The sequence below is a fragment of the Sebastes fasciatus genome, assembly GCF_043250625.1.
Source record: "Sebastes fasciatus isolate fSebFas1 chromosome 18 unlocalized genomic scaffold, fSebFas1.pri SUPER_18_unloc_1, whole genome shotgun sequence".
NCBI lineage: Eukaryota > Metazoa > Chordata > Actinopteri > Perciformes > Sebastidae > Sebastes > Sebastes fasciatus.
Genome location: NW_027428130.1, coordinates 1 through 108,015, shown reverse-complemented (window position 1 = coordinate 108,015; position 108,015 = coordinate 1). Strand labels below are relative to the sequence as shown.

Sequence of the window (108,015 nt, the reverse complement as noted above, 5' to 3'; positions counted from 1 at the left end):
TGTAGTATCATCCAACATGACATCCCAATATCCCAGAAAACCTATCTACCTATGGTATAAATAAGTGCAATATGTTTGGCATTGAGAGGATCATAGCAGCATCCACTAAAGGGGCTTATGTGATGACCTGTTATTGTCCAAGTTGAGGAACATGAGCTGTCTGAGTCCAGTGAAGGCCTTAGGAGAGATCTTCTGGATGCGATTCAGGGAAAGGTCCAGAACTTTGAGAGCGATCAGAGGCTTAAAGGCATTAGAGGTGAGCGTTGTTATCGCGTTGAGAGGAAGATCTAAGTCTGACAAGTTCCTCATTCCAGCAAACATCTGAGGTTTGAGGATGCCAATCTGGTTATTTCCCAGCATGAGAAAGCGAAGGTTCAGGAGGTCCTAGAGACACAGAAGGAACAATGTTTTTTTTGTGTTTAGATTATTGCGTTGTGATTGCTGTAAATGTAATCTATTGCTCTCCAAACTCTTTACCTGGAATCCCCTCGGTGGAAGGTTGGTGATGTGGTTGCCGTAGAGATTGAGGAGCATCAGTTTTTTTGCACCAGAGAGGGCTTGGGGGTGGATGGACTTGATGGCGTTTCGTTCCAGGTTGATACTCTCAATCTTTGGAGTCGATCTCAGAGCATTAGCCTTCAGGTCCGTGATACCATTCTCACCTTTGGACAGCAGTAGGAAAGTTGAGACGCTGCTGCAGTTACAGCCCATATGGCTTATGTTTACTTACAGTAAATGTCAGATGAATTATAAAGTGTCTTGAACATCACAGTAATCTCAGTGATGATTTCATTAACGACAAGGTATTTACCTAGTTTGAGGATCCAGGCATCAGGGGGCAGTTTGGAGGGAAAGGCATGGAGCCCCCTCTTATGACAGTTGACCTCTGATTTTTCTGGACCGGTCTTCCTGGAGCATTTACAGACATCGGGACAGCCCTCTACAGCCTGCACCATACCTAAGATCACCAGCATCAACCACGCCAAGTGCTGCATCTCCCCTGTAGAGTGGAGGATGTAGAGAGAATGGGACAGAGAAAGAGATTGTGTTGGGATAGCCTTGACAATGACCAGCCCAGTCGTACAGCAGTTCGTGAAATAGTAACGAAATTGAATGTATTGATTCGTGTACATAGACACGAATTTCACATTCTTTTTGGTCAGCACTAAATCAATTAATATGTAATCCATGTAATTGTGAAGCAGGAAGCATAAAGAGCGTTGAATGCCGCATAGGAAGGAGGTCGGGGTGGACGGGCGGGTCAAAAAACACAGGACTTTCGCCCAGGAGACAGATGTTCATGTCCCGTGTGAATCCAGAAGTCAAAGTTGATTTATTTCTCACGTAACTTCCGTACTTAAGTTATGGCACTTCTGGAGATATTTAAGCCAAACCACAATCTTTTCCTGAAGTTAACTAAGTATTTTTTCCCACGTAACTTCCGTACTTAAGTTAAATTAATTAGTTTGTTGCCTAAGCCTAACCAAGTCAATCTTTTCCTAATCTTAACTAAATAGTTTTATTTTGAAGACTGGAGCGGAAATTGACACGTGAGTCACGTGTTGCTGGACATTTGTTGGAAAACGCACATAAACTACGTTGTTGAAAGTCGTGCTGAGCGTTACGAAAAAAAGGGAAATACGATCTATGTACACGAATCAAATAGATGAAATTCTTTGATTATGTACAACTGTTCTATATCTGTATAACTGCTGTGAGACAGTGTTGGAATGACGGTTGTTGCAGACAGATTGCCGATGCTTGTGGGACGAAAATATTCCATGTGTGCTACTGGAGCTCATTACCTGTGAGTTAGGTAGGAAAGTGATGGTGATTTCTGATTCAATGCTTTGTATTTTTATTTATCCAGCGTATTAAACAGCGTGGACACATTTTCTTTCCTCTGTAAAATTAAGTAGCTTTAAGTGATTTTACAGGGCAGCGCTATGAATGTTTTTCCGTTGTCTCTTCCCCCAACCCGGTCTCGTACAAATACCCCAACATTACACCGACACGTGTCATGAATAGCCATTTTAGCCTTTACGCGTGTCATTTGTATGTATGTTCATTTGTATGCACGGTAATGTCCGCAGTTAGGTTCAGGCTTATGTACTCAAAATAAGTACATACAAGTAAAATATGTACGGAAACAACATAACACAACTACGGATCCCAGCTGACATTGGGCGAAGGCGGGGTACACCCTAGACAGGTCGCCAGACTATCACAGGGCTGACACATATAGAGACAACAACCATTCCATTCACGTTCACACCTACGGGCAATTTAGAGTCAACAATTAACCTAACCTGCATGTCTTGGACTGTTGGGGGAAACTTGAGATCCCGAAGAAAACCCACACTAACACGGGGAGAACATGCAAACTCCACACAGAAGGGCCCAAAGCTTTGTAATTCATCCTGGCAATTATTATTATTATTAGTAGTAGTAGTAGTAGTAGTAGTATCAGAGGAGGAGAGGATGTTCCTCCTAACTCACAGTGAAAGAGCCCAGTTTTCCATGGAAAAGACAAACATGTCAATGTAATACTTCTACAGCAATACTTCTATAATCAAAGGAAAACCTTCAACTCCAATAGCTAGAGATCATAGACATGTGAATAAATATTTGTGGTCCCTCTAATTTTAGGATACAACTCATACTGCTACAATGTGACCATTATCTATTTAGGAAAAGCTGAGGAAACCAAAATGTGTAAAAGCCTCATATTATGGCAAACAAAGCTGATCTCATGCAGTGCAGTATTTCAAAAGCTTTCCTCTCTAAATAAAACTAGGCTAAGTTAAGGTCCCCATTAATAATTGGAATTTACAAAACTAAAAATACAAATGTATTAAAAAAAAAAGTAGTTTCTTAAATGATTTGCCAAAGCACTCGGGCTACACAAAGGGATGTGGAAAATGTGAAACTTCTCCGCAGCTAATCCCATTTTAAAGCCCAACGTGTGCCGAGACAATCCTTTGAGACATCAGAAGGAAAGTGGCCCACTCACTTGCAGTGACACTCTAAAACAAAGAGCAGCTTTTCATCAACTCTAATACCTGATTAGAGTTTCAAAGAACTGAACCGGCTGAGGTGCGTTTGATTTCTCCCACTCGACGGAAAAAAATCCAAAGGTAGGACGGATGAGGCTCATTTAAAAGCTGTTTGTCCTCCTGCTGGTGCCACTTACCTGAACGGGCTGCCATCATGCTCTCTAAACAACACTTGGTTCTCCAGAAGTCTGTCCACTCTGTGGTGTTTGAGAGAGAATAGGCCCTGTTGTCTTATTAGTATTATATTTAATTCTCTTTAACATCAGAGGGAGCAATGCAAAATGCTCGGCTCGTCCTGTGTTCTGAAACAGGGAGATGAGAGCATGCAGCATATGAAGCGCTCTCTCTAACCTGACATAAAAGCAGCTGTGAAAGCACTTTGCCAGTGTAGCAGTGTGGGAACACAGAGCAGACAGTGAAAGCAGGGTGTGAAAGTCCCGGAGACGCAACTCCTGCAATGTCACAGAGCCCAGAGAAATGTGGCATCCACAGATTATGGCATCAGTCCATGTTATTCTGCTGCCAGGTCGACTGACTGGTTGTCTGTGTGTGTGTGTGTGTGTGTGTGTGTGTGTGTGGGGGGGTTGGTTGATTAGTGTCGCTTTAATTCTTCAGATCCAATTTTGGGCATTCAAACTGTGGACATTTTCAGCTCTCAAATTTTAAGGATTGGTTCTGAAGCTGAAGTAGGCGAGATTGGAGCAAATAGTATTAAAAAAAGTTATTTTTATTAAACGGTCATTATATTGTGACAGTAGTACATGAAACGGGTAACCTGAAAAAAATCATGTTCCTCTGTGTCCTCCAGTGTCCTCCGGTGCTCCTAATGGCATCTGCAAGATTTCACAGACCGGAGGAGAACAAGCAGTAAGAACTGATCTGAGGTCTGCTGTCCAGCTGCTGTCTACGAGAGCCGGCTGTCAATCACTCGCAATCTCCGATCAAACGGTCAAACTAGGCAGCTCTGATCAACTATGAATCAATATTCTGTTACGTTAATGCCTATTTCTCTCCTCAAATCATCTTGTAGTGCACGGTTTAGCTGTAAAATGCGAAAGTTTGTGACGACGCCGCCATTGTGAAATCTGGTGAAGGAACGCCAAGTTCCAGTCACATGAACGGAGCACAGCCAATAGGAACGCTCTCTCTTAATGAAATGACCTGTGATTGGTCAAAGTCTCCCGTCAGGACTAGATGTTCTAAAGCCTGAAAACAGAGCCATGAGGAGGTGCAGAAGTCTAGTTTTCTCTCAGAACACTTGAATTACAATATGCTGAAAGGTTATTATGGAATTTTTGCCCAATGATGCCAAAAATATACTGCCTGCTGCCGCTTTGAGGATTGAGTTTAAATGAGTGGTTCAACATTTTAGGAAATGCTCTCACTCGCTTTTTTTGAAGAAAGTTAGATGAGAAGATTGATACAACTCTCATAATCTGTTCACTAAATATGAAGCTGCAGGCAGTAGCCAGTTATCTTAGCTTAGCCCACGCAAAGACTAGAAACCAAGCAGCAACCTCCGGGTCTAAAAGGTGAAGCCAAGGCTGAAGTGTCTTTAACCTGCATTCTTTCTAATAGCCAGCAGGGGGCGACTCCTCTGGTTGTAAAAAGAAGTCCGATTGTATAGAAGTCTATGAGAAAATGAGCCTACTTCTCACTTGATTTATTACCTCAGTAAACATTGTAAACATGAGTTAATGTCTCAATCGCTAGTTTCGAGTCTTATTCCACACAGTAAATTATGGTCCCATTTAGAGTCTAATAGACCATAAAGCAGGGGATGCTATAGGGCGGGGCTACTTTGTGATTGACAGGTCGCTACCACGGCGTTGTCTGGTCTGGGAGTTGTCCGTGTTTCCGTCGTAGAACTTTAAACCTTTCACAGTGTGTTTTCAGTTCATGAAAGTTCTTTTTAAAGGTCTTATTGATAACATTTTTAAGTAGACGAATATTAAAAAAATAATAATCTACACAGCCTTTAGAAAAGGATGAATAAACGTATGGCTTTTCCTGAAAAAATTGATTGTGAATTAATCATTTTAAAAATGTTGGCGGGTCCAAAATGAATGTTTTGTTTATCTATGTGGAAGATATCTGACATTCTGCTCCCACTTCTAACAAGGCTTGTGAGTTAATAGTAAAATGACGTTGGAATCACGTGGTAAGTCTGGGTCGTCAGTTAGTGTGGGAAAAAAAAGGATAAACGGCCGAGATTGACGGTTAGTGCCTGGCAACGACTTGTTGTGAAGTAAATGCAATGGAATGGGGGAGGGAGCATGTGAAATATAGTGGCTGAATGTTATCGATAGCACCTTTAACTTTTTGGTCACCTAAAAAATGTTTTATTCAGCGTTTGGTTGTACTTAACTCCACCCTCTCGTGTCACTTCTGGTTGCAAAAAAAACAAGATGGTGACGGCCAAAAACCAAGATGGTGACGTCCTAAATGCCGAACTCGAGGCTTAAAAACGGCAGTCCACAAACCAGTGAGTGACGTCACAGTGACTACGTCTACTTCTTATATACAGTCTATGCTAGAAACAGAGAGCTTGCCTGGCCCTGTCCAAAAAATGCATAACAAAATGCACCCACCAGCAACTCTGTATCTCACTAATTAACACGTTAAATGACTAACAATTAAATTGTCTGATCCGAAGTGCAAAAAATGACAATTCGCTGTTCGTTTGTGATGTTTCACACTACTTATTGGCCGGGAACAGCAACTCTCCGGAGTCTCAACTGGTTGCCTGGCAGCAGCTGAGAGCCAAGAAATTTAAATAACCCCACTGAAACGACAAATTAACACACTTCTGCCTTTAAAGGGGACATATCGTGCTCATTTTCAGGTTCATGATTGTATTTTATGTTTCTACTAGAACATGTTTACATACTTTAATGTTTAAAAAAAACTTTATTTTCCTCATGCTGCCTGCTTGAATATACCTGTATTTACCCTCTGTCTGAAACACTCATTTCAATGGAATTGCAACAGAATTGCATTGTTAGGAAACAGCTTGGGTCCATGTTTACTTCCTGTCAGCTGATGTCATTCACATACACTGCAACAGGAAATAAACTGGGACCCATTTAGAATGTTTACGTTTAAGACTTTGAAATGGTCTAAATATTGTAGATTTGTGACATCACAAATGGACAGAAATCCTGACGGCTTGTTTCAAAAGCTCAGTTTCTGAATACGAGCTGTGCGTATTTCTCTGTGGATTGAGCGTTTTGATACTTTCACAGTGTTTATATAGAACTTAAACCTGCTTTATAATATAAAAACCATGAAAAGTTAACTTTTTATAATATGGGACCTTTAAACGTGGTAAACAACTTAAAAACTAGTTTGTTTTAAGCATATTGAACCCTCGAGCATATACAGTATACTTGTGGAATTAAATTTGAAGTCCCTGTAAGTGAAAGAATGTGTCACAGTATGCACTACTTTCATACCGACATCATCCATCATGATAATAAAAATAAATAATTTAATGTATTCATTTGTTTAAACATAGAGGTCACAAGAACATTTTTTATGAACATATTTTAATGGAATGTTAGGAATCATCAAAAAAAAACAAGGAAAATAAGTAAATAGAGATCAAATTAAATTGAATAAAATTAAATTAAAAATAAATAAATAAAAAAGAGAGAGGAAAGTGTAGTGCATGTATGCGTCATTGCGGTGCATAACAAGCTGTTTGGAGGTTTTCAATGTTCTGCCAAAATGTAGGATTCAGCTCAAAAGAACATTTTCAGCTGTGCTTTGTTTTCTAATTAATAGGTTCCACCATTCATCACTGTTTAAATGAGTTACAAGATCACAAAATAATCACACACTGAATGAGTAATGAGAAAAGTAATCTAAATATTTTAATAACTGGAGTCACGACGGTTCATTCTGGTTTTCATCACAGTTAAAGACGCTGCCAAGGATCACACATCATATGCAAATATTCAGTAATGAAGTTTTCAACATTCTAAGCAGGTTTTCCAATAATAAAGACATCCATTATGTTACACTGAGAGTTATGAAATGAATCTGTTTCTGTGAGCAACTCAACATCGCTGCTACACTGACATATAGAGGGATTTTGCTTGAACATTTGTTCTAAATAATCGAGGCAGGAGACCAGCTTTTAGGGGATTTTTGTTTTTAAATCACAAACAGTATTGTTCGTTACAAGTCCCCCGATATAAAGGTGGACGTGTCAGGTGAAATAGTTTTCGTGGTACATTAAGAATAGTTTTTACATGACTGTACAATAAAGAATGGTGCAGGAATGAGTCCTAAAACCGGGAAATGAGTTAGCATTTTTACACTTCGTAGTATAGAGAGCGAGAAATTCCACATAGGGCGGCTGGCAGGGGAGGATGGACGGGTCAAACAAACACAGGACTTTTGCCCAGGAGACCGCTGTTCGTGTCCCATGTGAAACCAAGTCAACGTAGACTTATTTTACCTTACTTTTGTTACATAACTACTTTACTACGTCAAGAACGTAGTTATTTTACGTAACAAATATACTTATTTTAACCCGATCTTTTCCTTCAATCCCTGTTTGATCTACAGTACAGTGTAGGGACCCAGCATCTGGCTGGTTTCAAGTGACCTCATGACCTCAGTAACCTGATCCTTGACCACAGGACTCATCTCAGTCCTCATTGGCTACAGTAACATTTCACACCTAGGTGTGAAATTCACACAGAACAAAACCAGAGGAATGTTCTTTGTTCCTTCTCTTTCGACTCTTTCTTCTCATCTGCTCATCTCTCCTGACGTGTGAGAGGTGAGCTGCTGCGCTCTCTCTGCTCTTCATCTCCTCAACCCAGGCTGACCTGGTTGAGGTGAACGGCTCTCAAGTCCAGAACTTGCAAAACAGTTCTGGTTCTGATCAATGGCCTGTTAGGAAACAGCCATTGCAACCAAGGAACCAAACGGCAGACGACGCGAGTGCTCTGCCCTTTCCACCAGCTAACTTCAAGCTATCAAGCAAAGAAGTTAGCACCAAACTAACAGCAAAGACGACATCTTTGACTTGGAACCACAACTTCAACACATGGAATCACAAAACCGGTTCTTCCATGGATTGGTAACGTACTGGGCCTTAGCATTAGCAATCGCACAGGGCTGAGCAAGACTGTCCAACTTTGATTTCTAGAAAGTACTTGTATTGATTTGGTTTAATGTTATTCATTGAGTTTGACTGTGTTGATTTATCTGTATTTGATTTTTGGGTAACTGGCTTCGCCACATCTGATGTGTTTAGTTATGCTTCACATAGACAAGGTCTTGCATGCAAACTAACCATCTTTTCTAACCCACTGCATATCTAACACACATTAAGATCACATACACAAACTGTGAATTAGTTAAACATAAACATACAGCTTCAGATAATCTTAACCCCACATCACCCCCCCCCCCTCTCTGTCCTTCTTCTCAGAAGAACAAAGAGGTCATGTGGTGACATGCTGATGGCCATCTTTGATTCAGCCATCTTTGATTCCGCCATCTTTGTAATTTTACAGTGCCCGCCATCTTGTTTGTAGGCCATACAGACATTTTGAGACAAGAACCCATCTTGTTTCCCCTCCCCTCTCTCTCTCTCTCACACACACACACACACACACACACACACACACACACACACACTTTGTTTGGTTTGTTTAGTTTAGTTATTTAGTTAGATTAATATTGTGTTTTGAACCTTTATTAACTTGTAAATAAATGTTTGTGGAATATACATGCTGGTCTCTTTAATGTTGCACAAGAGTGAATACTGCCAACCTCTGCTATGTCAAGAACTCCGATATCCTTCAACCTTTACTATCTATTTTGGGTTATAGTTATTAATTTAATTATTAATCAACATTCCAAATTGATAGTTTAGCATATATAATGAGACTATATTAACGTTTTGGTCATTGGTCCCTGATTCCAGGGTGGTGCCCCGTTTATTATTAATGTTTATTGATAATCTTTATTAATATTAATAATTCTATTATTATTTATTAATTAATTTGCTAATAACCAAAACCTACCAAAGTAGAACCCCTACAACAGGTAGTACATGCGTCTGCATACTGCAAACAAAGTTAGTAGCGACATTTATTTATGATTACATTTTCGGAGGCACTGCTCAAGAATCAGAAATTACCATATTGGCTAAATTCTACTTAAAGGGACTGTTTGTAACTTCTTACAGGTATAAATCATTGCGGGTTGGTGTCCCATGCACTCTCGCGTGTGGCTATGATTTTCAGACTCCAACACAAACTACACGGAAGCACCAAAACCCCAAAGTTATATCTAGTGAAGCTCGTCTTGCGAAACAGTGTCAACTCTTCCTCCTTCAGCCCCCCCGACCGGGGTCAGAAGACACAGAGGAGACCGTAGCTTTGGTCTCCAGGGCTGGAGTCTCTGCTGTACTCAGCATCGATTCATGGAGAGACCTTCATCTGGTCAGCTAACATTACTGCCAAGCAGGTGAAATATAGAGTGATATTGTGCTTTTAGCTGACGTGTGTCGCCTCACTGTTTTGAGTGATGCTCGTTCATGTCTATGTAGAGCGAGCACAAGCGCGAGCAACAGGACGCTGACTTTCGCTGACTTAATGGCCACAGGTGTCGCTGTTAACAAGCTATTTCTGATTCTTACATAAAGTCCCTTTAACGGGTGGAGCTAAAGGACAACAGATTTTCTAACTGGAGCTCTCAATTTCAGATTAATCTCAACCAGACTGAAAAACTTTATGGATACCATTTTTAAAAAGCTTTACAAACGTCAGACCATTTGAGCTACTTTTCGATAGCTACACAACCATCTCATTTTCAGATTTATTACATTATGTCCATGCAGTGAGGGTGGTTGGGTAGTTGGCACATCTTTCTCTTTGGCAGTTAGTGACACAAGTTGTTTCACAGCCACGCAGACGTGGCAGCGGCTGCATGTGGAAGTGGGTCAGGACGGTAATTCCTTATGAGAGGAGAGAGCAGAGGAACTGCCAAACATGTCACTCTCTGTTACACAGCGATGAAAAGACCGAGGATGGAGAGGAGAGGAGGGGAGAGACTCAGACAACAGAGGAGTAGATAGAACGACAGAAACCGAAGCAAAAGAGAGAAAACGATGGAGAGGAAATGTGGAGAATTAGAGGAGGCCAGTGGAGGAGTGGGATACGATCAGAGTGAAAGGATGGGCAGGGAGAGAATGAGACAGTATGAGAAGAAACAGAGCAAATGAGTGATAGGTGGAGAACGCCAGAATAAATGGAGTGGCGGAGGAGAGCGCAGGCAGGCCAGGACTGAGCTGTGCAGCACAGCGTTGGGATTAATCGAGACATGTGCTAGGAGAAGAGAGGCGGCAGATAGACAGCTGTGCTGACTGGACTGATTCTTTTGTCAGAGAAAGAGGAAGATGAAAGATGCTTTTCAAACCTGGCCAGCGCACACACACACACACACACACACACACACACACACACACACTGTAGCAAGCCATCTGGAAGAGTGTCATTAGCCAGCCTTCATAGAGATAAGGGAGGGAGACGGAGCAGATAGGAAGAGAGACAGAGAGGTGAGAAGGCAGAGAGCGCCAGTGTATGTGTGTGTGTGTGTGTGTGTGTGTGTGTGTGTGTGTGTGTGTGTGTGTGTGTGTGTGTGCGTGCGTGCGTGCGTGCGTGCGTGCGTGCGTGCGTGTGTGTGTGTGAGTGAGTGTGCAAAAAGGCAGATAGTACGACAACATACAGAGAGGTGAATTAAACCTGCAGTAGGCAGAATGGTTTTGGCGTCATTGGGCAAAAATTCCATAATAACCTTTCAGCATATTGTAATTCAAGTGTTCTGAGAGATACTAGACATCTGCACCTCCACATGGCTCTGTTTTCAGGCTTTAAATCACAGGTCATTTCAGAGAGAGAGCGTTCCTATTGGCTGTGCTCCGGCTGGTGGGCGGTGCTTGGTATTTCCTCAACAGATCTCAACATGGCTGCCGGGTCAAAAACTTTCTCATTTTACAGCTAAACAGTACACCACAAGATGTTTCTAAAAACATTTGAGGAGAGAAATATACATTACAGTAACAGAATGTTAATTCATATTTGATCAGAGCTGCCTAGTTTGACGGTTTGATCGGAGTTTGTGAGTGATTGACAGCTGCTCAGAGACGGCAGGCTCCAGATCAGCTCTCACTGCTTGTTTTCCTCCGGTCTGTGAAATCTTGCAGATGCCGTTAGGAGCACCGGAGGACACCGGAGATTACCTGTCTCTTTCACTAGATGCCGCCAGATGTTACGCTCTATACCTTTAAGTCTTCATTAAATACCGATGGATGTAGAGCTAAGTGCCAAAGTAAAGTATTAAGAGACAAACTAATGCAATGTTGGTTTTGGTCTTTTCCTGGGATTTGACAGTTGTTGGGTACTGGCAGATTAAAGGTGCACTATGTAGGATTCGGCGGCATCGAGCAGTGAGGTTGCAGATTGCAACCAACCTAAACTTCTCCCCTGTGCTGAGCGTGTTGGAGAGCTACGGTGGTTGACGCAAAAAACGTGAATGGCCCATTTCCTCTAGAGCCAGCTGTTGAAAGAGTTGAGTGCTTAGAGTGTGTGTGTGTACGTGGGGAGTGAGTGGTGAAGCAAGAGAGAGAGAGAATGGCAGCAGCGACGGAGGCGAGTAAATTTATCGATCGGGCCCGAGCAGGAAAAGTTAACAGAGTTTGTGTTTTTCCGTTCTAGGCTACTATAGAAACATGGCGGACTCCACGGAGAGAGGACTCGCTCCCTATGTAGATATAAACGGCTCATTCTAAGGTATCAAAAACACAACAATTTTCAAGTGATTATACACTAAAGAAAACATACTTATTAATATTATATTCCATGTCTGCCTATAGATCCCCCTAAAGGTTACTCACCGGTCCTTTAAGTTCTAATGAATAACAAATTCTGGCACTACTTAGCATGATGTATACTATAAAATGATATCATTATAAACACTTGTCAACCTAAACTGATGAAAAAAAAAAAAATGGGGGCAAAAATGTATGCTGCTAGAAAACAACAAAGTTATAAAAGAGAAAAGGGGAAGAGTGACAGATAGAGAGGAACACAATTAAAAGAGAGAGAGCAAACAGAGTTGATGATGACTGGCTGATAAATGCCTCCATCCGTCTCCACACAGCCATCTGAAGCTGTTTACAGCCACACTACCCGCAGCAGATGGTCATTCATTTTGTATGGCAAGCGTCCAATGGAAAGCGTTTGTTAACAATGGCCCGGTGCCATCAGATCAAAGCTTCTAGTGATCAGATGGCGTTTTTTTATGGAGGGAGCCCGTCATCTGCAGTGTCTCCCAGAAGCGCAACTGTCAATAAACGGCTGCCGTAAGAGGGATGGATGCAGCCGAGTGCTTATTGATGAAAGGACTTGAGTTTACGTCGGGAGGGTCAATATAGACTGCAAATGGCGACAGTAAGTAATTGCCTGCTAGTGCACCGGAGCGAGCTCCTCGACATCAATGGGGGGGACCGTTTGTGAATTCAGGAGTGAGTGTTTATGACACGGTAACGGTGAACATGAATGACACTCTTCTGGAGAAACCTGCAGTGTCATAAACATGTAGTCTGGAACTGCTCCACTGCAAGATGGCAGGACTATGAGGGCACCCAAAGGGGACAGTCTGAGGATAACATCTCATTAGTATCAGACTTAATGAGTTCTAAGGTCAAAGAATAAAACGCCAGCATTGAATCTATGAGGTTTTAACTCAACAGAATGATAAAACAAAAAAGACAGTAAAAATTATGTAAAGTTGCTTTCATTTGCCCTGAAAGCATGCAGCGGTGACACATACACCAAAGACAAAAACAATTTCCAGGGTGCACTTTGTTTGTACAGCTCGATGGCCGCTTACTCTGCCGCCCTCCCGCTGCAATGAATATCAGATGACACGGAAAGACCAGTATGGTGTGACAAAGAGGAGTTAGAGGACACCACCGTGAAGGAAAATTGTTTCTATGTCTTAAAGGGACTGTATGTCAGTTTTTAAACGTATTAAAGGGGACATATCGTGCTCATTTTCAGGTTCATACTTGTATTTTGGGTTTCTACTAGAACATGTTTAAATGCTGTGATATTAAAAAAAAACTTTATTTTCCTCATCCTGTGTCCCTGATAATACCTGTATTCACCCTCTGTCTGAAACGCTCCGTTTCAGTGTATTTCAACAGAATTGCGTTGCTAGGTAACAGTTTGGTTAGATTTTTATTTCCTGTCAGCTGATGTTATTTACATACACTGCAACTGGAAATAAACTGGGACACATTTAGAATGTTTACGTTTAAAAAACGTGTAATGATCAAAATATTGTATATTTGTGACATCACAAATGGGTAGGTAGGTAGGTAGGTAGGTAGGTAGGTAGGTAGGTAGGTAGGTAGGTAGGTAGGTAGGTAGGTAGAGAGGCAGGTAAGCTGCTTATTCCAGTCCTGCGAACGCCACAGATACCGTATTTTTTTCTCTTTTTTTGTCAGACCGTTTGATTTATTGATTGCTGTCGGCATGTAAAGATAATTACAACAAATACAACAAAAAAGGTTTCTAAAATACATTACCAACCCTAGCTTTAATATCAAATATTGATTTGTGGGGATTTCATTTCAGAAAGTCTGAAAAGGGTGTCATTACGGTGGTTTAACGTCAGTATCCTCACTGTGCTGTGCAAAGTAAATAAACTCAACTGTTAGTTGTAAAGTATGGAAACATGAGCACAAGGCAACAGTATTATGTCTTACAACTCCAGCTACGACCGAGAGCCTCCGAGGTTTCCGAGCCTGCTGTTAAAAGTGATGAGATGCTTTGGGTGCTAACAACAGGCCTTCTGGGCGGGTTTCTATCAGACAGATGTTGACTGCAATGATGCTCAGGCGAGCGTGGGCAGCCCGTGCACCTATTATCCATGCACCGGCTGAAGCGGTCGAGCCAAATCAACCGTCGTCTATCTAAAGGCACACTTTGACTGTTCCCTCCCGGCTATAATGGCTAACCCCACGTTAGACCCCCACAGTGCTCTGTCTCCTCCCAGATTAACTATGGGAACACCGAGCCTGCAGGGCCCAACGCTGTACCGTAATAATGAACACACATCATCACCATGGTGATGGGAAGCACTGTGTTGTACACAGCTCTCTAGCACCACCTACTGACAGATGGTGTGCAGTACTTCTCATAGTGTCTACAGCGGGGTGTGTGTACACTGTTCAGAGGTTCCAAGGTAAGATCCTGGGACCATCCTGGAGTCCCTTCGGAGGTTCCAGGATACAGTATAAGGCACTCAGGCTTATTTTGCTCACAAGACGTTAGTGTATAGTGAGGATATTTTGATTACAGATTCCTCTTCTACTGTAATCGTTGATTTTATAGTTCCATAGTTCCAATACAGGACTGCACAGAGAATGTATAGCTTTTGCTCATTTTCAACTCTTATCCCTAGTTGGGCTTTTACCTGTGCAGTGAAATTAAAATATACCTATATATCTTTCTATATCATAAAACCACAATACACTATAAATATGGAAATACAATAAAATACACATCACACAATACACCCTGGTAATTTATAGTACAATTTGCTAAAAAAATGGATACAGCTCTGGTTTCTTTTAGCAAGCACTTAACCTTTGCTGTAAAGGACTTTATATATCTGGAATTAATTTTATTTCAGTTGGTAATGTGTTCCAGAGTTGACTCTTGGCTCTTTATGGACAAAGCTGATTGTCCAAATTTAGTTCTACGATGTAGTATTTTACAGTTGCCATTCACTTATGCTCCTAGTTACTCTTTGTGTCTTTGGATATATCTGGAAACAGGCTCTGACTGTTAACGTATTTGAAAACTAATTTGAGAAAACAAAAATTGAGTAAAGCTGTCAAAGCTCAGTAGATTGTGTCTTTTCAGTATGTGACAGCGATGCCACCGAACAGGCTGTCCGTTATTTTCAGTGCCTGATTGTATCAGGATGTGAGATGTTTGATTGTAGATGGTGATATTTGAGCCCACACTGTCACACAATATGAAAAAGGAGAGAAAATCATACTGTGCGTAAGAAGGCTATTAATCATAAATCCTTTTCTTGCAAGATAACAGTGATAAAGAAATATGGGCACGGGGCCCCTCTGGAAATGTGTGGGCCCTTTGACCTCCAATCACACATCAACATGATTTGGAAAATAGAATAAATTTTACTAGTCTACTAACATTTGTTTGTTCTTTAAAGTCAATAACATAATCCATTGACATAATATAAACTTCAGATTTCCCAATGGATTCTGTCATTATTAGACATCATCTCTCTGGAACTCTCTATAGCTTGAAAAGTGTGATGGGAAATGCAATTGACTCCTTGTCCAAGGAGTCAATTGCATTTCATAGCTCTATATGATATCCAGAGCATTAATACAGCAGCAAACAACGATTGTCTATGTAAAGATATAGAGGAGGAATGTCTACCTGAGCAGAGAATGAAGTTGCTCTCGCTCTGTCTGTGTATTGTAATCAGAGCTTCTCTGCGCTTTGTTGGCAAGCCGGACTGGCCGTGTGTGCTTTTAGTGCATGTTTTTTGCGCTCCACTGGCTAGTTCACGGCTGCCGCTCTCGTATGGCGGTTACAGCTGATAACGGTGTCCCGACCCAAAGCACCGTCGCAGAAGCGTAACGCCCTCCCTCTCGTTCCCCCCTCACGTAAACACTGTTATCTCTGTCAGCACTTTCGCCGTTGTTTTCACTGTTTTTGCAAGACAGGACCAACCGTTGGCTCGCCGTTGCCATGTTGAGAGCCCTTGGGAGACAATAGAAATGCTCCCAATTCCATATTTAGCACCTTTGAGTAACATAACCGACTGTGAAATAGCATCTGTGACTGTATACAAATGTTCATATCATTACCAAGATATGGTCTACATTGGTCTGTTTTAAAGCTAGAGTGAAGATACTGGTATCATATGAAACTAGAAATAGTACCAACCATGTCATACTAGCTTGTCATGAAGTAGGCTAAATAACGCTCCAAACTTATGCAAACTTTTGGCGAGGAAAAACTGTCATGGCCATTTTTCCAAGGCGTCCCTTGACCTCTGACCTCCAGATATGTGAATGTAAATGGATTCTATGGGTACCCACGAGTCTCTCCTTTACAGACATGCCCACTTTATGATAATCACATGCAGTTTGGGGCAAGTCATAGTCAAGTCAACACACTGACACACTGACAGCTGTTGTTGGCTGTTGGGCTGCAGTTTATTTTTAATGCTAAATGCAGTACCTGTGAGGGTTTCTGGACAATATTTGTCATTGTTTTGTGTTGTTAAATGATTTCCAATAATAAATATATACATTTGCATAAAGCAGCATATTTGCCAAATTCCATGTTGATAAGAGTATTAAATACTTGACAAATCTCCCTTTAAGGTACATTTTGAACCGATACAAAATGTGTGATTGATCTGCAATTAATCGGACAATCAAGCGATTAATCTTGATTGAATATTTTAATCGATTGACAGCCCTATTTTTTTATGAATTATAATATTATATTATATTATATAAAATTATAATATAATATAATAAAAAATATTATATTATATTGTAAATAAATAAATTATTTTTGTGTTTATTTCTTTCTTTTACTTTATATACCAATATATAAAATTATATTTCACTTTTCTATTTTTCAGTTTTGTTGTTTTGGGGTTGTCTTACCCATGTGCCATCTGGGGTGGGGGAAGGGAGGAGGGGCTATTTTAAAGACTGGGGGGGCAAATAAGAGCTCTTTGACGGGCAGTTTATGAATGTCAAGAATACCATGTTTGTAAAATGATCCATGTCCAGTATTGCAGATGTATGTAGATGCTGATGATTTGCTGTTATACTCAATCTAACCTCCTGTATCGAAAAATAAAAGTTTGATTACCAAAAAAAAAAAGAATCACATCATTATTATTATTATTATGAATACGATTAGGGAGTTGCCATGTGCCTGCTTCCTGCTTACGTAGCTGTTAGCTCAGATCCCTGCATCAAAAACATGGAAATCAGGTCACACTCAAGGTGCTTCTGCATCTTATGTAACAAACGTGTCCATCAAACACCTCATTATAGCGTGAATCATTCCTCTGAAATTATTCAGCGCAATCCACCGTGCTGACACTCCAGATATCTAGCCTTCAAAGAAGGCACCGGTGATGAGGAGGGCTGATTGTGCCATCTGCTGCGTATGCGAGTGTATGTAAGTGAGGTGAGCCTGTATACTGGTGTGTGTGTGTGTGTGTGTTTGTGTGTGTGTGTGTGTGTGTGTGTGTGTGTGTGTGTGTGTGTGTGTGTGTGTGTGTGTGTGTGTGTGTGTGTGTGTGTGTGTGTGTGCAGTTGTACTCAGTGCACTGTACCTGCAGGGAAGGCCTTTTTTGCATCCTGTCTAAGCTGTCTGCCTGCAGCGCCTGTCACCGTGTCGTACACGCACATCTATGAGCTGAACGCTGAGCCGGCCTCCTTCTGCCCCCTGACTCATCTCGCTGTCAAATGTAAAAGATCGGCTTTTTTTTTTTCATTAGATGCTGAGGTAAGTGTTGTGCTGTTTTGCCTTCTTGACCTGCCGACAGCAGGGATTGTTGATTGGTCGGGACAGGAGAGGAGTTGCTGCAACATCCATGAGGCTCATCCTTTTTGGCAATAAAGTGTAAAATTGCCAATATGTCTTGTTTGTTCCTTGTTACTGATGGAGAGTTCAATCATCCAGGAGAATACACTGTTTGCAATTGGCAGAGCATTTTGGCACATTTTTCTTGGGTGCTACCCACATGATCAGCTGTGCTGCTCATTCCACAAATGCATGATCCTTACAAGTTTGACATCATTGCGAAGGTAAATAAACAGGCTTTCCAACGATGTAAAATACAATGCCAATCAGCATTGTAACAACAGAGAAATAATCCACCAAACACAAGTTTCCAAACTTTTTTTTCCAGAGTTTATATTGCTAAGAAGTGACAGTCAATTGTTCGTTCCATTGCAACATCAGCGCCCAGCAGCAGAGCTACGCTTCAGCCATTTTGGACTGAAAGCGGCTACCGGGCGCCAGTAAAACGTCTGCCTACAAAGTGCCGTACAAAAGTAAAACTAAATTATTTCTACTCTCTACTGAAATGGCCTATAACAATACAAATATTATAAATATGCATACTATTATAACTATTTACTTACTTATTTATTCATTAAAAAATTTTGCCCAGCTGATTCCCAGAGGAGCATAAAGTGAGCGATGGACATAAATGGAAGTTCAGCACACAGGTTTTGAGAACCATCTCAAACTTTTTCATGTCAAGGATCCAAAATGAAGTGCTTTTGCCCTGCGTGTTAGTAAATAATCTACAACTCCATTAAATTCTGTTGATGTCATGTGTGGTGGCAGTTTCTGTTAAAACAAGACACAAACCAACGTAACAACTTGTCTTTCAGTGAATTTAATAAAAAGGCATACATTAATAACTAAAACATCTGCAGATGGACTGCAGATGGACTCACGAGCACAGCCACCTGTTGTGGACTGTGGCAAGTGAGCCCCGAATACAAAGAGTAGTCAGTATTTATACATTTAAAGCATAACATGAAGATAAGTGCAAAGAAGAAAAGAAGAGAAGGATAGAAAGTGTATCAATGCGTCAGCACACAGCAGACAACAGAGCATCACAAGACATAACAAGTATTTCAGCAATCTGTTGTTTGCAGTTACAGAGATCTAAAATGTCAGGTCACTGTCCTATGGTGACGAAGTTGAACATGTGAGGCCCTGAGATTATCTAAAGGTACAGTGTTAAACTGCAGATATGAAAATTGCCATTACACATGCTACTAGCGCTACTAGCTACTGGCCGATAGCCGGTTGTTTGGGAACAGAGACATTAATACATCCACCACGGTACAGGCTTACAGCATACAGCCTATGGGTGTATTAGAAGATAATAAAAGTGATGAATTACAGCCAATAGATTCATTATTACAGCCGCATACAGCTAGCAGGAAGCTGGCAGAACCGGATATGTTATATGAGCGTGCAGGGCGGTGCAGTCCCGTGGGTCTGATGTACGTTCATTATGCCGAGGGAAATAACTCTGGACTCAGCTGTTAGTTTGTTTTACAACTTTTAGGAAATAATGATTTAAATGAGGGATATTTAAGTGTTCCTACTGGGAAGTTGATTCACCTCAAAAAAATTATCCTCTGATTTACAGACGTCTCTTTATACAACCATGGCCACGGACTCATTGGCGTTTACAGTCCAAAATGGCACCAGTTTTGTCTCTTTGCTTCTATACTCTTTGGGGAGCGGGTCCTCTTCACGGAGTCCGCCATGTTTCTACAGTAGCGCAGAACGGACAAACCAAACACCGGCTCCAGAGAGGGCCTTTAGCATTTTTTTTACGATACCTGAAGGCCACCGTAGTTCTCCGACGCGCTTTTGAAACTGCGGTAACGTGAGCCGCAGAGTGCAAAACCGTGGTACCGCCAAATGCCCTCTGATCTCCGTTGCTCCTAAAGTGGTGTTATTATGGTATGGATGGAGGCGAACGGCGTTACCGCGGTCTTGGAAAGGGAGCAACTACACCACTAGATGCCACCAAATCCTACTATGTTGAATTAAAAACCCTGAATTGGACTGAATGGTGGTTATTGTGTGTGTGTAAGTGTGTATGAGTACCAAAAAAAGCTATTTTATGCTTCACACACTCCTGACTTCAAAGGGACTGCTTGCTTTTCCCCTTTCTCTCTCTCTCTCAGTACATTCACAGACCTTCACCTGAATGTTGTGATAAAACTCAGTTGCAGCAGTGGTAGCACAGCTTTTCTCTGATGTTTGATTAGAATTACTATTGTACTATACCTGCGCTGACATTTGCTTATTTAACTTTATTAATTCAAAACCAAAATGATCTCAGGCTCTGTGCAGCAAGTTTATCTTTCTCCTGTGTGTGTGTGTGTGTGTGTGTGTGTGTGTGTGTGTGTGTGTGTGTGTGTGTGTGTGTGTGTGTGTGTGAGTGTGTGTGTGTGTGTGTGTGCGTGCGTGCGTGCGTGCGTGCGTGCGTGCGTGCGTGCGTGCGTGCGTGCGTGCATGTGTGAGTACCGTGTGCAGGCCGACAGGGCGGTGTCCAAAATGAAAATTGTTCACTTTCATGGCATTTGGAAATCTAATTTTCCTGTCTGTTGCACATATTTCCGTTCAGCGAATTGAAGTGTAAGTCCCTGTGACTGTGAAATAAGTATTACTAATATGAACTAGAAATTACCTGTCGAAGATGAACGCAATGTCCCAAACGTCACAGAGACATCACAGTCCAACAAATAAGATTAGATCATGATTATTCATATATTTCTGGATCGTGACGTCTTAGCGGCATTGACACTTCTTTTAGAGACAACAAGTCCAAATGTCACATCCCAGCCCTAGCCCTGCCTCCGACCATTTTGAATGTTATCAGCTGATTGAATGGGTGTTATCAGCTGTTATCACTACCATTCTAATGCGTCAGAAGGGCCCGAAACTGCACCTACCACGTTGCGAAAGTGAAAGGGAAACTTAACGTTGAGAATTGAAGTTGAAAACAAGTTCAGGTTTAGGCAACAAAACAACTTGGTTAGGTTTAAGAAAAGATGGTTTGGGTTAAAATAATAGGCTTGTTACGTAACAAACATAAAAGACATGAGCTGTAGGCTATAAAATCCTTCATTTTGGATCCGAGGTCTTCAACAAATAATAAGCTCAAAATGTCCCAGAGAGTGGCCTATAATATTGACAGATCTGTAGGTGAAGTTTAGGGAATGGAAACCATTTATCCTCCATTTTTGGAGGATAAATGGTGAGAGTGCCATCCGCTGGCTGTTTACTGTAAGTGTCAAAAGCTAACACTAAACACTGCACAGTGAATAAGATTCAGAAGCCGAATTGTAGTACATATATATAAATAGCATACAGTCAGACACGAAGGTAGGCTAACGTTATGGGTTTCATTTTACAAGATACCGGTAGATTAAATATGCAGTATTAACGGACGTTTTGTTAGTATTCCGTTAGCATAACATTAGCTAGCTGATCTTTGTCCGGATGATTGTGTAGTTATTTGGCTTGTCATACAGTTACTCTTTTGTAAATTGGACATCGGCATCCAGAGATTTACATGTTTTGAACTGCTGACAGGTGTTAACTAACGCCAAAACACATCAGTGACCGTAACGGGTGGCAAACTGTCAAGGTCGTCCTGATTCATAAGGATCAATATCATTAACTAACTTCAATTTTGTATCGCCCCTTTGCCTCGGTCAGCTTCTCTTTATATACGGGTATTTGTCTTTCGCACGTACTTTATACATTTCTGGTGATGAACGATTGACAGATGACAGACGAACAGACTGGTGATATATAATGATAGTCTACCGTAGCTCAGTACGCTTCCCTCCCATTCCCTATACCTTTAAGTCATTTTGAGAAAACAAAGTTAGTTTTGAAAAGTAAAGACATTTTTTGGAGAATGAGCTCATTTTTGGAAAGTGAGGATATTTTTGGAGGGAGAACACGTTTGGTTGAAAGTGATATTTTTTATTTATTTATTTTTTTTAGGTTAAAGAAATACGTACACATACTTGTAAAGGGACATAAAGACAGCAGCAACAACATATAAAAAATATAAAGAAGAAAAAGAAAACAGAAAAAAAGAAAAAAAGAAAAAAAAAAGTGCTACCCGTTGTAATAGTGCAGTGTCAAGAGGTAAGTTCATATTCATATACATACAACCAACCTGCCCCATGAGAACGAACACAGACAGCATGCATCATAAACTGTCATGGTTACCAGTAGAGAAAAGACTTGCCTTAAGCACAGCGACATTCTTTAGTAACAGCATTTATTCTACTAAACCCGAGTTTTTATACAGTCAAATTACCAGATGCAGGGACGTTCACAGTCATTTCACTAGAACAGCAGGTGATGGCCAAATCATGTTACCTCACCCAAAATCGAATGCCTTAAAAAAGACGGTCATTTACTGCGCTATCACTCACTGGAATAGCTGCCCTCTTCACATCCCTCAATCATCTAACAAATCCTCATTCAAATACCATCTAAGAATATATTACTTAAACAGCTGATCGATAGTCCAGTGTTGGTCATGTATGGTTTTCTTTGTTTTCTTTGTTCCTTTTCCCTGATGATGGGCCTTGAGGCTAAACAAAAAGAAATTGTGGAAGATTTGTGTATGAATTTGAAATTTGAAATTTATATATGTTTGAAAATTTGAGTGTTATTGGTGTAACACAAATGTGATGTTGTATATAGTATGTATGTGATAAATTAATGTACATGATTTCGGACCCCAGGAAGACTAGCTGGTGCCATTGGTATCAGCTAATGGGGATCCTTTTTAAATAAATAAATAAATAAACCTCATATATAGATACATATATATATAAATTATATATATATATATATATATATATATATATCCACACACGCATTCATATATATATCCACTTAGGCACATTCGCTTACACAATTATCTATTCTATTATACAGCCAAAAAAAAGACATATTTACATCCCCATAGTTGACCTTTATCGACATTATTTATTTATTAATTTTTGTTTAACTCCAATCTTCACCCTGACTCACAGTATCCCACCCACGTTCAAAAATTATATTCTCTTCTTTATTCCTGTTAACATCTTTCTCAAGAACCCACTGATGTTTCAAAAAAGAAGAAAGTGATTGGGATCCTTCACTACTTATTGGTACTGCTTTAATTTGTCCATGCAGTCCCGTTGAATAATAACTACTGCGGCCTTCATGTAATATATCAGGTTCCTTCAGTAAATGTCACTTTTAAGGTTTGTTATTTTAATGCATGTTGATCTGGAATTTGTAATATGATATAGTGGACACATTTACTTAATTTGAGCTGATAATTTTTAGTATTTCTCCTCAGACGTCTGTCAGCAGCTGTAGATAAATATTTGCCTGGAGAGTGATAGATTTCATCATCGGAGGTTCGTTCTAAACGCAACAAATTTCCATATGTTTCGGTATTATCAGTTTTCGTTGCATGTTCTATGTACATAATGGGAAGTCTTGATGAGCAACGTCATGACAACAACTCTGGTTTCATGATGAGGTTTGAGATATCTGTTACTGTTATTTAGGATAGCCAGAACTGAATTACAGATATCTCTAACTGTCGTTTTGACTAGTCACAATGACGTTATAGATATCTGGAATAAGAATTCTGACTAGTCACAATGTAGTTGTAGATATCTCTAGTGTTAATTCCTGATAGTCAAGCTTAGCTATTAAATATTAAAACAGCTTGCCATACAAAGCGTTCAAAAAATTAACAGCATTTCATTCGTTACATGTTTACAAAGTTTATAATCATTCTTTAAAGGTTTTATGAGCTGAAATGAGAGTTCAGATTTTGCAGAATGTTTCCGTCAACATGTTGTTTTTAATTTGGTCCCAGTGTGATGATGATGATGATGATGATGATGATGATGATGATGATGATGATGTGAGGGGGATGGAATGTATTTCTCTATGACACGACCTGTCATTTCATCACATTGTGATGTCATCACATTCTCATTCTCACGTCAAAGGGATAGTTTGGGTGTTTTGAAGTGGGGTACTTTTACTTGTATGAGGTACTTATCCATAGTAGGTGTGATACTTACAGTGGATGGAGGACCTGACACAACCCCACTTCAAAACACCCAAACTATCCCTTTAACTTTTAGGGTGACATAGTGACTAAGTGATTAGCACTGTAGCCTCATACAGACACCAATAGCTGCCGGGCTGTGTGGACTTTGTATGTTCTGCCTGTGTCTGCGTGGGTTTTCTCCTGGTGCTCAGGTTTCCTCCCACAATATCCAAAGATATGGACACTCTAAATTACCCCTAAATATTTTTTCCATTCAATCATATTTCAGTAAGGGGTTTCTCCTGGTGCTCAGGTATATATATATATATATATATATACTGTGTATATATAATCATAAAAAAATAATTATTAATATAATTAAAAATAAATAAATAAATAAAAAACTGTCAAATACAATTTTGATATGTCTGTCTCTCTGAATAAATGTATACAATATAAATACAACTGTATGACATTATGGTGGCTATAAAGGAGAAGTACTGATATCTGTTTAAGTTGTGATTTAAACAACGCTGAAGCTGATCAATAAAACAATCAATGTTACGTAATAAAAGATGTTCTAAATGGTATTTTAGGCGCTTGTTAAAAACATGAGCCGGTTCTGTAATAAACAATGATATTTTGCAGTAAAAACCATGTGACCTTTATGACTAAGGGGCTCATAATTATTTTTAATATTAGCATTATTTACTGGTAATTAAGTTTAATTTTTTTTTTATACATTGTAAACAATATTGTAAAAGTAAAAAAAATGTATGTAGGTGAATTATGTAAAGCAGTACATATCCTACCTGAATAATAATAATAATAATAATAATAATAATAAATTGGACTTATATAGCGCCTTTCAGAAACCCAAAGACGCTTTACAAAGGGGGCACACAAAATCATACTAATAAATAACACAGAGGAGAAACTACAGCTAAGTAATTAAAAGAGTGATGTGTAGGAAGAGTCAGCTGAGATCAGAGGCATGGATGAACAGGTGGTGTTTGAGGTGTTTTGTGAAAGTGTCCAGGGATGAAGCATTTCTGATTTCAGGAGGGAGAGAGTTCCAGAGGGCGGGGGCCGCGACGCTGAAGGCTCTGTCGCCGAATGTTCTCAGCCGGGTGTGGGGGGGGGGGGGGGGAGCAGACCAGTGTCAGAGGATCGTAGTTTCCGGGATGGAGTGTAGGGGTGGAGAAGGTCGGTTAGGTACTGAGGGGCAAGGAGGGATTTGTATGTGAGAAGGAGGAGTTTATAGTTGATGCGGGACTTGATTGGAAGCTAGTGAAGGTGGATGAGTGTCGAATGTCGAGTGTCAACACTGGAGAAATACTTTGAACAAAGTCACCTCTATACCTCTCTTAAATTCTTTTTTTTTAATCTGTACACAAACATAGAGCCATTGTGAGTCAAATTAGTGAGGCTTTAGAGGTCAAAGGTCAAACTCTGGGTTTGAACCTGCAGCGTTTGGAAGTGGCAGGTGGATTCTCAGGTATCTCTAGAAGGGATATCCACAATTTAATTCTGACCAGTCATAATTCCAATTCAAGATATTTTTAATTCCTCCACAATTGTAGATATCTACATTGTTCTTTTTTTAGATATCTGAAATTAAATTGTGTCTAGTCAGAATGACATTGTAGATATCTCTAACTGGAGTTAGGGATAGTCCAAATGTAATTACAGATATCTAGAATTAGAGTTTAGGTTAAAGGACGTTGCAGATATCTGTAATTACGTCAGAAGGGAGGGGGGGGTGAAGCTATTCAAACATGCTATGGCAGACGTATGGGTTTATGAAGTGTGTCTGGAGACAATAAATCTACAATACGCTGTAAATTTCTACCACAACTCTCTAGTGAACAAAGCTCTCGTTGGCCATAGATTCCTTGATGATGAGCTCTTTTTCTATTTCATGACATTTTCTAACTATCTGATCATCGGCGGTCCCTGAACCACTTGTCTCACAGCCGGCTGCACATAGAGACCGATGTTATGTGTCCAGCTCGGAGGACTAAAGTCTCGTTGTGATTAAAATGAGCTTGTAGCTCGTTGTCTACCTCACTACGGTTAGAAAGAGCCCTCGTTGGTGTTTTAACTATGTTTCTCTTATGAGTTATTGATCCGGGAAGTTTGAATCTGTGAATATCTTTCACACTTTACCGAACAATACAAGTTAGCGAAAGCTTCTGCTGACACTGTTCAGATGCTTTGTTGGGCCGATATCCAATACAATCAGAATCAGAATCAGAATGGTGTTTATTGCCAGGTGTAAGAGGTATACACTAGGAATTTGCTTTGGTTTTGTTGGTGCAAATAAGCAGTATAATAACAAAAGAATAGATAAAAACGTTAGAAATAAAATAAGAATAAGAAAATTGAAATTCTACCAATATACAATATAAGCTATAAACCAAAAATAAACATGATATAAACAGATAGGGCAAATATTGCCCTATCTGCCCTATCAATAGACCTGTATGTATTGTTCTGTTGATGAATAGTAAATATGAGAGTAGAAATGATGAATACGGTTTATTATTGGACCATGAGCAGTACCAAAATACTGACCGAATAACCAGTATATTTGTTATTGACCGCTGGGTGGCAGTGTAAACCATGTGGTGTAAACCATGTGGTGTAAGCCTGTAGAGAGGCCTGTCTACCGGAAATGACAACACGAGGAGCTGTGACGTCATTGCAGAGCGACGGTTGAGTCTCCAGATTTCACCATGGCCGAAGCTGAGTATGTGATTGTTTTTAATCATATCTATGTCCATCCGTGCTTTATTCACGTGCAGTTATATTGCTTCACGTCTTTTTAAGAAATATATATTTCACTAATTCTATTAAGACTCATATTTATCGGACTGATGGTTAGAAAAGGAGGTTTCTAGGAGACTTGTTTTCACATGGGTCCTCTAGTGGACATGATGGAGAGATAGCATACAGCATAGCTCCTGTAGTAGTTTGTTAATATTATGGACTCGTTATGTGTTATTAAAATGACAGCTGTGTGTTCTGTATGGATGACATGTTCACGGAATAAAGCCACTAAAGTGTAAAGCTGAAGCTGCATGGAGCTAGCTGGTTACATAATAACCTGTCCTCCTCACTGAATCTGTGTTTGTGTCTTCTGTCCTCCTCACTGACTCTGTGTTTGTCTTCTGTCCTCTATGTTTGTGTCTTCTGTCCTCCTCACTGACTCTGTGTTTGTGTCTTCTGTCCTCCTCACTGACTCTGTGTTTGTGTCTTCTGTCCTCCTCACTGACTCTATGTTTGTGTCTTCTGTCCTCCTCACTGACTCTGTGTTTGTGTCTTCTGTTGTCAGGTCTAAGAAAGTGATCAAGTTAGTTCCTGAGTATCTGCTGAAGAAGAGGAAAGCCTACCAGGCCATTAAAGCCACTGAGGCCAAGCGCGCTCTGCTTGAGAAGAGAAAGGTAACTAAGCTGTGATATGGTGTCCTTTTTATTTAGCAACATGTTAAGAGGTCAAATCCAGGTGTTAAATATGCTCCTACATACTACCGCTGTGTATTTACCTGTGTGTTTCTATATTATTCCAGGTATCAAGAGGCAAACCGTTGAAGTTCAAGCGTCTGGAGGACTTCTTGAAGGACAGCCACAGGAAGCACCGTGATGAGACTCGCATCCACAGATCTCAGCACCGGCCGCCACCCCCTCTTCCTCCTGCTAAGAACAAGCTGGCCTTCGCCGTCCGCATCAGAGAGTGAGTGACTTTGACTCGGATAAAAGGCCTTTTCCCATTTCCCACTCAATTCCTTTCCTTGACTCCTCTCCTCGTGTCTAAGTCCCCTCTCACATGAGATGCGAGCAGAGGAGACGAGGAAGAGACACAAGAAAAGAGGAATCAAGGCGACAGGCATTTAACAAATTAGTTGTCGCCTCGGAGACATCGTTTTAAAACGACGTCGATTAAATATGACGTGCGGCACGGCTGTATCGGCTGTTTATTGTCTTGTTATACCACAGCTGTATTTTATGATCTCTGTCAGAAGAGCAGAACAGTGTTCATGACAACTTATAGGCTATATTTACAATTATTAATTCAATTCACAATGTGGCAAAATGTGACAAAAACGAACCGATGTTGGACTTTCTTCATCAGACACACATTACAGCCTTCATGTATTTATTGTGTGAAGCACTACAGGAAGTTTCGTGGTGATATAGTGGGCAAAACACAGGCATTCCTACGATCATCTGCACCGTGGTCTAATCTAATTTACAAGCATTCAATAAATTTTCAGACACATTTTCTCTTATGCTGAAATTTGTCATGTTTGTTGTACAATCGTTCATTAGAGTGGAAATCCATGTAGTAAACAAGCTGTTAACGTGGTTCTACTTTTAATTTTCCCACTTTAAATTCAGCTTGTTTTTAACTTACCTGAATGAAGAATAGGAGATCTTCCTAATGCACGTCTAAAACCTGTCAAGGTCAAATCAGTGAAAGTCTGAGATGGAAACTTTATTACAACAGTGACATGCTCACTCCTCTCACTGATGACATCACTTCTTGTGTGTTCCAGTGCATGTACACATGCATGTATCTTCGTATTAATAAAACCCACATGTGTACGTAATGAAAGTCCAACCCAGTTTGGTAAACATGGCTGATCCCTCTCTTGTTTAGGATTAAAGGTGTCAGTCCCAAAGTGATGAAGGTGATCCAGATGTTGAGGCTGAGGAAGATCTTCAGCGGAGCCTTCGTCAAAATCAACAAGACGTCTGTATCCATGATGAAGATGGTGGAGCCCTACGTGGCCTGGGGGTGAGTAACGGGTGACCTTTTGAAACATTCGTTGCCTAGGAAGGAGGTTATGTTTTCACCGGCGTTGGTTTGTTTGTCTGTTAGCAGAATTACTCCAAAAGTTCGCGATGGATTTGAATGAAATTTCTTTGGAGGGGTGGGGTGTGGCACACTGAACAATCCATTAGATTTTGGTTGCGATCCGGATCATGATCCAGATTCAGGAATTTTTTTAAGGATTCCGATCAGCCTGAGCATTAAGACCACAGGGTGTGACACATGCGCAGTGTGACTGATGACGCGCGACCCCACCTCCTTCCTTCTTCGAGCAGAGGGATACGTGTGTGTGTGTGGCGAGACTTTGAGGTGCGGGAGATGCTGGCCGTCCGCGGTGAGAAAGAACAAAGCGGTAGATGACGGGATGAGAGACAACGTAGTGTAACGTCATACAGACAAGACAAAGCTGCTGAATGAGAGAGGCATCCGCCGATACGTTACACGGAAACGCACCGTGTTAACAACAAGCCGACCACCTCACGGTACCGCCAGCTGTGATCTGTTTTTAAAGTCAGGCACCTTGGCGGAGGTCTGTGCTCTCCGAGTGCCATTCTAGTTGTTGTTTGTTTTTGCATATTAAAAAGACGCTGTAATAATGTTTGCAACAGATTCCCCAACTTGAAGTCAGTTCGTGAGCTCATCCTGAAGAGAGGACAGACCAGGATCGGCAGGAGGAGAGTTCCTCTCACGGACAACACCTTCATCGAGGAGCACATGGGTAAGTCTTCCTCCACTGCTTGATTGAGCCACCACAGACTGATAGCAGGCACATATGGGCATGTCAGGGTATAATTTCAATCAAGTAAATGAACCATGAGTGCAATCAGCTGAATGATATATCCACATGAGATGGAAAAGAAAAAAAAAAGTATACCACTCAAGGGGAAATTCAAAGCAAGTTTTTGCTCAAATTCTTGAAGGTTTAGTTATAAAGGTAGCGATACCCCAACATGCAATATTTTAATACCAAGATATGAGATTGGAAAAGTTGGAAAATAGTGTAAAAAGACCAAAAAAAAGTAAATTTGCCATTTGTGAAGAATTGTTATACCTTTTTAACATCTGTTTAGAATTGGGTTGTGCAAGAATCTCCGTTTCCAACTGATACTTTGCAGTTCCTTGTTGTCTTTGGGATGTACACTGGCTAATCTATTATTGTTAAAACACTCTGACAAAGAGTGGAATGAAATGTTGCTACTATTCTGCTGTCAAGCCCGATGAGTTGTATTTGTTGTGGAAGTCCCAGGTGCGTTGGAAAACCTAACGCCGTTACTGTCCGGCTTCATCATCCGGCGCATTCAGCTCGGTGAATTTCTAGCAAGTCACGTCAGCTGAGTTTATCTGGTTTACTACTGCGGCGTGAACCCAAAATAAACAGATAGGGCTGTGATTTAATTGCAATAAAAAGGGATCAAAAGGATGCAGAAATAACTACTTAATGATGCTGACTTGTAAAAATTCTGAACTCGTGCTTCATCAGGTCTGTCCGCAAGACGACAAGCAAACAACTTTTCAAATGCTTGTTTTCTGAATGGAGTTTGGATCGATCAGAGCCAGGCTGTGCAGATGCTAACATTGTAGCTGCTCCATCGACACTCAAAATAACGTCGTCCAGGCATAAATACAGCAGCGGCATTATCGTCTATACCGTAGACGGTCAACAGTGTCACTGAGGGAAGTGACGACAGGAGGAGAATCTCTCAACGCTGACAGTTTTTTTGCAACAACAGCGTTGCGCAAATTTGTCGCTCGAGTTGAAAGTTGACGCAAATTTGTGTCTATTCGCGTCTTCGCATCGACTCTGTACGTAATCACGCCGCACTAAAACATTGCTTCGCATTTGGTGTGAACACGCCATTACAGTGACACTATATTGTCACGGAACGTCTGACTCTCCTTCCCATCACTCACCTCTTCTTCCTCGCTCCTCAGGTAAACACGGCATCATCTGTCTGGAGGACCTGATTCACGAGATCTACTCGGTCGGCAAGGGCTTCCGGTCCGCCAACAACTTCCTGTTGCCCTTCAGGCTGTCGGTGGCTCGTCACGCCGCCAGGGACAAGGCCGGGCTCCTGAAGGACCTGGGGAACCCCGGATTCCGCAACACGGACATTAACTCCATCATCAGGCAACTGAACTGAGGAGGAAAGCCTGCGAGATGGACACTCGGCGGCATCTGTAAGGATGCTTCGTTTCTTCAGGACACAAATGCCAACAACAAAATATTCCTTTTTTGTTTCTTTGGCAGAGAAGACCCAGAATCCTATTAAATACCCATTTATCAGTACACCCATTCTTCTGGTTCCACGCTGGGAGACACCACGAGGACCTGAAGTGGAGTCTCTTTGACTTGTGTTTGAAAATAAAGATCATGTAGTGCCCCTGACTACAGACTGATGGAAGCAGCTCTTTGGTGAAAATCTAACAATATTTTGACTCACTTGTGAAATGTTAATTATTGTAATATTCCTCCTGTTGTCAGAGGAATGGATCAGTACTTGCAGGACAGTAATTGAATAATTAGGATGGGTTGTCCTGCATGCAGGAGCCACAAGCCCACCTACAGCAAAACTACATTCAGTAGTTCTCAGTGTGAGAAAGTGTCTTTAAAGTCTGTTTAACATTGATTTATGATTCATTGTTGATACACTTTGTTTTTCCAATAAAAAAAATTAATATTTCAATACTTTTGCCATGAAAACTTAAAGGTACAGTGTGTAGGATTTGTTGGTATCTACTGGTGACTGAGTACCCCTCCGCTCACTTCTCCCTTTCCAAGACTGCGGTAACGTGAGGCGCCGAGTGCAAAACCGTGGTAACGCCGTTCACCTCGCTCAGAGGTCATTCTTACGTAATAACACTACTTTAGGAGCAACGTTGGTCAGACTTTGTTTATTTCAGTTCCAACGTTGGTAATGAAGTGATATATTTCACCGGTTGTCCAAGTTTAAGGTCAGATAATCCTTTATTATCTGTTGATGTAAAGTGTTCCAGCAGCAGAAGGACCTGTGGTATCTCTCTTTCACACATCGCGGGTGAAGCAGTCCGTCACTGAAAGACCTATTAAATAACTCACGCAGGGGCGCAGCACCTTTTGTAGTCCGTCTTCAGAACGTTGTAGTTTCTCCACGGCAGACTCACGTCACTAACATCTGCCGTCGTCGCATCATAATGACGAAGTGCTAGTGAAAGAGCAGTCGGATTCTCTGAACACCACGGTTGTTTTCCTAAATCCTTCTGAATTCTCCTTCTCATCTTTCCTTGATCTCATGACGTTTTCCATCGAGGTCAAGAAGAAGTGGTTAGGAAAAGATGTTAGGACGTCATTTTTTCCACTTTTCAAACACAACCCTGATCTCAACATGGCTGCCGGGTCACAAACTTTCTCATTTTATAGCTAAACCGTGCACTACAAGATGATTCTGAAAATATTTGAGGAGAGAAATAGGCATTAACATAACACAATATTGATTCATATTTGATCAGCGCTGTCTAGTTTGGTCGGAGTTCGCGAGTGATTGACAGCTGCTCAGAGACGGCAAGGCTCCAGCTCGGCTCTGATTGGTTGTCTTCCTCCGGTCTGTGAAATCTTGCAGATGCCGTTAGGAGCACCGGAGGAACATGATTTTTTTTTCAGATTACCTGTCTCATGCACTACTGTCAGGATATAGCGACCGTTTTATAGTAATAACTTTTTTTTTAATCAAATTTGCTCCAATTCTACCCACTGCTGCTTTAAGTGGTTACATAATTTAAAATGTATACTACACTATCAGCCAGCATTTACCTAATAACCCAGACCGTGTAGAGAACGGTAAAGCAACTTTATAGTTCCCCCATATCAGGGGTCAGCAACCTGTGGCTCCGGAGCCACATGTGGCTCTTTAGCTCCTCCAGTGGCTCCCTGTGGATTTTTAGAAATGGAAATGAATGACTGTTTTTTGTTTACATTTTCATTTTTCTTTACCATTGTTGTAGGTCTATGGTACGACAGTACAACGGAGTATTAGGGCCACATTGAGGGAAAAAAATAAATCTGAGATTTTAAGATAAAAGTCATATGAGAATAAAGTCATAATATTATTAGTGTTATTTATTTTTTTCTCGTAAAGTTATGACTTATTTCTCGCAATATTACGACTTTTTTTCCCGTAAAGTCTTTACTTTATTTTCGCAATATTACGACTTTTTTTCTTGTAAAGTTATGACTTTATTCTCGTAATATTACAACTTTTTTTCTTGTAAAGTTATGACTTTATTCTCGTAAAGTTATGACTTTTTCTCGTAATGTTATATGACTTTATTCTCGTAATATAACGACCTTTTTTCCATAAAGTTATGACTTTATTCTCTTAATATTACAACTTTCTTTCTCTTAATATTATGACTTTATTCTGTATATCTCAGATGTTTTTTCCCTCAATGTGGCCCTAATACTCCGTAGTACATTTGCACTTTGGCCCTCACTGCATTAGACTTATATACTATATTCTTAAACTATAAACTGTGTTACCTTCATCACAATGCTCAAATGTTTTGCGGCTCCAGACAGGTTTCTTTCTTTTTTCTTTGCCTAAAATGTCTCTTTTGATAGTAAAGGTTGCTGAGCCCTGATCTATATGCATTCTGACAGGTTGTAAGAGGAACAACCACAATCATCAGATTTATTAATAATATATTAAACCAGCCAGTAGATGGTGATGGTGATGTTTTCACAGCTTTGTTCTCCCCCCCCTGTGGTGTTACACTGTTGTCACTATTAATTCAAAGAGACACATGAGTCACCAGCTGTAGGAGGTGGAGGGGGGGTAAAGCATCCTATGCAGCTGCGCTTCTCCTGATGCGCACTGGGAGGAATGGAGGATGGCACCGGGGACTCTTCCTGAGTGTCACCGAGGATGGGTTCTCTAAACCCGGAGTGAATGAGTGAATGTGTGTCAGCGGCCGGAGGAGCAGCGGAGGAGAATATTCCTGCTGAAGGTGTCCTCGACGTAGAGAAGAACAGGTAAGAACCAGACAGTCGTGTGTTGGTGTTATGCGGGCTGAGTGAGGTATGATGTCATCAAATCTATAAAAATCAATCGGCGACCATTGCCATGGTGATTAATTACCATGATGACGATCTTCCCTAACCCCCCACCCCCATACACACACACACACCTCCCCCCCAGAGCAGCGGTGGATGCACACCGGCGTCATGAATACGTCGAAACGGGTCCTTTACTGTAGATGTCATCCATAAACTGTAGATATCATCCACAAACTGTACATGTCATCCATAAACTGTACATGTCACCATGTTTAAACAACATACACTAAACAAATGTCTAATGCTAATGTTGCACCTTCATTTTCCTTACAATTTTATTTTATTTTGGTCTCAATGGAAAAACTTGTGCTCACAAATCAATATCAGTAATTAAATAGATTTCAGACTGCCAAAGCACGAGTTGTGCTGCCTTCATGGAAAATCGGAAAGGTCGAAATTTTCACAAGGATTTGGGAAAATGAGGGCTGAAAGCATAAAGCGCTTCGAAGCAGTGTCAAATAATGGCAAAACATACGTAATGACAATGACAGGAAAACTTATTGTACAGTGACATGTGTGTCTGATGTGAATCCTCCTCCTTTTCTATCTCACACTATGACCTGGCTTAAACAAAATCACCACCGCTAACCAGGGTGACCAGATGTGGGACAATGTGGGACAATGTGGGACACATTACCGAGGCTGAGGGATAGTCTACAATTTTGATATATTGTCTATCTAACTTAAAGGCAGGGTTGACGATGTTCTCCAGTCTACACTATCTGTTATATTGGTTGAAATGGTCTTTACACCCCAATCCATTACTGAGAAAAGTATTATAAGAATATTATAGCAGTTAAAAAAAGTAAAATGTATAAAATGAACATTATTGTAATGTTGCGGTAAGGACATTTAGTAAAAACAAGTGATGAAAACCATAAACAAATAAACAGATTCAAATCTTAACCATATGTGATTTGTGTACGTGTTTATATGTATTACATACTCTGATGGTTAAAATCAAAATTCATTCATTTTATTTGGGAGAGTCAAAAGTGACCGTAGTTGCAGAAACACCCATGTGTGTATTTCTTTTAAAGTGTGAAAGTGTAGTTTACGAGGAGCCCGTGAAGGCAGCACCCAGTCTAGTGTCAAGGAGAATGGGCGGTCCGTAAACGGCTGACCCCACGAGCACTGCTCTCGAGCTGCAGATGCTCGTGAAGCAGTGATGAACCGGAGCTCCAGTGTGTCGGCAGCGATGAGTAGTCAAAGGTAAGCGCACCTTTATCGAGTTAATAAAGCCACGTCCATGTACAGAGGGTTAAAGTGATCTGATGCGTGTCGTTGTCACGGAAGGCTGAAGGAGGTTGCCGGGTGATATCTCCCGGTGGTGCACGCGGTAGCAGCAGAAAGTTACAGCACCATGTGATTGGCCAACAGAGGACCGTGTGGACGCAGACTGAGTTAAATACTGAGTACCGGTTCTCTCTGGCTGTCGTGTCTTTGGGTTGTGATATTATTTAATGCGGACATGTGTATAACTAAACAGCTGGTAGCGTGTTGTTACGTTGACTGCTCTTATAACCGCTCAGCAGCTCCGTTAGCAGCCGCTGTTTCGCTGTTTGGCTACTAGCTCTCTGTCTGTCACCTAGTGATGTGTCAGTCACGAACGAGCCGGTTCAAAGAGCCGGCTCTTTTAAGTGAACGATAAGAGCCGGCTCCCGTCCGAAAGACATTATTATTATTATTTTTTTTCTTTAATTAATTCAAGGCAGAATGATAGGACGATCTTCTCCGCGCCAGGTGCACTCCATGCACTGACTGTGATTGAATGTTGTGTTAATGACTTCCTTGCGACCAATCAGGTGATGACAGACAAGGATCATACCATCAAGCAGGGATGGGCGGGGGTGGGCGGTACGTTGACGGTCTACAGGTACAGAGCAGGAGGGAGAGGAGGACAGAAAGAGAGGGGAAGTGCGGTGCGCGAATAGCAGACAAAATGAGTGACAGTCGGAAACGAAGTAGCATGTAAAGTTATGGTATTCTGGAAATTATAAGGTTTAGTATAATTATATTGAATAATTTACACACACATACTAATCATAGGTCAAAACAGCGCTAAATTTGGCTGAATTATAAAAGGCAGAAGTGGTAAAATGAAGAGCCGTTTGGGAGCCGAAAGAGCCGGCTCTTCTTGGTGAGTTGAGCCAAATGATCTGGCTCACTAAAAAGAGCCGGAATTCCCATCACTACTGTCAGCCCGGCAGCTGTAATGAATGACATGTCGGAGCGGGAGGAGACTAATTAACGGAGTCTGTCTGTGTTCACGTTGCATATTAGAATAGGAATATGTTTCTATAGTAACGTTATAAACACTTATGAGTACACGGAGAGCTTCACTGTGAATGTTGTCGGTGTTGACTGCTGGTCTTCTAGATAATGAGGTAAACAGACATCCTCACGCTGTCCCGTATAAAGCTAATATTGATCTGAATGAACCTGTTTAAGTGTTGAACCAGCAGAGAGCTGGATGGGTGTAATGCCCGGGGGTGTAGTGCTGCAGTTAACCGTTAGGACTCCATGATGAGCCTGACTGATTAGTTTATGGACCATAGACTTTTATTGGTTTAATAAAATAGTTTGAATTGGTCTATGAAATAATATTGACATACTATCTAAATATTAAATATTTAGTGAGTAGCCTATTTCATTATTATATTATGTGTGTGTGTATATATATATATATGTGTATATGTGTGTGTGTGTGTGTGTGTGTGTGTGTGTGTGTATGTATGTGTATATATTTATACACATACACACTCATATATATGCACACATATACACACATATACACATATGTATGTATATACATATACAAGGGATATACCGATACCAGTATTGGGTATCGGGTCCGATACTGTGCTCATGTACTCGTACTCGCAAAACGGCTCCGATACAACGGCACCACTACCACTTTGCGGCAGCGTGACGTTAACCTCTCATCACCATCTTTTGGGTCCTATCGCCACGTTCACGCTCCACCCCCACACGGTGCCGGCCAGACGGGCCTGTGGTGCGCCCGACCCCGCGAGGCCGGGATCCCATCTCAGCCGGCACACGCCGGCCCTAACTTTCACTGCACCACAGGGTTTTGCTTGCACCCTCTGACTCGCGCGTGTGTTAGACTCCTTGGTCCGTGTTTCAAGACGGGTCGGGTGGGTTGCCGACATCGCCGCAGACCCCTGGCGCCTTTTTACTTGGGCCGAGCCCTGCCCTGGGGGCACAACACGGTTGGGGCGCACTAAGGACAGTCCGCCCCGGTGACGCTTTGGCCACGGCCCCGGGAAGCACCTTCGCCCCAAGCCTTTCCAAGCTGACCTAGAGCCGGTAGCGCCGAACCGCCTCGTATGCGGGATTCCCCAGCCTGCCGTCTGTCGCTCACACCCTCCAGCTGGCTGTTGGCGAGGGTCTTTTGGCACAGAGAAGTACTCGTATCAGTACTCGGTATCGACGAGTACCCAAATGTAAGTACTTGTACTAGGTCTGAAAAAAGTGGTATCGGTGCATCCCTAACATATACACATATATGAATATATATTTCAGGCTGCTGCATTACGATAAGCACGTCACGTTTATAGTCATATTAAAGCAGTACAAAATAAACACATGACTAACAGTAACGTTAGTCATATCCAAAATTTGGCTCTAGGATTGGTCGCAATATCCCCTCAGTATCTCTGGTTGTTTGCTTTTACATGATTTTTGCATCATTGTAATGAGGTACGGTTTAGATGTTGCTTATAGAGAATGAACAGTGGCACTGGATGTCTAAGACTTATTTCTGCCATTCGGTGGCTGCTTGTCAGTTCATGGAGTAACATAAACAGACTGGAAACTGAATTCACTGTATTCAATGCTTTGGTGAGGTCGAACACTGAGCCAACAGGTGCTCAGATTAAAGCCTTTCCCAGTGCCACCCACCAATACAGTCACATTTCCCTGTGCCGTATAGTAGTCTCCAGAGAATGTTGGACAGAGTTTGTAATGTTTTCTAATGTGCAGTGATCATGATAGTCTGTCTTGTTGAATTCTGACTGCTTTTTCCCATTCATGAATCAAGACCTTTTTCCAATCTATAATACAAAGTGCTATGCAGTATGGAATCAGTGCATGGTACCGTTGTCTCTGTTCAGCTTAAAGCTAGACTGGCTCGACCGCTATGTGTACGCATCCGCTCAGATTGTGGGTCAAACGCTTGAGTCAAGTTTTCAAACTGCGTACTGTATATACTAAAGGAATGTTGTCTGGCTCTGTCTTGTTGAATCAGAAATGGAGGAAAAAAAGATTGTAGCGGTCTGTGGTCACCCAGAGCTATGATAGTACATCATATTTGTTAGGTCTGGGACATCTCCCGATTCCATACTATCAAAATACTTGGGTGCCGATTCGATATGAATTGCAATTTTTAAGTATTGCGATTCTACAAGTATTGCGATTTATTGAGATTTTTGCTAACTTTTTTGACACTACACCATTAGAAAAAGTTCAATCATACACTTCTAGGGGCTGGTGGGAAATATCTTAATTAATAAAGTAAAAATGTTTGATTTTCAGCATGTGTGTAGTCAGAGATGTCCTGAAGTCAAATATATTAGGATCATTGTCAGGAAATATTTATACAAAATTTTCCAGCAACCCAAAAATAAAAAATAAAGACATTTCCCTCACAAATTAGTGGTATTTTCTTTTTAATTTATAAGGGACATGTAATGTTTTATACTTCTGGTGAATATAATCCATCAATCTTATTTCCATAGATGTATTTTGTATATACAGTTCCCTTTGTTAACACCTTATTTTGAAAACCGGACATAGTCACACGTGTATACTTCCTCTAACTTCTCCTTCCTGGTCGTCTCTAGCTCTCCCGTCAGCTCCGTTCTCTTTATACGTCCATGGTCAGCTCCATCGGGGCCGATTGAATGCATTTAACATAAATGTCAGTATATGGGTGCTCTACAGTTGTAGCGTCGGCCCATTTGACCACGGAGATGAGAGCTACGGCCGGCTCGACCGCGAGTTACCGCAATACGATAACATTTCCTGTCCGTGACAGAGTTAGCATGTAGCTTTAGCCGTGATGTCTAGCTCTGCTTTTCCTGTCAATGCGTGAAACCCAAAGTGTTTCCATCCTTTACTGGATGTGTAGTGTTTACCACGCTGGATTTAACATGTGACGGTGCAGGTCGTATCCACGCTGACCCTTCACCGTTTTGTACTTTGTCGTTTTCTGGCTCGCTACGGTTTGTTTCGGTTTGACGGATACGGAACGGATATGACGTCACGTTACTAAGACTACAACAATAAAAGCGGAAACTTCCTTCTACCTCCGTATAGACTAAATTGAAGCCAATATATTGATTCTGGCATTAAAAAAATCTATTTCAAAATCCGAATAAAAAAATTGCAATAAATAGGTGAATTTTTTTTTTTCACACCTAATGTCTGATGTGGTATATGTTTATAGTATGGTTTTGTTGTTTGGTTAAATGTATTTATGTGAAGTGTACCTCAGATAGAAAGATGTATTTCAGGGTGAACGATGCCATTCGCAATCTTTGAATAAAAGGCAATTAATATTACGCTCCTTTTGATCGCCACTGAGCAAATGTACTGACACTGGTACTCAAAAATACACACACCCAGTGTGTTCCAATGAAGTGTTGTGTGTATTAACTCTGATCATCTGGAGAGGGCCAACATGACCTCCAGTTATCTACTAAGAGGAATGATCTCACCTTCTGCAGACTAATGATTACACACAAGCTTCAACCAAACACCGTTCTCCTTTTAGTATTATCTGGTGTTGCATTAACAATTGTCATGAAAGACTAACGCAGCGTTCATGTCACGTTTTGTTCGCTATTATCAGTCTTCAATGGAACAGCCCATGCATTTCTTCATTCACAGCTCTGTCTTTTAGAGCCGATAACGGCACATTAATCAGCGGTGGCGCTTTTCCCCATTTCGCTCGTCAATAGCGCTTCATCTTATGAAAACAAATGGCGATGCCTCTCGTTTGTCTACCTCTCGTCTCCCGGTCTGTGCTGTTTTGTAGTGATTTCACGGAGCAGGCCAGGGTTCAGCTGAAGGTTTAATGATTACTCAAATTAGACCAGCTGTGCCCGTATTGAAACATGCAGAGAGCATTCACGTGTATAGACTAGTTGGTAGTATACGCATGGGGATCACCCCACACCCTTCTGTGTGACAAATCATGCCAGGACGTTTTTTTTTGTTGCAAAATATAATTGTACTAACATCTAAATGTAAGTGCTATTCAAGAGAGTATTAACAACCTGCTAGCCCTGTTTGGGACTGTCTCATCCACTGCGTAGTCCCATATTGCTAGAAAAGCTCAGAGAAGCAGCATACATCGTCAATTTGTCTTCAGCCTTGAAGTGTTTCCTCCTGTAAAACCAAAAAATGCAAGTTGAAAACGCCTCTGAGAGTATATATCTCATCTTTGTGTTGCTTGTCCACAGACACCGCAGAGTCATCTTTGCCTCATGGGCTCATTGTTGCCCCCCTGAGGCCGGAGGGCAGAAAAAACATTCCACTGGTACTTGACTGTTGGTTTGGAACCGCAGTTGTAGAGTTTGTTTTGCCCAACGGCCACAAGGAGCAACCATAGACTGTATTTAAAGATAGACGAGACGTCTCCACTCCCTCCCACTGTACAGAAGTGAAGCCAAAAATATCCCGAATAAGGGAGCTGCCATCGTGAGAGCCCGAGTTAGCGCAGCCGTGATCCGGCGGTGGAGCCGCAGTATCGCGGTCACCCGCCCGAAACCAATCGCAAGCCAAGCACGGCCGCAGCTTGTCAGCGAGAGGGACTCGCAGCTGCCAATCGTGATGTCTCCACCCTTTTTATAGCATCAAACAAGTAATTAAAACTAGGGCTGTCAAAGTTAACGCCATAACGCAAATTAGTTTTAACGCCATTAATCTCTTTAACACATTGACGCAACTTGTGATTTTTAGGTTGTAGCAGGCTCAGTTTTAAATCTAGAGTGAAGATACTGGTATCATATGAATCTATAAAACCTGATGAATCCATCGGTCCAACCATGTCATACTAGCTTGTGGTGAAGGAGGCTAAATAACGCTCCAAACATGCACAGAATTTTGGCGAGAAAAATGGTCATGGCCATTTTCAAAGGGGTCCCTTGACCTCTGAGGTCTTGGGTTCTATGGGTACTCACGAGTCACGCCTTTACAGACATGTAGTTTGGCTTGAGTTTGCCATGTTATGATTTGAGCATATTTGTTATGCTAAATGCAGTACCTGTGAGGGTTTCTGGACTATATTCTTTCATTGTTTTGTGTTGTTAATTGATTTACAATAATAAATATATACATACATTTGCATAAAGCAGCATATTTGTCCACTCCCATGTTGATAAGAGTATTAAATACAGGACAAATCTCCATTTAAGGTACATTTTGAACAGATAACAAATTGTGAGAATATTAGCATGCTGACATTAGCATGTAGCTCAAAGCTCTGAGATGTTCAAGGTACAGACTCACAGAGCTGCTAGCACGGCTGTAGACCTATTTTTTTTAATATCCAGATGACATTAGCGTACATGACCTTGTAAAACCTTGAACTGAGATGAATGTTTTCCTTATAAAAAAAGACACACTGATACAAAATAAGACTGATTTCTGTATCTTCCTGTCAAGGACAATAAGAAGACATAGTATTCCCCTGGTTATAATCCTTGTTAATATTCCGTTTGAGCGCTCACACGTCGTGAGTATTTTAAATGCAGCTGTGTTTTTCTGATGAGGGGAATGAAAGATGTGCGGTTTGCTTTGAACTACCTTGATGGGATTTTTCTAAAGCGTTGGCCTCATTCAGCAGTCTGTCCTGTGCAGCTGCAGACCTGCTCTCTCACCATCAAACAGCAGGTCTTCTGCTTTCCACCATTTACACACAAGACGGGGGGGTGTAGGGGTGAAAGTACCGGTGCCGTCAGCTCAGCTCCCACTACCTCATGTAACGTACAATCATTGTCTCTGTGTTGCCAGGCAACCACAGCCTCCCTGACCTTCTTGTGTGAGTTGTGATGCTCGTGACACCACCACCACCACCTAATACGCACACACAGAGCCTAGCCAAAACACAAGCAGTACTGCACACACACACACACACACACACACACACACACACACACACACACACACACACACATATTAGTAAAAGGGTTGAACCTTTACCTACCACAGATGAAGAAGCCTAAACATTGATTAGATACTAGGACTGAGGCGTTGTGATATTGTTGGATGTGAGTGATGGATGTGTTGCCTCGTGTGGTGGAAAGGCACCGTTCTAGGGAAATAGGCATCAGCCAACTGGTGCAGAAGCAAATTGCTTGCTGTGAGCCATATTTCTTTTGTATTGAACATTTCTAAGTACTGTCTTTTGCATCATCAAGCCATAAGAGTAGCCTGTGGGGTGACGTGTTGGAGGCTAAGTATCCTGTTCGTGGTAACATCAAGTGAGTCAGTGCTCTGAAGCCCTTATGATTTATAAATACTTTTTTTTTTTTTTTTAAATGTATGTACAGTTATGAGTGTCTACTTACACACAAGCACTGCTTTTGACCTTGTCATGTGTTATGGAAATATAGCCTGTACTTTAAAGGGACAGTGTGTAGGATTTAGTGGTATCTAGTGGTGTGGTTGCTGATTGCAACCACCTGAGTACCCGCTCACTCTTCCCTTTCCAAGGCGGCAGTAACATCAGCCAACGAGTGCAAAACCGTGGCATCGCTGTTCGCCTCGCTCAGAGGCCATCCTTACCATAATAACACTACTTTAGGAGCAAGTAGGGATGCTAATTTTGAAAAAAAATCGTCACCGGTAGCCGACCCTCATTAACCGATTTATTAACCGTTAACCGACAAGATTAGTGCCTCACATGCAGTGGTGTGCCATCTGCAGTGTATGAGCACAACAGACAACTGAGTGTCCAGTTCACCGTCAGGATAGTTAACCAAGCAACCACGATGCTGCGTGTAGTGACGCGGACATGCAGCCACATTCCCAGTAAAAGTCTCCACTGCACATTTAGTTTAGTTTAGCAGGTTGTCAGCTGTGTCTGCCCGGCGTCACGATACTCTGTCTGCCTGGATTAACGATAGCGATTGTCAGACAAACAGTGTGTTTTTGTGCTACGTTAGCATCTGTAGCTCTGCTGGTAGCAGGCGTAACTTTTGTGAGTGTCCGACTGACCGTGTGTGTGTGTTGTCGGTGGAGTTATAGCTGTGAACGTAGGTGTGGCAGACAGTGTCTATACGTTTATTTGTAGGTGGATAGATGCTACGAGGCTACAACTCGCTCCGCTCAAGCGATCTATAGACCGGAGCCAACTTCCTGTATCTTGCAACGCCGGTTCAGACTGTCTTAAGGTGGGCTCTTGAGGTGGACCAGCTTTGCTCCTCAAAGAGACAAGCTGCTCTTCTGCGTTTTTCTCAGCTTTTTTATTAATTATTAACATTTCTTTTAACTGTTTTAACCGATAGCGTTAATCGGTTAAAGTTCTTAACGACGGTTAACAGTTAATTATTAACATCCCTAGGAGCAACGGAAGTCAGACGGTGGCTGGCGGTACCACGGTTTGGCACTCTGTGGCTCACGTTACTGCAGTTTCACAAGCATATAGAGTACTATGGTGGCCTTCAAGTAATGAAAAAACTTGGAAGGCTTGGTCGTGTTTTGTTTGTCCGTTCTGGGCTACTGTAGAAACATACGAAGGGAGCTAACGAAAACACAACAATTCTTACTTAGAATTGACAGCATAGCCACTGATTTGACTGACAGAAACAGGACAATAAAGTCAAAAAAGTCAGCAGCTACTGGGTGTTCCTGTTCTATGTAAACCGATAATTTACGCCCCCCTCCTGTGGGCTTGGTAAATTTATACCATTACCATTAGAACTGTAAAGGTCACTTCAGTTGAGCTGAGTTGCTCTGAGGTCTGACTGTGAGAAAGGACAGTCCATGGTTAAGAGGGACATTATAGGACATTAAACATTATTCGTACTGTATCGTACCGTTTTAATGGCAAAGATTTAAAACTTTGAAGAAAAAAAAAAATCCAGTAGAGTCATTAAAGACCAGAGATGACAGTTACCTGTGTTGTCACCGTGAAGCCAGTGAGCTTCTTGTTTTAAACACTGGGAACATTTTAATAAACGGGTCCTGTGAAATTGTGCATTTTTCCACGTTGCTGCCCGTTGTAGAATGGCATCTTAACAGTAGGGGTTTGCAACAAAGGGCTGTTGGCTCCAATCCTGTAACTCTCTCAGCAGGAGCAAAGCTTTCTGTGAAACAGCAGAACAAGGTGCACACTATACATACACACATGCCTAACTAACAAGCACTGCAGTAAATGTTCACTTATTTAAATACTGTTAAAATATTTTTCTTAGCGTGCTACTATATGACTTGCAGTACATACAGTAGCATGTGCAAAAGATTGACGAAGTACTAGTAATGGATTGTTATAATGAATGAACTTGCCTCTGAAGTGACACATTCTACATACCAACTTTAACATTAGTTAAAGAGCTACATTCTGTCTGTTGAAACATCCACGTGACGACGGGTGCTTTTGAACTGAACCAGTTGCACTGGAAGTTGCTCCCGTTCCCAAACCAGTCATACTCGGGCAGATTAGCGATAATAAGCCATATTTAATGGGGTCAGGTGTCTCGGCCAGTGCTTGATCTAACCGGCACAGAGTATCACACAGACGGGCCTGTCGGTACAGAACACTACTGATTGTGTTTGATCAACATAATCTCACAAGAGACATGATACAAAACTTTTTGGTACCAGTGTTTCCCCTACCATTCCAGTCATATCACTTCTGTTTGTAGTAAAGTCATAAAAAATGCAGCCAAAATGACTTAAAATAGTACACTATTATGCTGAAGTCATGGGTTTAATAAAGGGATTGTTTGGGTGTTTTGAAGTGGGGTTGTATGAGATACTTATCCATAGTAGGTGTGTTACCTACAGTAGATGACGGTCAGCACGCCCCCAGTTTGGAGAAACAGAGAGGAATACCAGCACGGGAGCAAAGCAACGTACTGCTGTGGACAGGGACGGCAGCAAAACCTATTTTAGCCTCCTAAAAGAAAGGCTCACCTAAAAAACATCAATATCAGTTTAAGTGTATGTTATAATTAGAATATTTTCAGACGGCGAACTGAAAGTGAAACGTATCTATATACAGTTTTTGTCAACGGAGTCTGCTGGCTTTGGAGAAAGCAGAAATAAGTTTCAGTTCAGTTCCCCATCGGAAAATATTCTAAATATAGCGTTCACATAAACGAATATTGATTTTTAAAAATTAACTTTTTGCTGCCGTCTCAGTCCACACCACTGTAATGCTTTGCTCCCTGTGTTGGTGCTCCTGTCTGCTTCTCCAAACCAAAAGGAGTTCGTCTTAAAAAAGAGTTCCTCAATCTTACTATGTCGTATCTGACAAAATAAACCAAATGAGTCTGATGCTTAAGCATACAGTAAGCTGGAGATTCATGTTCATTTTCAAACATAAGCTGCCGTAGACGTAAGGTAAAAACATACCATAACAGTAATCCAATTCCTCATGTGTCCTAAACCAAATGTTTTGATACTGCGTAGGTGTTTCTTTGTTCCACTCCCTGCGTGCTCAACTCATGACCCTATCCTCTATGAGGGTAATTGAACTGGAGCTCAGTGGTTCCGCCTCTGTAGGAGACTGTAGCACAACAACACGCTGTGAAAGAGAAAGATGGTCTTATGTGTGTGTGGTGGAATATGAGTTATTATCAGATGAGCACAGCGAGGAGCTAAAAACTTGTGTGTCCCCTAAAGTGAAAACTGTAAAAGAACACCGTTACGTATCTCTTGCGAAAACACAACAACGGATTGAGTTTTTGTTTGGTTGAAATGATCCGTACCCAATGGAAAAGAAGCCACTGTTTTTGGAAAACATTGTACAGGCGTCGAATCATTTGTAACAATATTGTGACAGGTCGTTTTTCTTCTGCATTTTTTTCTGTGTGTGTTTTGCTGAATTTCTCCTCTGCCTCCTCAGTGATCGGAGGTTGTGATGAAGATCCTGCCCTCCAGCGAACCTTCAGTGTGAGTGGCCAGTGTGTGTCGGCCAGACGGCGGCAGCTTGGACTCAGTAGAACACAGTAAGTCCTTCGCTGTTTTTCTTTGGAACCTGTGTAGTTTGTTGTTGGTATTTTTCTCTGACAAGTTGTTGCGTTTTTCAACTTTAACATTACAGTTATTAATAATGAGGTCCAGCTGTAATTCAGACAAAAACGCCATGCAGTCCTTACGTAGTTGAAGTAGATGGGGATGGTGTGCGTTTGTTGAGTATGCACATGGCTGGGTGTATATGTGTTTCCCATTTAAAATGTTATCTCTTTAATACAGCTTCTGTTTTCCTGCTGTTATTTAATTTCAGAAATCCAATGACTTTAAAAAAAAAAAAAGATAAAACAGTTTAAACCAATACAGTTAGGGCTGCAGTTGTCCATTATTCTAGTAATCAACAGGGCTCTGTGTTTTGGCAAGAATCTGGCGATACGATACGTATCACGATACAGGGGTTACGATTCAATATATTGCGATACTGTAAGTAAGGTGATATATTGCAATTTTTTAATAAAATTTTTAGGAAAACTGTCATAGTATAAAGAACATCACTATATGCATAAAATCTGAGTTAAAAAAAAGTTGACTTTGTTTATGCCAACATTCCAACATTCCAACATGATAGCACTAACTAAATGTTAAATAACGCTCCAAACTTAAGCTAAATTTTGGCGAGAAAAAAATAGGCATTTTCAAAGGGGTCCCTTGACCTCTGACCTCAAGATATGTGAATGAAAGCATGAAGCATCATCGCAGAAGCCTAACACCATCTCTCTGGTACCCCCCCTCCCTCACTTAAACACTGTTATCTCAGTCAGCATATTTCGCTGTTGTTTTCACTATTAGTACTGTTAGCATCGTTAGCTGCGAGCCGTACCGTAGTGTATTAAAGGGGACCAGCAAACTGGGGAAACTCTCGTGAGCGTGTTTGAAGGTTAGGCATTGACCTCGAATAGTTAAGGTAAATCGATTAACAGTCCTAATTTTTAGAACTCAAATTACCAAAGAAATAGTTTCAGCCCTAATTGCAATAATGTTTTAAACTTGATTGTGTGTGTTTTTTTGTACAGAAGATTAGTGGAACTTTTTTATTTGTGGCTATGAGGTCATTGTTATCCTCAGTTTTTTTTAATCAGGAGGGGGGGTGGGGATTTATGACAAATACTGCAGCCAAATAATTAATGGGAAACACTGGTTAGTCATGGAAAATGAGAACCATGTGAGTTTTCCTTTTGTATCGAGCAGTAAAAAAGTCGTAGCAAGACGTGTTTGAGTTAATTTGCTGACATCGCAGCGTCGATGCAGAAACGATGTATCATGCGGCCCGATAGAGGGAAGTTAACTCCTCACTGGTTCTTCTTCCTCCAGCTGTCAGTGAGCCTCCCTATGGGTGAAGTTCTGTCTTTGATGTTGTGATCAGCCCCAGAGGCCGTGCTCCCAACAGCCTTCACTCTCCAGACCCCTCCCCCTCCACCCCCACATCCACCGTCATCATGGGGGAGGTAGTCCTAATGCACTTCACCACCGTGGACTACGTCATCTTCGCATTGCTGTTGGTGGCGTCCACCGGCATCGGCCTCTTCTACGCCTTCTCCGGCGGACGCCAGCGCACAACACAGGTAGGCTTTTGTTCCATCTCTCTCCTGACGATACTTCTTTCATTTGACACTGTTTTAAGACTACAGGGTCAGTTGTTTTTTTAGAAATGTCTTGACACCAACCTTTTTGTTTGTCCTAGGAGTTCCTGATGGCCGATCGCTCCATGAGCTGCCTGCCCGTGTCTCTGTCCCTGCTGGCCACTTTCCAGTCGGCCGTGGCCATCCTGGGCGCTCCGTCCGAGGTGTACACCTTCGGGACACAGTACTGGTTCCTGGGCTGCTCCTACTTCTTGGGCCTGCTCATCCCAGCTCACATTTTCATACCAGTCTTCTACAGACTGCGGCTGTCCAGCGCCTACGAGGTATACACGCAAAGTAGAGAATTAACACACGACGTGCACACGCGGTTTGACATGACTTTATCTGTCTCTCCTCTGTCTGCAGCTTTTGTGTTTTCACTACTTGTCTTTCTCAAATCTCGGCGCTTAAAATTCTTATCTGTCCTCTTATCTGCTTGTCCTTGACATGTTAACGTTCAACAGGAACAAATGTTCTTGTCTCAAGACTGAACATCTTTTAAATGGTCTTTATTGACAGCCATGCTGTTTATCTCATGAAGCTCAAGTACACAGACAAGTCGTTTGCAAGAGAACAATACTGCACTAATGTCCTGTGAACAAAGAATGAGTTGTAACTTAAAAGATCGGGGGGCCGGTTGCACAAAACACCTCAAGTTTTCTCCTTAAGGCTTAATTTCTCCTTAGCTGAGACAGGGTCGACGATGTTATCCAATATTCACTATTTGTTATGTTGGTTGAAATGGTCTTCACACCCCGACAGCGATCCATTACTGATGAGCTCTGAAAAAGGACCGGAAGAGAGCCGTGATCTGTAGCTGCTGTAATCCTGTAAAAACGTCTACCAATCATTGCCTCGCGGTACGCTTGGAAAGAACCAATCAGATGCCTCCCTGCCTCCCTGCTCGTACTCTACCCTTGGCGTGCACCAGCCTGAACTCAAAGCGCGTCGCCGCCACAAGTTTACTGGAGAATGGAAGAGAAGGCGAGGGGTCGGGGTGGGTTTAGACGTAGCTCCTGAGGCGATGCTACTTTAAAATTATGCTAGCTTTCCAACATCGTTGACCCTATCTTTAAAGTGGCGGTAGATTTTTGACATCATTGGGCAAAAATTTGTTCGTATTGGCTGGATACGTGAGGCTGATGCTGCGTTCACGTACAGTATATATCATGAAGGGGAAAGGAAAGTCATTTTCTCTGAATGAAAAAAACGACAGCGCACGGGGAAAGTACCTGTGGGGGAAGACGCCCTCGTCAAGCGGATTGATAGTGCCTGAAACATGCAGCCACCTCACGCAGACCGCTGCCCGTCTCCCTCCACGCCACTACCGAGGGAGAGAGAGCGAGGAGTCCAGTGTGACGTTCGTCTGCATGCACGCCTGCATGGATGCGTGCTCGCATGTCTGGAGAGTGAACCGGAGTAATGTTTAACATTTCTTTACTAATAAAAGTGCTAAAAAACACATACGAACAAATAACGTTTGTCGTCCTTAAATACAAGGTGCAAATCCTTAGTATCCATACAATCGATTTTATATCGATATACGTCTCCCGTGAAGGACAACTTGCCGAGTACCTATCGATGTAGTTGAATCGTAGGAATACAAATTGATACATTGATGTAGTAGATGAATCGTTACACCACTACTGAACAGGGTGGTCTAGTATAACAGCACCATAAATTACATTTATATGACCACAATAGCACAAACTCATATTTTCCCTTTTTATTTTAGGGTTATAAAGTCCTCAAATATGACGACAGAATTTCAAAGCTTCCTTCGAAAACTTCAATCATAGCTTCGCATGTAAAAAAAAAATGACATTGGATACAGCCCAACTGCTGGCCAATCCAGTTAATCAGGAAAGAACCAGACTGACTGCAGAACCAGGCGAGTATTTCTGAAAGAGGAGGTTGTGGCAGGAAGGGGCTGGGAGAACGCGACAGGGTGGAAGTGAGTCACAGAGAGCCACAGCAACAGCAGAGACAGCATATGTCAATACGTAATTTAAGTGTGTACATTAATAAAATAACCGAGTATTTAGTATTTCTGTAGCCGACTAGCGAGGGTAGCAACGTTTTGTCGACTAATTACAGACATCCCTAGTTGCTAAGGTATTTTAACTTCAAGGTATTCCTTAAAGTGACAGTAGGCAGTACATTGGGCAAACATTCCATAATAACCTTTCAGCATATTGTAATTCAAGTGTTCTGAGAGACTTCTGCTCCTCCTCATGGTTCTGTTTACCGGCTTTAGAAAATCTAGCCCGTGACGGGAGACTTTGACCAATCACAGGTCATTTCATTGAGAGAGCGTTCCTATTGGCTGTGCTCTGGTCATTTGACCAGAACTTGGCGTTCCTTCACCAGATTTCACAATGGCGGCGGCGTCACAAACTTTCTCATTTTACAGCTAAACCGTGCACTACAAGATGATTCTGAAAACATTTGAGGAGAGAAACGGGCATTAACGTAACAGAATATTGATTCATATTTGATCAGCGCTGCCTAGTTTGTGTTCGTGAGTGATTGACAGATGGCTCTCATTGACGGCAGATGGACAGCAGACCTCAGATCAGCTCTTACTGCTTGTTTTCCTCCGGTCTGTGAAATCTTACAGATGCCGTTAGGAGCACCGGAGGACACAGAGGCACATGATTTTTTTCACGATATAGCGACCGTTTCATAAAAATAACTTTTTTTTAATCATATTTGCTCCAATCTCGCTTACTGCTGCTTTAAGTATAAGACCAAGATGAGTAAACATAAGTACATGAGTAAACATTTTAAGGAAACCTTAAGGAGAAGACTTGAGGTGTTTTGTGCAACCGGCCACCGGCTTTTGGTAATGTGGTGTCTAAACTGTCGGCTCTGATCCCGAGATTAAACATCCACAACACTGACCATACATCACAGAATGACTCTGAGACAATATTCTAATCAGCCTTTTGTTCATTCTTTTGTGTTTCTTTTGACATTCTCTCTCCCCTTGACAGTATCTGGAGCTGCGCTTCAACAAGACGGTTCGCATATGTGGGACGGTGACCTTCATCTTTCAGATGGTATCTTTTGTTTGCGTCATACTTTCTTTCTTACGTTAGTTTCTGGGCCAATACTTTGCTGGAATCAGGGATCTAAACGGTAAAGACATTAATCATTTGACACATGAAAATGATGTTAAGTCATTTTTATTGCAAGTTTGTTAGTTAGTTGGCAACTATAGTCAGCCGGTGAGATAGTAAAACATTAAGGGAGAAAGGCAGTAACAGTTTTATGCTAGCCAATAAAAGAAGTGTGTTGTTTATCCTCCTATCTAAGAAGGCCAGTTATATTACAGCCTGACTTTGGCCCTGAAATTGTCACATTGACCCTTGTAAAAATGTCTCTTATGGTTTGTGTTTCTATTTTCTCCGATAAAAGCATTAACACCCTGATTGAGGGTGGGTTGCTCAAAGGCTACTCTGCCTCGTCATCAGCAAATGATGACACCTAGTAAAACAAAGTTTAACCCTCTGAACCCCAAGCAGTAACAAGACGTTTTTTTTTTTGCTCCTGTCACACTTTATTCACCTTGGCCTCATTTTCACTGCAATATAAATGACTGCGTAAGTCCTGCACCTCTATGGAAAATCATGGCTAGAAGTAGGGAGAACTTGAAAATGTCTTTTGTGTTATATAACGCCGTTATGATGCCGTAAATCATGAAAAAAAGAAACATGCGGGTTTAATTTCTTTGATAATTTATTTCACAAAAAAAAGGAAAACAGTGTAATCTATGAACATAACATTTTTCGTATAGCTCCAAGTGCTATACGTATTGAACTATTTACATTTTTACGATCTATCCTCTCCTCTCTGCTCAAACAGGCTGCAGCTTAGTCAGAGTTTCACTGAATGTTTGTCATGTGATTTGTGGTCTCAGCCGAGTCATTCGTTGCTTCCCGGTTGCGCTGTGGAATTTGCGCAGAATCTAATGTTGTTGTTTTTTAGAGGATCTGGTTAGCGCAAACGGTTTATTTTTTGCTAAATTTTAAATGAGACGTAGAATAAAAGTGATATTGATGAAATATCGCTTAGATTTGGTTTGGGGTTTTTTCTGACGGAAGCATTCATTGCACGTGATTCGTTCAAGGGCCGTCGGAAGTTTGTAAATCCGGCGACACGTTCTGTTACAGTTTCTGGCTGTGGTAATTTTGTATATAATAAGTGGACGTAGTCACCACGACGTCATCCACTGGTTTGTGCGCTGCCGTTTTGAAGCCTCAAGTTCAGCATTTTGGCCGTCGCCATCTTGTTTTTTTTGCAACCAGAAGTGACACAAGAGGGTGGAGCTAAGTGCAACCGAACGCTGGATAAGACATTTTTAGGCGACCAAAAATGTTACAATTAACTTTCATGAAGTGAAAACAAACTGTTTAAAATTCTCCCAGATCAGACAACGCCGTGGTAGCAACCTGTCAATCATAAGGTAGCCCCGCCCTAAAGCATCCCCTGCTTTATGGTCTATTTGACTCTAAATGGGACCATAATTTACTAAATGAACATCATGCTGTATTGAAGAAGACTTGAAACTAGCGATTGAGACCATAAACTCATGTTTACAATGTTTACTGAGGTAATAAATCAAGTGAGAAGTAGGCTCACTTTCTCATAGACTTCTATACAATCAGACTTCTTTTAGCAACCAGAGGAGTCGCCCCCTGCTGGCTGTTAGAAAGAATGCAGGTTTAAGGCACTTCAGCATTGGCTTCACTTTTCAGACCCCGAAGTTGCCCACAGATTTTTGAAAACATGCCTTTCAAACCTGCTGGCGAGTTTGGGGTTTAGAGGGTTAATTGTGTTAATTGTCGTCCAATCAAACCTGTTATTTTTAAGTTTTCTTGTTCTGAAATGTGTGTGTTTTTGTTTCTCTTCCTGTGCAGGTCATTTATATGGGGGTGGTCCTGTATGCTCCAGCGTTGGCACTCAATGCAGGTAAAGAGTAGCATATATTTAGTTTTGTCATATTTCACCACAGGATCATTACACCAAGTTTTACACAAACTGTCACTGATGGTGTCACCTGGATGATTGAGTAACACGTGTGCAGTGTTTGGTAATGCTCTCACTGTGTTCACTTGCAGTGACAGGTTTTGACCTATGGGGGGCAGTGCTGGCCATGGGGTTGGTGTGCACTGTCTATACTGCTCTGGTGAGTCCCCAAATGAATAATGTTTACTCATTTTTACTAATGCTATAATATGTTATTTTAACAGTTTATTGTTGCACACGTATAACACTTTATAACAATATTATCTGTATTTGTTAATGATTCAGAAATGATTTGTAAACCTTAAATAAATTGTTTGTAAAACATCTATAAACATTAAATAGATAGATATTTGTGACACTTTGTTAATGGTTAATAATTGGTTTGTAAAATAACTATTGAACAAGTTTAATTAACTATCAATTTACCGTTTATAAATGATGGTTATTATAAAGTGTTACGTGTTAATTTCATCAATGACTACTGTGACAAAATATTTGTTGACTACAACATTTAGTTTTTCTACAACAGAAGCTGATCAATAGCTAAACGCAGATCGACCTTTCCATACAAGAACTAATACATTTGTGAGACTAAACAATAATGTAAAAGATGAAGAAACTTTATAGTACTCAGGAAGTTTCTTTAGACAACAGCTGGTGATTACTGTCCAGAAGACCCCCCCCCCCCCCCCCCCCCCCCCCCCAAAAAAAAACAGTTGTTCATTTCCATGTTTATAAATCCACAGGGAGCCACTGGAGAGGGGCTAAAGAGCCGCATGTGGCTCCGGAGCCGCAGGTTGCTGACCCCTGTTCTAGGAACATGGATGTTACTCATTCCATTTGTTGTCAGCATGTCAACATGTCGCCTTTACAGATGTTTTTTTAATGTTGATTAATCTGGAATTAAAAATTTAAATCTACTGCTCCTGTATTCTCAGGGGGGTCTGAAGGCGGTGATCTGGACCGACGTGTTCCAGACGGTGGTGATGTTCGCGGGCCAGCTGGCGGTCATCGTGGTGGGGGCCAGTCAGGCAGGGGGCATGGCGGAGGTGTGGAGGAAAGCGGTTAACGGCAGCCGCATCGCTGGACTAGAGTGAGTAGTCGGCATATTTGAAGTCCGGTAGAGTGAAGTATTCGTTATTACCTTTACATGTTGCAGTGCATAAAGGTCACATCACGTTGTATTCCCCTCTCTTGCCCCGTGTAGTCTGAACCCCGACCCTCTGGAGCGCCACACCTTCTGGACGCTGGGCGTGGGAGGAGTCTTCCTGATGCTGGCTCTGTACGGGGTTAACCAGGCCCAGGTCCAGAGGTACCTCAGCTCTCGTACGGAGAAAGAGGCCGTCATGTGAGTACCGTTGCCGTCTCACAACATAACCCTCGCTGTTTTAAGAGAACATGATGCAAAGACTGTGTGCTGTGTAGAGTATTAACCCTTATTAAGTGAAAAACACTGACTCCTGGCTACCGAGAGACATCCAAGCTGTAATAGCAGCCTGTAGTTCCATCTTTCATCCAACTACTTCACTGTCACGTCAAAATGACGGCGCCGGTGGCAGGAAAAACAACCGATTTTGCAGCTGCGCCCCAAAGACACAGAACATAGGCAACAACTGCTGATGTTTTTCACACTATATCTCTTACTCAGATAGAGATAAGGTCGGAAATCAACACATCTTCTCTTTAATTATTCAACAGTATTTATATTGTTACTTTCCTTTTAAACATTAATTTTCATGTGTAACTTTTTTATGATGTCACTCTTGTTGACAGTGTTTTGGTTTGTCCTTCCAGGTCCTGCTACGTAGTGTTCCCGTGCCAGCAGATCGTCCTGTGTTTGGGTTGTCTGATGGGTCTGGTCATGTTTGCTCGCTATGGAGAGGACAGCCCTCTGGACAAGGGCTACGTCAAAACCAACGACCAGGTTCATATTAATTTGCCTTCACAGTTCTAAAGATTGTAGTGAGTATACAGTGTCTTTGTTATTCTTGACTCTGGAGGCTCATCCTGATGTTGAGTTGCTTTGTGCAGATGGTGCTGTACTTTGTGATGGACGTGTTCAAGGACCTGCCCGGGCTCGCGGGACTGTTTGTGGCCTGTCTCTTCAGTGGAGCTCTCAGGTAAATGACCCACGACAGAACGGAATAAAAGAATCAGCCACTGTTGAATTGGAGTTGTCAAATTTGTCAAACCGCTTTTATATTAAAGGGATAGTTCAGGTGTTTTTAAGTGGGGTTGTATGAGGTACTTATCCATAGTAGGTGTATTACCTGCAGTAGATGACGGTCGGTGTGCCCCCAGCATCGAGAAACAGACAGGAGCACCAACACCGGAGCAAAGCAATACAGTGCTGTGGACGAGGACGGCAGCAAGACCTATTTTAGCCACCGAAAAGACAGGCTCACCTAAAAAAATGTCTATCCTTTTAAGTGTACGCTATATTTTGAATATTTTCCGACGGCGAACTAAACTGAATTGAAACGTATCTGTACTGTTGTCGTCATCTGAGCCTGCTGGCTTTGTTGAGAGCATAGATAAGTTTCACTTTCAGTTCAGTTGCTGTGTTTCATGAGTGCATTTTCACCTCCCATCAGCTGGACATGAGATGACGGCATTTATCACTTTTTTTTTTTTTTAGAAGGTTCCTGATAACTACACTATTCATGCCCTGTCCTGAAGGCCTGTTGCTGTACAGACAAGCCGTATAATGTGTTAACACAATCCCAGTTGTTCATTCAATCCCATTGTTTGTCTCCCTCCAGCACCATCTCATCAGCCTTTAACTCCCTAGCAACAGTAACCATGGAGGACCTGATTAAACCTCAATTTCCAAACATGACTGAAGCTAAAGCGACGCTGCTCTCCAAGGGACTCGGTAAGACCCGTGCTTTAATGACCTTATTGTACATTCGGGGGAGGGGGGGGTTGTCATGCACTACCAGATACTGTATTTTTTACAAACTTGATATCGTTGGATATAAATCTGTAGTGTACATTTTAATTGTTACCAGCCCTCTGAACCCCCGAGCAGATCCAGGGCGTCGTGTTGCTCCGGAGAATTTAATGTTTTTACAGGATTTTGTTTCATGCAAACTGATTATTTTTGGCAACATTTTATATGACACCTGTAGAGTGAAAGTGATTTTGACAAGAAAAAAACAAGCCTTTCCAGCCCACCGGCAGGTTGTGGGTTTGTGAGGGATCAGTGATAGTCTGTTTAAGCCACGCATTCTGTTATCATAAATAAGTAGCAATACTCAAACGCTGCTTAATGCTGCTTAGTTTAGTTAATACTTGAACCTGCTCAGTGCAGTATATATAACCTGCTGCTAGCAGGTGTAACCACTAAATGATGTCTTTGTCTTCTACTTGACCCACAGCTTTGGTCTATGGTCTGGTGTGTCTGGCTATGGCCTACCTCGCCTCTGTAATGGGATCTGTGCTGCAGGTAACTTACTGTTGACATGAAGAAAAGTTATTCATTATGTTTGTAAGGAAATGAAGAGTAAAAGATGTATCCATGTGTCTTTACATTACTTTCATTTAGAAGAATCAAACCATTTTTTGTTGTTGTTGTTATTATTCTACACTGCCATGCTGTCTGTCGTCTGTTCTTTCAGGCAGCCTTCAGCATCTTTGGGATGGTGGGTGGTCCTCTGCTGGGCGTCTTCTGTCTGGGACTCTTCTTCCCCTGGGCAAACTCCACCGTGAGTCCTTCATTTAGCGACTTTTAGTTTGTACGAGTTTGGTTTGAAGTTGAGGTTTTGAACATCTGAACCTGTACCTCCTCAGGGCGCGGTGGTCGGGCTAGTATCGGGCCTCGCCATGGCCTTCTGGATCGGCATCGGCAACTTCGTGATGCGCATGTCCGGTCCGGTCCCGCTCAACGCCACTGCTCTGCCCCCGTTCGACAACATGACCACCGCCGTCATGACTACGCTGCTCAGCGCCACCACAGCCAAGCCGAGGTAACGCTAGAACCAACCTTCTAGATGTGTGTTTGTGATGATCATCAGACGTGTCTAACGGCGCCTTATCTTTCGTCTTCTCCTCCTTTCCTTCAGGCCAAGGGGCGTGGAGGCACTCTACTCGCTGTCCTACATGTGGTACAGCGCTCACAACTCCACCGTGGTGGTGGTGGTGGGACTGATAGTCAGCCTGCTAACAGGTACACACACTTTAAGCCCCTTTCCCACCGGATAAAAACCCACTAACATCTGGCTTTTGTCTTCAGTGGGAAAGGTTACAATCGGCATGCATTCCCGGTACAAATGACTCTGCAGTAGTCGCGGCTATTTATCAGCTCCAGCTCCGATCGGCAGTGATGGAAACATGACACCCGGTTATCATGCTATGTGATGTCTTGAAGCGAATATATAATAAATAAAATCAACAGGGATTTGGACAATTATTATAATTTATCCCTGTTGCAAAACACACAATCATTATGCTCTCCTCGAAGCCACCAGACTCCAGTCAGAAAACAACAATTTGAACTCGCCGATCATCGAAACCCGCTTCATTCAGACTCGACAGAAACAAAATAGAACTCATCTAAAACGTCTTTGTCAGTCTTTCCACTGTTCCAACTATAAATTGTAAATTCTAAGGCTGTCAATCGATTCAAATATTTAATCACGATTTATCGCAGATCAATCACACATTTTTTTTATCTGTTCAAAATGTACCTTAAAGGGAGATTTGTTAAGTATTTAATACTCTTATCAACATGGGAGTGGGTAAATATGCTGCTTTATACAAATGTGTGAATATATTTATTGCTGGAAATCAATTAACAACACAAAACAATGACACATATTGTTCAGAAACCCTCACAGGTACTGCATTTAGCATAAGAAATATGCTCAAATCATGACATGGCAAACTGCAGCCCAACAGGCAACAACAGCTGTCAGTGTGCTGACTTGACTATGACTTGACTCCAAACTGCATGTGATTATCATAAAGTGGGCATGTCTGTAAACGGGAGACTCGTGGGTACCCATAGAACCCATTTACATTCACATATCTTGAGGTCAGAGGTCAAGGGACCCCTTTGAAAGCGGCCATGACAGTTTTTCCTCACAAAAACTTAGCTCAAGTTTGGAGCGTTATTTAACCTCCTTCGCTACAAGTTAATATGACCTGGTTGGTACCGATGTTTGAATACGTCATCAGTGCTGCCCTGTTCATGTATCTGTCAACATGTTTAGGACCCATGAAGGAGAAGGATCTGACCCCCGGCACGGTGTTTCCGGTCCTGGGCACGCTGCTCTTCTTCCTGCCTGAGCGCTACAGGGAGAAGCTCTGCTGCGTCACTCCCCTGTCCCCTCCGGTCCAGAAGGTAATCTCCTATATAACACTCTTTGTGTGTTTTTCCTTGTTTGTTTTACCGTAAACCCCGAGCATTTCAATAGTCTTTTACCCCTTTGCCAACCAGCCCAAAGAAATCAACGCACAGCCTTACCAGATGGCCAAGAGAGACGGCAACGGAGCGGCTTACTGCAAAGAGGACACCGTCACAGAGGACAAGGAAGCGGAGAGTGACCAGGCACAAACGGAGGACGAAGACTTGGAGGCGAGGATCGCTCTGCCTGCATGTCAACTGGCGGCTCACACGGTTCAGGAGACGGCCTTGTGATCCTTTCTCCTCCTACTTATTACGCTCACACACCCCCAGATACTGCACCTTGGGGGGGGAAGTGCAGCAACAGATGGATCATAGATGTGAAGTCGACCACTAAGTAGAATGTCCTGAAGGTCTACAGCACCAAGGCTGATGGACTTCAGCATCTAACGTGGGGAAAGGGTGTTTCATTCTTAACCTGCTCCCACCTTTTTTTCTCAAGAAAAATAACTGAAAAATCTACTTTTGCCAGGCTGGATCTGTGCACCGGAAAGCCCAACACGGCAGCCGTCAAAGAAGAAAACGAGTCCGTCGATCTCCGTTAGCGACGCGCAGGTTCGCCTCTGTCCAGATGTGTGCAGCTTGGAAGGTAATAGGAGTGGGTAGCTCTCATGCACAATGAGCTGTTCACTCTCTCCGTTTGACAAAAGAATCAGGTAGTTCTTAAATAGATATACAAGCTGTAAATGATGTAAACAAGATGTGTTATTTTTGTAGAGAAGATGGAGCCATAAAAATCCCAGAATATGTTTTAAGAGAATCTAATATAAAAAAAAAAAAAAAGAAGAGAGAGACTTGAACGGAAGGCATGACCGTACTGTGATCGTGTAGTGTCTTTTAACATGGCCTTGGTTCAATGCTGATAGTCGCCTTCTAGCTGCTACTATAGATGTCTAAATACAGAGTCCACGGAGGCAGAGCTGTGTGTGTTCAGATGAGGGCAGTTACATTGGATGGAGCAAAGTAAATCCTGTTCCTACCACAGACCGTATATGGAGATGGACGACATGACAGCTCTCCAAGAGTGGAGCCAAAACATCTGGATCGCAGTATACTGTATATGGAATATCAATTTTACACAAATGGCAGGTGGTAAATATGAGCCTCTGTGTCCTCTTCTCTCCTCTTAGAGCTTCTGGAAAAGATACTGACATGATTTTTAGTTAAGATGATCATGTCAAATGTCTTTGAATGCATTTGCATTTTTTCCTAGTAGCTCTAAATGCGATACTTCCATGCTGTTATGTTGTTGTTATGGGTTACTGCTTGGCCAGTGTAGAGAGAGAGAGAATGATTACAGCAACCAGTAACACTTCCACTACACATCATGTGTCATGTGAGTACTGTAGTACTGTACTGTGTAGTTTTCTGTTGTTTCCACAGTCGTGGTGAACTAAGCAGTGCTAACTGACAGGATGTGTTGGCCACACAATGAAGCTCTAAAGTGCCTCACTGACTGTCCTCTAATGAGCTGGTATTAACCTGGGATGTGTTGGCGCCGTCTGGTTTGGTGGCTATCAACCTGGAACTCCCCTCTGATGTGACCGCCCTGAATAACACACAGCTCTGCTCTGAACCACCTCCAGAAGCCGTCTCGGGCCTTTGACACGGACCTCCTTTAGTTCCATTAGGCAGTAACTTAATATATTTGAAGGTAAATATGATTCAGTCATCTCTGGTAATTTTGTATTTTAACCACCTTTTTGTAAGTGCCCGTCTTATTCTTAATTTTTTTTTACATTCAGGTTGTCATCGGTGCCAGTATGTGATTGATTTGCTTTAGTCCATGTGTAGTTTGAATATTGTCATCATGTTTTTTTGGAATCACAGAATTCTTGACCGTCACATTTTTTAGCTTTTTGAAGTCATCCATTGTCATGGTGTAAGAAGAGAGGTGTTGCGTGTCCAGTGTTTATGAGTCAGTACTGTGTGTGGACTGCATGGCCGTGTGACTTCCTGTGTTTGATCAACATCGTTAAAGGTAAAAATCTCCGGTTCGTTCTCTTTGACGGCGATAAGCAGTAATTGCAGGTGTGTTTTTTTTTTTTTAGATCTCTCGTTCATTTGTATTTGAAGTTTCATCGTCTGTAGTCGTCGCTCCTTTTTTTTGTTTTGTTTGTTCGACCGTAGTAACCGTTTACTCGCAACACTAACAGAGACCGGAAAAAAACAGTTAACGCCGCTTCGCGAGTGAGTTGAAGAGCGAGTCTGTTGCGTTAGCTCCGCCCCCCCCCCTCCCCTGGCGGACCAACCGCGCGCCAATGGTGATTTTTTTCCCAGGAATGTCGCCACAGACTCCCAGTTCAATCACCTTCGTGTTACCTCATTCACCGATAGACGGTGACCTAACAGTTATTTAAATGAAAATCTTGGAGATTATTGTCTGTCACGTTTCCAAAGAGTTTTCTACAGTTTATGGAGAGTCCTTATGAAGTACATTAATACAGATGTTTACCTACGTCTAATCTAAACAGTCGTTCTACGTCTTAAGTAATGTCGTTCCATCAGCAGGTGTGAAAAAGGTGTGAAAAGACTCCCGTGTCTCTTGCCTTATATTTTCCTGTTTAACCCTTGTGCATCCCTTTTTAAAAAAAAAAGTGTCTCTTTTGTCCTTAGAAGACAAAAATATCTGCGTCAAAAAAACTGCTATAAATTTAGATATTATTATTTTCCACTTTCACTTCAGACCTGATCATAACTACCACATTTTCATTCATTTTCTGAATTTTAGTCCCTATTTGTTTACATAATGCCACAGTTGTTATGGGAAAAAAACACCAAAAATAATTATACTAATTGCTAGGGGGAATTTTTATTTTTTTTTTAGTCTGGGATATGTCAATGATTAGCAACAACATTTTTATTTTTTGTGCAGTGTCAGAATTTAAAAAAACAACTCCTCCCATTTGTTACCTTTAGAGGACAAAAACATTCCCTTCCTAAAACTAATATAAAAATACTGTTTATTCATATTATTTTTACACTTTCACAGAATTACTTTTTTTTTTTTTTTAAATCAACATTCTGGGATGTGTCTATCCTAAGCAACAATATTGTATTTGGTGCGTTGCGTCAAACACGACACTGCAGCCACGCCCCCTAGTGGAAACCAGGAAAATAGCATGTATTTGCCATATAGGGGCAAACATGAGAAAACGGCTCAACCTGGTGGAAGCGAGAAGTGAGCGCAAGTGTTCCGTCATCTAATCCACACTATCTCTGGTACTACAGAGGTTTAATACGTTCAGAGCGCATATAGACTGTTTCAACGGAATTGCGTTGCTAGGCAACAGCTTGGGTCCATGTTTACTTCCTGTCGGCTGATGTCATTCAGATACACCGCAACGGGGAACACATATTTTTATAAGGTCCTCGCACTGCGACAGGAAGCAAACTGAGACACATTTGGAAAATGTACAAGTCAATCACACATTCTTTACAACATGGCAGTGGGCAAATATGCTGCTTTATGCAAATGTATGTTTATTATTGGAAATCAATCAACAACACAAAACAATGACAAATATTGTCCAGAAACCCTCACAGGTACTGCATTTAGCATAAAACAATATGCTCAAATCATAACATGTCAAACTGCAGCCTAACATGGTACCCATAGAACCCATTTTCATTCACATATCTGGAGGTCAGAGGTCAAGGGACCCCTTTGAAAATAGTCATGCCAGTTTTTTCTCACCAAAATTTAGCGGTTGGTACCGACGGATTCCTCAGGCTTTCTAGTCTCATGATGCCAGTATCTTCACTCGAGCTCTAAAACTGAGCCCGCTACAACCAAAAATTGCATTAATGCGTTAAAGAAATTAGTGGCGTTAAAACAAATTTGCGTTATCGCGTTAACTTTGACAGCCCTAGTTTACAGCTGTGAAATGCTCTATACAGCGGGATGTTTGTGTGATTTTAAACAGCCGTCTATGCAGATTACGCTTCAACTAAACGTGACATAAATAGACCCGAAGCATTAAAAAAATTGCGGGCGGTCTTCGTGAGTTGTGATCGATACATTTGATCAAATGGAAGCGTAACTTTTTTCGTGAGACGTGCGAGTGACGGACGATTCTAAAAAACGCTCTATATGGATTGGCTCTAAGTGTCGGTAAAAAAAAAAAAAAAAACTTGCCAAAATGTGTGCCATATGCATCAACACAGTGATCAAACAATTAAAAAGCCCAACATGTCCCTAGTGATGCATAAGGGTTAAATGAGTAGAGATGTATTTGAAGTAGATGGCAGACAATCAAAGGTAACCCAGTTTAAAAAGAAGCAGCTCAGCGTGTCTCATTTATTTAGAAAGGATCGTGGACTCTCCAGACCACGAGATCTCCCCGTTCGGTGGAACGTTGACCCCTTTTTTAAACCAACGTGTTTGTACCATCATACTCCGAAATACCTCGATTTTATCCAAAGCATATAGAATATGAATTTCTTTCATATATATTTTTTTGTTTTTTTGTTTTTTACCAACAGAAGATATATTTGAGATCATTTGTATATTTTTGTAAATTCACACAAAGCCACATTTCACGTAGCTGAAATGTGGAATTCTATATGCAAGAACCATGAAATGTTTTGTGAACGGGCTGGCAGAACCGGGGAACGTAGCGGTCCGCTCTGAAGATGCCATCGCATCCTTTTGCCTTAGACAGCGTTTCACACGGGGGAATGTGGGTTTTTTTTAGCGCTCCATCCCATACGCCGGCCTCCACAATCCCAACGTTACAAAACATTTCAATGGTTCCTAGAGTTTTTCAACTACTTTTGAAATGACAATGTGTACTTAATTTATGATTGCATAGTATTTAATCCTTCTCCTTCATACTTGAAATTACTTGAAGTGTGTGCCTGTAATGTTAACGATACACCGATACAACCACTTTATAATGCGAGGGAACATATAATTCAAGTGCTGACACATTATTGCTGTTAAAGATGTCCTATATAAACCCAGACTGGGGGGAGCACTGTGATCCTAATGAACACTAACTAACTAACACACCTCAGAAAGCACAATGTCGGTGCTCAGTAGTCCTGCTATTGACACCATCTGACTGAAGCCATCAGGTGGTGTGAAGCAGCTCGGATTCTTGATTTTAATGGCCTTTTTTAACAGCGAGATCAGTTTGGACCGCGGAGAATACAGTTTGTGAAAACAAAGCATGGCACTTAGTAATTTCCAGCAACGATAAATATTGTTTTGAACAATATTTATTAGCTATATTTGTTTCTCCCATCCACAAGAATTCCTCCTGTTAGCATTCCAAAAAACAAACAACGACCCATAAGCACTGAAGTCGAGACGACTCCTCTGCTTTGGCTGTGCCTTCATTTTGTGATAGTTTTTCTTTTCTGTATCCTGATATATAGTCGCCATGAATATGAGCTCAGTCCCAAACATCTGTCCAGGAGTGGACCAAACCCAGATTAATAAAAGAAAGAGATCTAATCACCTGTACTTCTGGCGTAAGACTGAAAGAAGAATCCTGTGTTGTCATGATATGATAGCCTCCCTGTTGATGGAGGGAAACAGAAAAGTGGTGCATGCACCTTTAATTCAGTGAAAAGCTAAAGTGACTGCATTTTAATCTGTTGACATGTCTCACTGTTGTTTGGATGTACGACTATTAGATTTCTAAATTTGATGTAATTGGATTGAGATGATATTAAAAAAAAAAATGATGACAAATTTAACAACGGTTTTGTGTATTGACGTTATTGTAAAAAAAGTGTTATCGCTTCAGTGCACATCACCTCTTAGTTGCTATGGTAATGTATGTCATTGTTGCTTTTTAGAAACAGAAAAATGTGATCAGAAGTTTCTGATGTGGTTCTCACCAGCCAGCATGCTCAATTTCTAGAATCCTATCCTAAGTAATGGTATACTATGATATTTGTATGGCATACTATTGACATTTTAATGACATTTTATGAAATACTTTAATGACTTTTTTTCAACATACTTTACTATGACTTTTTTATTTTTTTCAACATACTATACTATTTTTTTTTTTAAATTTCAACATCCTATACTATGACTTTTTTATTTTTTGGACATACCATAATATGACTTTTTTCCACGTACTATACTATGACTTTTTTTTTTCCGACATACTGTATACTATAACTTTAAAAAAAAAAAAAAAGACACTATATGACTTTTTTTCAACATACTATAAAATGACTTTATTATGACTTTTTTCGACACCTTAATTGAAAAGAAAGATGAGGCGAGCAGACTCAATTTGTATTTAGAAACTGCTTCTTAACAAAGAACAAATTACTTTTAGACAGAGTTCTGCTGGTCATAACCCACATTACATTTGCTTTTCCATATTGGACCTTTACATAGACACTTTAAAAGCATAGTGAATGTGTTATTAACTTATCTAATAATACAATTCCTCCACACTGAGAGAAAACGGACAGTGTCTTGTAGCACTGTTTACCACAGATCCTGTCAACAAGCCTACAAATGAACAAAGTCTTTAAAGTCTCTTTATTTTATTCTGCATGCATGAACAAGCTTTTTCCAGCCACCATCACAGGTGTGATTCATCCTTACTGACAGCCTGCTGGACCTGTTTACTTCTCATTCATTGTTGTCATATATATAAGTACATCCAACTTATTGCTTTCTCAGACTGCCAAACCAAGGAGACAAGTTTACCCTCATAATGTCAAGGAAAAAATATATATATCACCATTATTTGTCCTGGGGCATACAGGAGGGTGGCGTCTCTAGTATCAAACATGTTTTCTGAGTGTTACAGATCTTTTTTTTTTATACATTTTGAAGTATTGTCCAGAAACATGGCAGATCTAGGTGTAAACATAACTACAGTGGTCAAAATTACATAGTTAACTTAAAAAATCCATATTAAATATCTAATGAGAAAGATTACTATTATCGCTACTGTCACCTCTTTTAGTGAAAATAACAGGATTAAAAAAAAAAAAATATTTACATGGTATTCAGTCAGCACAGCATAAAACATGCTACCTAGTCTAGTTGCTACTTATGAACTCATCTACAGCTGCACAGGTGCAAGAAACACTTTTTTGGGCTCACAAATGCAGTTTGTAAATGCTAACACAGTCAACAGCTCTCCATGTTGTCACAGTATACACTTCATTAAAACGGTCATTGTCATATGACCTGCAAGTTAAAGCTTAAATAGGTTCAAACCAAATTCATGTGGCAGTGGTGGGAAATTAACAACCAGTTCATAATAGAGAATATGCTCCAGAATCTAGCAGAACAAAGTCCAGATGGTTTCATCAGCACCATAAAAATGCAGGAAATAAAGTAGTTAGGAAGGGTCGGGGTCGGGGTTAGATATGACATGTGTGATGTGGAACGGTGCCACGTGTTCACAACAGATACTAACGCTATTGCTGGAATGAAAAACAGTTTCCTTTCTTCAGCAGTGACATCACGCTCATAATTACACACACTGCCTCCCAGAGGGCACAATGAGCACTGCAGAGTGAGTGAACCTGAGGTAGAAAAGCCAAATCAAATACACTTTGGGACTGATAATATCAGAAAATAAAATATGCCTCAACACATTAGTGCATTTTTCTTGAAACCTCCAAAATTATTTTACACTCTCAATTCAAAACTAGATATCTATATCAAAAGATACAACAAAATGATTAAAGACAAAACTTTTCTAATTCAACTTTGTGACAAAGTTCTGGGTCCTGAGAAAGAACACGAGTCCTCGTTCCACTGTGCAGGTTATTTCAAAAGAAAAGGCATTTTCATCCTTCACAATATACACAAGCAGTAGAATTATAGTAGGAAGGCGTACTTACAACATTATTCATAATAGCCAAGCTGATATTGTAACATTTTGAATACGGAAGCAAAGAGTAAAACTTACCACAATGTTGCAAATGGTGAGATATTCTTGAAGTATAAAAACAAATGTGTATATACAAAAATATACATCCCAACAAGACATTCCTAGCAGAGGCGTTGGTAGTTTTCTCCCCAGATTTTGCAAACTTTTAAAGTCTATATTTGAGTATTTTCTATTAAAAAAGGCAAATCAATAGTTCACAATACCAATGAGTGCCATTTGTCTTCCTGTACTGTAGCTCCTTCAGTCCACAATCAAGATTTGAACAATTCTTGGTTTAAGAAAAGATTATTAAAAGTCAAAATCAGTCAATCGATCCATTCATATGAGTTTTTTTTGGTGAGGCTTCACAGCCGTAATATTGGGTTGAAAAAGGCCTCAGCTCGGGAGCGTCCGGCGCCAGGTTCCTCAGTAGACATGAGGAATGATCCGGTAGCGAACAGTCCGGCAGTACTCGTCCCACGCCGAGCCGTACTTCCTCCTGCACTCGCTCATGTCGCGGGAGTCTCGGTGCACGAGCAGGATGATGAAGTAGATCATGTAGTACCATGGCAGCAGGTGGCTGAAGCCTGATGGTGTGGATGGTAGAAGGGCGGGGAGGACAGGACATTTTAATCTGACTGTTCATTTATCAGTTGGTAAAAAAATATGGAATCTGTTCTAATATGTTTATAGCATTGTTATCCTGTTTCAAAGGTTCATGTCCTCTGCTAGTTTTGTCACCTTTTTTTTTTTTTTTTTACCAGTGGACACGCCTAACTAAGCAAAAAGGTTTCTTTCCAGTGGCTTCCTGGTTATGACAGATTATTGTCTGAATCTTACCGCCATCTGTCATCTACGACAGCTGATGCTTACGTTAGCCTTCCCTGTCAGCTGATTAACAGCCGTCTGAACACGACAGCTGCGGCTCACACAAGTTGCTGAGAAATTAAGCCAACGCAGAAGTCCCAAAAAGTGCAGTCGGACACTTGAGGCTGGCTCCAAAAAGGGAGTCAATCCCCATAGACCTCCATGTTAAAACTATGGATGTATAAAGAGAACTGGATACAGCGTTGGAGGCGGAGCTCCGTTCATTCCTCTGAGAGTTGCTCATTGGCGCATGAAGCCAAAATGGCTCGACTGTCGAGTGATAAAATACCCGGATCATCCGGCGATCTTACACATCCATTGGGCCCATAGAGCAGGCACAGTAGCGTTTCCTTTAACTCCGCCTCCAAGCCCTCAGTCTAGCCTCGGTCTGGGTCTCATTCACGTGAACGGAGGAAGAGAAATAACTCAGCTATTAGTGCATTTTACAAATTTTAGGAGTTTCTGATTTAAATAAGGGATATTCAAGTGTTCATACTGGGGAGTTGATTTCCCTCAAAAAAAAAAAAAAAATGATCTGCTGAGTTACAGACATCTCTTTCCCAAAGTAGGTCCATGGGAAAAAGTCTTTTTGGGCCCAATGGCGTCACGTGACGGACACAGAAGTTGTAGTACCGTCGTTTGGCCACGGCGAAAATTTGCATCAAAGCCCGGCGCTCTTCCTGAGGGGGCTTGATTAAAATGTCCAACTTTACAGCCAAAATAAACATGTTTACAGCCCGGTACAAAAAACGGTTTTAGTCTGTGCAGCTAATTTCTCTGTTCATGACAACTGTACAACTCACCCGTTTAAATTATATTAAGGCTTAAAAATATGCATAAATGAGGGCGTGGCCACTTTGAGTGACAGGTGGGTGCCATACCAGGTTGCTGTCATCAATACCTTCTAATTAATACTGTAACATTATACAAATAAAATAACATTATATTATATCATTATTTTAGCCAGGATAGTCGTGACATGATATACCTGCAGCCATGGACAATACTAAAAGTGCTCGGCCAGTCCTCTGACGCACTGATCACTGGCCTTGATTCATGAAATGAGTGCTCTTGGTGTTTGACTGAATGTGAAGTCAACTCACCACAGGGTAGGGACCAGGCCAGAGCCATCAGGAGGTCTCCCAGGTAGTTCGGATGGCGGACCACACCCCACCAGCCAGACACCAGCAGACTCTTCCCTGTAGCCGTGGGGATCCTCTTCAGATCTGGAGAGAACAGGGACACAGACGGAGGTCACCAGAGAGACACACATGGACAAAGAAACAGATGGAAAGCAATCTGTCATTAAACACTGATTTAACAGCAAATGGATGAAAAATCATTTTCCCCTTCGAAGGCAATAACGAAATGCGTGGGGGGGGAAAAAGGTCCTCTCATTACACATCCATGACATGATGAACCTTCAGCCTGCAGGAGGACTTACGAGACAGTTTGGGGTCTGATGGGTTTCTCCTGAAGGCGTTCTTCTCAGAGTTGGACTTCCTGAAGATGTAGAAGCCAACGACTGAAAGACAGAGACACCAAGAGGAAAGTGAAATGTTAACTTCATCTCTTTGCAACTAAACAATTAGTGTTTTTATAAAATGCCTTTGACATTTCTCATTGAGTAGCGATACATAACCTCAGGATAAAGTAACAAGAACTAGAGACACATGCAGTCATGTGATCAAACAATCCAAATCCTCAACGGAGATACTCAGTGAGTGACTTCAGTTCTATTTCATTCTTCCTGACTGCCTTGACGACGGTGCTCTATCTCCATGAATCCATAAATGAGTAAGTGAATAGTCAAATAATCGGGTCCAGCCCTAGTCGCTTTTCATTCAGAGAAAATAACTCTTTTTCCCGTCATGATTTCAGTATGCACGCAGCACCAGCCTCAGGTATGCAGCTGGAAAGCAGAAGGTACGCGAGGCAAAGTATCATAGGAGTAACGTAAAAGTCTAACGTAGTTTTAAAATGTTTTTCCAGATGTTGTCATGTATGGAAAGACCCAAAATGAACACTGTAAATAGACTACTTGATTACTAGAAGCAAATTCTTTAAACAGCGTTTGTATAGGAAGGATTCTGTTCCGAGCTGTTTGATCCATAAGAGCAGTTGATGACTGAAACCGTGAAACCGTGATCACTACAAGCGGTTTCCACTCTACCTTTAATCAGACGCTGCTTGAGTGCTCTGCTACTGTATGATAGCTGTTGTTTAGAGGGTTTGAGGCATATATATATATATATACATACAGTATATATCATAACTGATACATTTAGCTTTGTTGATGCTGTGCTCCTACTTACGTTTGAGTGTGAGGATGGCTGTGAGGGCGGGGAGGCTCAGGGGGTTTGGGTGGTTGACCAGGTAATAGGCCTGCAGGGTGTAAGTGAAGGGAACCCACACCAGATCACCAAACGCCAACATGAAGCCAAAACCATCGTGCATCAAGTCCATGGTGGTCAGGATGGCCTCCTGAGACAAGAAACACACCGTCAATCTTTATGAAAGTCAGATGCGTTTACAACTAGTTTACCTGACCATACAAGTCATCATTTGATTTATTTATTAGAGCTGTGTATCGGCAAGAATCTGCCGATACGATACGTATTATTATACAGGAGTTACGATTCAATATGTTGCAATATTGTAAGTAAGGTGATTTTTTAAAATAAATTTTTTGAAAAAAATTATAATATAAAGAACACACCATCATATGCATAGAGAATCTTTTCGTTTTTGAATCAGAACAGTGGAATAATCTGTATTTGCATTTAGTCCCTGTAACATCCATCAGCTCTACTTTTTGTGCACTCTGAGCCACCGTCTGCCCCGAGTCTTTACATGTAAACTATTAATTAGAAATCAATAGTTTTTAAGAATCAATATCACAAAGCATAATATCACGATACTCGTGTATTCATATTTTCTTACACCACCATTATTTATCAGTGTGTTCTATCAAACTCCCTTTGAGTGATATTTGTGAGAAAGTGTTTTTGTCCTGTGCCGAGCCGAGCGTACCTCGTTCCAGAGTCCGTCCACCACGTAGAGCAGCTGGAAGAGGTTCACGAGGATCATGGAGTAAGACGGAGCATCCAGATTCTGATGCTTCATCTCAGCCAGCGCCATCGCAAAGTTGATCAGACACTGAACAAAGAGACACAAATAAAATCAAAAATCATCATGAATGCTGTGTAACCATTTGTGAAGATCCCTGCTGTGACGACTCCTGCCTTTCCCTCTCACTCTTTTTGACATGTTTGGCTCAACTTGGTTTGATGACCCATGTTCAAAAGCTGCTATAAAAACTAAGCTGAAAGTCTGCATTACCCTCATAACCACGAGCAAACACAAGGCATTCATGGAGCTCATGCCTCGTGTGTGTGAGGTTCAACATAGAGTCCACATGTGGCCACCAGAGGGTGCAGTGTGTGTAGAAAATGACAGGCCCCATTGAAACGCTCACTAAATGGATTTATGAGACAAATGTCTGCTTTGGTGTCCCGTAACAACTCACCCAGCCGATCAGACCGGGGCGCATCTCGCAGAAGAACTTCAGATCAAACTCTTTGATGCGGGGATTGAGCTCATGTCCTTTGAAAAAGTCATAAACCACGTTGCCTGGTGAAATAGAGGGAGAGAAAAGAGATGAGACAAGAGGACAACACAGTGTGTGTGTGTGATCAGTGAGAAGGTAACTCTGGATCTGTCCTCTTACCAGAGCTTCCTCCCAGTGCCAGCTGCTCTGCTGCAGCGTAGTGAGAGCGGACATACAGGTAGACGCTCAGCAGGACGGAGATGAGGAAGGCAGCCGTGGTCAGCTGCAGGAAGTGGCTGTGGATGTAGGTGAGGTCAACACCCTGGTGCACCGCTGCTGCTGCTGCGACTGAACTCACAGAGATGGCAAAGAAACCTGGAGGGACACGGAGAGCTTTAGATGGACAAATGGACAGAAGACAAACCGCTTGAAGTTCCATAAAGACTACAAAGAAAAGAAGTTGAATGATGATGTTCAACATGTCAAGAAGGACGGCAGAATCATCATCCTTAATGCTCTGAGCCTGTAGTGATCAGTTAAACTAACAGAGGAGCCAGCACCTCAACATTAGTTGAATGGTAGTGAAAACATGAATTCATTCATTCTACTGAGAGTTGAGTGCAGCTGATTGTAGAGGGAGTTGGAGACAGAGCGCTCCCTTCACACAGCCTCACCGTTGGTTCTGTACTTCAGCCTCTCTCCAGACCTCAGCGGCATGCCCTCACTCAGCTACACAGAGAAACACAAGAGATACACCGGGATCAACAGCTGACCAAGAGCACATTCTAGTAACTCACTCACTCACTAGTAAACACAGCTAGAACCTGCAGACCAACTGGATAACAGCCACAGACAGTCTGTTCACAGGTCGGCTTCTCTGGTAGGTTTCACTTCACTTCAGACACCAAGTAACAGTTTTAATGTAAACGGCTCTGAGGAGAGACGTCCGTCCTCATTTTACCACTGTGGGACTTCAGAGGGGGAATAGGGAGAAGATGAACGACATACATCAGCTTTTGATCTACATTAGAAGAAAGTACTATTGAGACTGAAATACAGTGATGTGTTTATAAGGTTTCTCATTGAGGTGAACAGAGAGGAATCTCAGTTAGTGTCAGATATCAAGAGGCAGAGACGACCCCGGAGGGAAACAACAAGAGTTTCCTTTTCCCTGTGGAGCTTCTCATTAACCGTCACTCCTGACCATTAATCCAATTTCTGCCTCCTGCCGGAGCTATCGACCAGAAAAAGTCATGCGCTGGTTCACGTGCGCCTTTCCTGTACCAGTTAATCCAGAGAGCAAGGTGCTGGGTTCAGTGAAATACTGTACTGATGAGGACTGTTGCACCTACTAAAAAATCTCACATACTGTTTGAATATGTGCTATGTAGCTATTTTACTAAATAGCATGTTAGTATGTGTCAAGTTCTTGTTTAAATATGTGCGGTGTCCAAACTTGAAAGAGACTGAAACATCCACTGTAAGATTTTAACTGGATTCCACTCAGTGAAACAGCTTTTCCTTTTTCTCTCCTTTATTTTTAGGTTGAGTTGCAGGTTCATTTCACTTTAGTGATTAGCCATTAGGCGTTAGGTGAAAAACCTTTCAAATAGAAAAAAATACAGAAAAGAAAATATTCACATTATTACCAAATAAGTATAAATAAGAACAAAGAGAGACTATGCAAAATTCATTACTCCTTATTTAAGTTAATACACACACTCCCATTAAATGTCTCATATCAAATACAAATAAGCCTTAACAAAGGTAATATATATATATATATATATATATATATATACATACATACATACATATATATATATATATACACATATATATCCACACACACACATATACATATATACATATATACATATACATACATATGTGCATTATATTATTTTATTTAATTACTATTTTTAAATTATTTAATTAAGCACAAAGTATCTTATATTTCATAATTACTTTTGAGTTCATATCAAATCACGTAGCAATCCTAAACTACATTTCCCATAAGCCCCCACAATTCACCGTGCCTCTCACCGCATCATCCACCGGACACTCAAAACAAACAATCGGCAGCACCAAACAAACGATCCGCCACAAACAAAGTCAACCACCGGCACAAACAGACGGACTAAAACACCAGCAACAGTGATCTCCGCCAGGAAAACAGTCTCTCAAAGTGATTCAGTATCCTTACCGGCTGCCTCTCACACTTTGTAGATGTCCTTTTTCGCACAGTTTTACTGGTTTCCTGGTTTAAATGAAAGCCCTGCTAGTTAGCGCTCCGCTATATTTTCAGGACCCTTTTCCCTGTGACACTGAGGAGTGTTGCTTTTATAAACTCCGGGCGTAATTTGATTAATTACTTCCCTCCCTCTGCTTTACTCACTGAGCACTCAGTTTTGCTACTGGACTTATAAATTTACAAATTACTTTCTGATTTATTTATTTTCTATTTTTCTATTTATATTATTTTCTTAATTTCTATTCATTAATTTATTAATATTTATAAATCTTAATTTTCTGAAACTTCAGTTTGACTTGACATTATGGAATTTCAGACGCAACCCATTTGTGTTTAACGACACTGACTTAATTTGGTGCATTGATTTTGGTGTGTTCAGTTCTCAGTTCGTCTCGCTCACCTTTCCAACAGGCAGGATGTAGAGCAGGGCCTGGAATAAGATCCAGAGGACGACGAAGCCAAGGGCCTGGGCGTCCCAGAAGGCCTCGAGAGGGGGCAGAGGAGGAGGGAAGTTGGCCAGACTGGGGTCCTCCCGGTTCCCTTGGAGGACCAGGAAGAGAACCCAGGCTGGCAGGAAGAGCAGCCAGAAGTATGCTCCTGGAGGAAGGAAGGGACAGTTTGATCAGGTTCAACTGCAGATAGATTAACGGTTATCCTCCCTAACATACAAGGTAACACACATCCAGTGAATCCTTTTCTGAGAAGCTGTGCATACTTTATGAGAGCACAGAAGTGTTCTGTTAACACCAACATGATTCTGTCTTCAGCTGCACTGCCTGGATCCAACTAATTTAGTTCTCCCAGTGATTAATAGGACAAGATATTAACACCAACAAACTAAATCAATATACAGTATAATGATGAGTGAAACCACTGCAATGCAACCGTCCTGTAATAAATATATTTATCAAATATATGCTTTGTTATTGTTTACACTGAGCCAGAGAGGCGATGCTAACACAAAACACAGCGTCAAACAACGGAGAATGAAAATACATGAAAGAACTGAAGTGTGACTAAAAACAACTGTTGCTTTAAAGATTGTCTCCGGGCTAGTTGCTGCATTTCCTGTCCATCCTGTAACCTACCTATCTTCCCTCCAAAGTCCAGCGGGGTGGAGACGGAGGCAGCAGGAGCTGCAGCCAGTTTGGCATCCTTCTCCTCCAGCTGCTCTGGTTTGGCCTCCACTGGTTTGGCATCTCCGTCGTCCTTCCTGCGCCGCAGATTGTAACGGCCTTGGGTCTTCTCATTCTCTGCCTCGACCACAGCAGCGGACTTCTGAAGAAGGATTTGGGATTATTAAAACATACTTTCACAGTAACAGATTTTTTTTTTATCTAATTAGTCAGACCTTTAATAGAATGGTGCAGGAATGAGTCCTAAAACCCGGAAATGAGTTTTTGCATTTTATCACTTCCGGTTACCTCGTCTGCTAAACATTAGATAATATTTCTATTTAGTGTGGGCTCCATATGCTAGCTCCGATAGCTTGACGGAGGAGCAGAGGGTAACAACAAAGGAACAGGGCTTAGCGAAGGGTCACTTAGCTTGTCAATAATTTAGGGGGGGGGTTTTCATCTTTTGGGTCAGGTATAACGGACGCTTCATGTTATAGAGTGCTGCAGGAATGAGTCCTAAAACCGGGAAATGAGTTAGCATTTTAGCACTTCTGGTTCCCTCGTCTGGAAGTCAATGGGTTTTTATTTAGATGCCTGAAATAATGTCTGTGGTTAACACCAGCTGAAGAGATTTTAACGTTTTGTTCTAAGATATAAAATATGTCAATAAATACCCCACTCATGAATTTTAAAGCATTTATGTGTCTTTAAAAAGGCGGTTGCGGTTAAGTGGCTAAATGAGACTACTAAACATCATCACGCCGACTCGTCCTCCTTTACAGCCTCGTTGTGTTTACTAACGCTCATGTGACCGTGTTGTAGTTCGTTTATAGCCTAACGTTAGCTTTTTACTTCTGGCGATTGCATTCACACTTCAACAATCATAAAGGTTGTGTTTATTTGTGAAGATTATCTTGCTGAACAAAACATATAAGTATTATAAATGTCTGTTTGCCACAGAGCTTATTTCCTGCAATAATCCAAAACCCAATGGAATAATCCCATTGGCTTTCTGTTGAGGGAACCATGGTGATGCTAACTTCCTGGTTGGACTACAACAATACATCATCTCTGCAGTGCTCTATGGAGTTAAGCATTTGAATGCATTTTTGATTAAATACTCTCTTGGGACAGGAGGGATCTTGACTTGACTCACAATGTTCTATTATTAACTATTCTAGTTGCTATTTTCAGGCTAACTTCACTCAGCTCTAGTGTGTTTAATCCACAATGATATGAAACACAAGTGGTGGTTAAGATAATTGATCTTCTAAATCATTGGATGACTGAAACAATGATAAACAGCAGAGAGTAGGCAGATGTTGTGTATACAGTGTGTGTATATGTACTGTGGGTTTGCCCTGAGACAAAAGATTTCCTCATATACATATTAAAGATAAAAATGGTAAAAGGCTTTTCTACTGAATGAGAATCTATTTTAAATCAAATGATAAACCAAAGATTAGAGATGTAATCTAAAGCTCCCCACCCTTTACAGCTCTTGGGGGTGTATTCAAGTTACTGCTCTTCACTCAAGTTCTTTAGTAAAGTTCAACCTGTTGATGAAGTAAGGCTTTACTTCCTCTATTAACTAAAAAATACTTCACAAAGCTATGACTGAGCTCCTGGGTTTTCTCACAAGCTTCTTACAGAGGGTAAAACTATCTAGGATTAAAGATCAGGTCCCATAATCATACAGACTAACAATGACTTTAGAGGCTAACTGCTCTCAGGTCAGCAATCCTACTCAGAGATCTGATTCAGACAAAACAAAACAACAAAAGATTGAAGTAACATGTAGGATTTATATATCTCAACACCTTTAGGAATCACCAATATCTAACACTCTACACTTTGTCTACACGTAGGAGACTAAAAGGCAGCGAGTAAAGAAGTGGCACATGTTGGTACACCATGTGACCGGCAGCTAAATGAAGCCGGATCTTGTGAGGGGAGCCTCTCTCAGCTGGAAAACACACACACACCCCCCAACGTGCATACATCATGACATTCCTTTAGCTCCAACTCACCTCAAAGCCCATTCACTACCGGACAGTGAGTAGCACCTCCAACATCACTACCAGACAGCGAGTAGCGCCTCAAACATCACTACCAGACAGCGAGTAGCGCCTCAAACATCACTACCAGACAGCGAGTAGCACCGCAAACATCACTACCAGACAGCGAGTAGCGCCTCAAACATCACTACCAGACAGCGAGTAGCACCGCAAACATCACTACCAGACAGCGAGTAGCGCCTCAAACATCACTACCGGACAGTGAGTAGCACCTCCAACATCACTACCAGACAGCGAGTAGCACCGCAAACATCACTACCAGACAGCGAGTAGCGCCTCAAACATCACTACCAGACAGCGAGAAGTGCCTGAAACATCACTACCACACAGCGAGTAGTACCTGAAACATCACTACCACACAGCGAGTAGCGCCTCAAACATCACTACCAGACAGCGAGAGGCGCCTCAAACATCACTTGTTGGGTTTTTGTAATAGCATCTATCTGACAAATCTCATTTCAGCTCAGAGAGACTCAACGGTAGAAAAGCTTGTGAATAAAAGAAGTGTCATTAATGCTTTCTATCCAGACATGGTGTGTTCAGATGTTCACGTATTCTGGAGTGTATTTCATCACTTTGGTCTGTATTGATGTTCATGTGTGAGCTGAGAGGAGCTGGACGATGCCACTTTCTGAACCTTTCATATGAATAAATAAATAAATATGGAGCTTTTTCCACACAGAAGAACATTGTTTTTAAGTACAAAATAAAACTCACCTCGTTCACTTTGTTAGCCGTGTTATTCTCCTCTTTCTGTTTCTCCTCTTTCTTTTCCTGCTTATTGTTGCCATTGTTCTCCGCTGCCTTTGACTGTGGCTGCCCATCAGACAATGGAGAGAGATTGATGGAGATGAAGAGAGACAAAAAGGGGAAAAAAAGCAACGTGAGGAAGAGGCACAGGGAACGTGACGGGTTAGAGACACAAACTGACACATTTCCCCACAACGACAAGGTGCTGATGATTTAGGACATTTGATGATAAACTGGATCTCACCAGACAACTGAGTTCCTTTTTAAAATAAATGAATGGCAGAACTTAAATTCCAGTCAAGTCACTTTGATTATATAGTCCAACATCACAAATCACACATCTACCTCTATGGGCTTTAATTTAGTTATTTGTACTTGACCAAGACTTGTAACGGTGCCATCTCATCTACAGTGACGTTTCCTTTTTTACACTTCATGTTTAAATACCAAAAAAGTCACAAGTTAGCTAAACAAGTGTAAATGCTAACTTTTGGCGATTAGCGCCACCTCTTGACAATAATGGGAAACATTATTGAGAGAATGGCATTAGCACTGAATATTATTAAATATCATTAACAGTTTGATGGTTGGTTATTGATAACAAAGAAGCTCTATTACAATCAAATACATGTAGAATACTATCGGCTCAGCATCAATGTGAGTTCAGGGATGTAATGACCCTTCCTTCTTTTATATATTCTTCGGTTCAAGGAACTTTCAAGAAATCAATGTGCTGCTCTGGACCAAAGTCTTTGTTGCCTGGTAACATTAACAACAAAATATAGCTCCAGAAAAAAAAACGGAGTCAGTAGAGGCTCTGCTTAGTGTTGCAACCTTTAGATTAATGACTTTGCTGACATTTAGCTGGCTACTGTACATTTTTCATTTCAAATTCCACACAGGCTATAATTCCTTTAATAGATTACATGAATTTGGTTTGGTTTGACAAGGCAGTAGTCCACTAGGCCATGTTACTCTATAGCATGAGATAACGTAAACAGTATCACTGAATATGGTACAGTATCTGTACATCAGCTTCTCCAACATCACCAGTGCTACGACAGGAGAATGAGAAGGCAGCTGTGGCACTCACCAGGGGACTGAGTCTGACTTCTACTGAATCCTTCAGCTTCGAGTCCCTGCGGGAGGACGGGGTGCTCTCTGTTATAGCTGCAGCAGCAGCTGTGCGGGAGGACGAGCGCCGCGCGGTCCTTGCTGGGGAGCGCGAGCGGCTGCGAGGGCGGCCTGGTGATCGAGAACGGGAGCGGGAGCGGGACTGGAAACCAGCAGCATTCTGAGGGAACAAAAGAGGAGATTGCAACCATTATTAACAACTGTAGCGTGTTTTTATAGGCAAAACAGAAAAGATATTGATAAGAAGTCTGACTCATCTTGTGTATAATATATAAACTTTACACAGCAGGCTCAAAAAGAGATGGCTGTAAGGTGTGTGCAGTACAATGGCCTTCCTCCAAATCCTTTAATAATTTAGACATTTTAATAATTTGTGTTTCAGTGCTGGGCAGTCTCCTAGCAGTGTTCCTACATATTGGCTATATTCCTGCCACATGGTCTTGACAATGACAGGACAAAAATATTTTTTTAAAAGCAACCTAATATTCTTAGAGCTGATATGAGAACTGCTTTTATGTGCCTGAGTAGAGAGTGGACGAGGTAGAGCAACATTTACTATGAAGGCCAGTATTAATAGACTTAACTATCATGAACAATGTAGATGTTAAGCCATAGAGTGGGGTGACAATTTAAGCTTTAGCTCCATCTTAATGTTTCCCTAACAAACTTTGTTAACTGATTAATATCCTTAACTCTGTATGGTTCGAGTCTGTACTACCTTTATAGCTGACAACCTAGAAATCTAATCTAACCACTGAAAAAAAGATGATTACACCAAGATACTACACAAAAGTATGTTAGATAAAACTGTGACAAGAGAGTAAAGTTCAGAGTGTAAGTCTCTCTGGGACTCTGGAGCTACCTTCATGTCTTGCTCCTTGAGCTCCAGCTCAGTGCCGTCCTTGTAGATGACGGTGTAAAGCTGACTTTTGGCATCGAAGCCCAGCACCTTGACCTCGTAATACAGGCTGCTGCCAGGCCAGCGGCCCATCACCATGTCCCCTCTCTGATACTTCACAGAAGGCATCTTCACTGACCTGAGAATGAGTGAAAGACAAGAAAGAGGAGCAGACAGAGGGAGGACATGTAGACGGACAGAGAAAGGAGAGAAATGAACAGGTAGGAAGGGAAACACCAAAGGAGATGAAAGATCATAGTTATTTGAATCTTTCATCTAAACAGTGTACGCTGGGTTTTTAGGCATCCCATGTATGGAATCATTTACTTAATTAGAAAACTGTCAATGCAGTGCAGACCTAATCTGCTACTGTTCAATACAGTGAAGGATAAATGTATACAATGGCAGCATTGTCACTGCACCCTGCCCTTTCTGTTTCCATACAGTCCACTGAAGCACAGCATGAGCTCAAACTTCAACAATCTCCTTCAATGACAACTAGAGTGGCATCTCTAAATCTCAATGGGCTCATTGTCACTCACTGTTTTGGCAGTTACATGTTTGACATACAACTTTCTGTCTGTCCACTGCATTCACATACTGTGCAACGCTACTTTACATCATTCTGTATTGTTAAAGGTCCCATATAATGCTCATTTTCAGGTTCATACTTGTATTTTGTGTTTCTTCTAGAACATGTTTACATGCTGTAATGTTCAAAAAACTTTATTTTCCTATATTTATATAGGACTTAAACCTGCTTTATAATAAAAAAAAACATGAAAGTCTCACTTTTTTACAATATACCAGACTTTATCTAATAATGTAAACCATCCAACACAATCTAGTAACACTAAGCAACAAATGAAAACTATGCTTTTAAATGAACTATACTGAAGGAAAATACAACCCGTCTCCTCTTCGTTTAGACTTGTATTGTCTCCTGATCAGTTTTCATTCAGTTATTATTTATGTTTTGGTATGAAGCTACAGTAATCACGATGATTTTGGAGCACTTTTATTCATTATTTCGTTAACTGTACCTGCTTGTTTTTACAATACAGTCCACAAACTAAAGATGTGTTACAGTTTGAGCTTGGTTAAGCTGCTTCTTGAATAGTAGTGAGCTATAACGGTATTTTTTATGACCTGTTTCTTTAACGATGTGCGCCGTTAGCTTTGTTAGCTTCAAGCCAAGGCCTATTGAAGGAGGCTGGGACACGGGTCTTGGACGTGGGGTATAACGCATGCGCAGTGTAACCGAATCTGCGGTTGTGTGTTGCGATTGGCTCAATTTCGACGAGTGCAGGCCAGATTTTACTGCGCATGTGCAATACCCCCGAAGATATGAGTCATTTATGACGCGTGTCCCAACCTCCTTCAATAGACCTTGGATCCAGCTGACGTTAGCAGAGAGGAAGGAGGGAAAACGTCACACATTCAAAAAAACAAACACATCTGTCAAAGAAGCAACCTGAAAGCTCTGAGGAGAAGTTCAGACACACTGAAATGAAGTGACGGTATCCCAGTGAAAGATATTAAAACATGTAACTTTAGTTAAGTTAATGCGCAGGTTAACTGTAATGTTAATGTTATTGTTAGCGTGGTAGAGTCTAACTGTGAGGTTATCTCTGGCTTAACAGGCACCGTCTAATTTCTGGAAACACTAGTGCCCATAACGGTAGCGTTACAGTTCACGTCACGTTTTTAATAAAACTAGGAGCCATTAACGGGAAGGTTTGCCAGCTCATATATAACATTAACAGTTGCTCCAGTATTTTAATTACTTGGACCAATATAACGCTAAATAAGTTAAGATTCCAGGAACTAGTCGGAGCCTAGTCTCCGTTAACTCAGCCGTTTGTTATTTTGCATCACAATCATAAACGTTGGACGGAAGCACTTACCTTGTTGATACACGAGTAATTCCAATGACTGCAACTAATAATAGTCCTTGACAAGACGAGTGAATAATAACTTTAAAACCGTACTGTGCTGGCGGGTTTAGCGCCGCCCTAGATGATTGTGATTGGGTTAAAGAAATACAAACAAGCCGCAGCGTGGTGTTTGGAGTGAGGTCTGTCTGCGGACTGACCGAGAGGGGCGGGACATGACACCGGGGGCGGACCTAACTACGGCTGGCTGGTTAGCTAGTTAGCTAATCCAACATGTTTTCATGCTACACTCATACCATGTCATAGGTGCGTTACCGCCATCTGCTGGACTGGAGTGTGGATCAGAAGATTAGCAGGAAAAAAAATACATTTCTGTATTGTTCCTGTTACTCCTAAATCATTAAGTAGAAGATTGCATACTTTCCATGATGTCTTCCAGAGTTGATTCCCAGATGTAATATTGTGGTTTCCATCAATTAGTCCTGATATTAATGTCCTTCTTTCTTCATCATACCTGTTGCAATCTATCACTACATGTTTGTTTCCAGTGCATTGCAGTGTGCATAGTGGGCGCTTGCGCAGAAATAAAGTGAAACATAATCATAAAAATAATGATTTCATTAATAATTCCCACCACTGCACATAGAGTAAAACAATATTAGAAAAATAATGATTTGATTAATAATTACCACCACTGCACATATAGTAAAAAAAAATATTAGAAAAATATTAGATTAATAATTATCACCAATGACACAGAGTAAAAATATTAGAGAAATAATGATTTGATGAATAATGACTAGGGGTGTGACGATTCACTCAGCTCACGATACTATACGATACACGATATTGGGTTCACGATCTCGATACAATACGATATTGTAACAATAATTTTAACAAAACTGGAATGATGAAAATATATGACTGAAAAAGTAGCTTTTTATTCAAAAGAGACAAAATGCCAATCAATACTGTTGTTTGCTCTATAGTTCCATTTCTTATGGTATCAGTCCTTCCTCCTGTCCTCTGCTGATGTCACTCATCAGGTAACGTTAGGGCTGGTAGGGGGGGCTTTGTCTCAGCCAGCTGATCAATTTACCAGTAGGATACATGACTAACTAACCTAAACAGTTGGACTAAACAGCCTACCGCCAGCTTTAGTCATTTAACGTCATTCACAACTCAACTAAATAACTTATGTGTTTACAGTTAGCTGTTAGCCAACAAGCTAGCGCGCTCTGCTTATGTAAACAGCGGCGGCGGAGGATGAGAGACAGCAGACGGAGCAGATTGAAAAGTTGCTTTCCTACATGTTTAACCGTTTTTCAACATCGTGTTTATGATTGTTGAACAAGTGTAATAACGTATTTTGGCTTTACACTTGCAAACTTCTATTGCACTTATATAGCTGTCAACTCGCCTCCACCGCAGCTGACTGCGCTGTGTGTGTTGATGTGTGTGGAGCTCTGACCCAGCGCAGCAAGGCCTATTGAAGGAGGCTGGGTCACGGGCGGACATGGCTATGACACATGCGCAGTGTAACTGAAGCTGCGGTCGTGCTTTGCGATTGGTTCCATTTCGGCAAGGGCAGACCAGATTTTACTGCGCATGTTTTACATACTCAACCTCCTTCCATAGGCCTCACAGAGCAGCAGGAAGAGGTTGCAGCTGCCCGGGGCCCGTATGTACGTAGCACCTATTATGCCCTGATATCGCGATTCAGTATTTCATCTCGACGATGCATATCGTCACGTTTATATATCGCGATATTTCGTGGCACGATATTTCGTCACACCCCTAATAATTGCCACCAATGCACACAGAGTAAAAAAATATTAGAAAAAGTATTTGATTAATAATCACCACCAGTGCACATTGTATTTGCTGCGGAGCAGAAGGTTGACCACAGGCAGCCAAACAGTCAGTGTGCCTGTCACAACCCTGCCTCCTGCCACTCTCAACCCTCCACCTGTGACTCCCTCCCAGGATGAGTCACTGAGCCGGGCCACGGTGGAGAAGATTGTGACCGAGATCCTACAAAAACAACAGCAACATCAACAGCAGCAGAAGAAGAAGATGACCAAGAAGTGTTTAGCCTGCGGTCAGCCAAGGTCTCAGTATCTTGGTGACGGCTCTTCAGTTCATTTCTTTCATCAGACTAAAACAGTGAAGTACTTTTACTGCTCCACAAAGGTCTTTAAAACATACGCAGATGAAGGCATCACAAACCCCCGCATGACTTTTGAGGACTTTGCTGCGTCTCCGTTCTTTGAGCAGGAGCTGGACGCCGCCAGGCAGAGGGGGGCTGAGTGGAGGAAGGTGGCAGAGGAGAGGGCCAAGAGGAAGTCAGCGGTTCAGCTGCAAACAGGTCACCTGTGCCGGTTCTGTCACCTGCCACTAAAGCAGAGTCCCCACAGCCCTCACATTCATACAAGCTTCCCCGGGGTGGCGCGGATGTACATCTACTGCCCCTCCAGAAGTACATTTACTGCCCCTCCAGAAGTACATCTACTGCATCCCAGAGTATTCTCCCTGTACAAGGCTCAGGGCATGGAGAAGGAGATGACCTAGAGGCCAAATACAAAACCCCAAATACTGTATATCCTCACACATACAATACTGTACGTCATCAGGGCTGCTTCTAAATATATAAATATCAAATTATAGCACTAGAATACATGTAATTATTGCACTAGAATAATTGCACCTTTACATGCACACTAGTGTTCATGTTATACTGTAAGTTGTATCCTGTATATATTGTGAACTATAATCATATTAAGATAGATAAACCTTTATTGATCGAGAATGGAGAAATTCGGTTGTTGCAGCACAAAGACAGAAATAAAAACAGATAAATAGAGAAGTAAAATGCAGAAATAATAAAGAAGTATATAAAAGTAAAAATAAGAATATAATACTAAATAGAAACTATACAGGAGCATTTGGAGACTAGAGTACAGCATTATAATATTGTCATATGGTAAATTATTATATAGTATAGGATATGAGATATACTGTAGTATAAGGTGAAAGGTAGTAATCTGGCAGTTTACAGAGAAGCAGCAATCCTAACATTTGAGAAGCTGAAACCAGAGTTGATTGATTATTTTTTCAGTACTAATATTGTAAATATGTTTATGGATACACTATGTACTGTATACATACTTTATATTTCATATGCTGTTCATTTGTTTTATATAATATATTTTTGTCAGTTTTGATTATGTTTAATGCTTCAGAATCCAGCTGTTCAATAAAATATCTTGAAAGCATCACTGTGACTCTCTTTACTTTATAGAGGTAGTAATAGTGATAGAAATTAAATAATCACACATTTATATTCATATGCTCAGCTGTATGCTGACACATCTGTACCATAAACATTTGTTGTTGTGCCTTAATATACTATATTATTTCCAAATATGCTAGTTTTACTTAAAACTAGCATTATATTTGGAAATAATATCTTATATGCATAATTATATAAAGGTTGTTTCTCTATTCTATGATGTCGAGAACTTTATGTTGTGTTTTATATATGTGTGCTATAGAAATAAAGTATTATTATTATTGCCAATATTATTAAGTTCAATTGAACTTTTACCAGTAGCAGCATGTACTGTAAAGGTAGCATGTCTAACCTTTAAATCATAAGGTCTTCTTATCTTATTATTATCATCCTAAAAAATTCATTGTTTCCACATGATTTGTCCAAAAATCTGTGATTAATTTCACTTTAAACTTTTTAAAAGGTTAAATGTAATTGTTTTGTATTATACACACAAGATGTAGCAAAACATTCTGAACGAAGTATGGGACATTATATTTGGGAAAGGAAGGATTCGAAGTTGCTTCTTTTTTGAAGGGCTTCTGGTCAAGAAAAAGTCTTCTACACCTATACGCGGCTGGCCTTCGCGTCAATGCTGAAAGGTGTAAACTCTGAATTCAGCGTGGCATGAGATTGAATAGTCTATTTACGCGGTTGTATCCAAATTTCACATCCGCGGTCGACCAGAGCAAACGCAACCAGAATGTCTCACTGTCCTTCAACTTCAATGATTCCCCGTGTATCTATATATTCCCTGAAGGAAGGAAGCCAAACACAATTTCAAGTAGTGTTACTTATTACCCGGTGTACTGGGAATACAACTCGGCAGACTTGGACTGTGAAAGAGTAAGGATGAACAAAGGAATGTGTTTCTGCCCAGTCGCCTTTTACCATTCATTCTCTATGGTAGTCCTTATCACTACGGCTGTCATATATTTCTGGCCACAAGTGGGATTTTGGGGGCGCTGTTTGACCCCTTTGGATACCAGTAAGGAGACCCCGTTGTCACCTTTGAGTGACAGACCTCACAGCATCGGCAGCAGCATAGATAAGATACACGACTACATGATCGGACGATCTGCAGTGTTTTATCACAGCTTTGTCATCTATCACGACGTCAAACTTATCAAACGTAAGTGGGGATCATTATTTCAAGTAGTAAATTAACTCTTCTCAGTTGTTTTAATGGGCAAACTGTTCTTCTAATAGTTAGTTGGCTTACATGTTGTTGTTTTAGCATTGACAGGTTGTAACTCGGGTTTGTTGTTGGATAAGGTAACGTTAGCTAAGTACATTAAGGTTATGTTACGTTGTGTATGTATACAGTATGTCAGCGTTAACAGTAGCTCATTTTATTACTTTGCACATGTGGAAGAGCTGTCAGTCGAGTTTTAACTTTTTCCAAAATCCTGCTTTCTTTGACTGTTTCATTGTTTTTTGTCTCTAAGAATCATATTAAGACTGAGGCCGTCAGTGCTATTATTGTGTACGTCCATCACTTGTCTTTGTGAATACTGTATGTTGGTACAGTCGTATTTTAGACAAGCTCAGTGTACATTTTGAATGGGTAAATACTGTAACTTATGTCTATTTTATAGCCTACATGTAAGATGCAGGTTTATGTCTATCTGTCTGTCTGTCTGTCTGTGTAATATCAAATGCTGTTAGTTAGTCATTACAAATGATGATTACTGTTAATAACTCTGTATATAATATGCATTGTGTTTTGCTGTTTTATACTTTGATTAATGTATTTTGTGCTTTGTAAGTCAGTGGCTTTACTATTTTTGTCTTTCCCTGTCTTGACTGAATAAGTGAGCTCACTAAGACAAATTCCAATCAATCACGTTGATATGGCAATATGTTATTGAATCTGTCTGTCTGTCTGTCTGTCTATCTGTCTATCTGTGTAATATCAAATGCTAGTCATTACAAGTGCTGAATAACGTTAACATGAAGAACTTTGTATTTAATATGTATTGTGTTTTGCTGCGCACAGGAGATAATGAAGAAGACCATCAACTTCTTCCCAGGAAGGATGGAGGTGTCATTCAGACACAGCAGCTGTGGCAGAGTTTGACCACAGGCAGCCAAACAGTCAGTGTGCCTGTCACAACCCTGCCTCCTGCCACTCTCAACCCTCCACCTGTGACTCCCTCCCAGGATGAGTCACTGAGCCGGGCCACGGTGGAGAAGATTGTGACCGAGATCCTGGAAAAACAACAACAACAACATCAGCAGCAACAGCAGCAGCAGAAGAAAATGACCAGGAACTGTTTAGCCTGCGGTCAGCCAAAGTCTAGGTATCTTGGTGACGGCTCTTCAGTTAATTTTTTTTATCAGACGAATACAGTGAAGTACTTTTACTGCTCCACAAAGGTCTTTAAGACATATGCAGATGAAGGCCTCACAAACCCCCGAATGACTTTTGAGGACTTTGCTGCATCTCCATTCTTTGAGCGGGAGCTGGACGCCGCCAGGCAGAGGGGGGCTGAGTGGAGGAAGGTGGCAGAGGAGAGGGCCAAGAGGAAGTCATCGGTTCAGCTGCCAACAGGTCGCCTGTGCCGGTTCTGTCACCTGCCACTAAAGCAGAGTCCCCACAGCCCTCACACTCATACAAGTTTCCCCGGGGTGGCGGGGAAGTACATCTACTGCCCCTCTAGAGTGTTCTCCTTGTACAAGGCTAAGGGCATGGAGACCGAGATGACCTGGATGGAGTTCACTCAGTCTGACTTCTACCAGGCTGAAAGGGACAGATGGGTCGCAGAGAAGAGGAAGTGAACCCACCAAACCCCCAAACCCCAAATATATCCTCTCACACAAACACACACTGTACCACTGTAACACTGTATGTCGTCAGGGCCGCTTCTAAATATATAAATACCAAATTATTGCATTAGAATAAATATAATTATTGCACTAGAATAAATATAATTATTGCATTCGAATAAATATAATTATTGCACTAGAATAAATATAATTATTGCACTAGAATAAATATAATTATTGCATTAGAATAAATATAATTATTGCACTAGAATAAATATAATTATTGCATTAGAATAAATATAATTATTGCACTAGAATAAATATAATTATTGCACTAGAATAAATATAATTATTGCATTAGAATAAATATAAGTATTACACTAGAATACATGTAATTATTGCACTAGAATAATTGCCCCTTTACATGCACACTAGTGTCCCTGTTATACTGTAAGTTGTATCCTGTATATATTGTGAACTATAATCATATTAAGATAAGATAAACCTTTATTGATCCAGAGCGGAGAAATTCGGTTGTTGCAGCATAAAGACAGAAATAAAAACAGATAAATAGAGAAGTAAAATACAGAAATAATAAAGAAGTATATACAAGTAAAAATAAGAATATAATACTAAATAGAATCTATACAGGAGCATTTGGAGACTAGAGTACAGCATTATAATATTGTCCTATGGTAAATTATGATATAGTATGGGATATGAGATATACTGTAGTATAAGGTGAAAGGTAGTAATCTGGCAGTTTACAGAGAAGCAGCAATCCTAACATTTGAGAAGCTGAAACCAGAGTTGATTGATTATTTTTTCAGTACTAATATTGTAAATGTGTTTATGGATACACTATGTACTGTATATATACTTCATATTTCATATGCTTTTCATTTGTTTTATATATTATATTGTTGTCAGTTTTGATTGTGTTTAATTCTTAAGAATCCAGCTGTTCAATAAAATATCTTGAAAGCAACACTGTGACTCTCTTTACTTTATAGAAATTAAATAATAAATTTATATTCATATGCTGACACATCTGTACCATAAACATCTGTTGTTGTGCCTTAATATACTTATATTATTTCCAAATATTATGCCAGTTTTACTTAAAACTGGCATATTTGGAAATAATATCTTATATATTATTATATATCATACATATCTTATATATATATATACATAATTATATAAAGGGTGTTTCTCTATTCTATGATGTCGAGCACTTTATTTTGTGTTTTATACATGTGTGCTATAGAAATAAATTATTATTATTGTCAATATTATTAAGTTCAAATAAACTTTTACCAGTAGCAGCATGTAAAAGTAGCATGTATAATCTTTAAATCATAAGGTCTTATTATCTTATTATCATCATCCTAAAAGATTAATTGTTTCCACATGATTTGTCCAAAAATCTGTGATTAATTTTATTTTAAACTTTTTAAAAGGTTAAATGTAATTGTTTTGTATTATACACACAAGATGTAGCAAAATATTCTGAACCAAGTATGTGACATTATATTTGGGTAAGGAGGGATTTGAAGACGCTTCCTTTCTGAAAGGCTTCTGGTCAAGAAAAAGTCCTCTACACCTATACGCGGCTTGCCTTCGCGTGTTAGGCGAACGTGATAACCGCTACACTACAGAAACCGATGAAAAGGCCCTTTTACGCATCTGGGCGCGTTAATGCACCTGCATACTTCACCGCAAACATTTCAAATGCCAGACGTCATGTTAGCTTTTGACTTGGAGATATCAGATGATAAATTCTAAACCGGATTCAGTCACAGCTGCTGTGTCATGGATTTGAGTGACAGTAAATGCAGTAGGCACGCTAACCATAAATGTCTATTTTATTAGAAACAGTCCTTCATCATGAATCTAGTCATTTGTTGAAAAGGGTTTATTGTAGCCTGGTTTCAGTCCTCCCATTATCAGCATGAAAACAACATTCACAAAAAAGAAAAAGATTTGAGCCACTGAGGTACAGAAACCCCCAAGTCAATGCTGAAAGGCATCACCTCCGAATTCAGCGTGACATGACATTGAGTGGTCTATTTACGTGGTTTCATCCACATTTCACATCTGCGATTTACCAGAGCCAACACAACCAAAATGTGTCGCTGTCCTTCAACTTCAATCATTCCCTGTATATCTCTGTATATTTCCCGTATACACTGGAACAGCGCCCCCTGCCCGTTGACGTGCCAAAAACAGGGATGAAGCAGTCCTCGTTAGTATAGTGGACAGTATCTCCGCCTGTCACGCGGAAGACCAGCTGCTGATTATTCAACAAGAAAGACAAAAGTTGTAAAGCAGCAGCAGTTGTTACTTCACAGCAGAATGGAGAATTCCCAATTAGCAGCCACTCAGCACGCAATGTGATATTCCTACCATATGTTGGTTTCCGGGAGGCTGCGGAGAAGGACTTTCTTTTGGCATCATGGAAGTTCTGGCAAACCGTTAGACGACTCAAGAAGGGAGAGCAGGTTTTGGCTGAGACTGTGTTCAGCAGGGGAGCAGAACTGCTGACCCTAACTGAGGATATTATCGAGCGGCGGAAAGAGCATTTTGAAGAGCTCCTGAGCCCGACCAACACATCCTCCGTGGAGGAGGCAGAGTTTGAGGACTTGGGGGAAGCGTCACCCATATCCCTGGCAGAGGTGTGTGAGGTAGTTAAGAAGCTCTTCAGCGGTAAGGTGCCAGGTGTGGATGAGATTCGCTCTGAGATGCTTAAGGCTTTGCACATTGTTTGGCTGTCTTGACCGACACGCCTCTTCAGTTTCGCATGGAGGTCCGGGACAGTGCCTGTGGGATGGCAGAACGGGGCCGTGATTCACATTTGTAAAAAGGGAGACCGGAGGGTGTGCTCCAATCATGAAGGTATCGCACTGCTCAGCCTCTCTGGGAAGGGTGCTGGAAAGGTGGCGCTAGCCTCAGATCAAGAAGGAGCAGAGCGGATTCCGTCCTGGTCATGGAACAGTGGACCACCTCTTTATCCTTGTATGGTTGAACAGAAACCCCCACGTCAATGCTGAAAGGTGTAAACTCTGAATTCAGCGTGGCATGACATTGAATAGTCTATTTACGCGGTTGTATCCAAATTTCACATCCGCGGTCGACCAGAGCAAACGCAACCAGAATGTCTCACTGTCCTTCAACTTCAATGATTCCCCGTGTATCTATATATTCCCTGAAGGAAGGAAGCCAAACACGATTTCAAGTAGTGTTACTTATTACCCGGTGTACTGGGAATACAACTCGGCAGACTTGGACAGTGAAAGAGTAAGGATGAACAAAGGAATGTGTTTCTGCCCAGTTTCGAACTGGGGACCTTTCGCGTGTTAGGCGAACGTGATAACCGCTACACTACGGAAACCGATGAAAAGGCCCTTTTACGCATCTGGGCGCGTTAATGCACCTGCATACTTCACCGCAAACATTTCAAATGCCAGACGTCATGTTAGCTTTTGACTTGGAGATATCAGATGATAAATTCTAAACCGGATTCAGTCACAGCTGCTGTGTCATGGATTTGAGTGACAGTAAATGCAGTAGGCACGCTAACCATAAATGTCTATTTTATTAGAAACAGTCCTTCATCATGAATCTAGTCATTTGTTGAAAAGGGTTTATTGTAGCCTGGTTTCAGTCCTCCCATTATCAGCATGAAAACAACATTCACAAAAAAGAAAAAGATTTGAGCCACTGAGGTACAGAAACCCCCAAGTCAATGCTGAAAGGCATCACCTCCGAATTCAGCGTGACATGACATTGAGTGGTCTATTTACGTGGTTTCATCCACATTTCACATCTGCGATTTACCAGAGCCAACACAACCAAAATGTGTCGCTGTCCTTCAACTTCAATCATTCCCTGTATATCTCTGTATATTTCCCGTATACACTGGAACAGCGCCCCCTGCCCGTTGACGTGCCAAAAACAGGGATGAAGCAGTCCTCGTTAGTATAGTGGACAGTATCTCCGCCTGTCACGCGGAAGACCAGCTGCTGATTATTCAACAAGAAAGACAAAAGTTGTAAAGCAGCAGCAGTTGTTACTTCACAGCAGAATGGAGAATTCCCAATTAGCAGCCACTCAGCACGCAATGTGATATTCCTACCATATGTTGGTTTCCGGGAGGCTGCGGAGAAGGACTTTCTTTTGGCATCATGGAAGTTCTGGCAAACCGTTAGACGACTCAAGAAGGGAGAGCAGGTTTTGGCTGAGACTGTGTTCAGCAGGGGAGCAGAACTGCTGACCCTAACTGAGGATATTATCGAGCGGCGGAAAGAGCATTTTGAAGAGCTCCTGAGCCCGACCAACACATCCTCCGTGGAGGAGGCAGAGTTTGAGGACTTGGGGGAAGCGTCACCCATATCCCTGGCAGAGGTGTGTGAGGTAGTTAAGAAGCTCTTCAGCGGTAAGGTGCCAGGTGTGGATGAGATTCGCTCTGAGATGCTTAAGGCTTTGCACATTGTTTGGCTGTCTTGACCGACACGCCTCTTCAGTTTCGCATGGAGGTCCGGGACAGTGCCTGTGGGATGGCAGAACGGGGCCGTGATTCACATTTGTAAAAAGGGAGACCGGAGGGTGTGCTCCAATCATGAAGGTATCGCACTGCTCAGCCTCTCTGGGAAGGGTGCTGGAAAGGTGGCGCTAGCCTCAGATCAAGAAGGAGCAGAGCGGATTCCGTCCTGGTCATGGAACAGTGGACCACCTCTTTATCCTTGTATGGTTGAACAGAAACCCCCACGTCAATGCTGAAAGGTGTAAACTCTGAATTCAGCGTGGCATGACATTGAATAGTCTATTTACGCGGTTGTATCCAAATTTCACATCCGCGGTCGACCAGAGCAAACGCAACCAGAATGTCTCACTGTCCTTCAACTTCAATGATTCCCCGTGTATCTATATATTCCCTGAAGGAAGGAAGCCAAACACGATTTCAAGTAGTGTTACTTATTACCCGGTGTACTGGGAATACAACTCGGCAGACTTGGACAGTGAAAGAGTAAGGATGAACAAAGGAATGTGTTTCTGCCCAGTTTCGAACTGGGGACCTTTCGCGTGTTAGGCGAACGTGATAACCGCTACACTACGGAAACCGATGAAAAGGCCCTTTTACGCATCTGGGCGCGTTAATGCACCTGCATACTTCACCGCAAACATTTCAAATGCCAGACGTCATGTTAGCTTTTGACTTGGAGATATCAGATGATAAATTCTAAACCGGATTCAGTCACAGCTGCTGTGTCATGGATTTGAGTGACAGTAAATGCAGTAGGCACGCTAACCATAAATGTCTATTTTATTAGAAACAGTCCTTCATCATGAATCTAGTCATTTGTTGAAAAGGGTTTATTGTAGCCTGGTTTCAGTCCTCCCATTATCAGCATGAAAACAACATTCACAAAAAAGAAAAAGATTTGAGCCACTGAGGTACAGAAACCCCCAAGTCAATGCTGAAAGGCATCACCTCCGAATTCAGCGTGACATGACATTGAGTGGTCTATTTACGTGGTTTCATCCACATTTCACATCTGCGATTTACCAGAGCCAACACAACCAAAATGTGTCGCTGTCCTTCAACTTCAATCATTCCCTGTATATCTCTGTATATTTCCCGTATACACTGGAACAGCGCCCCCTGCCCGTTGACGTGCCAAAAACAGGGATGAAGCAGTCCTCGTTAGTATAGTGGACAGTATCTCCGCCTGTCACGCGGAAGACCAGCTGCTGATTATTCAACAAGAAAGACAAAAGTTGTAAAGCAGCAGCAGTTGTTACTTCACAGCAGAATGGAGAATTCCCAATTAGCAGCCACTCAGCACGCAATGTGATATTCCTACCATATGTTGGTTTCCGGGAGGCTGCGGAGAAGGACTTTCTTTTGGCATCATGGAAGTTCTGGCAAACCGTTAGACGACTCAAGAAGGGAGAGCAGGTTTTGGCTCAGACTGTGTTCAGCAGGGGAGCAGAACTGCTGACCCTGACTGAGGATATTATCGAGCGGCGGAAAGAGCATTTTGAAGAGCTCCTGAGCCCGACCAACACATCCTCCGTGGAGGAGGCAGAGTTTGAGGACTTGGGGGAAGCGTCACCCATATCCCTGGCAGAGGTGTGTGAGGTAGTTAAGAAGCTCTTCAGCGGTAAGGTGCCAGGTGTGGATGAGATTCGCTCTGAGATGCTTAAGGCTTTGCACATTGTTTGGCTGTCTTGACCGACACGCCTCTTCAGTTTCGCATGGAGGTCCGGGACAGTGCCTGTGGGATGGCAGAACGGGGCCGTGATTCACATTTGTAAAAAGGGAGACCGGAGGGTGTGCTCCAATCATGAAGGTATCGCACTGCTCAGCCTCTCTGGGAAGGGTGCTGGAAAGGTGGCGCTAGCCTCAGATCAAGAAGGAGCAGAGCGGATTCCGTCCTGGTCATGGAACAGTGGACCACCTCTTTATCCTTGTATGGTTGAACAGAAACCCCCACGTCAATGCTGAAAGGTGTAAACTCTGAATTCAGCGTGGCATGACATTGAATAGTCTATTTACGCGGTTGTATCCAAATTTCACATCCGCGGTCGACCAGAGCAAACGCAACCAGAATGTCTCACTGTCCTTCAACTTCAATGATTCCCCGTGTATCTATATATTCCCTGAAGGAAGGAAGCCAAACACGATTTCAAGTAGTGTTACTTATTACCCGGTGTACTGGGAATACAACTCGGCAGACTTGGACAGTGAAAGAGTAAGGATGAACAAAGGAATGTGTTTCTGCCCAGTTTCGAACTGGGGACCTTTCGCGTGTTAGGCGAACGTGATAACCGCTACACTACGGAAACCGATGAAAAGGCCCTTTTACGCATCTGGGCGCGTTAATGCACCTGCATACTTCACCGCAAACATTTCAAATGCCAGACGTCATGTTAGCTTTTGACTTGGAGATATCAGATGATAAATTCTAAACCGGATTCAGTCACAGCTGCTGTGTCATGGATTTGAGTGACAGTAAATGCAGTAGGCACGCTAACCATAAATGTCTATTTTATTAGAAACAGTCCTTCATCATGAATCTAGTCATTTGTTGAAAAGGGTTTATTGTAGCCTGGTTTCAGTCCTCCCATTATCAGCATGAAAACAACATTCACAAAAAAGAAAAAGATTTGAGCCACTGAGGTACAGAAACCCCCAAGTCAATGCTGAAAGGCATCACCTCCGAATTCAGCGTGACATGACATTGAGTGGTCTATTTACGTGGTTTCATCCACATTTCACATCTGCGATTTACCAGAGCCAACACAACCAAAATGTGTCGCTGTCCTTCAACTTCAATCATTCCCTGTATATCTCTGTATATTTCCCGTATACACTGGAACAGCGCCCCCTGCCCGTTGACGTGCCAAAAACAGGGATGAAGCAGTCCTCGTTAGTATAGTGGACAGTATCTCCGCCTGTCACGCGGAAGACCAGCTGCTGATTATTCAACAAGAAAGACAAAAGTTGTAAAGCAGCAGCAGTTGTTACTTCACAGCAGAATGGAGAATTCCCAATTAGCAGCCACTCAGCACGCAATGTGATATTCCTACCATATGTTGGTTTCCGGGAGGCTGCGGAGAAGGACTTTCTTTTGGCATCATGGAAGTTCTGGCAAACCGTTAGACGACTCAAGAAGGGAGAGCAGGTTTTGGCTCAGACTGTGTTCAGCAGGGGAGCAGAACTGCTGACCCTGACTGAGGATATTATCGAGCGGCGGAAAGAGCATTTTGAAGAGCTCCTGAGCCCGACCAACACATCCTCCGTGGAGGAGGCAGAGTTTGAGGACTTGGGGGAAGCGTCACCCATATCCCTGGCAGAGGTGTGTGAGGTAGTTAAGAAGCTCTTCAGCGGTAAGGTGCCAGGTGTGGATGAGATTCGCTCTGAGATGCTTAAGGCTTTGCACATTGTTTGGCTGTCTTGACCGACACGCCTCTTCAGTTTCGCATGGAGGTCCGGGACAGTGCCTGTGGGATGGCAGAACGGGGCCGTGATTCACATTTGTAAAAAGGGAGACCGGAGGGTGTGCTCCAATCATGAAGGTATCGCACTGCTCAGCCTCTCTGGGAAGGGTGCTGGAAAGGTGGCGCTAGCCTCAGATCAAGAAGGAGCAGAGCGGATTCCGTCCTGGTCATGGAACAGTGGACCACCTCTTTATCCTTGTATGGTTGAACAGAAACCCCCACGTCAATGCTGAAAGGTGTAAACTCTGAATTCAGCGTGGCATGACATTGAATAGTCTATTTACGCGGTTGTATCCAAATTTCACATCCGCGGTCGACCAGAGCAAACGCAACCAGAATGTCTCACTGTCCTTCAACTTCAATGATTCCCCGTGTATCTATATATTCCCTGAAGGAAGGAAGCCAAACACGATTTCAAGTAGTGTTACTTATTACCCGGTGTACTGGGAATACAACTCGGCAGACTTGGACAGTGAAAGAGTAAGGATGAACAAAGGAATGTGTTTCTGCCCAGTTTCGAACTGGGGACCTTTCGCGTGTTAGGCGAACGTGATAACCGCTACACTACGGAAACCGATGAAAAGGCCCTTTTACGCATCTGGGCGCGTTAATGCACCTGCATACTTCACCGCAAACATTTCAAATGCCAGACGTCATGTTAGCTTTTGACTTGGAGATATCAGATGATAAATTCTAAACCGGATTCAGTCACAGCTGCTGTGTCATGGATTTGAGTGACAGTAAATGCAGTAGGCACGCTAACCATAAATGTCTATTTTATTAGAAACAGTCCTTCATCATGAATCTAGTCATTTGTTGAAAAGGGTTTATTGTAGCCTGGTTTCAGTCCTCCCATTATCAGCATGAAAACAACATTCACAAAAAAGAAAAAGATTTGAGCCACTGAGGTACAGAAACCCCCAAGTCAATGCTGAAAGGCATCACCTCCGAATTCAGCGTGACATGACATTGAGTGGTCTATTTACGTGGTTTCATCCACATTTCACATCTGCGATTTACCAGAGCCAACACAACCAAAATGTGTCGCTGTCCTTCAACTTCAATCATTCCCTGTATATCTCTGTATATTTCCCGTATACACTGGAACAGCGCCCCCTGCCCGTTGACGTGCCAAAAACAGGGATGAAGCAGTCCTCGTTAGTATAGTGGACAGTATCTCCGCCTGTCACGCGGAAGACCAGCTGCTGATTATTCAACAAGAAAGACAAAAGTTGTAAAGCAGCAGCAGTTGTTACTTCACAGCAGAATGGAGAATTCCCAATTAGCAGCCACTCAGCACGCAATGTGATATTCCTACCATATGTTGGTTTCCGGGAGGCTGCGGAGAAGGACTTTCTTTTGGCATCATGGAAGTTCTGGCAAACCGTTAGACGACTCAAGAAGGGAGAGCAGGTTTTGGCTCAGACTGTGTTCAGCAGGGGAGCAGAACTGCTGACCCTGACTGAGGATATTATCGAGCGGCGGAAAGAGCATTTTGAAGAGCTCCTGAGCCCGACCAACACATCCTCCGTGGAGGAGGCAGAGTTTGAGGACTTGGGGGAAGCGTCACCCATATCCCTGGCAGAGGTGTGTGAGGTAGTTAAGAAGCTCTTCAGCGGTAAGGTGCCAGGTGTGGATGAGATTCGCTCTGAGATGCTTAAGGCTTTGCACATTGTTTGGCTGTCTTGACCGACACGCCTCTTCAGTTTCGCATGGAGGTCCGGGACAGTGCCTGTGGGATGGCAGAACGGGGCCGTGATTCACATTTGTAAAAAGGGAGACCGGAGGGTGTGCTCCAATCATGAAGGTATCGCACTGCTCAGCCTCTCTGGGAAGGGTGCTGGAAAGGTGGCGCTAGCCTCAGATCAAGAAGGAGCAGAGCGGATTCCGTCCTGGTCATGGAACAGTGGACCACCTCTTTATCCTTGTATGGTTGAACAGAAACCCCCACGTCAATGCTGAAAGGTGTAAACTCTGAATTCAGCGTGGCATGACATTGAATAGTCTATTTACGCGGTTGTATCCAAATTTCACATCCGCGGTCGACCAGAGCAAACGCAACCAGAATGTCTCACTGTCCTTCAACTTCAATGATTCCCCGTGTATCTATATATTCCCTGAAGGAAGGAAGCCAAACACGATTTCAAGTAGTGTTACTTATTACCCGGTGTACTGGGAATACAACTCGGCAGACTTGGACAGTGAAAGAGTAAGGATGAACAAAGGAATGTGTTTCTGCCCAGTTTCGAACTGGGGACCTTTCGCGTGTTAGGCGAACGTGATAACCGCTACACTACGGAAACCGATGAAAAGGCCCTTTTACGCATCTGGGCGCGTTAATGCACCTGCATACTTCACCGCAAACATTTCAAATGCCAGACGTCATGTTAGCTTTTGACTTGGAGATATCAGATGATAAATTCTAAACCGGATTCAGTCACAGCTGCTGTGTCATGGATTTGAGTGACAGTAAATGCAGTAGGCACGCTAACCATAAATGTCTATTTTATTAGAAACAGTCCTTCATCATGAATCTAGTCATTTGTTGAAAAGGGTTTATTGTAGCCTGGTTTCAGTCCTCCCATTATCAGCATGAAAACAACATTCACAAAAAAGAAAAAGATTTGAGCCACTGAGGTACAGAAACCCCCAAGTCAATGCTGAAAGGCATCACCTCCGAATTCAGCGTGACATGACATTGAGTGGTCTATTTACGTGGTTTCATCCACATTTCACATCTGCGATTTACCAGAGCCAACACAACCAAAATGTGTCGCTGTCCTTCAACTTCAATCATTCCCTGTATATCTCTGTATATTTCCCGTATACACTGGAACAGCGCCCCCTGCCCGTTGACGTGCCAAAAACAGGGATGAAGCAGTCCTCGTTAGTATAGTGGACAGTATCTCCGCCTGTCACGCGGAAGACCAGCTGCTGATTATTCAACAAGAAAGACAAAAGTTGTAAAGCAGCAGCAGTTGTTACTTCACAGCAGAATGGAGAATTCCCAATTAGCAGCCACTCAGCACGCAATGTGATATTCCTACCATATGTTGGTTTCCGGGAGGCTGCGGAGAAGGACTTTCTTTTGGCATCATGGAAGTTCTGGCAAACCGTTAGACGACTCAAGAAGGGAGAGCAGGTTTTGGCTGAGACTGTGTTCAGCAGGGGAGCAGAACTGCTGACCCTGACTGAGGATATTATCGAGCGGCGGAAAGAGCATTTTGAAGAGCTCCTGAGCCCGACCAACACATCCTCCGTGGAGGAGGCAGAGTTTGAGGACTTGGGGGAAGCGTCACCCATATCCCTGGCAGAGGTGTGTGAGGTAGTTAAGAAGCTCTTCAGCGGTAAGGTGCCAGGTGTGGATGAGATTCGCTCTGAGATGCTTAAGGCTTTGCACATTGTTTGGCTGTCTTGACCGACACGCCTCTTCAGTTTCGCATGGAGGTCCGGGACAGTGCCTGTGGGATGGCAGAACGGGGCCGTGATTCACATTTGTAAAAAGGGAGACCGGAGGGTGTGCTCCAATCATGAAGGTATCGCACTGCTCAGCCTCTCTGGGAAGGGTGCTGGAAAGGTGGCGCTAGCCTCAGATCAAGAAGGAGCAGAGCGGATTCCGTCCTGGTCATGGAACAGTGGACCACCTCTTTATCCTTGTATGGTTGAACAGAAACCCCCACGTCAATGCTGAAAGGTGTAAACTCTGAATTCAGCGTGGCATGACATTGAATAGTCTATTTACGCGGTTGTATCCAAATTTCACATCCGCGGTCGACCAGAGCAAACGCAACCAGAATGTCTCACTGTCCTTCAACTTCAATGATTCCCCGTGTATCTATATATTCCCTGAAGGAAGGAAGCCAAACACGATTTCAAGTAGTGTTACTTATTACCCGGTGTACTGGGAATACAACTCGGCAGACTTGGACAGTGAAAGAGTAAGGATGAACAAAGGAATGTGTTTCTGCCCAGTTTCGAACTGGGGACCTTTCGCGTGTTAGGCGAACGTGATAACCGCTACACTACGGAAACCGATGAAAAGGCCCTTTTACGCATCTGGGCGCGTTAATGCACCTGCATACTTCACCGCAAACATTTCAAATGCCAGACGTCATGTTAGCTTTTGACTTGGAGATATCAGATGATAAATTCTAAACCGGATTCAGTCACAGCTGCTGTGTCATGGATTTGAGTGACAGTAAATGCAGTAGGCACGCTAACCATAAATGTCTATTTTATTAGAAACAGTCCTTCATCATGAATCTAGTCATTTGTTGAAAAGGGTTTATTGTAGCCTGGTTTCAGTCCTCCCATTATCAGCATGAAAACAACATTCACAAAAAAGAAAAAGATTTGAGCCACTGAGGTACAGAAACCCCCAAGTCAATGCTGAAAGGCATCACCTCCGAATTCAGCGTGACATGACATTGAGTGGTCTATTTACGTGGTTTCATCCACATTTCACATCTGCGATTTACCAGAGCCAACACAACCAAAATGTGTCGCTGTCCTTCAACTTCAATCATTCCCTGTATATCTCTGTATATTTCCCGTATACACTGGAACAGCGCCCCCTGCCCGTTGACGTGCCAAAAACAGGGATGAAGCAGTCCTCGTTAGTATAGTGGACAGTATCTCCGCCTGTCACGCGGAAGACCAGCTGCTGATTATTCAACAAGAAAGACAAAAGTTGTAAAGCAGCAGCAGTTGTTACTTCACAGCAGAATGGAGAATTCCCAATTAGCAGCCACTCAGCACGCAATGTGATATTCCTACCATATGTTGGTTTCCGGGAGGCTGCGGAGAAGGACTTTCTTTTGGCATCATGGAAGTTCTGGCAAACCGTTAGACGACTCAAGAAGGGAGAGCAGGTTTTGGCTGAGACTGTGTTCAGCAGGGGAGCAGAACTGCTGACCCTGACTGAGGATATTATCGAGCGGCGGAAAGAGCATTTTGAAGAGCTCCTGAGCCCGACCAACACATCCTCCGTGGAGGAGGCAGAGTTTGAGGACTTGGGGGAAGCGTCACCCATATCCCTGGCAGAGGTGTGTGAGGTAGTTAAGAAGCTCTTCAGCGGTAAGGTGCCAGGTGTGGATGAGATTCGCTCTGAGATGCTTAAGGCTTTGCACATTGTTTGGCTGTCTTGACCGACACGCCTCTTCAGTTTCGCATGGAGGTCCGGGACAGTGCCTGTGGGATGGCAGAACGGGGCCGTGATTCACATTTGTAAAAAGGGAGACCGGAGGGTGTGCTCCAATCATGAAGGTATCGCACTGCTCAGCCTCTCTGGGAAGGGTGCTGGAAAGGTGGCGCTAGCCTCAGATCAAGAAGGAGCAGAGCGGATTCCGTCCTGGTCATGGAACAGTGGACCACCTCTTTATCCTTGTATGGTTGAACAGAAACCCCCACGTCAATGCTGAAAGGTGTAAACTCTGAATTCAGCGTGGCATGACATTGAATAGTCTATTTACGCGGTTGTATCCAAATTTCACATCCGCGGTCGACCAGAGCAAACGCAACCAGAATGTCTCACTGTCCTTCAACTTCAATGATTCCCCGTGTATCTATATATTCCCTGAAGGAAGGAAGCCAAACACGATTTCAAGTAGTGTTACTTATTACCCGGTGTACTGGGAATACAACTCGGCAGACTTGGACAGTGAAAGAGTAAGGATGAACAAAGGAATGTGTTTCTGCCCAGTTTCGAACTGGGGACCTTTCGCGTGTTAGGCGAACGTGATAACCGCTACACTACGGAAACCGATGAAAAGGCCCTTTTACGCATCTGGGCGCGTTAATGCACCTGCATACTTCACCGCAAACATTTCAAATGCCAGACGTCATGTTAGCTTTTGACTTGGAGATATCAGATGATAAATTCTAAACCGGATTCAGTCACAGCTGCTGTGTCATGGATTTGAGTGACAGTAAATGCAGTAGGCACGCTAACCATAAATGTCTATTTTATTAGAAACAGTCCTTCATCATGAATCTAGTCATTTGTTGAAAAGGGTTTATTGTAGCCTGGTTTCAGTCCTCCCATTATCAGCATGAAAACAACATTCACAAAAAAGAAAAAGATTTGAGCCACTGAGGTACAGAAACCCCCAAGTCAATGCTGAAAGGCATCACCTCCGAATTCAGCGTGACATGACATTGAGTGGTCTATTTACGTGGTTTCATCCACATTTCACATCTGCGATTTACCAGAGCCAACACAACCAAAATGTGTCGCTGTCCTTCAACTTCAATCATTCCCTGTATATCTCTGTATATTTCCCGTATACACTGGAACAGCGCCCCCTGCCCGTTGACGTGCCAAAAACAGGGATGAAGCAGTCCTCGTTAGTATAGTGGACAGTATCTCCGCCTGTCACGCGGAAGACCAGCTGCTGATTATTCAACAAGAAAGACAAAAGTTGTAAAGCAGCAGCAGTTGTTACTTCACAGCAGAATGGAGAATTCCCAATTAGCAGCCACTCAGCACGCAATGTGATATTCCTACCATATGTTGGTTTCCGGGAGGCTGCGGAGAAGGACTTTCTTTTGGCATCATGGAAGTTCTGGCAAACCGTTAGACGACTCAAGAAGGGAGAGCAGGTTTTGGCTGAGACTGTGTTCAGCAGGGGAGCAGAACTGCTGACCCTGACTGAGGATATTATCGAGCGGCGGAAAGAGCATTTTGAAGAGCTCCTGAGCCCGACCAACACATCCTCCGTGGAGGAGGCAGAGTTTGAGGACTTGGGGGAAGCGTCACCCATATCCCTGGCAGAGGTGTGTGAGGTAGTTAAGAAGCTCTTCAGCGGTAAGGTGCCAGGTGTGGATGAGATTCGCTCTGAGATGCTTAAGGCTTTGCACATTGTTTGGCTGTCTTGACCGACACGCCTCTTCAGTTTCGCATGGAGGTCCGGGACAGTGCCTGTGGGATGGCAGAACGGGGCCGTGATTCACATTTGTAAAAAGGGAGACCGGAGGGTGTGCTCCAATCATGAAGGTATCGCACTGCTCAGCCTCTCTGGGAAGGGTGCTGGAAAGGTGGCGCTAGCCTCAGATCAAGAAGGAGCAGAGCGGATTCCGTCCTGGTCATGGAACAGTGGACCACCTCTTTATCCTTGTATGGTTGAACAGAAACCCCCACGTCAATGCTGAAAGGTGTAAACTCTGAATTCAGCGTGGCATGACATTGAATAGTCTATTTACGCGGTTGTATCCAAATTTCACATCCGCGGTCGACCAGAGCAAACGCAACCAGAATGTCTCACTGTCCTTCAACTTCAATGATTCCCCGTGTATCTATATATTCCCTGAAGGAAGGAAGCCAAACACGATTTCAAGTAGTGTTACTTATTACCCGGTGTACTGGGAATACAACTCGGCAGACTTGGACAGTGAAAGAGTAAGGATGAACAAAGGAATGTGTTTCTGCCCAGTTTCGAACTGGGGACCTTTCGCGTGTTAGGCGAACGTGATAACCGCTACACTACGGAAACCGATGAAAAGGCCCTTTTACGCATCTGGGCGCGTTAATGCACCTGCATACTTCACCGCAAACATTTCAAATGCCAGACGTCATGTTAGCTTTTGACTTGGAGATATCAGATGATAAATTCTAAACCGGATTCAGTCACAGCTGCTGTGTCATGGATTTGAGTGACAGTAAATGCAGTAGGCACGCTAACCATAAATGTCTATTTTATTAGAAACAGTCCTTCATCATGAATCTAGTCATTTGTTGAAAAGGGTTTATTGTAGCCTGGTTTCAGTCCTCCCATTATCAGCATGAAAACAACATTCACAAAAAAGAAAAAGATTTGAGCCACTGAGGTACAGAAACCCCCAAGTCAATGCTGAAAGGCATCACCTCCGAATTCAGCGTGACATGACATTGAGTGGTCTATTTACGTGGTTTCATCCACATTTCACATCTGCGATTTACCAGAGCCAACACAACCAAAATGTGTCGCTGTCCTTCAACTTCAATCATTCCCTGTATATCTCTGTATATTTCCCGTATACACTGGAACAGCGCCCCCTGCCCGTTGACGTGCCAAAAACAGGGATGAAGCAGTCCTCGTTAGTATAGTGGACAGTATCTCCGCCTGTCACGCGGAAGACCAGCTGCTGATTATTCAACAAGAAAGACAAAAGTTGTAAAGCAGCAGCAGTTGTTACTTCACAGCAGAATGGAGAATTCCCAATTAGCAGCCACTCAGCACGCAATGTGATATTCCTACCATATGTTGGTTTCCGGGAGGCTGCGGAGAAGGACTTTCTTTTGGCATCATGGAAGTTCTGGCAAACCGTTAGACGACTCAAGAAGGGAGAGCAGGTTTTGGCTGAGACTGTGTTCAGCAGGGGAGCAGAACTGCTGACCCTGACTGAGGATATTATCGAGCGGCGGAAAGAGCATTTTGAAGAGCTCCTGAGCCCGACCAACACATCCTCCGTGGAGGAGGCAGAGTTTGAGGACTTGGGGGAAGCGTCACCCATATCCCTGGCAGAGGTGTGTGAGGTAGTTAAGAAGCTCTTCAGCGGTAAGGTGCCAGGTGTGGATGAGATTCGCTCTGAGATGCTTAAGGCTTTGCACATTGTTTGGCTGTCTTGACCGACACGCCTCTTCAGTTTCGCATGGAGGTCCGGGACAGTGCCTGTGGGATGGCAGAACGGGGCCGTGATTCACATTTGTAAAAAGGGAGACCGGAGGGTGTGCTCCAATCATGAAGGTATCGCACTGCTCAGCCTCTCTGGGAAGGGTGCTGGAAAGGTGGCGCTAGCCTCAGATCAAGAAGGAGCAGAGCGGATTCCGTCCTGGTCATGGAACAGTGGACCACCTCTTTATCCTTGTATGGTTGAACAGAAACCCCCACGTCAATGCTGAAAGGTGTAAACTCTGAATTCAGCGTGGCATGACATTGAATAGTCTATTTACGCGGTTGTATCCAAATTTCACATCCGCGGTCGACCAGAGCAAACGCAACCAGAATGTCTCACTGTCCTTCAACTTCAATGATTCCCCGTGTATCTATATATTCCCTGAAGGAAGGAAGCCAAACACGATTTCAAGTAGTGTTACTTATTACCCGGTGTACTGGGAATACAACTCGGCAGACTTGGACAGTGAAAGAGTAAGGATGAACAAAGGAATGTGTTTCTGCCCAGTTTCGAACTGGGGACCTTTCGCGTGTTAGGCGAACGTGATAACCGCTACACTACGGAAACCGATGAAAAGGCCCTTTTACGCATCTGGGCGCGTTAATGCACCTGCATACTTCACCGCAAACATTTCAAATGCCAGACGTCATGTTAGCTTTTGACTTGGAGATATCAGATGATAAATTCTAAACCGGATTCAGTCACAGCTGCTGTGTCATGGATTTGAGTGACAGTAAATGCAGTAGGCACGCTAACCATAAATGTCTATTTTATTAGAAACAGTCCTTCATCATGAATCTAGTCATTTGTTGAAAAGGGTTTATTGTAGCCTGGTTTCAGTCCTCCCATTATCAGCATGAAAACAACATTCACAAAAAAGAAAAAGATTTGAGCCACTGAGGTACAGAAACCCCCAAGTCAATGCTGAAAGGCATCACCTCCGAATTCAGCGTGACATGACATTGAGTGGTCTATTTACGTGGTTTCATCCACATTTCACATCTGCGATTTACCAGAGCCAACACAACCAAAATGTGTCGCTGTCCTTCAACTTCAATCATTCCCTGTATATCTCTGTATATTTCCCGTATACACTGGAACAGCGCCCCCTGCCCGTTGACGTGCCAAAAACAGGGATGAAGCAGTCCTCGTTAGTATAGTGGACAGTATCTCCGCCTGTCACGCGGAAGACCAGCTGCTGATTATTCAACAAGAAAGACAAAAGTTGTAAAGCAGCAGCAGTTGTTACTTCACAGCAGAATGGAGAATTCCCAATTAGCAGCCACTCAGCACGCAATGTGATATTCCTACCATATGTTGGTTTCCGGGAGGCTGCGGAGAAGGACTTTCTTTTGGCATCATGGAAGTTCTGGCAAACCGTTAGACGACTCAAGAAGGGAGAGCAGGTTTTGGCTGAGACTGTGTTCAGCAGGGGAGCAGAACTGCTGACCCTGACTGAGGATATTATCGAGCGGCGGAAAGAGCATTTTGAAGAGCTCCTGAGCCCGACCAACACATCCTCCGTGGAGGAGGCAGAGTTTGAGGACTTGGGGGAAGCGTCACCCATATCCCTGGCAGAGGTGTGTGAGGTAGTTAAGAAGCTCTTCAGCGGTAAGGTGCCAGGTGTGGATGAGATTCGCTCTGAGATGCTTAAGGCTTTGCACATTGTTTGGCTGTCTTGACCGACACGCCTCTTCAGTTTTGCATGGAGGTCCGGGACAGTGCCTGTGGGATGGCAGAACGGGGCCGTGATTCACATTTGTAAAAAGGGAGACCGGAGGGTGTGCTCCAATCATGAAGGTATCGCACTGCTCAGCCTCTCTGGGAAGGGTGCTGGAAAGGTGGCGCTAGCCTCAGATCAAGAAGGAGCAGAGCGGATTCCGTCCTGGTCATGGAACAGTGGACCACCTCTTTATCCTTGTATGGTTGAACAGAAACCCCCACGTCAATGCTGAAAGGTGTAAACTCTGAATTCAGCGTGGCATGACATTGAATAGTCTATTTACGCGGTTGTATCCAAATTTCACATCCGCGGTCGACCAGAGCAAACGCAACCAGAATGTCTCACTGTCCTTCAACTTCAATGATTCCCCGTGTATCTATATATTCCCTGAAGGAAGGAAGCCAAACACGATTTCAAGTAGTGTTACTTATTACCCGGTGTACTGGGAATACAACTCGGCAGACTTGGACAGTGAAAGAGTAAGGATGAACAAAGGAATGTGTTTCTGCCCAGTTTCGAACTGGGGACCTTTCGCGTGTTAGGCGAACGTGATAACCGCTACACTACGGAAACCGATGAAAAGGCCCTTTTACGCATCTGGGCGCGTTAATGCACCTGCATACTTCACCGCAAACATTTCAAATGCCAGATGTCATGTTAGCTTTTGACTTGGAGATATCAGATGATAAATTCTAAACCGGATTCAGTCACAGCTGCTGTGTCATGGATTTGAGTGACAGTAAATGCAGTAGGCACGCTAACCATAAATGTCTATTTTATTAGAAACAGTCCTTCATCATGAATCTAGTCATTTGTTGAAAAGGGTTTATTGTAGCCTGGTTTCAGTCCTCCCATTATCAGCATGAAAACAACATTCACAAAAAAGAAAAAGATTTGAGCCACTGAGGTACAGAAACCCCCAAGTCAATGCTGAAAGGCATCACCTCCGAATTCAGCGTGACATGACATTGAGTGGTCTATTTACGTGGTTTCATCCACATTTCACATCTGCGATTTACCAGAGCCAACACAACCAAAATGTGTCGCTGTCCTTCAACTTCAATCATTCCCTGTATATCTCTGTATATTTCCCGTATACACTGGAACAGCGCCCCCTGCCCGTTGACGTGCCAAAAACAGGGATGAAGCAGTCCTCGTTAGTATAGTGGACAGTATCTCCGCCTGTCACGCGGAAGACCAGCTGCTGATTATTCAACAAGAAAGACAAAAGTTGTAAAGCAGCAGCAGTTGTTACTTCACAGCAGAATGGAGAATTCCCAATTAGCAGCCACTCAGCACGCAATGTGATATTCCTACCATATGTTGGTTTCCGGGAGGCTGCGGAGAAGGACTTTCTTTTGGCATCATGGAAGTTCTGGCAAACCGTTAGACGACTCAAGAAGGGAGAGCAGGTTTTGGCTGAGACTGTGTTCAGCAGGGGAGCAGAACTGCTGACCCTGACTGAGGATATTATCGAGCGGCGGAAAGAGCATTTTGAAGAGCTCCTGAGCCCGACCAACACATCCTCCGTGGAGGAGGCAGAGTTTGAGGACTTGGGGGAAGCGTCACCCATATCCCTGGCAGAGGTGTGTGAGGTAGTTAAGAAGCTCTTCAGCGGTAAGGTGCCAGGTGTGGATGAGATTCGCTCTGAGATGCTTAAGGCTTTGCACATTGTTTGGCTGTCTTGACCGACACGCCTCTTCAGTTTCGCATGGAGGTCCGGGACAGTGCCTGTGGGATGGCAGAACGGGGCCGTGATTCACATTTGTAAAAAGGGAGACCGGAGGGTGTGCTCCAATCATGAAGGTATCGCACTGCTCAGCCTCTCTGGGAAGGGTGCTGGAAAGGTGGCGCTAGCCTCAGATCAAGAAGGAGCAGAGCGGATTCCGTCCTGGTCATGGAACAGTGGACCACCTCTTTATCCTTGTATGGTTGAACAGAAACCCCCACGTCAATGCTGAAAGGTGTAAACTCTGAATTCAGCGTGGCATGACATTGAATAGTCTATTTACGCGGTTGTATCCAAATTTCACATCCGCGGTCGACCAGAGCAAACGCAACCAGAATGTCTCACTGTCCTTCAACTTCAATGATTCCCCGTGTATCTATATATTCCCTGAAGGAAGGAAGCCAAACACGATTTCAAGTAGTGTTACTTATTACCCGGTGTACTGGGAATACAACTCGGCAGACTTGGACAGTGAAAGAGTAAGGATGAACAAAGGAATGTGTTTCTGCCCAGTTTCGAACTGGGGACCTTTCGCGTGTTAGGCGAACGTGATAACCGCTACACTACGGAAACCGATGAAAAGGCCCTTTTACGCATCTGGGCGCGTTAATGCACCTGCATACTTCACCGCAAACATTTCAAATGCCAGACGTCATGTTAGCTTTTGACTTGGAGATATCAGATGATAAATTCTAAACCGGATTCAGTCACAGCTGCTGTGTCATGGATTTGAGTGACAGTAAATGCAGTAGGCACGCTAACCATAAATGTCTATTTTATTAGAAACAGTCCTTCATCATGAATCTAGTCATTTGTTGAAAAGGGTTTATTGTAGCCTGGTTTCAGTCCTCCCATTATCAGCATGAAAACAACATTCACAAAAAAGAAAAAGATTTGAGCCACTGAGGTACAGAAACCCCCAAGTCAATGCTGAAAGGCATCACCTCCGAATTCAGCGTGACATGACATTGAGTGGTCTATTTACGTGGTTTCATCCACATTTCACATCTGCGATTTACCAGAGCCAACACAACCAAAATGTGTCGCTGTCCTTCAACTTCAATCATTCCCTGTATATCTCTGTATATTTCCCGTATACACTGGAACAGCGCCCCCTGCCCGTTGACGTGCCAAAAACAGGGATGAAGCAGTCCTCGTTAGTATAGTGGACAGTATCTCCGCCTGTCACGCGGAAGACCAGCTGCTGATTATTCAACAAGAAAGACAAAAGTTGTAAAGCAGCAGCAGTTGTTACTTCACAGCAGAATGGAGAATTCCCAATTAGCAGCCACTCAGCACGCAATGTGATATTCCTACCATATGTTGGTTTCCGGGAGGCTGCGGAGAAGGACTTTCTTTTGGCATCATGGAAGTTCTGGCAAACCGTTAGACGACT

The 108,015-nt window shown here is 42.2% G+C and overlaps 3 protein-coding genes and 11 non-coding genes across 17 annotated transcripts; 2 read left to right on the top strand and 12 right to left on the bottom strand.

Annotated features, from left to right (window-relative positions):
• The first annotated feature begins 26,422 nt into the window (after positions 1-26,422).
• LOC141763582 (large ribosomal subunit protein uL30-like) lies at positions 26,423-31,329 on the top strand. Its single transcript, XM_074628039.1, has 6 exons — positions 26,423-26,544; positions 27,130-27,238; positions 27,364-27,527; positions 28,455-28,592; positions 29,237-29,346; positions 30,561-31,329. Exons 1-6 carry the CDS (start codon positions 26,531-26,533, stop codon positions 30,767-30,769), a joined length of 744 nt encoding a protein of 247 aa, XP_074484140.1. The 5' UTR covers positions 26,423-26,530; the 3' UTR covers positions 30,770-31,329.
• Positions 31,330-33,450: 2,121 nt separating this feature from the next.
• LOC141763586 (sodium-dependent multivitamin transporter-like) lies at positions 33,451-58,651 on the top strand. Of its 2 annotated transcripts, none has more exons than XM_074628041.1 (18): positions 33,451-33,633; positions 45,818-45,920; positions 47,257-47,507; positions 47,627-47,848; positions 50,561-50,626; positions 52,487-52,538; positions 52,688-52,755; positions 53,534-53,688; positions 53,803-53,943; positions 54,390-54,519; positions 54,627-54,715; positions 55,358-55,470; positions 55,976-56,043; positions 56,216-56,302; positions 56,388-56,563; positions 56,660-56,763; positions 57,809-57,939; positions 58,036-58,651. In XM_074628041.1, the coding sequence occupies exons 3-18, from the start codon at positions 47,382-47,384 to the stop codon at positions 58,234-58,236; spliced, it is 1,929 nt and encodes a 642-aa protein (XP_074484142.1). In that variant the 5' UTR covers positions 33,451-33,633; positions 45,818-45,920; positions 47,257-47,381; the 3' UTR covers positions 58,237-58,651. The 2 variants fall into 2 exon arrangements, with proteins under 2 accessions (XP_074484142.1, XP_074484141.1); XM_074628040.1 differs by lacking the exon at positions 33,451-33,633 and adding an exon at positions 34,792-34,929.
• Positions 58,652-64,496: 5,845 nt separating this feature from the next.
• Positions 64,497-80,557, bottom strand: LOC141763587 (delta(14)-sterol reductase TM7SF2-like). Of its 3 annotated transcripts, none has more exons than XM_074628042.1 (14): positions 80,417-80,557; positions 78,478-78,647; positions 77,575-77,775; positions 76,449-76,547; positions 73,624-73,813; positions 72,936-73,132; positions 70,956-71,010; positions 70,462-70,656; positions 70,261-70,364; positions 69,765-69,890; positions 69,047-69,215; positions 68,176-68,256; positions 67,835-67,957; positions 64,497-66,451 (listed from the first exon to the last, which is right to left on the bottom strand). In XM_074628042.1, coding segments are annotated over exons 1-14 (1,872 nt in total). In that variant the 5' UTR covers positions 80,418-80,557; the 3' UTR covers positions 64,497-66,290. The 3 variants fall into 3 exon arrangements, with proteins under 3 accessions (XP_074484143.1, XP_074484145.1, XP_074484146.1); XM_074628044.1 differs by having other exon boundaries at positions 73,624-73,810; XM_074628045.1 differs by having other exon boundaries at positions 78,478-78,652; positions 80,421-80,531.
• Positions 80,558-89,829: 9,272 nt separating this feature from the next.
• On the bottom strand, positions 89,830-89,902 carry trnav-aac (transfer RNA valine (anticodon AAC)). The gene has a single exon. It is a non-coding gene; the product is annotated as a tRNA-Val (tRNA).
• Positions 89,903-91,558: 1,656 nt separating this feature from the next.
• On the bottom strand, positions 91,559-91,631 carry trnav-aac (transfer RNA valine (anticodon AAC)). The gene has a single exon. It is a non-coding gene; the product is annotated as a tRNA-Val (tRNA).
• A 1,656-nt stretch (positions 91,632-93,287) lies between these two features.
• trnav-aac (transfer RNA valine (anticodon AAC)) lies at positions 93,288-93,360 on the bottom strand. The gene has a single exon. It is a non-coding gene; the product is annotated as a tRNA-Val (tRNA).
• Positions 93,361-95,016: 1,656 nt separating this feature from the next.
• trnav-aac (transfer RNA valine (anticodon AAC)) lies at positions 95,017-95,089 on the bottom strand. The gene has a single exon. It is a non-coding gene; the product is annotated as a tRNA-Val (tRNA).
• A 1,656-nt stretch (positions 95,090-96,745) lies between these two features.
• On the bottom strand, positions 96,746-96,818 carry trnav-aac (transfer RNA valine (anticodon AAC)). The gene has a single exon. It is a non-coding gene; the product is annotated as a tRNA-Val (tRNA).
• A 1,656-nt stretch (positions 96,819-98,474) lies between these two features.
• On the bottom strand, positions 98,475-98,547 carry trnav-aac (transfer RNA valine (anticodon AAC)). The gene has a single exon. It is a non-coding gene; the product is annotated as a tRNA-Val (tRNA).
• Positions 98,548-100,203: 1,656 nt separating this feature from the next.
• Positions 100,204-100,276, bottom strand: trnav-aac (transfer RNA valine (anticodon AAC)). Its single transcript has one exon. It is a non-coding gene; the product is annotated as a tRNA-Val (tRNA).
• Positions 100,277-101,932: 1,656 nt separating this feature from the next.
• trnav-aac (transfer RNA valine (anticodon AAC)) lies at positions 101,933-102,005 on the bottom strand. The gene has a single exon. It is a non-coding gene; the product is annotated as a tRNA-Val (tRNA).
• A 1,656-nt stretch (positions 102,006-103,661) lies between these two features.
• Positions 103,662-103,734, bottom strand: trnav-aac (transfer RNA valine (anticodon AAC)). Its single transcript has one exon. It is a non-coding gene; the product is annotated as a tRNA-Val (tRNA).
• Positions 103,735-105,390: 1,656 nt separating this feature from the next.
• Positions 105,391-105,463, bottom strand: trnav-aac (transfer RNA valine (anticodon AAC)). Its single transcript has one exon. It is a non-coding gene; the product is annotated as a tRNA-Val (tRNA).
• A 1,656-nt stretch (positions 105,464-107,119) lies between these two features.
• trnav-aac (transfer RNA valine (anticodon AAC)) lies at positions 107,120-107,192 on the bottom strand. The gene has a single exon. It is a non-coding gene; the product is annotated as a tRNA-Val (tRNA).
• Positions 107,193-108,015: the final 823 nt, after the last annotated feature.

Bases quoted from the DNA above. Each gene is read 5' to 3' on its own strand.
- LOC141763587 (XM_074628042.1), bottom strand. The intron at 76,548-77,574 runs GTGAGTGCCACA...TCTGATGGGCAG, and splicing joins AAGTCAGACTCAGTCCCCTG to CCACAGTCAAAGGCAGCGGA. The intron at 71,011-72,935 runs GTGAGCGAGACG...TTCTCTGTGTAG, and splicing joins ACATCCTGCCTGTTGGAAAG to CTGAGTGAGGGCATGCCGCT.
- LOC141763582 (XM_074628039.1), top strand. The intron at 27,239-27,363 runs GTAACTAAGCTG...ATATTATTCCAG, and splicing joins CTCTGCTTGAGAAGAGAAAG to GTATCAAGAGGCAAACCGTT. The intron at 28,593-29,236 runs GTGAGTAACGGG...TGTTTGCAACAG, and splicing joins GAGCCCTACGTGGCCTGGGG to ATTCCCCAACTTGAAGTCAG.
- LOC141763586 (XM_074628041.1), top strand. From the start codon at position 47,382: ATGGGGGAGGTAGTCCTAATGCACTTCACCACCGTGGACTACGTCATC. The intron at 53,689-53,802 runs GTGAGTAGTCGG...TGCCCCGTGTAG, and splicing joins AGCCGCATCGCTGGACTAGA to TCTGAACCCCGACCCTCTGG. The intron at 56,564-56,659 runs GTAACGCTAGAA...CCTTTCCTTCAG, and splicing joins GCCACCACAGCCAAGCCGAG to GCCAAGGGGCGTGGAGGCAC.